The sequence below is a fragment of the Parus major genome, chromosome 2 (genome assembly GCF_001522545.3).
Source record: "Parus major isolate Abel chromosome 2, Parus_major1.1, whole genome shotgun sequence".
NCBI classification, from domain to species: Eukaryota; Metazoa; Chordata; class Aves; order Passeriformes; family Paridae; genus Parus; species Parus major.
The window spans coordinates 112,079,363-112,223,541 of record NC_031769.1 but is presented as its reverse complement, the minus strand read 5'-3'; the positions used below and the strand labels follow the sequence as shown (position 1 = coordinate 112,223,541).

At 38.6% G+C, this 144,179-nt stretch overlaps 3 protein-coding genes and 1 long non-coding RNA gene across 9 annotated transcripts; 3 read left to right on the top strand and 1 right to left on the bottom strand.

Moving 5' to 3' along the window:
• Positions 1-49,449: 49,449 nt before the first annotated feature.
• LOC107215187 lies at positions 49,450-66,203 on the top strand. The gene is made up of 3 exons (XR_001525106.1): positions 49,450-49,604; positions 60,367-60,434; positions 60,951-66,203. It is a non-coding gene; the product is annotated as an uncharacterized LOC107215187 (long non-coding RNA).
• A 16,652-nt stretch (positions 66,204-82,855) lies between these two features.
• Positions 82,856-92,110, bottom strand: MRPL15 (mitochondrial ribosomal protein L15). Of its 2 annotated transcripts, XM_015619797.3 has the most exons (6): positions 91,966-92,110; positions 90,838-90,995; positions 88,293-88,458; positions 87,708-87,831; positions 86,107-86,487; positions 82,856-84,689 (listed from the first exon to the last, which is right to left on the bottom strand). In XM_015619797.3, the coding sequence occupies exons 1-5, from the start codon at positions 92,062-92,064 to the stop codon at positions 86,150-86,152; spliced, it is 885 nt and encodes a 294-aa protein (XP_015475283.1). In that variant the 5' UTR covers positions 92,065-92,110; the 3' UTR covers positions 82,856-84,689; positions 86,107-86,149. The 2 variants fall into 2 exon arrangements, with proteins under 2 accessions (XP_015475283.1, XP_015475282.1); XM_015619796.3 differs by having other exon boundaries at positions 82,856-86,487; positions 91,966-92,109.
• A 2,789-nt stretch (positions 92,111-94,899) lies between these two features.
• Positions 94,900-108,199, top strand: LYPLA1 (lysophospholipase 1). 2 transcript variants are annotated; one of them, XM_015619599.3, is made up of 9 exons: positions 94,900-95,029; positions 95,441-95,472; positions 98,510-98,575; positions 100,060-100,107; positions 100,940-101,010; positions 101,584-101,657; positions 102,395-102,496; positions 103,105-103,281; positions 104,693-108,199. In XM_015619599.3, the coding sequence occupies exons 1-9, from the start codon at positions 94,961-94,963 to the stop codon at positions 104,744-104,746; spliced, it is 693 nt and encodes a 230-aa protein (XP_015475085.1). In that variant the 5' UTR covers positions 94,900-94,960; the 3' UTR covers positions 104,747-108,199. The 2 variants fall into 2 exon arrangements, with proteins under 2 accessions (XP_015475085.1, XP_015475086.1); XM_015619600.2 differs by lacking the exons at positions 94,900-95,029; positions 95,441-95,472 and adding an exon at positions 95,343-95,367.
• Positions 108,200-113,496: 5,297 nt separating this feature from the next.
• TCEA1 (transcription elongation factor A1) lies at positions 113,497-140,537 on the top strand. Of its 4 annotated transcripts, none has more exons than XM_015618178.3 (10): positions 113,497-113,639; positions 119,333-119,395; positions 123,676-123,781; positions 131,533-131,620; positions 132,651-132,796; positions 134,622-134,678; positions 135,530-135,684; positions 137,046-137,192; positions 138,107-138,178; positions 139,247-139,553. In XM_015618178.3, exons 1-10 carry the CDS (start codon positions 113,571-113,573, stop codon positions 139,253-139,255), a joined length of 912 nt encoding a protein of 303 aa, XP_015473664.1. In that variant the 5' UTR covers positions 113,497-113,570; the 3' UTR covers positions 139,256-139,553. The 4 variants fall into 4 exon arrangements, with proteins under 4 accessions (XP_015473664.1, XP_015473661.1, XP_015473663.1 ...); XM_015618177.3 differs by lacking the exon at positions 113,497-113,639 and adding an exon at positions 117,400-117,646; XM_015618176.3 differs by lacking the exon at positions 113,497-113,639 and adding an exon at positions 117,413-117,646 and having other exon boundaries at positions 132,648-132,796; positions 139,247-140,537.
• Positions 140,538-144,179: the final 3,642 nt, after the last annotated feature.

Below are 144,179 nucleotides of genomic sequence, written 5' to 3'. Positions count from 1 at the left end.
TAGAATAACTTCAGTCCTAAGCCAAATGCAAAATATATTGCAGTTAAAAAAAAAAAAAAAGCAGCAAATTTTCAGTAACTGCCAATTTGGAAAAGTATGTTAAATACAACCCCCACCCCCAAAAGGGGTTGTAAAGGTCTCTACTTTGGGGCAGCAGGCATGAAAAAGTCCATACCTCTCTAGTTTCCTGTTTGTTATAAAACAATGAGGAGAAGGCCACCCTTTTTTTCATTTGTGATATAATATTTTCTTTTTTGTAATTTAACTGAAGTCACACAAAGACATTTCTGGTATTAGAAAAATACCATAAACAACACCATCAAAACAACTGTGTTTTATCTTCTTGTGCCACATGAGTGAAAATGTTCTCAGTGATTTAATGTTCAACTAATAACTGAATTGCTTAACAGATACTTTGACTGGATGGTAGTCTGGTGTCAGAGTTTAATTCTTGAGTCCCAGACTACAAAGACAATAGGAAACATACTGGAATTTGTCTTTGAAGTGTTATGTCATCTTACTTTCAAAGCTATCTAAGTTATTTCACAACCTGACTTCCACTTTCAGCCATGTCCTGTGCAATGAAAAATTCAAACTTCATTGTAAGTCATTGTGAATTAAAGCTCATACAGTGTGAAACTACAAGCATTACTCTAAAAAACCAAAACAAAACCAAATAAACCCCAACAAAATAAAACAAACAAATAGCTAGATAGGCTTTACTTTTTAGTCAGACTTAACAAAAATTATTCATCTTTTTTTAGGGTCTTATCACCTTGTTTTAGTAAAGAACAAGTTTTGGCAGGTAATGCCAAATGACCACAAGTTTCTGTCAGCATTCTGGGCTCTCAGTGAGACAATGAGTTACTGTTCATTGGAACAACAAAGGTATAATCCTATTTGAACTTTTTTTTTTTTTAAATGCTGCAGCTTCTAGCCATCAGGGGACTCATAGTGTTTAAAAGTCTTTTCATAACTCTGTACCAAGCTGAAGTCTAATCTAACATCAAAAATTGACGTTAAAAATCTGGATACATAAATTATTAAGTCACTCAGGCACTGAAAAAGTGAGGCATGTATTCTTCTTTGGATGGGTTTGAAGAGAAGAGATTGGGCTAGAACTCTGTCATTCATTTGGATGATGTCTTATATGAGCAGACACAAAAATTCCACTGCATAGACTGGTCTCCACAGACTGGCAGTAAAAATCTATCCTTTATGGCTAGAAAACATGAGCCTTACCATTTATTCATTTTTGTGACACCCATGCCAAGAATTTATGTCTACTTTCTGTTGCACATATTTAGCTAAGGATGAGCCTGATCTTTTCCAGGGTTAGAAAACATCCTCACTTAGTTACCCTGGACACTGTCTTCAGGTACTAATTCAGTTATTATTAGTCCTTTTTCAGACCAGTCACAAACACAATGAAGACTGAGAAGGCAAAGTAGATAAGATAGAGACTTAAATTCACACTGAATTTTGTGGACTTGACATTGCAAGCATCTCTTTTGGCAATCCACTGGAATAAGGTGCTTATTTCTATAGTAACATTGTTCTAATGTTTCCCAGGTTAACTTACAGAAGTCAGGCAATTTAAAACAATAAACTCCTAACTTAGCTGTATGTAAAATTACCTGCTCTAGGATAGGTTCCCTATCCAGTGCAAAAGAGGAAAATTTACAACACATCAAGGTTCTTTGAGTGCCATTAGATTTGTTTCCATCTAGGAATATTTCCATATTGACCATTTTCTTTCTTTTCAGTGTTTTGGGGTTTTTTTCCCTGCTTAGCATTCTCAGGTCAAATCTCAATAGAGAGCAGCTTGAACTGGTAGCATAGGAATGAACTTCAAGGAAAGTTATGAGAACAGTATCAGAGACAGCAAATGTGATCTGCAAAAAAAAAAGAACCTCTTCAAGATCTACTGAACTGATTCAGGTCCTGCCTAACCACAGCAGCGCTCACGACCACAGCTGCCACAGTCAACAGTGTTTCACAAAAGAAATAATTCAAAGCTGATTTAGACATACAGGGACATCACTTTTTTCAGGCAGAGAAAATAAAAATATTTATGTATTAGAGTAAAAGATATGATTTTGTACCTTGAAAAACACTTACCTGGACAAATAATCACAGATGCTCCTCATGTGAGGACATGAGATCCCATTGAAAAAGAAAAGTAAGCCATCACTTCTCTCATGAGTATTTGCCTCTCAAATAGAGAAAGCAAGACCCTCCTTCACTTCTGGTTTTGGAATACCCTAGCACAGTCTTGCTGAGAAAATATTAGAATTAGTCTTTTAGGGTTGTTTTTTTAAAAAAAAATATGTTTTTCAATACTTATTCCAGGTGAAACATAACTTAAGTCACAAAAAAAAAAACAATCTTGGGAGAGTTTATCAAGCAAGACCATATTAAAGAGTGCTAGGTTATGTCCTCAGACAATTATTTAATTTAGAACAATAAGGCTGTGTTTGGAAATTATACCTGTCACTTTAAAATATGCCTCCTCTGGATTTAACACCGATTCATGGCACAAGACCCAGTTTCAATGGAATGTCAAAATGAAAACAGTGTTTTTTTAAATGACAGGTCAACTGAACCTGAGTGATTCCAGTGAGATGTGGTACTTATTTGTACTTATCATCAAAAATTCGTTTGGTTTAGGTATGTAATGTTAAAGAGAAAACAAAGCTCTTGTAAGGTGTCTCCTTCTTTGATGAAGGAAGAGAAGTCAATGTGAAAACCACTTTCCAGTACAGAAGAAAAAAATCTGAAAAACAATGGAATCATGTGGGATTTAATTATATATCTCTAGTCATAAGAAAGCAGCACTTAGTAGACCTGATGAGAGGCCAAATGAGAGAACTAACACAGACACAAAACAAAGAAATTTTACTCTAAAATGTTTACACTCTAGTGGGTCATAATTGCTTCACAGAAAGAGAATTTTAATTCATCTTTTGTTTTCACCCAGGACTCGTGTGTGAATCCCATAATGCAGAGGTTTTGCTCATCACTTCTGAAGGTTTAAAGATTCACAAATATTTTGACTTTTACTGCAAAATAGTTTTGCAGTTGTCCTACAAATAATACTGAAGAATACTGGGGACAGATGAAGTGTATCTTGGACATTAAATCTCTCTTTTTTCACCATTTACAGAGAGTACAGTTGTTACCAAAGTTCAGGTTTTTCTGTGCCATGAAGAGCATTTGTTATCTAACACAGGTATTGGTGGTATGCCATTTTCTAAGAACCCTTGTATAATTGTGTTCTGAGTTGCTGAAGCTGGTTCTGTAAAGGATTGGGCTAAGGAGGGAATGAGATCTGAGCTGAGCAGAGGAAGATTCCTAACCTTCATTTTCACCTTAATTGTGCTATAAATAGCATATAGAAGAGGACAAATTATTCACAATTGTTACACCTGAAATAAGCATCACTCACTTATTCTGTGTATTTTAGCAGTGCCATTTCAGAGGATAGGCCTGTGTTACCATAGAACTTCATTAACAGACTCAAAATGTTAAGCAGCATCAAGCAGGGAAGAGACAAGGGTCATATTCCTGCAGGACTAAAATGTCACCTTTCTCTAAGTCACCTGATAAGCAATGGATGCTCCAACCAAAACAAAATTCTTCCAAGCTATATTATCTTCTAGTAGCAGGTTAGATGTTATGCATTTTCAATACTCTATATGTTACAGAATTTGGATCAGATGGACTTTATAAAGAGAAATGTCAATTGAATAAAAATTTTACTCTTGAAAGACATAATGCCAAAAGAGTCTACAGCAGTTTTATGTAGAAAACCTGTAACTGAAATCAGGAGGTTTATAACGTTGGATTGGTGTAAAAGCATAAACTCATATTTTTTTTACTGGCAGAAACCTCCTGTGGGAAAAAACCATAGTTCTCAACCCAACTGTTTAAATCAGGGCAAGGGCAGACAAAATAGGCTGTGCTGAGATGTCACATCTACTGTACATCCCCTGGCAAGCAGGCTCCAATATTCTAGACAACACATAAACAAGTGTCTTTTCACAGAGGGACAGAATGGCTCCAGTCCCAAATCACAGCTTCCAATAACAAAGCAGGGAAGTGAAAACTCCAGTTTATTTACAAAACCTACGTGCCACAAATGACAGAGATAAAAGTCTTTCCGAGAAGAAATTCAAGGAACGTCTTAACTTGCAGCCTTAGAGCTCTCCCTTTGAAATACATTAGAAGTGGAGATATATGTGTGTCACAAACCAGCTGTGAAACTATGGCACAAGGTGATTTGGAATTTTTTTTAAAAAAAATTAATGGTATTAAAAGAAAAATTAAAGATTATCTATATCTATCTTGAGAAAGTGAAAGCTGTTACAGGGGCTATAATTTTAGTTTTTGAAAGAAAGCAATGCAAAGGTTTTTCTTAGCTCTATATTTTATGGATCAGCTGCAAAGGCATCATAGAAGTCCGGAGGAAGAAGGAGTTTGCAACAGAAAGGAAAATGTGATGGAGGAGAGTGAAAGGAAAACATTAGATGGTCTTGTGTATTTTCCATGTTCTAAAAATTTTAGTGCAATTTTGCCATCCTGTTAATTCCTTTTCATCCCTTCTTAGCACATAAATGACACAGATTTAATTTTTCAGGGGTATTTTTATCTAGCAGTACATCATATTTAAATCAGAGAAATGTACCATGTGGTTTACAGGTGTTCAAACCTGATTACCCTACTTTCTAGCTTTGTGATCCATGAGAAAATCTAGGCTAAGAAACTTTTTGTAGTGAAATCTGTTCTTCAGGCTTTTCTGACAGAAGAAGTAAAACATGCATGAAGTTACCAAAAGTTCTGGAGTCTTTCAGAGCATCCACCTTCACCATGAGAGTCTGACCTCATACCAATTAATACCTACAGAGAGCTGAGATTTCAGCTCTTTCTTAGCAGCTGGAGGATGCTGAGGGTGGAAGGAGGGATCAGCTTTGCCAAAGAAATACTGCTGGGCATCAACATGCAAGTTAGGTACATAAAAATTTGGCATCCAGTGCCCCCTTTTTGAATCATAAATATTTAAATGCAAGGGGAAAAGATATTCTCAGCAATAGAAATTCCTGAGATTTTTCCTGCAATTAACAAAAAAGACATAAAGTTTATTTAATTTCACATTTGTCTTTCAGTTAACAAAGGCTCAACTTCACATAAATCCTTTTGGATATTATGTGCAATGTATTACCTTATTTTTGGACGACTGCACAACGGCTGCAGCTGTTTTATAGGAAACTATGTTTGAGAAAGCTAATTATATTTGAAGTATTCCAAGGGAAGTGGCCAGACGAGAGGATAAATGGCAAGGATATTCATCAGGCACTGGCAGGAGCACAAGCATGTTGTGATTGAGGTTTTAACACATTTCAGAAGCCTGCTGCCTGAGATAGTTTAGTGATTACGTACTCGCTCATCTATTTCCCTTTGGTGTTTATGTTGGAAAGATGGCACGGTATTTTGAAAGAAATGAAGAAAAAAAGGGGCTTGCAGAGGAAACTGTAGCAACTAGTCCTGATATGGAGTAGTTTAACACCAAAACATACAAGTAAAACACACAAGTCAAATCTTAAAAAAAAAAAAAAAAAAAAAGATTGTACAGTATTATGGTTTAATGTTTTCAAAGTAGATTATGTATTATTATTGTCCTGAAGTTCGTGTGAGTCTTCACCATGTCTCGAATTACACCACATGTGTACATCTTCCTGGTTGTTTTGGGAGGATGAAATTTGCTTTGCTTTGTAAGGAGCACAGATTACTCCTTTCAGACCAGAGGCCACAGTAGACACAGATGTGGGCATTACCTCTACTGGCATTTCCTTTCTCCTTCCAGTTCTGTTGTGGCTCCCTGCATTTCTGATTTGGACAACTCCTTTGGTCATCTCTCAACTGGAATGGGGAAAACAGCATTGGAATTTTTGTGGCACTGCATGGCACTCAGGACAAGGCTGCATCTGTTTCCAAACAGTGAAATACACAACACTGTCTTTTTCTTCAGACCATATTGGCACTTTTGTCATCCCAATATCTTGAAAGATGTATAATAAAAAAAAAAACTCAGCAAAACAAAAAATAAGCAAATAAAAACTTGGTGGCTGTGAGTTTTTTAAATAAACAGAATCATACTAAAACTTCTACCCATGTCTCATACATTAAAGAACTGAGAAAACAAGTAAAATGACAATTTCTTTTTCCTATAGTCAAAATTTGCTAAAAGGAAGGTTTGTATCTGAGGAAACTGTTGTCATTTTAAAAGAAAAGCAAAGAACTCTGCCTTATATCCTCTTTCTGGATCAACTAAATTTCCATAACCTGACAGGATTTCCATACTGGCTATTGAAATCTTTGGTCAACACCTTTTTTCAAGGAGTGCAGTAGTAAAGTTGCTAATAAATAGGTTGACTTATGTCCATGATTAAAAAAATATGGAACAAAACAAAACCCTGATGTCTTCAATTAATGAAGATGAATTGGGGCAAATTGTTTCAATCCTCATAGGCTGTGCATAGAAACACAGGATAGATGAAGACATACTAATATATGAAAGATTTACAGTGAACATAAATTCTCTGAAAGCATCTGAAATATTTGTATTGGTGCAGTTCACATTGGATACTGTTCCCACTCCTATCTAGGACAAGTCATGATTCAACACTAACAACAGCTTGACCACAAGCAGGGGTGTAACCCCAAATATTTCAAGCCTGAGACACCGCTACCTGTTGTTAGGACCACAGCTTTACAGATAAATAGGTAAAAAACACACTTAAGAAAATATTTATCTTTTGTACTAGCTTGTAGTACCTTGGAAATATGACAACATATGTCTTTTCATGTTAGGTTCAAATTACTTGTCACCACTACGTGTAAAAGAGTCTGAAAGAAGACAGAGGATGAAGGCTATCCAATTCTCATAGGATCCAAAAGAGACCACAGGTTCACGTGGATTACAGCTGAAGTGATTTTCTCAGAAAATGCTGTGCTTCAGCTGAAAGTAAAAAAGGGAAATGACACAAATACATGAACTCCTGCAGTAAAAGACAGGGAAAAGTCCCTGTACTGAAAGACACTTCAGTATAATAAATTGTTCCTGGAAGAAACCAAGGTCAGCAAGCTAAACGCTTTTCAGCTGCTCACAACACTATTCTATAAATTAAAACTTGAGAGGTCCAAAGGAGATCTCATGGCCATTACTGCTTCTTCACTGACTGAGAGCTAACAGCTTGCTTAAACTGGTACATGTGAGTCAAAAATCAGATTTGAAAGCAATTGTCCTTGCCCAAAGCTGAAAATAAGTTTGACTGTAAAACAAATGTAATTATGTCTCTGCAGGAAGGAACACATCCAGAACGATCATGAAGTTGGTTGTAATCAATGACCTTTTCCGAAATACCTTGAACTCTTTCTTTTGTTGATGGGACTTTCTAAAAGTATACTGGGAGCCATAGGTTTCTGGCTTGCACCCATTTTAAACATTGCTTATCGCACAGTGCTACAATTTGCTATCAGATGACCCTGTGCTCATATACAAACACAGCCACTATCAGGCACAGACAGGCTATAATCTGGCAATAACTTTAAGAACCAGAAACAAACACAATGTGTAGGGAATATTAATAAACCCACGGAATTCTGGCACAGCATTATTAGACTACTACCAAGTATCTGGAGGGAAGTACAGTAAGACATGATAAAAATCCACATTAATTTCAGCCCTATTCCCTATGACATAAACTGTCCTAAATAGCTACTGTCACGTGAAGTGCTCTCTTTAGCAGAGTTCAAAATCCTTCAGCCTTGTCTAGATTTTGCAAATGTGAGGATTAGCTTGTTATATAAGTTTCTATTGTGTCCAATGAGTTAATACACAGACATTTTTACAAAACCAGTCTTTTAAGTGTAACCATTATTCTATCTTTGGGAGAAAGGTATTACGAGAAAGACCCTTCCATTAGCAGATACCATACTGACATATATTACAGAATAAAATTATAGAATTCCAGAATTCTTCAGCACTTGTAGGAGTAGTCAGATTTTTTTAAAGCACTCCCACATGTAAGATACTCTAATTTTAGCCACTGCCAGGAACTATGGTTCATTATGTGGTTTAGGTTGACAATTCCTTGTAATACTTTTTCCTCAAAAATGACACTTCATTATAATAATCTTCAACAGAAAATCAGTGAATCGCTGTCTGTTTACTCTAAAATGGGCATTTTAGAGTAAAATTCCCTGTGTCATGAGAATGTAATGAAAATAGAATCCAGGAATGAATATGCAGCTACCAGATACTTTAGTGATGGGTACTGTATAATCAGGTATATAGATAAGAATAGAGAATCTAATTGAATGTTTCTTTTGTCAGATTAACTTTTTGCAGGCTGTGGTGGCTTTTTGTTAATTAAAAAAATTGTCTCAAAAATTGTATCAAAAATACATATTTTTGCTATTTATTGAAAACTGCACATGACTTTTTGAGGGCCATGACATGCAAAATGAAAGAGACAATAAGGATCAAATTTAACCTTAGGTAGAAATGGGACAAACCAGGAGGAAGACCAACCACACAGTCTCTCTTCTTTTTTCAGTACCCAACCTTGGGATCCTGAGGTCAGAATATGATCTCAACCTGAAATTCACAATTATTCTGTCTCTTTTTGGATCAAACACATTCATGTTACATTACCAAAACCAAAACCAAGAAACTTTGTTCAGCAAGCGTGTGTGGCATTAATAAAGATCATTTAGGAACTGAGCTTACCAAGTGTGGAAATAAATGGGATTCCATTTAAATGGTGCTTTTTCTGTCTAACCTTATCCCTCAAGCTGATGCAAGAGTTCCTGGAAAACTTCAAACTTTGACATTTTACAGATAGGTTTATTTAAGAGAGCATGGAAGATTTTAAGCCACTCAATACCATTTTTCTTAGATATGTGAGGCACATTCCTTTTTTAAAGATTTCAGAAGCTTATTTGCAAAATTAGTCAAAAAACCAGCATTGCTCAGTCAAAAGTTTAATTTTGGAGAATCCAATCTCTGGACTGACCATTTCTCTGTGTATTTTAATGCAGGTACTCTTCTCTCATCATTACCATGATGTCATTAATTACAATATTCCAACTGACTAATCAGGAAGGAGGTTGTGCCTAAAGTGGATGAGGTTATGACTCTAAAGTATTGTTATCTTTTTCTGCTAAGGAAAGATTGCTCAGGGAACTCCCACTCAGAAACCCTTTCTTTTGTGAACTGAAGGGAGGTTGAGCTGCCTGTTCAATCTGTTTAATCACATATATTGGGAGATTGCACCCCAATGCTTAGGCTGTGAAATAAATCCACTCTTTGTCACTTATTACCAGAAAATATTTGTATTTCAAAAGCATTCACAAGTCTCATGGCACATTTTCAAATGTGGGAAAATAGAGTTTTCCCTAAAAATATTTATTAACTAATATTATCAAAATGTGATATGGAAAAAGAAAGCAGAAAGGGATATGATGACATTTACACTTATGTATGTGTGTGTGTGTGTGATACCATGATCAAAAATTATATGATAGGAGTGAAATATCTTAATTATATTATTATTTATTATATTAAGTAATAATATAATACAATAAACATATAATATAATAAATGTATGCTATATATTTATATTAGAATAATCAAATAAAATAGAATTAATACCTTAATTAACCCATATTATTCAGCTGAATGTTAGAAAGAACTATAAACATGTAATATAAAAATATTTTTATCCAGTAAAAATATACCTCAAGAAAAATGTTATCAAATATCTGATAAGACTTATTTTCCAAATAATCAAATTATTGAATGAAAAGTTAATTTAAATAATGAATCTAATTTTAAAATAATTATTTAATCACCCATGCACCTATTCTTTAAGTTTTTTGATTGTTTTTCTTAAGTGATGTCAAGACAATAAAAAAATTAAATCTAATTAAACTTTAAATTCAAAATATGTTAATATTTCCTTACAGTGATAATAAATAGATTTTAGTTCTTTGACATTGAAAATCCTAGGTTAAATTAATAAAATAATAATAAAGATCTAAAATATATTTAATATTAATTCCCCATTTGGGAGTTTATAATTGAGCCTGCTTTGGTTGAAATATAGGCTTGCAAGGCAACATGGAAATCTACAAATGTCAGGGAGTATTAAATAAGACTAAAATGGTATTATCACCTCTTGTATATGGTATTAAGGAAATAACTATTCAAATTTTATGTCTGGTTCTGATGTTAACACTTGAGAAAAATATCTGAAAGGTTTGGACGTAATTTTTAAAAGCAAGGGAATAATTTGAAGTTGGAAAATAAACCTTGAAGAAAGGGGCTAAAAAAAAGAGTCTACTGAACTTTTCAAAGAGCCTGTGAAGTATTTGGGCTGCAAGTATGTGCAAAAGGAATACACTTTTAATAGCAGACAATGCTTTAGTGTACCAGGAAAACCATAAATGTTGAGATGACTGGAAATTCATGGAATTTGACATAACTGGAATGTTTCCCCAATTTACCCATAGGAGTATTTAAGAAAGTGTTATTCTGAGGTTTTTATGATGTCAGTTAAATTAAAAGTTGATGATGTTTAGGATTTGTGAATGCCAAGGTTTGGATTAGTAATTGTTAATAGTCTCCTCTGACCTTAAAATATGACAATAAAATGGTCTCTATACACATGAGAAGTTCTGTAAAATACATTTTTGTCCTTTAACTATGTGAACCATAGATTATTCCTACATTTAGATGTTGATAACTTGTTCCTCATGGCTTTGATACTAATTGCTGAGAGAGGAACTACACTCTTTAGCAAATTCAGTGTTTTAATTTAAAATACTTATTTGAATCTGCAAAGTTGGGTCTAGACAACTAAAATCACTAGAATCATTCTTTTGACATCCCTACAGTCCTGTGAGGAATTGCTCATGGCACTGCATTTTTAGTTCCCATCAGGGTAAAACACAGCTTTGTTAGCAGAAGATTCCATTTTTGCACTGGGGGTGCAATTGCATTAGATTGTGGTGCACCATCATTTCTTGTCCATACTGAACTTATGCAATATTGTCCTTTTAAAGTGTTTAGATCCAGGAGATGTGTTCCTCAACTGATCTAAACTGACACAGGGCCTGCAAGGTTGATTTCATCATCCTGAGAGGTGGATTCTCAGATTGCAGAGAAGTGAACCTAAAAGAGAGAAAGGAAAATTCCTTTACCCTTTCCCTTTTTGTTTTTGTTTTTCTCCTCCTTTTCTCTATTTCAATACATATCTAAAAGAAAAAGAAGGTATCACTAGGAAATTACCGAGCGATCTGCAGATGGTACTTGTTAGTAAATGGAAAGGCAAGGGTATTTCCATTTGCAGAATTTAAATACATTCCAAGTGGCACAGCCAGTACAGTGTCAAGTTTTTTGCAGCGATAAGGCTCGAGGCAGGAAGCCATGAGAGGTCAGGAAGGAAGCACTATCAGGCCTGAGAGGGGACCAAACAGCAAGGGGAGCAGCAGAGCCTCTTGTATTTAGGCTGTGTAGTAACTCTGTTCTTTTCCAAAGAAGAGCAGCTACAAGTGTAAAATCCCATTTACTGTCTCTTTAAACTTACTGGGGAAAATAAAATCCTTGTTTGCTGTGTTTGTATTTTGCTTCTAGCAGCTTTGTAAGTGGAAGAGGGAAGGAGAAGAAGGCAACAGGGAAAGTATAATTTCACATAAACATTTCTTCTGGGATGCAGACTGGTTTGTTTATAGCAATTTAGTTTGACCCTGGGCACAGCAAAGGAAATGGCTTTAATGCTGGTTTTGCTCCACCGTACCAGAGCTGGATCCAAGGCATTTAGTTCACACTGGTATGTTTCCAAACATCACCAACATCACCTGCTTCCTGATATACTGCCCAATGGGAAATAGGTCAGGCAGCAACTAAAGGAGAAAGGGAAAGCTCTAACAAAATTTAGCTTGTAAAGAACCACTTACACTGGGAAATCCAGGGTTGTTGCTCTGTATTACACCACCTAAGGCTTTCAAAGTAAGTTAGTGACTCCATCTAAGCTGAACTGACAAAGTCGTTTTCCCATCCCATGAAATGAGGGAATTTATATTTTCTTCCTGTTCCACACTATGATGAAAAAAAGACATTTTACATTTTCCTTTGGAAATGAGGGCAGCAGGAGAGTCACTTTGCCTCATGGAGTGTTCATTTGTTTCCTATTTCATCATTTGTTTCATTCCTTCCTGATGCTGAAGGTCTTGCTCTGGTGTTCACTTATATTGGGGAGGGGAGGGTGTTGGAGGAAAGCTGGAAATCTGACTTCTGGTAGTTTAGAGATGTTTTCTCCAAAAAAATCCTGATTCTGAAAGAGATGATCTTAGAATAGTTGATATGACAGCCATGAAGGAGAGGATAGATCCATACCAGAGCCAGGAATCATGATGATGATAATGCTCAATATTTGTCTTAGATCTCATTTGTTCTTATTTTCTTGTTCAGGGAATATCAAGTAGCCTAGAGAGTGTTATTGTCTTTCCTGTTTCCAGTGTGAATTTTATAGGATTTCACCTGTTTCTCTGACTTTAAAAATCATCATTTTCAGAAATAAAAAGCAAGCAAACAAAAGAGTATTCTGTCCAAATACTCCTCACTAGCTCTTAAAGTCAGTGTAAAAATATATAGCCACATCCCAGCGGTTCTGTGACCTTCAGGCACAGAAAAACTTTAATTTTGTTGCTACTATTTTATGCTTATGTAGTTGAATGGAAGCCAAACAATTTACTATTGTACGAGACCATCCAAAACATAAAGGGTGCAAGCCAATGCCCAATGCATTTAATGAAAGCAAGATACCAAAACCAGCACCAGCTCCAAAAACCTGTCTAAAATTACAATTACAGTAGTAAACTTACAGTGCACATGCTTTGGGATCTGTGCCCAACTCTGTGCACAGCAACTCATTCTAAATTAACTGGTGGGATTGTTCAAATCCACTCTCTTGAATTATGGGAGAATAACCAAGAATCTTGTCCAACTTGCAGCAAAAGAGACCAGTTCAACAGGACATAAAGAAAAAGTCAGTACTCAAAAAACTGCAAATACATCTCAAACACTGGAGTATTTCATACCTTTGAAGAGTCAAAGCTTATTCATGCTGGAGAAAGGTAAAAAAAAAGTTTACTTTTGCGAAAATATATTACCTACCTGTGCTGCCAAGGTCAGTGAGACCTGTTCTGCTTTGAATAAGTAGTGCTGGGGCAGAAAAAGCAGACTGGGAGGTAGCTTTAACTTATGAGCTACTATTTAGTTGCTAAACTCCCTACAGAAGTGAAAATATAAAACTAAATTCCACAAGGCTTATAATTGTGTGATTCCATCACCTTAACCATTTTTGTATGGAAGTAAGAGAGAAGAATTTGGTTCATGGCATGACACTTGTCTAAAAGTAATTCTTTTTTGCTGCCATTAGCAGCAAACTTGTGCAACATTATTGTGTGGCATTTCCATAATGGAAAAGTTACTGGAGCCTGACAAAATCTGGCCCAATTTTAGATCAGGTTTTGAGCAAAACTAGGACAGTTTCTGGCATGATCTAGAGATTTTTATTAAATTGGAACGGAGGCAAAATTGGGTTGGTCCACCTAAAGTCCAAAATTAATTTTTACACTTACTTGAACATCAAAGTACAGTTTAAGAGCAAGCCAAAATAAATGAACTGAAAGTATCCACAAATCCTGCAAGTCAGAGCTAACAAGGCCTTTAAAAAGCTTTGCCACCTATCATTTGCTATGCATACAACTCCCTATGAATGCAGCAGCTATAAAAAATTAATGCTAATACATCATGAAAAGAACAATATTTTGTTTACAGTAAGTGGTATGTTCAAAGGCATGATCTAGCTCAGCCTAATTTTTCTTCTCATAAATTAAATCAGATTGCTTCACTTGCCCTCTACAGGTACTTTTCTCCATGTACAGGTAGCAGAATCCTAGGGAAGAGACAGAGACACATGCTGTCCAAACCCAATACATATTTGCCAAGTAGACACTTCTTCCCATTATTGTGGCTAACAAATACATTTCTTTTACTGTCCAAGTAGACAGCTAAAAGATATTTTTCATTAAATTACACGCAACAACACTAACTCTGTACACTTGCTGTATTACCTGATTAAAAATTATACAGTGAACTGAAATTCAGATGGCCAAGTTGAAGGACAAATTATCTGACCTTGTAAAAAAGTAACAGCACGGTGTTATCTGGAGAATGTTTTAGAAATACCTTTTAAAAAAATATTTGTGTAAATGGAAAGAGGCTTCATTTTGTGACTTCTTTAGTCCAATAATTAAGTTTTATGGGCTCTCCCTGATCTTCTTATTCCTGCTTGTTGTCTCATTAACAGTCAAATATAAGTTGATTTTCTTGGTTTGATTCATAGCTATTTAATTTCTTCCATAAAAAAATGTTTTTAGGCCAGATACAGCTATATACCTACTCCTTCTTGTGTGCTCTATAGACATGGTTTGAAAAATATGCCTAATTTAATTTACAGAACCAGAAGAAATCTCAACTGAAAATGCCATTTTAAAAACCAGAACAGCTGGATGAAATGAAACCCCTTTTCCTCCTTCTTGAAGGCTGGAATTTGTTTAATAAGGGGTATGAAACTCTAAGGTGAAAGATTTAGTGGGTATGTTGTTTGCCATTAGAATTTGGTTTGGAATTCTAAGGAGCTTTCAGGATATTTACCAGATAATGATCTGAAGCCACAAAATTCCTCTGGGCATTTCTCCATCCCACTTTGTGTAATACCATCTCCTATGGCTGCTGGGTACATCTAAGCCAGGGCTCCCTAATCTGTTCTTAAATGCTTTCATCACCAGATCACTTCTTGTTTTTAAGCAAAGTGAAATTCAGTGCTTGAGAAAAGTGCAAGGATGTTGATAAACTAGATAGTGACACAAAACTTTCCATGAGGAAGTGAAAATGAAGTTTTTAAGTATCATTTCAGTATCAGACATGTTACACACCCTCTCCACTCAATAACCTAAAATCTCAATTTTATCTTCTTTGACATCTGGTGCGGATTGTAGATAACCACAAACATTTGGAAAAACAGATCACAATATTCTGCATGAGAATAATGATCCAAACAGACTTAGTTTTAGGTAAATGTTGAAAACATCCCACATACACAACCACACACACACACACCTGTGTTTGATGGTCCCATGTCTACCAGCAGGTATGATAATTCACTGTCCATCACAAACAGGCCACTAGTTGGGCAGACAGATAATAGAAATAGAGATTATTTTTTGTTTGTTTGTTTGGGGTTTTGTTTTGGTTTTGGGATTTTTTTTACAAATATTTAAAAGACCTGAATGATATTGTGATAAGCACTAACAAATGTCAAATCAGCAGAGAACAGCTTAATTTGGAAAATTTCTTCAGTTCCTTTTAGTGATGTCACAGTTTTTGCTTTTTTTTTTTCATTCATACCCTAGTTTCACCCCTACAAAAGTAATCTGCCTTCCTATGTTTTTAAAAGCAAAAATAGAGATTTGGGTACCATAGATAGCACTGAGTGTAGAAGATTGATAAACGTGGCAGCTGCAATCTCTTGGCAGAGAAGCAGCAGTCAGTCACAGCTTTGTGAGGTGTTTAAACAAGTAGGAAAGTAAGCAGGTAATCCAGACAGGTATGAGAGCATCATCTCTCATTCCAACTAGCAATAATAGATGTGTGGACCATACCTCATGATCCTGAGTACAGCAGAACAACTAATCTTCCCAGTGTATGACCATCTTGAGAGAGATCCTACTCCACAGAAGTCACCTTATTTTTGTTATTTTCTTAGTACATAATTATGAGTGAAGCTTAAATATTCTCCATTCATACCGAGACTTTCACATGGGAACCCAAAACACCATCACTTTTTTGTTGTCATTTGGTTCTGAGTTATTTACTGGGATATATTCCTGAGAACTTTAACAGGAAAGAACAGTAGCTGACATCTGGCAGAATTATAGACAGTTATGTAGATTATAAACAGAATGACCTATCACTTTTAGCAAATATATACCAGAACAAAAGGCACTAAGTTGAAGCCTAAATGGCAAAACATCGATGGCAGGAAGAGATCAAAGAAATCCTGCTCTTTGCTATATGAATAGAATAGGTGAAATTACTATACAAGGAAGAGTCTTATATAAAATTAGCATTGATATGTTTATCCTTGTTTTGAATACAGCTTTGTTTGAACTGAGAAAAAAATCATAAAGCAGCCAACAGTGTTTTAGCATGGGTATCCTTTATTGCTGTATTATGTTTTCAGGAAAGATTGATTTCCACCCTCTCCTTTTCCTACCCCCTGCCATTAAACATAAAGGTTTGCTTCACTAATACCTTTTTATTCATTTGAAAGAATTAAATAGAAACATTACATAGAAATTTGAGCTAAAATATGTGGAGAAAAACATTCCCTTCTTAAGAACATTTAAAAAGTTCATCTTAATAGAGCACTATATGCTCTAGTAAAAAAAAAAAAAAATAAAATTACAGGACTGCCCTATTTCTCTCCCTTAAGAGTGCTCCCAGAGAGAATTTCTTCACCCACTTTTTTTTTTCTAGGTATTATCAGTGTAAATTCAGCTGTTAAAACAATACTGAAGACTCAAACCAGAAGCTGCAATCAAGGTCGCTAAATTGTATGACTTTCATTAGATTCACTTTGTTACAGGAGCAGTTGCAATCAAGTGGATGCTGTAACTTGATACCTGAAGGCTGCATTTTGAGCACCAGCAACCAGTTCTGTTGCTCTCAAAATACTAATGCATTGGCACTTAATAAAAGTTGATGTTGATGCAAGGTATTAATGATGTTTGGCTGTGCCAGAGTGGTGCATTAGGATCAGGGAAGCAGAATATTTTGGACACCTCAGATATTTCAGTAGAGGATCCAGGGACCATGAATTCTGCAGATAATTCACTGATACTACTATGGCAATGTGTTAGCTGGACAAGCTTTGGTTCTACTTAGTTTTTTTGCATGAAGTTGTTCCAACAGAGGAGTTGTGAACCTTCAGAAAGAAAGTTCTGCCACACTATTCTCTATCAGGATTTTACTTCTGTATTCTGAAGAATTTTATTTCACAGTTTCTTAAAATTCATGTATGTGGGGTTTTGCTATGTAAATGAAGTGGCCTCACTAAAAATACAGAAACTGTAAGATGAATGATACCATTCCCAAACACTACATGCTGAGTAGGTTGTACTTCAGAGGCTCTAAAGTCTGGTATAAGGGGATTTCATTACTGAAAAGGAAACAATTGGCTCCTCCATATCTTCTTAACATGCAAAGTATGAAAAAAAGCAAGTTGGATAGTGCATCATACCATGCATTTTTAAATTTGCAATAAGGGCAAACTGTAGCAAATCAGCAGTGTTGATTACCCACACTAGTGTGGCGGTACTCATCAAGGCAGGTGTTATGGTCTGAGAGATTAAGAAACCATGAAAGATTTATTTCTAGAATAACATACACAATTGAATGTCCCCTCTTAACTACTCCCAGCATAAAGTTGCCCTCTCTTTGGAGGCAGCAGAGTTCAGAAATCTTTCAAGTCCCTCTGATTTGGCGTGTATTTAATTATCACACTGTCTGCTTTATTTAAATTATCTATAAAGAGGGACTTACACTATTTAAAGAGTTATGCTGTCTTTTGTGGCTCAGTAAAAATATGTGCCACCAACTCACATCAACAGGTGTTTAGAAATTTTCTGTCACTTCTGACAGAATATATAGTTTTGTAGATACTAAAGAATTTCACATGAATATCAGTACTGTATTTTTAAAATTGGAGCATTTTGATCTCACGAGGACTTTTAGGACTTTTTTTTCAGATTCATCAAGTAGTTTTATATTTTATTTTAACAATAATATACAATACAAATAAAGATAAGGACTTGAGTAACACCTGTTTTGTTTTCCCAAATGTAATAAGAAATTTCAAAATTTTCTCTCTTGCACAAAATTAGAATATTTGCTCCAGGCTAGATATGTTTTTTGCTATTATGTGTTTTATAGTTAGATTTACAGGCCAGCCCAAATTTACATATATGTATGTAAATATATATATATATATATGTATGTTATCTACTTCAGGTCTTGAATTAGGTTTTTGATGACAGTCTCTCTAGCTTCCATATTTAATAGATTCCTTCTGAAAGTCACTCAGAGCAGGTGCTTGAAGGAAGACTGTTAATATCTCCTAAAGAAACTGATTCTGGCTCCCACCACAAAGAAAGCCCTGCAATATAATGGAAGGAAATTCTGGACTGTATATTCTGTAGAAATAGTAAAATTTTAGCCTTTTGGAAGGTCTTTGGAAGGCTTCTTCTTTCTTCTCTCTAGCTGTGTAAGTTTGTTAACATTTTTTTTTTTTCTGCAGAGGTCTTTTAGTCCTTGGCTGCCAGCCATGGCAAAACAGCTGAACATCTTGATTATCAACAACTTCAGCTGTATTTCCATCCTAGAAATAATTTCTTTCCTGACTCAGGTGGCAATTCAGCCACAGAATAACAGGAAAATGAACTTATGTTTCCAGAAGGGTATAAAACTTCTGACAATCAGGCTTCAGCAAGAAACCTGACCTGAAGTGTGAAGTTCTGTGCTTCAGTTTTAAAACCAAAAGGTGCCCAATGAAGTTCACTCTGTATAAATTTATATCTTTAAATATAAAATTGTATCTTTAACCCCCTGAGGCTTTCTTTCTTTGTTAACAATTATAACAATAGCGGGCAGTGTACTGGCTCATTTCAATGAATGAAAAAATCAATGTGATTATCAGAATATATCAGAAAATATTAATGAAATTAAAGACTTTGGAGGAAAAATGTTCCATTGTTCAATCTGAGAGCAACATATTTGTTTGAATACAAGAGTGACTGGAGATTTTGTATTAGATTCACCTGCTGTGAATTACAAGATCGTCACCAGCAGTTTCTATCTTTTGAAGTTTGGCATTAATTATACATGTCCCAGATCAACAGGTCTGTCGTACAAAAGTGTCATCCTTCAGCATCTCTGAACTCAAATCATAAGTGTATTTAGGGAAAGAGGGTGAACAACTAAGGAAGAAGTGTCATCAAAAACTCTCTCCCATGAATTGAAAATGGAATATAATTTTTAGTAGTATATCTATGAAGTTGGTTGTTTTTTCAAACTCTGGAGTTTGAGATTTTGTTTAAAATACCTACACAGATACTGCTTCTATTTAAAAAGATGTACAAATATTACCTCTGAAGAGAAGTTGTTAACTCTAAAAGAAGATCTAATTGCCAAACTTTCATGGCTTTAATTTAAATATCATGGCCTTTATAAATTAAGCATAAAGGCTGGTCCCTCCTGTGTGGATGTATAATTTCATTAGTTAATCAGAGATTAATTAGGAGGAGAATTTAAATATGAGTTAGAAATCACCATGCTGTTTTGAGCAAGATTCATTGTCATCTATTCCATGCAGCTGTTTTCTCAAAAGGCATTGCTAGTACATGCAGATACTTCTTATTATTTCTGTTAAAACAGAATGTTGGTATATGACTGCCCCTAAAGGACACCTTTTAAACAGCAATGAGTTTATTTGTCCTTTTGCTATGAACACTGATCATTAAGCTATATTCAAATATGCTTTAAACACTAGACAGTTTTGTCAAGTAGTCCAATTTCTATAAGCAAATAATCTATTGTCAAATAAGCAATTTTATCTAAAGAAAAGTAATTTGTTTTCTTACTGGAGGAATTTTCAACACTCACCATAAAACTTCAAACTTTAGGCTGGGTTGCCTTGTTCTGCTTAGTCTAGCTAGGAATTTAGTTTCACAAGCTTGAGAAGCGGCCCATGGGAATCTTGTGAGGGTTAACAAGACTAAGTGCAGGTTGCTGCACCTGGGTCAGAGCAACACCAGAACCAACACAGACTGCGGATGAAGAGATGGAGAACAGTCCTTCTGAGAAGGACTTGGGGGTGCTGGTTGAGGAGAGACTGGAGGTGACCTGGAAATGTATGCTCGGAGCCAAAAAATGCCAGTTGTGTCCTGGGCTGCATCCAAAGCAGCGCGGCCAGCAGGGACAGAGAGGGGATTCTGCCCCTCTTCCCACTCTGCTGAGACCCCACCTGGAACCCTGCATCCAGCTCTGGGGCCCACAGCACAGGAAGGACATGGACCTGCTGGAACAGGTCCAGAGGAGGTATATCACGTTGATCAGAGGGATGGAGTACCTGTCCTATGAGGAAAGGCTGAGAGAATTGGGTTTGTTCAGCTTGAAGAGGGAAAGGCTTCACGGTGACCTGATTGTGGCCTTTCAGTGTCTGAAGGATCTTATAGGAAAGATGGAGAGGGACTATTTCCAAGAGCATGTTGTGATGGGACAAGAGGGAATGGCTTCAAACTGAAAGAGGGTAGGTTTAGATCAGATGTTAGTGAGAATTATTTTACTGGGAGGTTTGGGAGGCACCAGAACAGGGTGCACAGAGAAGTTGTCGGTGCCCCAACACTGGAAGTGTTTAAGGCCAGGCTGGATGGAGCTCTAAGCAACTGATCTAGTGAAACATGCCCCTGCCTATGGCAGAGGGACTGGAAATAATAGATGATCTTAGTTGGAAATAGATGATCTTTAAAATCCCTCTCAACCCAGACTATTCTATTAAGAACAAAGAAACACACAAGACCACTACAGACCCCCAGTTTCACTAAGGCTAGGTGCCTACTCTTAGAGGGCAGGAGCCATCTCAACAAAATTCAGTCATCTAAGGGTAGTTACCTCCTCCAAGGGTCCTGGATGCAGATAGAGATTCCCCTGATTTACCTACTTTAGTCTCAACCTGAGACACAAATCTCTGGCTCTAGAAGGACTATTAAGCTTCAGAAGTTTCTAAAGAAGCAGATTTCCTTTTTTCCTTGCAACACATTCTAGGGGCCTTTCTTAGTGTCCAACCCACAACACAGGCTGGGCATTAGAGACACGTTTTGATTCACTGTATTGGAAAGAATGAGCTTAATTAACCAGAACATGGTAATTAGAAAACAGAAAGGGGAGACAGAAACAAGCTGGAGAAAGTGAAAGAGTATCATACAACATTGTAGGGAAAAATAGTGTCCCTGTTAAAACTGGGCTAATTAATAGATCAATCAATCAATACAGCCAGAAAGCAAAAAGGGCTTATATGGGATTTCTCTTGAAAGTTTCATTAGTCAAAGATTGACTGTTTTTTCAACTTCTTTAGTTGTCCTAATATAAAATATTCCCTTTCTAATGTTTTCCTCTGACATCTTTAATCTGAGAACGTTGTAGAGAAGACAGTGAAAATAAATGTTTAAGTATGGTTTTGGGTTTATTTTTTACTTTTCTCTCTGCTTTTTTATGCAATGGCTTTAAATATAACAGTTTTCAAGGAAAGATTTTGACCTCTTGAGGTCTCCAGAAATTTCATTTTATGTTTTAGAAGCATGTAGTATTAATCTTGAGTTATTCTTATTTAGACCTTTCTGGATTTTTCTGCTTATCTAAAATTGCCTCTCCTTTTATTGTTGGAAAATACATAGTCCATTTTAGTCGAGCCATTGTGTCTTGTCATGTGTGGAAGTGTTCAGACCAAGCATCCTGAAGTCCTTCAGCTACTCTCCATTAATTTCCTTTGCAGAAGTAGAGTGGCTGCTCCAGAGGCAAATTTAGAGCATGGCATTCCATTCTAATTTACATAATTAATAAAATGATAGTCTAAGCAGGTTAGGTAGTAATTAAGAAACCTTAACTGGATGCCTAAAACTGGAGAGTGTGAACGTTCTTCCTGCTATTAAGTAGATATTATGAAAAACTTGAAATATAAATAAGAAAGACATTTCAGTATATAGTCTTTTTGTAGTGGCATTATGGCTGTAAGGCTATAAGACAGTCAAGCTTTACACAGGTATTTAATAACTTTATATTATTAAGCCATAACTGGGGGAAAAGCACACTAATTTTTAACTCTTTCAATGTGTTAAAATTGAAATGGCATGGAAGCCATTTACACCAGGTCAAGGGGAACCTGAGAAAGCTAGAGGAAAGGAAATTCATAAAGGGTTACTACCTACATAGAAACCATATCTAGTTCAGGAAATCCCAGAGCTTCAAATGTTTGAAGGCTGGGAGAGCATTCAGGAAAACAAGATATACATTTGCCCTGTTCTTATAGTTTCCCTCAGGCATTTGCTTTTGGTCACTGCCAGAAATTGGATACTGTGTTAAGCAGACCTTGGTCTGACCTAGAACAGATGCTGTTATGGACATATTTATGTTTTTTAAGAAATAAACCACAGACACCACTTACAGTTTCTTTTTTTATTTATTTATTTTTTTATTTTTCAAAAAAGGCACACATATCATAGTTCAAAAGCATCTTCCAGGTGACATTTTGGAGAACAAGTTTGTCTTTACATGCACATAACATTGATAATTCTTCATTCTGTGAAATAAGTTACTTTTTTTGCTCAATAAATATCCTGTTAATAAAAACCAATAAATTTAGAAAGGTATTGTATCTTTTTAGGGAGGCACTGACAAATTCTGTTTACTAACAAAGTACTTCAAAGCCTTTAGAATGCATCCTCACCCTAATTTAGCTTGGGGTTTCTCTAAAAAGTTTAGGAGATGAAAGCGAAGCTAATCCGCAATGCACCCAGCATCCTGGTTATACAGGCAGCACCAATACAATGCCTTCTTGATTAGAAGTGAATCAGGTGCAGAGTGCAAGGAGAAGACATCAATAGAAAAGATGTAGATTACTATTGTTTCTGTTGGCAATGGACATCCTCTCAAGCCTAATCTATGCAGTGCTATCAGGTGCTAAAATATTCTCTGGGAGAGTACAGCAGCAAACAAACAGGGACTTCATTGTGCTGCTCCCGAAGTATCTGGTGTTCACTTGCGATCACATGCTGTTACCAGAGGAATGTGAAACAATAACACCACAGCCCTGGTGAACACATTCACAAGATTTACCTGTCAAGAGGACAGCGGACGTGCTGCACTGAAAGGCAGGGATGATAGCTCATTTCCTTGTTTTGTCTTGTTTGCAGAAAACAGGACCATTTGAGGGGCCTGCAGATGAAGAGAGAGAGAGTAGCCTCTGTTTATTAAGCTGTGACTTGATAATGCTTAGAGAATTTTTAAGCATGTTGTGTCTGATCTGCCATTTAGGCCAGCTAAGAGCATAAGATGTTTAATGATTGCCTTATAACTCTATACAAGCACAGTGCTATCTGACAAATATATTGAAAACCTTCAATTAATTTAAATTGGGGAAACTAGGACAAAAGCTGTGCTCAATGACATAAACCATGGGTCTGGAATGAAACCTTTATCATGTTCTCTTTTTGAACTATCAACTTCCTTAACTAGAATCTCAAGGCAATTCTTTAAAAAGAACAAATGTAAAGCTGTGCTTGAAGCACAAAAATTAGATGTTTTAGCACGGACTCTGCTCTACCTGCAAAAATCAGTGGAGAACAATGAAAAGAATAATTCTTCTTTAGGACCTGGCAGTTACTGCAAGCCATTATAGAAATCAATTACTCAGGCAGTCTATCAACTTCCTGAGGGTAGCTGTGTAAGAAAAGAGTCTGAAGGCTTGGGATGCAAACACTTAAGCAATGTTTTCATTGCCACAGTATTTAATTATTAATATCCACTAGTTATATTCTTATGAAATTAACCTTTAGACTAGACCTAATAACTTCTGCTGTAGTGCAAATAGGTCAGATAAAAAACTGGATTGTCCTACAAGGAGAGACTGAAGAAAAATAGTTTCTCTTCAGGCTGGAGAGGAAAAGGCTGAGGGGACTGTGGCCGAGGGTCATCATAAAGACAGTGAATAAGGTGCATGTGACAAAGCTGAAATGGTCAACCACCAGTTCTGCAGGAGCAGAATGAGAGGACATTTATTGAAAGTACTAGAAATGGGTTTAAAAAAGGTAAAACATTTCCTTGCTCAACAGGCAGTAAACTTTGTGTGTTTGCTGCCATGTGGGGCAGTTGAGGTAGACAATGGCAGCAGGCTCAAAAGAGGTTAGTCAAATTCATTCCATAAACAGTTTCCAAAGGGAATAGGCAGAGACATGGCCCCAGACATCCTTCATGCAACAACTGTGGCTGTTGGGAGGTGTAATGGGAAAACATTCAGGATGTAGTTGGGCTTGCAGGCCTTTCCCCAGACACCATCTCCTCTTGTCACATTGGAGTTAGACTGTGGACACAGTCCATACTCAGACCCTGCAGGGTATTTCTCATGTTCTCATACGAGGACTGAATAGGAGCTTCTTCAGTCAATGAACCTTTCTTCCTCTCAATTTAAACCACAAACCTGAGACTTGTGGGAAAAGGTCAATGTCCATCAGCCAGCTTTGCTTCATATGCTACCCTCAAAAGAGCATTAAGCATTTATGCTTAAGCACCATAAGGAATTGTGTGGATTTTAGTCTTGAAGTTCAGCATATGTGTACCTGAAGTACCTGGCATTCAATTTTTCTGCGGAACAAAGAGAACCTAAGAATCCACTTCTGAAAGATAGCAGATAAAACCACAACGAATGAACAAACCAAAACATCTTTAATTGCTTCCTATTACAAGTAGTCCATCACTTTCCTTAATTGAAGTCTCTCTCCTCTTCTTCCATGCTTGACCTTCTCTTACTAGTGAAGTAAAAGCTTGCCCTTGTGTTTCTGTCCTCTCTCTTCCTTCTGACTTTTTACTCATTCTTTCCCTACTCATTCTAGCACAGCTACAAGATGAAGAAATGGGGGTCTTAACTAAAACACATGGTGTTTTGGAGACCTTCCATGGGATCTCTGGATTTCCGTCAATGAAGAAAGCACACAGAATTTCTTTTAAAGGCACTCATTGCAGTGTTTGCAACGTGCTTTTGAGGAGCTTGCAAGGAAATGCTTTGTGGATTCCACATACTGTTACTAAAGTCCAGAACACACAGCGGATAAAGATGGATTGCCAAGCTCAGCAGCAATATGGTGTGAATTTATTTTCACATTTTTCATGCTCTTCTTAGGTTTTAAGGTTATACTGATACTTAATTCAGACTATTAGGGGCTGAGCTGTCTCTCAAACATCCCACATAGGTCATGGATCCACACAGAATCCTGCCTCTGAAAGGGAGTGAGCACCAAATGCTTTAAATAATAATGAAACAAGTCCCAACTCCTGATAGTGTATATACAGGGAACAGTTTCCACATAGGCCTCTAAATTAGAGGTAGCATATGGCAAGGTTTGTATTCCTTGTAGAAAAACAAAATCATATTTTTTGTACAAATGGCTGATCCTTTTTTGACATGTAGGAACAAAAAGATGAGAGAAAATAGTGATTTCTCACACTGTCTAGCTAAGATCTGCTGACTGATAAGCAGAAAGGTGAAAGGAAAAGACATGCATGCCTGCTGTTAAAGAAAAGCCTATTTGCACATAATGCTCTGGAGAAATTTTTGAACATTTCATCCACACAAAATACAAGTCCTGACACTCTGCCAGGGTCAGTGAGACCTGGGCCAATCTATTGAGTCAGTTCTAGTTATGCAAGTGAAACGGTTTAGTGGTTGCTTTAATTAGGAACCACATTTTGTTTACAAACTCACAAAAAATGGTAGCAAAGAATGTTCCACGCCCATGCTTACCAGCCCCAGCACTTGTCCTAATCCTCATCCCCCAAAATGGGTTTCTTGCCTTCTTCCACCCATGTCTGGCAAGGTGCCAGAAACACATTCCAGAGTGTAACAAACATAGGTATTGCAGTATAAAAGTGAGATGTAGCACAAAGCATCTCTTCTGTGAGAATCCCATGCAGGACAAGCACAAGGAAGGATAAGACATTACTGGCACTGTAAGGAAAACAACAGGAATTTAAATTAAAGAACAATAAAAAAAATTATTCACATCTTCCTACATCTGTTAACAACATCACTGCAAATGTTTCCATTGTGACATCAATCTTTCCTTCACATAATGCTTTTTTCTCATTCTTATCTCACAAACATATCCGCACCTTCTTCCATGCTTCTCTTTCTTGCAGATAGGAATTCATAATCTATTTGTCCAGTTTCACCTTTACCTGACACACACCCTGGCCAAAGGGACCTTTTTAGAATGTTGCTTCATTAAATTTCTCAAAACTTTAAACTCATCAGACATCTCAAACACTAAGGATATGAAGAGTTGCAATGGAAGTGACTTTGTGACCTCAGTGCTCTGCCAAGTTGAGGCACTTAGCATTACTCCAGGTGACATGAAGAAGGGACCATGTTCTGACCAACTAATACCATGGTCAGTCATGTAATTTTGCAGTTTGCAAAAATGCCTAATGAATCAGGGGAATAACCCTCCAAGATGTACTGAAATCCAAAGAAAAATACAACAAAATTTGGGCTGCAGCAGGACCAGACATCCTGTTCAGAGAAGTTGTTCTTCTGTGCAGCTTCCTTTCCCCACTTCCTCTTGGCTTCCAGTCCTGTCCTCAGGTCATTAGACCACAACACTTCCCTGTTGTTAGCAGGTTATAAATACTGAGACAGATACTTACTGACACGATACTGATAGCAGTTTGATAGCAACAGATCTACATTATCAGCTGTAGCGTTTGCCTAAAAGCTAACAGAGATTTGTTGAGTCCCCCTTGCTACTAAATACCAGCTGCAAATATGCAACTCCTTTCCTTTAAGCCTTAAAAGTCTTTGCCATGTTAATATTCAATCAGCCTCATATTTTTTCCTATGTGGCTGAAACAGAGCAAATGAAGATCTGTCAACCCACAAAAAGTACCTTTTTTTGAAGTACATTTTAAAAACCCAGTGGTTAAAAAACCAAGCAGTGCAGCACATTTAACACTGGTTAATATAGGATTCTTAAACCAAAGTACTGCTGATCAACAATGAAGTACCTAAGTCTTAGCTTCATTGATTATGTCTGCACAGGCTTAATTCACAGGTTAACCAACCTGGCTCCCCAGAGCTCTTCTTTGCTGAATTTTGACACAACTTGCACAGTGAAGAGCTCCTCCTTATCACATTCTTGATCTTTAAGCCAATCAATACATTCTAAATCTGTGCTGGCAAGTGTTAGAAAATTTGGTGCTGGTTGAGCCAGAAAGAGAAAGGTTTCTCAGCTTGAGCTCAGTTTTCAGCACACACCACAAAAAAACATGCTCTTCTTTCTGTCACATAAAGAAAGACTGATGAACTGATGCTGTCTGATGTTCTCCTTGTAAAAATCCCCTGAATTATTTAGATTTTTTCCTCAAAACAGGAGTGATTCTTTTTTAAATTTGAAACAATAACAACAGCAACAAAGCTTCCATCAATAAACCACAAATTTCAGGAAAATCTCCGTGTATGATAAAGAGAAAAATGCCAATGCTGTAACAGGTTTCAGAGGGTGTTTTTTGAACATAGCATCTGTGTTTGCAGGAGGAGTCCAATCATCACAATGTTACCCAGCTGGTTGAAGAAGTGGAGCTGCAATCTGTGCATTAAAATCAGGTTCTTAGCAAACTTTTCAGGTTCTTCTCTAAGTACCTGCTCTGTAATAGCCAGATAGAATGTTGGCACTGATTTCAGGTATGGGAGAAGATTTCTGCTGTGCAGAAGTCTGTGGGAGTGAAGGATTTGAGTGAAGAGAAGGAAAAAGGTGGGAAGAGCCATTCAGCAGTACATCAGTGAATCTTTTCAGCTGTGCCAACCAAGGCAAGGAGGGGACAAAACATAAAAATTTTCCCCAGATTTTAACCTGAATTCATAAAGGGCATTTGGGGTGAAGTTTCTTCTCTTGGTGTACTGTAAAGCTTTCTGGAATAGGTTTGCTGGAAAATCATTTGAGAAGGCAAAGGGTAAAAGTTTGCAACCTCACACACTGCACTCACTACTTAGATGTGCAGACTGTGTTGGCTTTACTGCCCCTGTCACATTTTTGAGACCATGGGTATGACAGTTTCTGTCACATGCAAGTTTATCCCAGCACCTACATTTTCACATTTTGTAAGCAGAATTCAGCACCACATTGTAACAACTTAATAACCACAGCAAAGAATACAGCAGTTGACCAACACTACAGCTATAGACACTTGGGTTCTGGTTTAAGTGAGCCTGACCATAAAAAAAGCAAAGATATTGAAAATCTTGAAAATCTCACAAGCTGGCTGTGTTAAGGGACATCAGTCACCTGAGGCACTAGCACAATGTCAGTTTGCAGACCTGTCCTGTACAGCACAGACTCTCTTTTTACACATCTTGTGATTGCTTTGCAAACTTTGGTTCAGGATTTCTCCAGAGGTGTCTGGGAGAAATGAGTCCTGTCTGGTGACTCTCCATGAATCTCATTCTGTCCCCCCATATCTCCCACCTAAACAATATTAGACATTCTTAGTTTCTGTATCCAATATCTTATTTGAGGTTGGCATATTGAGCTGTTGTATTGAACACAGTTCGTGCCTCCCAGGCAATGACCTGAACAGCTTTTAAGATATCAAGTAAATTACAAATGTCATTTCAGAATCTGCCCAAGTTTAAAAATAGATGTTGAAAACCATCTGCAGAATCATGAGCCTTGTTGTTACTCTCACAAACTATACAGATTAAACTACTTATCTATTTCCTGGAGGTGGAGCAAGACATCTATTCCCAAAAGGCATTTCCCTCCCAAGGTTAAGTGATTTCTTTAGATGTTCCATTTAATGGGTGGAAGAAACTGGACAGAAAGCTGCACCCGCCAGGGACTGGCAGTCCTGTGAAGAATGGGGAGAGCTTATTGTGTGAAGTAATAGCTGTGACTCCCCAAGGAGAGCGAAAGATGGAGGGGAAAAGAAGGGAGGGCAAGTGAAGCCCATGGCAGATTAAGATCTTTTCCCTCTTTCTTCTTGTTGGCTGCAGTTGGGTCTCACCCACTCTCCGTCTTGAAGCTGTCAGCAAGCCAGTGCCTGGCACAACGGCCAAGTAATTACTGATGACATGTGAACAGTATTTTTCCAGATCGGCTTTCCTGCCTTTCTGCAAGAAAAATAAACCAAAAGCTGTACCCCAACAAACATGACAGGAAAAATAACAATACTTGTAAGGCACTGATACTGGAAGCAGGCTGCTCCTCTGGCTGCAGACTGGAGAGAACTACTACCCACCCTTCATCGTCTCAGCAAGGAAGGGAAAGACTGAAGGCAGGATGGGAGAAAGGTTCTTTCCAAAGGTCAGCACATCTCTTTTAGTCAAACTTAGTGCCCCGGAAGAACAGGGAGAAGGCAGCAATGTAGAAATCACTGGGTATGGCAGTAACTATGACAGATCTAGAACTGCTTGTATTTGCTTTCCTGGAAAATAAAAGAACAGTATCATTCTATCACCTCCTCTCCTTTCAATCTGAGCTATATCACTCATTCTACCATTTTTTAAAGACTAGTAAACTCATGTCTGACCTGCCATGCAAGTGGGTCCTCCCAAATGATGATTCTAGAAGTTCTCTCAACAATCAATCTCTTAATTTTAAGATGAGAAAAACAAATATAAAATTCTACTCTATATTAACTGGCCACAATGATTTGTACAGATCTAGCCTGAAAATGTTACCTGCTGGCCAGTGTAATATGGTTTATTTAATCTCTTAAAACCAGGACCAGAGATCCTGTTATCTGAAGAGAAATCTATGCTCTTAAGCAAGATCTCATTTCTACCCAGAAGAGTGCCTCTTTTATTTTTAATTTTTACATGGAAACTTTATTCTATGATTCTCAGCAGGAGCCACAGAGAATAGATTTCTAACCTTCATCTTCTGCAGCCTGTGAGATGTTTGTAATCTCTCTTTTTGTGGACAACGCAAATAGGATGCTTGGATGGATGGATGGATGGATGGATGGATGGATGGATGGATGGATGGATGGATGGATGGAAGGATGGATGGAAGGATGGATGGATGGATGGATGGATGGATGGATGGATGGATGGATGGATGGATGGATGGATGGATGGATGGATGGATGGAAGGAAGGATGGATGGAAGGATGGATGGATGGATGGATGGATGGATGGATGGATGGATGGATGGATGGATGGATGGATGGATGTGGTTCATTTGGTGGTCTCATGTCTGCTTTTACACTTTAAGGACACTGAGTCTCTTCCTTCGATACCTACAGATGCTGGATTCACTGGAGCATCCCTGGAAAAGACTGTTTTGGTTATATAGTTAGTCCTCCTGGAAATTATGAGGTCATTAGAATGCCATGTATGAGTCATGATTAGAAGACAGAAAATCCTATGTTATTGCATAGGACAATGAAGGAGCAAAGGAATTGGGATATGATTTGCCACAGGCAAACAAACTAACTACTTAATATGAGATAAAGAAGCAAAAAATATTTAAAATTACAAAAACTCAGAATGTAAAAAAAGAATTCATAGTATTCACAAATATTAGAACTTATTGCTACAGATAGTAGCAATACTAACTGTAATTATAAACTGATATTTAATAATAATTAAATTAATTATTTAATTCTAGATAATTCTGCAAAACTTCGTTCAAAATCACAGTTTTTGTATGCTTCTCACTAGAAGGCATTTGCAGGATATTTTTTCTATTTTATTCATAAGTGAATTTCTTCATTGACATTTTTGCTTGTTATGAAATCAATTATGTTAGAGTCATGCAAGAATAAAAAATCCCATTCGAAGAAAAAATTCTATCTAGCTGTCTAGGCCTATGAGGTTAGTTCAAAATACCCTGCATTTGAAAGCCTCAAATTTGGGGTGCAATCTCCCAAAAGAGACCAGCCAGCCAAAATACCTCTGATAATCAGTGAAATACATCATATCAACAGAGGCATGTTATCTTTCTACCTACTATCTAGATTTCCTTGAAAAAATGGTGCAAAATCTGGGCTTGTTCCTACAGAAGCAAGTTATCAAAATAGCATGCTTTAAGATGATTTAAACCAACCATTGTCCTTAAGACCACAATAGAGCAGGACACACATAGCTCCTGTTCCTCAGCTGAAGGATAATAACTTCCTGCTGAGGGATGGTGACTCCTCTGAATGTGTTAACTCTTTCATTTTCAATTTCAATTTCAATTTTCAATGCCCATGTCTGTGAGCAACTCACCAGAAGGTGCTACTTGAGAAGCAACTGGTATTTTCCTAGCTCTGCTCCCCTGAAATCTTACCCCAGTCTTTCTCCTGGTTCAGGTCCTTGGTTCATGCTTGCTCGTGGTGGATGAGACTTCTCTCCATCAAATGGGGCAATTATCTCTGACCAGACTGCTGAGCTCCCTCCAAGATAGTTTCTGAACCACTACAGTTTGTCTAAAAATTTTTAGTGACAAAATACAAACCAGTACTCAATCTGTGATTAGTGATAGACTTAATCTGTACATTGTATTGTAGCAGGACAGGGTTAAAGTAGCTAGAAAGGACAGCTCTGTGAGACAAGAACTGCAGTGTCAAAATGAGAGGTAAACAGATGCTGCCCCCATGACAATATTGAGCCTTCCTTGCTTGTTTGGTCTTTTTAAAAATATATTCCACATGTAACTTCAAAACAACATTGTGAAAACATGAGCAGAACTGTAAGAAAAGAAATTGCAGAAGCAAGCTTCTAAGTCATATCTGTGCTGCTCATGAGCAAGTCTGGACCTTCTTCCTCTGGCACTCATTTCTGAGTGCTTTGACACACTGCCTATGCAAGAAAGAAATGGTTGTGGTAAAGTTATTAAAAGATTAAATTACTCTTCAGAATATTTGGATAGATTCTAAATAGAGAGTGCATTTATAGCATATTAACAGCAGAAGAGTCACAATCTGCCTTACAGAAAATCCCTGAATTTTACCTGATTATATTATCCTCTCTTCTGCTCTGTGACTCAGAGTGTGTGTTTCTTGCCAGGTACTCCAACAAGCCCAGTTCTTTCCACTGGAAAAGAAGCTACTTCTGCACTTTGCAAAAAAGCAGGTCCTGTAGGCATGCTGATGTGCACAGTGCCAAGGGCACTCACTTGTTACACTGTACATGTCTTCTACCTTTACTTCAGGCTGTAGAGCTCCTACTTCAAATACCCAGTGTAATCCTTCACGTGTCAACCAGGCTAGCAGCAGTTATCATCCCTATTAAGTGCATCTGTTCTGGCAAGTGGATGGGATCTAAGCTGTGGGGGTTTCTCTTCACACTTCTCCCCTAACAATGTCTGGAAGCTGTTCCACTGGCTCACATGGTACTCAATAGGCAGAGTTCAGCTTTTGATTCTTCAACGCTGCAAATAACTAGTTCTTTTCTAAATGGACTTCTCTGGCGAGCTTCCTGTTTCTCACTGCCATTTCTTGCAAGCAAGAAAATGTGAATAAGGACACACATAGAGGAATTTGTCCTTAATAAAATAAATACCAGTCTTTCTGCTCCAGCCACTGCGTGTTTTTACATAGTCTTATCAAGGATAGAGGTACTGGGATGAAAGGGCTGTATCTCCAATAGGCAGATGCAGATGATTTCTGTATGGTAATATGAAAGAATCAAAGGGGAATAAATAAATAAATAAATAAATAAATAAAATAAACTTGCTAAGACCTGTGTCTGGCAGGCTCTGTATTCTCAAAATTATGTTTGTTTCATCATATTTTATTTTACTTATGCCTGAAGACTCCCAAAGTTTTACCCTGTAAGCATCACATCCTCTTGTATGAGCCTGATTCACCTGAGCTGCAACAAACTTTAAGTCATTAGGTTATATGAAGTCTGGGTTTACACAAGATATGGAAACCTCACTTGGAATTTTATGATGGTTAAAAGAGTCAAATACTGTAGGGGGAGGGCTTCTCTCTCTCTCTCTCCCCACACTTCCAGCCCTTATTTTCCCCCATTTTATAGCACTCACAAGTTGGATTTCAGGGTGTTAATAGAGCACTGAGCAGAATTTTGGAAGGTGTCCAGCTCTACACCCCACCCAGATGAATACCTGGAAGCACACTATTAACATGGCTATCCTGCCAGACCAAAATCAAGTGCAGAATAAATGTTGAAAAGATGCCCTCTGAAACAGGTAACCACAGGACTGATACAGCAATGCTTTGTTTACATTTTTATACCTCCCTGATAAATAATTTCATTTTACTCTACAAATCCTTTTGTGGTAGGAACAGACATGTTGCAAGCAAGTCTTAATATTGTTTGGTTAATGTACTTCATCTTCCTGTTTTCTAAACCAATCTGATATTTTGGCTAAACATAGGAATTGATCACATTTAGGACATAGGATTTTGAAGGACTATCTAGTATCAGCTGTGTTGCCCAGTATCTGGCTTAAAAATATAAAACATTTTCACTGTGTGTCAGCGCCAGAAGGGGCTGGGGATTTTGTATAGCATAAAATGTTTTGTGCACATCAAAAAGCTTTTTGTGCACATAAAAAGCTGTATGAACTTCAAAAAGCTTTCACCAAGCCCAAGGCAGGCACCCAGTGGAACTCTCTAGCCCCTTCTACACACTAATTTAGAACCAGGGATGCTAGTGGTCTCTTGGGTCCTTGGCTCAAGCTCCAATATGCTGCAGCAGAAGACTATTTCTGTGGTCTAACGTTTGAGTACAGCACTTCCAACAGTACAACTCCTCATTTATGCCAGAGGAATCTTTGAAATCCCTGGCTCCAAAACCACTGTTCAAGGCTTTCTGGTCCTGTACCATGGAGTGAAGAGGCTGAGGTTACAGGTTCTTCATTAACCACCATTGGCCTTATGGATCTGCACTCAGGCCAATTGTTTCAGGGTGCTCCACCTTCCTTAAAGCCACGCTTTGCCACAGGATCCCATGTGCCCTCAGGAAAACTCTGTGATGGCAGTGCCACAGCTGAGAGGGATGGAAGGAATTAAGGAGGGTTTTCATGCCAAGCTGTCATCCCAGTCAACAAACTGTGTTGTGACACCGCTTGAAACATGGTTTGGATGGGAACCACAGCAAAGATAAAATCAGAACAAGGTGGACGTCAGTGCTTATTCAACAGCTTCCTTTCCAGTGCAATCTGTCCCTCACCTGGACCCCTTTGCCCAGCAGAGGACCTGTAGTAACTTCTGTGCTGTGACACAGCAATGTCAGGGGTAATGCTGGACCCTGTTCCCAGAGCTGGGAAAAAGTCTTACCTTCCTCACTCCTTTTCACTCCACCCGAAAGAGGCCAGAGGGCGAGAAAGGCCATCCCTTACCTCATTGCCTTCCTCTGTTTTCTGAGCCAAAGCACAAACCCCTTCTCCATCAGGATGGTAGGGTTGGTTGATATGTCCTCTGTGACAGACTGGGTTATATCTCTGAGGGCAGGGTTCCTCCCAGGTCTTCCTCTGTGACAGCTGGCTCCACAGAGGCCCTCCATCAGCCCCCAGGTGTCTGGAACTGAGTCTGACTGTATTGATTTAGTAGTCCATTGTCCTGTGGGAAAAGTGCTTAGTGGTAAATACCAGAACATGATCAATAGCACAACATCCAGAGTCTGTGTTAGAGTTTCAGTGACAGGCCTTGGGCTCCAGAAACACCACAAACAACATCATTGTGAACTGGCCATTGCCTGGTGAATTGAGCAGATCAAAGAAAGAAGCATCAGAAATAGGCCAGGGCCACACCTTTTGCCTGCTCCAGGTGCCTGCTGAAATGTCATAAGCCATCTGGTTGTAACACATAAAGATTCTTTGAAAACCTGAGGGTTCAAAGGTGAGAATCTGATTCAATGTACATGATTTAGGACTTCTGAGTAGACACTGATTTCAGTGCAATTGATGCTGATTTTTAGAAATGTAAGGCTCCAGCCTTTTAATTTTTAAAATGCCAACATTGTGCTGTCACCAACTCCAAGCCTGGAAACACTTCCAGGCAGTTCACGACAGATGTGTCACATCCTGCTTCCCCTTTCTGGACCCCATTCCCTGCTACCCACTAATCCTCCTACTACTGTACAAGTAAGTCAGGAGCAGTGTGATATATATTCTTGTAAAACAAAATAGATGAGGTTTGAAGAACATAAACAGCAACGTACTAGCCCAGTTCATCATATGATCCCAGGCTCCAAACAAAAGGGCAAGGGTGGGGCCCACAGACCAGTCCAAGTGTCGGGTGGGTCCATGTTTTACGAAAGATAAGAACATATTCTATTAAAAAAAGTCTTTTGTACAGTTGCTCTTTGCGACCCTGAAGGGGGAAAAAATTATCTCTGTGCACAGGCTGCAATGGTGTGAGGCGGTGCACGCACATACACATGCCCTTGCAGTGGTGTTGCCAGGCACTGGGGATTTGTACGTTATTCACAAGTCAGCACTGCCAAGGGAACGTCGATGGAAACTCCGTCACGCAACAGCAGCATGACAACAGATTTGCCCTATGGTGTATTTTTATCTTGTTGTGGTCTTTTTTAACTTCTGTCTTTGGTTGTTATTGTAAACAATGGTTCTAGGATGCTTACTTTTCCTACTGCCAGGATTTACAAGGACTAGACATTTGTGTGAATGAGGACATCCACCATAAGGATTTTGCCATCAAGACAATGTGAAAGTCTTCTTGCTTTAGGACACTACTGTTGGAGTGACCTACTTGTGGTCCTGCTCCACAGTGAGCCTGTTTTATGTGGGTCTTGTGATGGTCTCAGATGCAAGGTGTCCCATGGGGGGCAGCAGCATGGCCCACCAACCCTGCTGAGCTGGGCTCCAATGCACCCCAAGCCCAGTGCCCTGGTGAGAGTGGATGGGAAACTGAGCAGGGATGCAGTGAGAAACACAAATTAAATACTAAGGCCAAGCAATCCAAGAAAATCTTGGCCTAGGGCAGGTAGCTCCTGAATTGTCTAGGGCAGAATTTTTATCAGTTTCAGAGGCAGAGAACAGAGAATTGATTGAATCACAAGTATAAGCACAAGCATAAACACAAGAAACTTGAAAGTGTTCTATTTCTTTGCTTTTCTGTTGTGCTCACTGCAGCTGAAATGTCTTGAAAGTAAATTTGATTTGGTTTCAGTCCAAAGGAGCCAGATTTAAAATACAGATCTACACCTGGGTTAGGATTCCACAAATGTTTTTGACTGCTCAGATGAAAGTATCTGGGGTCAGCTCATCTCAGGAATCATCACAAAACAAAACAAGAAGTATTACTGAAAAAAAAAAAAAGAAAATTAACATACTCCACTAAAATCAAAATAACAAATAAGTTTTTTGGGTTTTTTTTCCTGTTTCTCAATCAGAGAGAATGAAAATTTTATGTGGTTGACTTTCTGTAATCCACTTGTAACTCTTAGCAATTTGGTCAAGGATTTTATCCCAACCAGATGTTTAGTCTTTTTAGGAAGGGTTAATTATGCCTAAACAAAATGTATGTTTCTTAGGAAGTAACTTTAAGTGTTTAGGAAGGCAGGTTTGCCTGTTTATGCTAAAGAAAATCAGTCCATCAAATTTAATGACAAGCAATATTGTCCCTAAGAGAAGCTTTGTAATTACCCATCTATCCCTTTCTATTCTTTGTAATTATTCACTTGCAATTATCTCCATCTTGCCTGATGTTTTTCTAAATCCTGTAAGAAAATAAAGTAAAGCAACAGTCAGATAAATCATGATAGTTCTTTAAATTTCTGCAAGGGTTTCTGCAGTCAGAGAGAGGATGGTGTGGAAGGGGTTACACTTTGTGCTCAAGTTCCTCTTTTTGTCCCAAAGGAGAGGAAAGAAGCAGAATACCTCCAGAGGCTAATGAAACATGGAAACAATTTGTGTACAAGCAAAAAACCAAGGCTTGTCGTCTCTCACTGCCAATAATAATACTTTATTTCCTATTTGTACTGTATAATGTTCAGGATGAAAAACAAGTGATATTACTTGGCAATTCCCAAAGATGTCATTTTATAGGTAGTGTGCCATCTCTCTTATTTCACAGTGTGTAGAAATAACTCTGCCTCCACACAAATGAGAGCCAGGAGCTACCTATTTTATTTTGATTTCAGCATGTTGAAATAGCCTTGATTCAAGCTTCAGGAATTTTGGCTTCTTTGAGGAATAAGACTTAGAAATTAAACTATTATAAGCTAATTTAGAGCTCTCCATCTGCAAAGGAAACCCAGTTAAACCTCCTTTACTGTTAGTATTTAAAACTTTATTTTTGTCCAAAACTAGAAAAGGTGGAGCACAGCACAAGGTAGGTAGCGTGTGAGGTTGATTACAGATCAGCACTGGTTATCACTGATAGTTTCCTCCAGAAAGAATTGGTGTGAAAACCAGCCCAAGCTTAACCAGGATGCAGCCTCATAGCATTAATGGAAATTTCCCTCTATTTTCACTAGATCTGGATGTGTCCAGGGAAGCAGCCGAAACTGCCTTCTAGAACAATGCACAAGGATGCTGAATTTAGACCCCCTGCAAATGACCACTGGGATAATTATAGCAGGTGTCAAAATCCCTAAGAATAACTGAGAAACAGGACCTCCCAGCCCGCCTCTGGTGTCAGATCAACAGAGATAAAACAACAAACGAGGTCCCAGTGGGTCTCCCCAGGCACGGCAGGCAGGGAGCTGAGCTTGCCGGCAGGGCTCGGCCTCTCTCTGGGAGTTTGTTTGCTGCTCCCTTTGGAGGAAACCTCCCTGCTGGTGGCATACATCCCCTCAGCAGGGACAGAAGATTAAGAGCCTGCTCTGCTGTCCAGGAATGCAAGCTAAGGCAAACAGCAAAACAGCATTCCCATAATGTGCTTCCACAGGCCTGAGCAGCTGACTCTTGCTCCACTGTATGCAATGACTGTGTGTTTAGCGACTGCCTTGGCCCATCTGCACTTAAACTTCTCATGAAAACCACAGTGGGCTTGCCTTTGATAAAATAAAGCATAAAAATAGCAGTACCATATAGTACTACATACACAGAGGCACTTTCAAGGGTCTGCTACTCTGTTATAGCCTGTTTCAAACTTACAGAAAACTGGAAAACTGCTGTCAATATGTCCTAGCTTGGCTGATCAGCACTGAGAACAGCTTGTACAATGTCCTGGCCTAGTGCAAGGTGTTCCTGCCCATGGCAGGTGAGTTGGAACCTGGAGGTCCCTTCCCTAAGCCATTCTATTATTCTACAATCCCTGGTGCTGTCTGCTGTGTGCCTCATCTGCAGCAGGTTATATTCTCAGACCACGTACTAGTAGTACTTATATTGTTTCAGAGTGGTAATGATGGGGAACCAATGAGTTATTACTAGAAATACTGTCCAGAACTGCCAGGTTTTTTAAAAATAGCCTCAGTCTCATGCCATGTAATAGCTGCAAAAAAAGGAGATGCAGCCTCAGTCCTGTCATATCCTTTTGCAGGCAGGTGTCTCAACATCAGACATACACTGGTGACGTGTGGCAAGTGAAAACACAGCTATGTTTTAAATAATTTCCTAACCCTCAGACAGTCCAGGATTCAAATGATGCAAGAGTGACATTGCTTATTCATATCTTTGCAAAGTCAGGAAGGGGGAGTTCCATCTGCAGCTACCTTCCCCAGTCACTGTGGTAATACTGCTTTAGAAATTTAAGTAAATACAGGCTTTGGAGATGGATTTTTTGGCTTTGGATTTTTTGAGAAGCCAACTCGATAACAAAGGATGCTTCAGACAAGAACTCCCTATTGCCAACTCCTTACTGCTAAAACCAGGAGAAAATCATTAAATAAAATGTCTAGAATATCACATAAGGCACTTTGATGTTGGAAGTTTTTGCTTTTTATTCACAGAATCACAGAGCAGTTTGGGGTAGAAGGGACCTTTGGAGGCCAACTTGTCAAATCCCCTTGCCATGGGCAGGGACACCTTCAATTAGATCAGGACCCAAGAAGCCTTATAATTCAAATTTAACAGTCACCAGCAACAAATACATATTCTAAAGCAATATCAAGTGCACTCATGACACAAAACCCCCTAATGTATGTCTTGCCTTAATTAAACTCTGATGCTTTTCTGGTCATACCTACAAAAGTTTTCTGGGATGAGAGAAAACTCCAAGGGCAAGCCCAGCCTTTTCAGCCCCAAACAGGACTAGATATTATGGAAATGAATTGCTAACACTGTTGACCAGCTCCATTGTTTAAAGCAGCGCCCTCTCAGACTTCAGCAATAATTCAACAGTGAAATAAACAGCTCTGATCAGATAGGCAGGGGAATTAGATAAAGAGCACAATAGCTGTGAAGATAGGAATATTTCATGAAGAGTCATATATCAGTTTATTCCTGATTTTAAGTCCCTTTTGATTACTCTTTGTTTATACCTCACATCTGTATGACAAGTCAGAAAGAAAAGCAAAGACCTTTTCTGACAGAATCTGTTTTGCCCCAAGATGACATGTGCATGTTACCTTCATGACTTAGCACACAGCCATCTCCTTGTGACTCTTTCATGTTACTTGCTTTGAAATAATGACTGAGTTTCAGGACACAGCAATTTCCTCAGAGCTCGTTTTTATACTTTAGTGTGCTCCCGGGATACCAAACCATTCAAAAGTGCTCTTTTCCTCTGCGTCTGTTCCCACAGAAGTCCAAGGCAACTCCTTTGAGTCTCAGGACAGTATCTTTGAAATTCCGCCCCTGCCATTGCTTTGAACATGAGCAGGTTAAACCCAAGCTTAGCACTTATTTTATACCCTAACATACTTATTTTTTTTCAAAGTAAGTAATTTAACTACAAAAAAACCCCCGAATGATAAAAAATCCAAGATGCCTGGAGAGAACGGAATTAATGGGATCACCACACTCTTTGAATATTCTTCCTAAAAATGTGGTTGCTGTGGATGAAAGAAGCTACAGGCAGTAGCTGGGAAGAAGAAATCTCTGTCCTTGTCAAATGGGGCTACTGTGGAATTCAGGAGGCTCTGTACACACAGCTGGCTATAAAACTCTTCAGATGATCCAGCTCTGCTTCTCCCCTACAGCAAACAATTCTCTTTGCATTTCTTGTTGCTCTTATCAAAGGCAAATAGGCTGGGCATTTTGTAGTACTCTAGGGTTTTCTGAGGATATTCTTAAAATACCTGGTCAAGCCAGAGGACCCCATCTAAGGGAGGAGAGGCCATTCCCTTTGTAGGTTTGGGGGGCTACTTTTCAAACTAAATATTGTGAAAGATATCTTTTCTTCAGACGGCTTTGAGAGGTAGGTTGATACCAAGCTAAAACCTACCTATCTAGGTTTTATAACCATTGTAAATAATTTGGGTATCTGATTTGTTATCATAAATTCAATACTGAATACTTTCAAATTACTAAATTTAGCAGAAGTGACCAAAGCTACTGGTTTTCCTTTGTCTTTTTATGGACTTGCCATGCAGCTAGTGGTCAGGTATTCCCACCCAGTGTCCTACTTTAGTTTGTCACTCTACATCTTAGAAAACTATACTTTAAATAGCACACCTAATACCTATAAATAATAAAAGACCAAACACCTTCAAAGTTTTACTTTAAAAGTGACCACAGAAATCTAAAAATCTTTCAAGATATCTCCTCTACCTGCAACTTGTGAATGAGGATGTTGTTACTTCAGCTTCAAGGATGTGGTATCATTTTTCAGTTTATCTTACCCTGAGTTCCCTGTATTTGAGGACCTACTACCTTCAGGAATACTATGTTTTAATCACCATTAATTAGCCTCAATCCTAATTTACCTTTGGAAAAGTGTTTTCAGGAAATTACCTTAGCTTGTTCCCACAAGCTCTTCTATGGAAAGAACAATTCAGTTGCAGTTAGGAGAACTTCACTATGGAAGGAGAAGGTTTTTCTGAGGTGATGAGCAAGTCTTAAGCATTGCATGGAAGTCCCTAAAATTCCTTCATACTTAGTCCACATCCCTTCTCTCTAGGTCTCCAAAAGTAGATCCTTTTCCTCCTTCAGTTCCGATGCTGCAAGCTAGAGCAAGTTGCAAATAGTGAGAAACTATGCAGAATTAGCAAATCTCAAACTTGTGATACATCATAGTTTCCAATCATAATGATAACTAAGGTGCTAACAATCTCTTGAATTTGCTCCATTATAAATATAGAGTAAATTCACAAACTGTAGTAGAGTTATTTTGGAAATACCTCACTGTAAATGAGGCAAAGTTTTGACTCTATTTCTTGAAGATGTAATAAAGAATGTGTTAGTGTGAGAATCTAAAAACCCACAGTAGTTCTGCTCAGGTATAATAAATGCCAACTATTTTTAAAAAGCAGAAAAATTCTTGAGAATTAAGGTGAAAGTCACAGGCTTTAGTTCTCATTTAAGCAGGAGTAGCAGAAATCACTATCTGGCTTGTGCTTATTAGCAAGGGGAGAAGCAGAGGCATTCATTTTAGTAACCACTGCAAATACAGCCTCTCTGAACTGCATGGCCAAGTTCTGCAAATGAAAATAAGATCTGAAGATAATTTTAAATGACAAGTGTGACCATTTAACAGTGACAATTATTAATTTTTCACAAATTGCTATAACTAAACATAAGAGAACTGTATATATATTTTGCAAACACTCCACTATGGTCAAATCCTGCAATCTTACTTAGGTTAGGTCTGAGCTAGTATGATTTATTTCTCAAAATCATGCACTTAGGATTTGTATCACAAAAGTCTTCCCAATGCTGTTTATTCTTTTAAAAATCTTCAACATATCAACAGGAACGCAGAGCATATCTTCGGTTGCATCATTAGCTCAGTTTCAGGAATTACTAAAATCCCCTAAGCTACAATTTGTCATGATTCTCATTCTTGGGAAATCCTTTAAAGGAACTGTTAAAGTAATTAAGCTAGTGTCCTCGATTTAATCTTTAAGGCTGCTTAGCCAACATTGAGTCACCAAAGTCTTCTAGGTCAGACAGGAAAAGAATTTACGTCATTGCAAAACGCCACTGCGTAAGTGTCTCTGAAAAAAATGGCAGCCAAGTGCACACAGTTGGATAATCAGATGCTGTGAATAACAGGCAGCTCAACAGGTGAGCTTAGGGAATTAGGCTCTTCAGAGCTGAACCAAGCGTGTTCTTATGCAGATGATAAAATATCTGCGATGCACTTTCTCTGACATAACATATTTAGCAAACTTATCAAGATGTTTCCTCTGTCCAGAAAGTCAAGTAGCCTATTAGGAGTGATAACTTGGCACAGAATATGCTCGAGGGACAAATACGATAAGGGATGTTTCATACAAAGGGGCTTCCACTACTAGCCAGTTATGTCAATCTGCAGCTAAAAACAGAGCAGCATAAAAATAAACTTTAACTCTTCACCCTGAGCAATTAAGCTGTTTTCTAACAAAATAAGCACAGCTTAAACAGGGGCCAGGAAAGACAGATACAGCTCTGCTGTAACACTTAATCTTTAAAAGTCAAAACTTTTAAAGCATTAAAAGGCACTAAGCATTAAACAGGGCACTGCATTCTAGATATTTTCCCATTCCATAATTAATATTTTCAAATTCCAGATGAAAAAGAACAGAACCACATAGTTCAAAGGGACACCCCAGTTTCCTCAGGACCTGAAGACCCTTCAAACCTGAACTGTTCCCGCTCAGACTCATTTTTAGAAAAGTCACAAACAGGAAGTGCATGTGCTGCTGTCCACAGGCAAATGAAGGAAGAATAAAGCTGTGTTTAGGCATACACTAACCTTGAACCTTATCCCAGTGACTTATACCTGCCCCAGCACTAATCAGAAGACCTTTCTCATGAGTAGCAAAAGCCCATATCCTTGCATTAATTTGAAAGATTCAGAAATACCTCTAGTTCTGGCTATCCAAAATCCTTGTCCTAATCCCCAGTATAGCTTCCTTGCATCTCAGAAATCCATTCCATAGCAGAAATAAAAACAGCACAGATTTGTTCTTTAAATGTGTTAATGGTTCTGGTCTTCAATTTATCTCTAAGAGCTTTATCTATCTAACTATAAAGCTGCACTGTTAGTCATCCTAAACCTAAGCCCAGACCCAACCCAAAGCCCATGTAACTCATGGCTGTAACAAAATTCTTCAATTAATTGTCCACTCCAGTTCTTCCCACAAGAACAGTGACACAGCATCCAGTAGCAATCTCAATTTTTCAGCCTTCTTTTACAGACAGTATAAAGTAACCATAATTAAATGATGGCCCTACAGCATCTATCCACAACAAGAAAACTTCCCCTGTCAGTACCTAGAGGAGCTGTGACTCTAACAAGACCTAGCACAAACACATATCTTCCACACCCTGAGAAAGTTTACCAAGCCCCATCTTGAACCCAAGATTTTAAAATTCTGTATTTTAAAATATGCATTAAGTTATTCTCACTTGTCAGACTGAACTTTCATCCTAGCACTGCAGGGCTTGTGGGATCCAGCAGTGAGCAGTCTTCACCTTTGTGGCACGGGGTTAAGGCGCAATCATAGCAGAATGACTCTTTGTAGTTTGCAGCATACTTCAAAACCTATAGCTCTGCTAACTCTGCCATTATCCTTATAAACATAATCAGGCTACAGTAGCACCTTGAGGTTAGAGTTTGTGCTCAGGACAGACCTGATTTTAGTACCAAACATGCAGAGTTCCAGTAGAATGAGGACTAAGCCAAAAAAAGGTGAATGAGATCTGGCAGAAACAAGTTTGCGGTTCTCTACCTTACCATACAGTTAGAGCTGGGCACAAGAGATTAAAAGATTGCTTTATCACTGAATTTTACAATGCCTGGAGGTCTATGATGAGGGCAGGCACCCAGAGAGATGCCTGAAATGGATAAGATGCAGACTGGTGTTGAAACAACCAGCACTGACAGGGTTGGGCTTAATGAGCTATAAAAGTGGGGCTAGAACTGACTGAAGCAGAAGGTGGTATGCAAAGCCCAGTGAAGGCTGAAAGCAGTAGCAAAAGTCTCTGAATTTCTTAATGTGGATGGTGACAATAACGTCACAAGCTTAAGTTAAGCATAGCATTGAAGAGGAAACTCTAAATCTGGGAGAGTAGGAATTAAAAATATGAAGATGTTAAAGGATCCTACAGAGACAGGCTACAATCACTGTAGATTCAAATATAAAACTACCCAGAATGTATTTATTCTTAGGACAGAGACAGCAGTTTGTCTATTGACCCACATACATTTTCACAATTTACCATTTAAATTATGTTTTAATTAGAAACTGTACGGCTTTTATAGGATCCAGCAAATAAGCCCCCACAACCAGAACCAAAGCCAGAACCAAACAATTAATAAAAGGCTTATTATTAGCCACAACATTCTGGGCCCTACCCCTCACTCTAATACTTCAGTTTTAATTGTGCCATAGAGATTTCTAGCAGTAATAGAACCAAGCGTGGAATAATTAATGCTGTTCTCTCTAACTCTCTTATTAGGTCTGTGTGTTTTGTTAGATCCAGTAATAAAACCAACTCTTCTTTTCCCCCTACTCTGAAGGAAAACTTTTTCCCCAGACAAAATGCTGGCCTTTCCCATACAACAGTGACTCACTAACAAGAACCCAGTTGCCTCTGCCTGCCCTGGCCCTTATCCTCATGGTGCCAGCCTTGCTATTCATTCCCCAATGCAGAAATAGTTCTCAAAATGGGATAGTGTTTTTTATGAGGAAGACTGAATAAGATCATGGATCGTAGCAGTGAAATATTTCCACCTTGATTTTGCCTCTCAATTTCCATTTTTAGTTTCCTGTTTCTCTTCCCCTCCCCTCTGGCCCACCAGTGCTCTCATCTTCTCCAGCTCTGCAGCATTCTCATCACACAATGTTGCTGCAGTGCGCATGGTGGAGTGAGTTAGGCCACAGGATGCTTCACCACATGGGTTTGGCAGCAGCTGATTTTCTCCTCTCTTCACTTCTTTCTTCCCTTTCCCCACTTCTCCCTTCAAAGTGCTGGTAAACCACAGAGCAGCGGCTGTCCCAGCCACATGGGACCAGCAATTTGCCCAGGGGATGCTCAGGCTGGTCAGGACAGTCAGAACATCAAAACACACCCTCAGAGCTAACATTTCTGTGGGAATGATGACTCCTTGTAAAATTTTTGGCATAAGCAAGAGGCTCAGTGACCAGGAAAACTTGGAGCCAACTCTGGCAGCCCCCGTGCTGCAGTGACTGGGTACTCTAAGCTAATCTGGCCCCCAGGAAATCATAGAACTGGTTATCTAAATCTGCATGTCCCCACCATGCTGCACAGGGGATCTTTGGGAAGAGGGTGGAAAGCTGCAGAAAGCACAAGAACTTTTTGGCAGTGGAAGGCAGTGCTGGGTACAAGAGAGGCTGGAAGTGCAGGAGCAGGATCCACAAGGAGTCACACAAGGATATGTAGGGATGACAGCTGGATAAGGTGGGGGGTGTGTCAAAGCACAGAACAGAAGTGAGAGGACTAAGTCTGGAAAGTCTGTATTTCCCTGTTGGGAAAAACTTGATTAGGGGGATAATCAAGAACGTAAGTGACTGACACTGGAGTTCCTGATCCAGATGTCTTGAGCAACCTTGGACAGGTTTCCCTATGCCACACAGCAGCAACCTTAAGTGATACAGGAGAAAAACCTTGATTTTCTACTGAGTGGTGAGATAATTAACAGAACACTGAGAGGTATTCAGATAGATTTGCAGGGGACCCTGTAGCCATAATCCAGCCAGTCCTAGTTACCTCAGTGTATGAGAATATTGTTTAGCTATCCCTAAAAAATAATATACCCATGCATCAGAATTTTCCACCAAATTCCCCAAAGCTTTTGCAGTTTTGGTGAAGAAATGATTCAAAATACCTAAGGTTTTGTTTCAAATATGACAGCTGAAAAACAATGAGTCATAAAGCACATGAAATATGTGTCTCTAGTGATATTCCTCAGTACCACCAAGTGTTTCTTTTACAGTACAGATATCTGATAAGTTGTTGTTTATGTGGACTTGTGCTCTGATAACCCAAACAGACTTTTTTCCAGTTGCCTTTAATATCCAGAGCAGGGTGAAAGCATTGTGAAATCCAGGCACAGTGAGTTCTGGCTCCCTCTTTTCCAGTTTGCACCAGGAAACTGGAAGGTAAAGATGGGTGAAGTGATAATAAAGGCGTCCTTGTGAGTAGGTGCCACAGAGCTGGTAAAGCCCAGCACAGAGAGCAGCTGAGATTTATGCTCAAAGCCTCAGTAACTCTCCTCAACCTTTAGAAAGCCAGGTCTGAAAACACTGTGTAAACAAAGCAAACAAAAGACAAATTCTAATGCAGCTAACAGTCTCTAAAAATAAATAGATATTAGCACTTAGCCTCATCCTTAATTAGATTAAATAGTATTCTTCCTACAAATAGACATATTAAATACAAATAAGAATGACATTTAAGCTACAGGCGTATTTGGCAGAAAAGATGTTCTAATTTTCTAGAATAATCTCCTAGATTTGGACAAAGAAGTGGCCAGAGGCCAAAGAGAAACAAGTCCTTTGTAATGAAGCTCATCGTAGGTCTGGAGAAAAATGTCTGATAGGGAGAGCCTGAAGGAGCTGGGGTCGTTTAGCCTGGAGAAAAGGAGGCTGGGGGGATGTTGTGGGGGGGAAACATATCATGACCTTATTACTGTCTACAGCTACCTGAAAGGAGGCTGTAGAGAGGAGGGTCTAAGTTTATTTTCCCAAGTAGCAAGAGACAGGACAAGAGGAAATACCTCAGGCTGCACCAGGGGAGGTTTAGGTTGGATATTTGGAAACATTTCCCAACAGAAGGGATTGCCAAACATTGGATCAGGCTGCCCAGGGAAGTGGTTGAGGCACCATCCCTAGACGTGCTTAAGAGATGTGTAAATGTGACTCTTAGGGACATGGTTTAGCTCTGGACTTGCCTGCGAGTTTACAAGAGAACCTGCATGATTCCATAATTCTATGAGTCGTTGATTTTGAGCCTTCCAAGCAAAGCCGACAAGCCAGGGTGTCTGACGCTGGCTCCCCCTTGGTGGCTGTGCATGTCAATCCACAGCCCCTTCGTCTGCCACCTCGCCAAGCACCTTATTTACATGCCAATGCTTTTCACCCTCTTCAATCACAGATAATAAGGCTGCCCGGTAACAAAAAAGTGATGGCCATTTAAAAGGCAGGCCTATATTTTTTGCTATCAATACCGTAAATATCCAATGTCATTTTAAAGCACTGCAGAAGGGGAGGTATAAGCGGGAGTTATGAAAGGACTAGCAATAGCTGTAAAATTTGGGCTAGTCGGTCTTTCTACCACAGCACCTAAATTAGCAGTGAATGTGAACAATGAATGGGCTGCCAAAAGCCACCACATCTCTTCTGCTCAAATTTTGAGCTAAGATTCTCGTTTCCATATGTCTTAAAGGCAACAAATTAGCTTCCAAGAGATTCCACAGCTTCTGCTTTTGATTTCCATCTATTCTTTTAACTGTTAAACAAGAAACACAGGCAAATGCATTACTTCCTCCTCACCCTTGTACTTAATCAAAATCACAATCACCCTGAAGAGCTTTTCAGATCATTCTGATGGTCACTTGGCCAATCACAGCAGCAATTACTTCTACATCATAAGTTCCCCTCCTTGAAAGGTTAGCTTGGCACTCCTGCTTCAACTAATACCCAAACTGTCATCTTAGGGGAGCAAGAACAGGCTTGTCCAAAGGACAAGGGTGACTGTGTATGTTTAGCAGTCCTTCCTTTCTTCTCCTCCTTCTTTCCCCCATTAACACTGCACTTTACAGTGGCAGACAGAAATCTGAATCGTGAACTGCTTAGCTCCTGGGAAGGGTTTGTATCAGATGAGCTAAGTAGTGTTTACCTCTAATTAAAACTAACTACTGCAAGAGACTGTCTGGCCACACTATGGATTTGCTCTTTGGAACTGCAGCATGTCAGCACTTCCTCCAGAAAAATATTTTTTTTCCAGTTCAGAGTCTTCAGAAATTGCCATAAACAGCTATAATTTAAGCACACATTTTATACAAACATCACCACTATTTTCAATTTTTTCTTTAGATCTTGGAAATAGATAACAACTCTTCTAAAATCAGCTGAACAAATGCATAAACATATTTTTATAGGTTTCGAAGGCTCTGAAATTTCCTTTTTCCCATTCATGATGTTTTAAACATTTGCCTATTTTCAAGTGGTCACTTTTGTTCAGGTGTTTGTAGGAGCCACTGGCAAAATTTGAAAGAGCAGGCAAGCTTATAAAAACAACTGCTTACGAGTCAGTTCCCAGTTAAGAGACTAAAGCAGAACACAGTATTTCTGGGGAAAACCTTTGTCATTTTTTGTCCCTATCATCTACTGTCATACTGGAGGAATGCCTCTCACTATGGAAAGCCTCTGCTTGGCTGGCAGAGTACGTTATGTACAGTCAGGATACCGCATCCTGGATAGTCATACCTTTCCCAGACCTGCCAGCTTGGCTGCCAGCCTGAGGTAATAGGAGGTGCTCAAGTGATTGCTAACACAAGTAGTACCTTTGGGTCTTTACTGGCTGGTAGATGAAGTACGGTATGTGCTGGAAATTCTATTTCTTATTCAAAAGGAGAAACTGTCCAAGCAGGGAATATAAGGTAAGCACAAAAGGCAATTAGGCAGAATCAAGTTTCGCCCACAGATCTCCAGGTTTCTAACTTTACCTCAATGTTATTTCAGTGTCACCTGAAGCATCTGACAGTGACAATTTCAAGAGGTACTAATTAGCAATAATATTGATTCAGGAACCCATAAGAATCCCAGCTTTACAGCAGAGAGTAGGTAAGCCTGTCAAAGATCTAAATAAAGTAGATGAATGAATGCAACCGTCTGTCACATGTGCATTGTGTGTAACAAAGGTAAATTTAAGTTGAGCTAAGGATGTTTTAAGAGCAAGTGTGCAAAGCTGAGCTTCTGAATAGGTATTATGTCCTATCAAGGACTCATTGTTTAGCAGATCCTATATCTAACAATGCTCATTGTGAAGGCTCCAAAGATCAGTGCATTAAATACCAGTTTTCCAGACCCCTTCACATTTTCAGTGTCTTCCAGGGCTGCAACCACTTGGATATTCCTGCATCACGCATACCTGTATGTGGTCTATTGGCTGTCTCTATGCTGTTCTGGGAATGGGAGAAATGGCTCAGATCAATGGGTTCAATTATTCAAGAATTTTATCCTGCTCCCTTCCAGAGAAATCTTCTTTTTGGATACTGGAAAGCTACTGCACACATGAAAAACGAAATCTGGATTTCACGAATGGCTCCATCTGGATGGCTATTTCCAACAGAGACCAGGAGTAATAGCACTGTATAAGGTCATGAGTTAGCATGCATTTACAAGTTCTGACTCGATGTGTGCAGCTGGAGGGAGGATATGGCCTTCTGTAGGAGGAGAAATTCCGGTTCATTATGCTGTGTGTAGGAAGTGGCTTTATGCAATGCTGTCACGAGCACAGGGAGACAAGAAATGCATCCCTAGTGATAACCTAAGCATGTGAAAATGCTGTGATCTGATTACCAAAAATGAGTGGAAGGCTCATGACAGAACCAACATCGGAGTGGCATCATGGTGCAGGAGTGCCGGCTGAGAGATCTGCACACCCCAGCTGCGGAGAAGGTGAGACCTTGCTCTGGCTTTGTAAAACCAGTGTCATGAATTGCAGCCAACATTTGATTGTCATTAATTCCAACAGGAGCTGTGTTCATGGGGCAGATCTCTGACACAAGTGGTAATGGTGGGGTATGGGTAGCTCTCCCAGCCATTAAGGGTGATTAAAATAAGGATCTGCATTTTATTTCTGGCATAGGCTGCATCAAGGAACCCATTGGGGCAGGCTGGAGGAGGAGGAGGAAGAAGGCAAAGTGAAGGGGGGGAGGTAAAGGGTGTGTGAAAGGGGAGGAGATCTTTGAAACCACTGCTTACAGTTGTCAGGGGGATGTCTTTGTGGCTCTGGCAGCTCTTTAGACCTCTGCACAGGAACAGGGAGTATGCTGGGTTTCAAAGATAGCTGAAACTACTTCTTTTGCTGGCAAAGGTGAAAGATTACTATAAATCTCTCTCACTTACCCTTGAAAAGTAATAGTTAATAAATGTCATACAGACAGATTTTGATGGACTTGTCTCCTTAGACTAGCTGTTTTCAGGTTTGAATCCCAGATTTTACAAATATGAATCCCTGCTCCATCTTAGTATCACATCATACTGATGCAGGGCATGAAATTAGCCACCAGCACCATAGCAAGAACAAACAGTGCAATCCAGTTCTGTCACTGGATAGCAAACCAGCTTGCTGGCAGTCAGAGCTTACTCAGCTCAGCTGGGTTTCTAAGTAGTGCATGCTGCCTTCAGTATACCTTTCACAATAAAATTATCTTTTCAATCAAAACCTATACATTTTACACACATCTGACACTCCTCTATAATAGCTGAAAACTAGTGAATTAAATATCACAAAATCTTGTATGTGCTAACAGCAAAATCTTGCTGTTTTCAAGCATCTTCAAAGACTAAGAGCAGCCAGAGTCTGGTCTAACAAGGATAGGCTGAAGTTCAAAAGGCACATACGTAAAGCACTATAAGTCAGTGCAGAATGTTGCCACATAGCTGTGAAATAAGCCATGTTAAAGCACAATTAAGATTGTTTTTTCATCTTTGTTTTCTACTGCTCTTGGTTAATTAATTTACAAAGCTCTTCCCATTTAGAAGACTTTCCCATTCTAGAAAATCAGTGTAGCAGAGTTACTATCAACTCCTTCTATCCCCATGCCCAGCAGCCTTACATTAATATGAAGGAAAAAAAGAAAAAAGTTTGAACCTGTCTGTGTTCAAACATACCAACCCTCATTATCCAAATGTTTCCAAACCAATTTTACTCCCAGATTATAACTGGTGAGAGATTTGACTCTTATATTGACCCCAGGGTGAAGTGACATTAAAGCTCAGCACCAGTTTTGAACTGCAATTTAAAATTAAATGGCAGTCCTTCAGAGCTGCTCAGCTCTGCAAGTCAGCCATGGGTTTTCCAGCTTGAGCCAGCTTAGAATGGTTCTGACTGTGATTGAAATTTTGTCAGCACAGAAATGCTCTCCACAATGTCTTCCTGTGGCATTCAGTGGACCTGAATTTCTGGCAGTCTCATTCTTTCCCTCAAAATTGTTGAGTTTTTATCTGATTATCTGCAAGTGATCTCAATAACTACTTAGATCTAGTTATTTCTTGAATCCCATACTTGGAGATCAAACATTACATCACAAGAACTCTATCCTGTTCCAAATGGAGCCAAAGACAAAACTTCCATTGATTTTTCTGTGTTCAGGATAAGGCCATAAGTCTTTGAAAACCAAGTGTCCAATTTTCAAATTAAAACATAATGAGCTCACTAGTCATGGATTTAAAGACTGCTGCATCTTGCATGAGATTCTGTAGCTGGGTTACAAATACTGCAAAAACTTTGATGGTCTGAGGGAGAGTTATTTTCTGGGAGCTCCCATCATTATCTATCAGGCCAGTACACAAAACACACAATGGAAGTGATACTGCCCTGATGGCAAACAATGTCTTTGGAAAGCTTCAAACAATTTCTTTGTAAACAACTGATCAGGGTAATTACATTTTCTAATCTGAAACTGTGCTGTGACATTGTTTCAGGTAACACATGAATCATGCTAAAGGGTTTTCCTCTGCTAGCACTGGCTACCTTATCTAAGCAAGCTCCAGTCTAAGGATGGAGACCTAAAGCCTGATGAAGTATTGTACTGGCACTGCAGGCAGTGGCTCCACCAGCTGCGCCCAAGACTCCTCCAATCCACTGCTACTGTTGGGCAGACAGCTCGCCAGGTAATTAGAAAACCTGAGGAAACAGGGGAGCTGTGCCTAATGCCTCATGATCCCAACTCATTTTCTTTAAAAGATGAGGTGTTAGATGGGACAACCTTGCTGCATATCTGAATGATGCTGAGTCCAGGTGAGAGAGCTGCAGCTCCACTTAGCAGAAGGCAAACATGGCTTTGATGACTTTGCACTTGCTAATGAACACAAATGACCTAAAACACAATGAGGTTGTCTCCCACAACCTCTCAGCCAAGTTTTGATGTATTAATGTGGCTGTCAAACCCTCACCACTTCATGGGATTATGTTAACAAACTAGTCCAACTATATTACACAAATCATGTGTAATCTTGAAGAAGAAGCAGCCCTAGCTTTCTGGTTGTTTGGTTTTGTTTTCAACAGCAGTTTCAAAAGGAAAACTGCAGTATGGCTGGCCCCTGCAATATTCTTTTATTCTTCAATCTCTTGTCATAGGTGCGATCTGCACACTGCTTAATTTTTGTTATTATTTCCTTGGATATCTACCAGCTATGATTGTCATGATTAAATCAGTATTGACTTAATTACAAAGAGCTTTACTCAAGATAAACTCTAAAGAAGTGATCCAGAACAGTGAGAACTGCGCTGCTGAGTGAGAATGTCTGGCAAAGGCCCTTCAGACACACCAAGCCATCTTTTTTTCCTCACATAAGTTTTTGTTTTGTTTTGTTTTTTAAACAAGATGTGTTGTTTTTGTCAAATCCCAGAAATTAGATCAGTCTGTCACCTTTGAGTCTGACCCCTGAGCCTTGTCAATGCCTTTGGCCATCTTTGCTGCTGTCAGAACCAACATTTTCAATTTCACTCCAAAGTCAATGCCATGTTGATCTGCCATGAGTCAGGCACTGAGGCTTTCTCCAGTTTGCTCCTCACAAGGATACCTTGAGGACATCTGGATTTTGTGCCCTTCCCATGCTGATCTCCTGCTCCAAGGCATTTCTATTCTTCAGGTCAAACACATAGTCATTCAAATAATTATGATGGAGGGAACTATTGCATCTTTGCTCTCCTCTCTTATTTGACCATACAAAAATTTAGTTATAATTTAGACACTGAATCTGCCCCAGGTGAATTCTACAGAAGAGCTCTCACAGATATTAGTGTGATTATCAGTCCTTTTCTAATTAGGATAGTGATCATGTATTGCTGACACAAGAGATGACAATCTAGCTTTTTTTAAATCTTAAAAAAACCTCAAATATTTTTTGAGAATACGACAGAAAATATACATAATCACATGTGAAGAGGCAGCAAGAGACCACCTTGGAATTTCAAGAGAAAATCTAAGAGTTTAACACAAATTATAAAATTTATTTTCATAAATAAAGCAAATTTTAAAATTTTAAGCAAATTATTTGCTTAAACATTTAGGACTTTAAAAGATTGTGGACTATATATTCAGCTGTTTGATACACATTCTGTGGCTAGCTATTATCTATTGGCCAGGGACAAGCCTGGCAGAATTTCCATCAGGTGTGCAAATGTCCTGGTTTTCCTCAAAGTCCTGCCTTCTCAATAGACTCCTTTAGAATTCTCCTGAATACTATCACCAGAATAGGAGACATGGAATTCAATATAAAATTCAGTCCTCTGAGGTTCTTTTTCTGCCACCTGTGATAAAAAGAACATACTCTCAGATAATTAATGTTTCTTAATTTCTCATGCACGTGTGTCCAGAAATTTCTCTTGTTTTCCATTAGGAAAAAAACCTGTTATTACACTCTTTCTCACTTTCAAGAGCTGAAATGGGGTCCTGCTTATGATACATTTCATAGCAACACAGAATCATAGAATGGTTTGGATTCAAAGGCACTTTCAATATCTCCTAGTTCAAATCCCCCCTGCTGTGGGCAGGGATAGCCTTCCCGAGACCAGCTTATTCAAAGCCCCATCCAACCTGGCCTTGAACACTTCCAGGGATGGGACACTGACATTTCCATAGAAGAAAGGTCAGGGTGAACTGATACCTTCTGGTGGCAATGTCTTATATGCTAAATTTCTTATATGCCAATTCTTATATTATATTCCTCAGGTTTTAGTTAGGTCTTTTTTTTTTTTTTTCATATTTCCTTTGTAAATTTTCCCTAGCTATTGAATATTTTCTCCAGATGCTTGAAAATTAGGTTTGTGTCATTTCTGTTCATTGTTTTTTTTCTTCATTTTGGCCAGTGATACAGTCACTTGCAGTCCTCTCTGCTGCTTTTTAGCTTAACACAGGGTAGTGGGTTCATCTGAGAGAGTAGACCTACCCTCATCTGTGAGAGACTAATAAATCCTGCCTGAGCCTATATATAGGCAGTAAAAAGTGTTATAAAACACAGAGATTATGTGGTGTAGAGCCAAATTTAAGTGGTGCAGGAAAGTTACTTGTCCATGGGCTTCTGACAAAAGTCAGAAGGTTTAAACTCAAAGATGGACAGATAGGAAAGATCTCGTGAAAGAAAGGATGATGGATTTGCCGATATACACCCTATATCCTTTCTGGCTGGCAGAAACTTCATAAAGTTCATCAGAACAGATGCAAGGTCCTTGACACAGGACAGAAGAAGCCCCTGCAGCAATGCAAACTGGAGATTGCCTGGGAGGGCAAGCAGCTCTGCAGAGCAGGACCTGAGGTGGAGAACTTGCTGAAGCTGAGTCAGCAGTGCGCCCTTGAGGCAAGGAAAGCTAAAACATGCCAGGCTCAGCAGAGAGCTGCCAACAGCTCTTCCCTTCCCGTGAGGCCACATTTGGAGTGTTCTTGAGGCAAGGAAAGCTAAAACATGCCAGGCTGCCTCAGCAGAGAGCTGCCGACAGCTCTTCCCTTCCCGTGAGGCCACGTTTGGAGTGTTCTGCTGTGTCCACTCTTGGGATTCCCAGTAAAAGGCATTAACGTGTCAGACCAAGTCCAGTGGAGGAGCACCAAGGCTGTGAGGCATGATGTGCGAGGAGGGCTGAGGAGTCTGGAGAAGGAAAGGCTGGGGATGGAGAGGAATATGACTCTGATCTTCAGCTGCTTAAAGGACAAGAGGGAGTCAGACTTTGCAATAGGCAATGCCCACGACTTGCATCCAGGGAAATTTTTAGCATCGATAAAGAGGAAAAAAAATTGTGGTAAGAGTGGTTAAATCCAGCTAGAGAGGTGGGGAGAATCTCCACCCTCAGTTGCTTTCAAAACCTGATGAGGCAAGGCCATGAATAACCTCATCTGGCTTTTAAATCAGCCTTGTCAGGAGCAAAGGGTGGGACTGGATGACCTTCAGGGGTCCTTTCCAATCTAAATTATTCTGTGATTCTATAAATAAGGTAGAGGTTGCAAGAAAAAGGAGCTAAATCAGATTGAGGAGGGGCAAGAGTCTTTCCTGTGTTAAGAGGAGAGAACAAGCCTGCAGGCTGTTGCTACTGCTGACCTCTTTAAGAGCTGGATGATTGAAAATCGCTCCTGGATGCAGTGGAGCGTGTGTTCCTGGCACAGCACTTGCATTGAGACATTCCCAAGTTTCTCTAAGCAGGGGCCTTATCTGGGTGGGGTGCTGTCAGTCAGGCATTTTTTCCTACAATTTTGCCTCACCCCTTGCCATCACAGGGTGTTAAACAGAGCCCTGTTAAAACGACTCACCAAACTTCCACACTCCAGGAACAGGAATGGGATTTTTGCCATCATTTTAATATTGTTTAATATAATTTCTTGGGAGATAATTTCTACCTTTGAGGAAAGAAGTTTTGTTCTAGTAAAATGACCAGTGACACATAAAATCGCAGTTCTAACTTCAATTAGAACACGGGTCAGCAAGAAGAAACAAATACACTTGAACTAAAAGTATTTTCCTATTTTTCTATTAGCTAAAAAAATATTTTAATTATTCAGATGACTTTAGAAAGTCAAAGGCTGTAGTAACAGCATTTTATGTGTTGGGTAATTAAAACAGTGGAATGTATGTTTTAATTTTTAATCAAAAAAATGTTCTCACACATGCCTTAGAAAAGCTTTATTCCTTCATCAGCCACTCACCCCACACATACAATCCCACATATGCCTATTGACTCAAAAAGTGTTATACTAATTAAAAAGAAAATTGAGTTTGATTTTCAGACTAGTCAATTGGAGCAGAAATCATTTTCTTTTGATAATACCCACCCAAAACACTAATCAAGCTGCCAAAAAAAGTGTTGGAGTTTGGATTTTCTTGTTGTAAGCAAGGACATGTAAACCAGTCAGCAAACACAAATGCAAGCAATTCTAATAATGTGACCTCTCTTGTGTTTGACTTGTTCCCTGCTGACATTTCATAGGTTTAGGGCCTATAAGAAGAGTTGCAACATATGGTAACAGTAATAAGAAAAGTCATAATGCACAGATTCAATAGACTTTTTAGGAGCCTGCATGTTTCACAAGAAGTCATTCCATTCTTTCAAGACCCTAAATTTTCACATTTCAAAGAGATTCCTAATTTTGTGGCTTGCTTTGTGTTAGTGTCAAATTTCCTTATGTTCAGAATTTGAACAATGAACAGACATTGACATGTTGCACTTAGTAATTTTCACTTCTAGGCAAAAGGACAAAAGGAACATCTGTGCTATGAAGTTATCATCAGGCCTGAGAACAGGCTTATGATGGGAAACTCCATGCTCCTGGTCCTCATTCAGAATTCCATGCCATTGCCTTTTTGCCCAGGTGGAGCTCAGACTCCAAACCCCCATGTTGTGCTTATGATGAGCCGGACTCAAGAAATCTCCCAGGGTCTGTAATATCACACCTGATCTGTCCACCCTGATCTGTGGGGAAGGAAGCTCAATCACACCAGTGCGTGATCCACCTTTCCCTTAGCTCCACATCTGGAGCCAAGCCTAGTGTGACCATAAGTGTGTGTTGCACTGACAAGTTCGGTCTCAGTCAGGCTCTTGGAAAGAGCCTGGCAGGGACTGTAGCCTCAAGATGGTCCAAATTTCACACATGATTGTGAAATGTGCCCTCTGTTTAGCAGATCACCATTTTACAACTTTCATTAAAATATTTTATACTCAATCAGTTTTGTTTTCAGCTTGATTTTGGGTCATGTGTCTAACTAGCCCATACATAGAGTGAAGTACCAACTCTTTAAAATACATTAAGGTAAGCACTTTCAGATAGAAAATTGTCTCCTTCGTTTTCAAGGGGACCCAACTTTTGGCATTTTTTAAACTATTAAACCATGGATCTCGAAAGGCATGCAAAAGTTACCTGAAATAAGATGTGGAAAGAAAAGACTGATGATGGTAGCTCACATATCCCTAGCTCTTGTCCAAGTAGTCCAACAAATCACAAAGATTTTAGTATATGCTGCCACATCCCAGACCTTTTACAATGCATGGCAAAACTCCCAGTGATTTCAATAGGAGTAGGTTTTAACGCAAAGTTGGCAAGCCTGGAAAAAAATAAAGCAAAAGTATTTTTAAATCCTCATGTTAGAACAAAAAAAGCATCTTAGAGGGTCTATATCAAAAGTGAAAACTAAGGCTGGAACTTAACTCCAGCTTCATGCGTACTTCTAACCTTTATGCCAGTATACTGACCAGTTTCTTTAAATACAATAGAAACTCTGTCACTTTGAAGATAAGCCCTCACAGTTAGCTTAAAACAATAATTCTGTACTTTCTTTCCTGTTTCTAGATTTATTTTAAGTATTAGTATAAAATGTCAGAGTCTGATAGCAGCCAGATCAGTTTGTATAAAAAATCGACTGCCTGTTTGTAGTATATTACAGGCTATATTTGACACAGGAAAGCACTTAATCATGAATGCTATCAGCACACCACACCCATCTTTGTAAGTGCCTTATAAGCTAGATTTATCACCGTGAACTCGGACTGGATAGAGACAAGTAATAATGAATAATGAAACCTTCTGCAGAGGTAGGGTTAAAGGTGTGTTATTCACAATATTACCATCAGACTACAGCTTGGAAGCCGTGCAAGAGCCTATCAATGTCACAGAGACATTAGGAGAAACTTTGGATTGATGTCCAGAGATTATTTCCACCAGAGTCATCAGGCTCAGATAAGCAGGAGAAAGTGAGATGAATCTGCCTCAAATATATGATCACACAGATTTTGCCAATTTAGTTATTTTAAATCTCTCAGCTCATTGTATTTGTGCAGCAGAACTGACAATCCTTTAAAAAATTTTAATTAAAACCAGAAACACCTTTGCCACGTGTTAAATTTGATTTTATATCACTTGCCTATCTTCATGCCTCTATTGTATCTCTTAAGCTAAAATATACCACTTCTTGGATGTGTGGACTCCAGAAACCTTCTGAAAAACATGCACACTATGGAGGAGACAGAACCTTTCTTCTTTTCTCTGTTGGCTTATGCAGAGAATACTCCTCCCTTCCAGAGAGGCTGCCCCTGTAGCTGCCCACTCTGTGGTTCTGTGCCTATCACTGTGCAAAGCTTTTCCAAGCTCTTGTTTGGAGTCACCAGTGGAGAGGGAGCAGAGCCAGGGAGGCCAAACAAACTTCAGCCATTCCCCTAGCTCACTTCTGCCCTTCTTGTTTCCTCAGCCCCTCACAGCAGCATTTCCCAGGGAGGGGAAAGATCTGGGTGGCTCTCCTCTGCACTGCCAGTGACCCCCTGCCTACCTCTTCCCTGCAACCTCTGTGCCCCACACCAGCTAGCCCACATGGAAAGGAAGACATAGGAGTGCAGCAGCAGGTCCATGGGGCTGAAGCTAAACCAGTAATGTCCTTCTCTCCTTGACAGAACACATCAAGAAACCAAAATCTTTGCTAGCAAAACAATCAAAAAAGTGCTTCATAAAACTCCCATCATTTGCAGAAGCTAAACTGGAGAGCAAGATGTGACAGTCACTGGGGATATGTGGCTACTCACATTTTTAACATACACTCACTACTAAATACAGCCAAAAAAAAAGCCCCTTGGCCTGTTAATGTCATTTGTTCACAGCAGCCCAGTTAGGAGTCACATTTTAAAATCTGAGTCCCTGGATATTGTCTTGGTTAAACAGGAGGATTTTTGGCTGGGGGTTACTAGCATATTAGTTAAACCTAGCTCAGTCACTTTTTGTTATGCAGGAAAAGAAAGATTTTTTTGCTTCTTTATCCTCCCAATTTAAACAATACTTACTGGAATAATGCTAAACCCTCAAATGTGTTACAAGCTAATGCACCCATGGGACTGTTGCTAATTTATGAATCTCCTGAACACAGAAGGTACTGAAGTTCTTGATATGCACGCTGGTCTATATTTTGGCAATTTAAGCAAAATATTCATAAAAATATTACTTAGGTAGAACACTGTCCTTGTAACAACCTAAGAAATCTGAGAAAACACCCTGGAGTTTCCAAGGGCTGGTTTTATACCCCATCTGACAGATGCCACCTCCTGCAACAGATGGTGGCCAGGTGCAGTGGTGAAGGATTTATCCATGGAGACTCAGAGGGAAGCATGCCAACTGCTATGCTGAATCGCCAACACTTCCCACAGCACCCACGAGATCCCAGGTGGCCCAGCCTCGCCAGCTTGGGATGAGGTAATATGGCTGCAAACTAAATAAAGACAGAAACCAGTAAGTTGAATTTAAAGTGGTATGGCAGAGTGACATATTTTGGGTTTCAATAGATAAAGATAATTTTAATTCAGGGACCATGGAGAACAGACACCCATCCATTGAATAACTTCTTTTTGGGTGCTGCTAATATTTTTTTTTTTATTAAATTAGTAGTCCCATAAGATATTTATTTAGCTGCATAATGCTGTACCTGAAAGAAATAATTTGGTACACCTATTGGAAACTTCAAGCACTGAAAATCAAGATGACACTGGGAAGTGTGTCCTTTACTTCATCACTCTAGCCCTAGCTTTTTAGTTGAATCTTCCAGCCTTTCAATTTATTCACTATAGGTAGTGACCCACAGTTACCAGATCTAAGGTCAAAAGAATATATAAGAAAGAAAAAAAAAATCTATTTATGAGATGCCATTGGTATTCAGAGCCTTAAATTTCTTAAGGCATTAAACTAACAAAGGAAAAACCAGGGTAAAGGAGATGTACAGAGCAATCAAGATCCCAAATCAGCTCATTCCAGGTAGATGATACTAACAAGTAGATTCAGAAAGAACTACTGAATTTGTGCATTCTAAATTCTGAAGAGTATCATGGTTAAAACAGAAATAAGCTCATAGAAAGCTCAAACATAGGTTACATACAAGGATTATGAAATCACAGAACCAAAGAATGGCTGGAAGGGACCCTAAAGATCACCTCTTTCCAGCCCCTCTGCCACAGACAGGAGCAGCTTCCACTAGACCAGACCACTCAGAGCTCCATCCAACCTGGCCTTGAACTCTTCTGGGAATAGGGCACCCACAACTCCTCTGGGCAACCTGTTCCAGTGCCTCACTACACTCACAGTAAAGAATTTCTTTCCAATATAATTAAAACGAATGCTCTTTGAGTTTGAAAACATTTTCTGGTGTCCTGTCACTACATGCTTGTAAAAAAGCCTTTCTATTTATATCTTTCTTGTAGGTTTCCTTTAGGTACTGGAAGCTTGCAAGCTGGAGGATTCTACCATAGACCTCCCATTCCAGTAATCTGTGAGTTTCCTCAAAGCACTCTTTAAGAAAATATAATTCATATAGGAGGCATGATACTTAAAAGTAGATAAAAGTAATAGACAGACAAATTACATAATATAAAGGCAGTACTTGGGCATGGAAAAGCTTAAATTTGCTGCTAAACTAATGGCAAATGAATGGATATCAAATTAAATGGCAAAGTCCTATATGTTTCATTCAGGTAGCATTAGAAAGAAGTATTAATCAACCTTAGCTCGTTAAATTGCTGAGCCAGCTTAGCCACTGTTCACCCATGGATTCCTATGCCTGCCATCCTGCCTGTGAGCTTTCCAGGATTCCCTGGACAAATTTATCCTTACAGGTACTGCTGTGACCTATAATTAATGACACAGCTACAGAACCAGAAAATAAATTATTATGTCTAATAATCACTTCTAAAGCTACATAATTTGATTAGCCCTCTTGGTTTGTTTGGTTTTTTTCACTTGAAGTGAGCTTGCATCACCTATTTGTCTATTCTCTTTTGGTGTACAGTGTATCAAATGGAAAAATGACTCTATTTTCGTATGGCTTCAAGGAGAAACAGACTTCAGCTGGAAAGGGGTTTTACAACAGCAACACCAGGGAAACCAGGGGCCTGAAACATAGACCTAAGAAGTTCTGAATCTATGTTTGTATGTTGCTGCTCTCATCTTCCACGTCCTTGCCAGGAAATATTGCGAAGACCACTGCCCTGAACACTTGGTGTATAATTCAAGGGGTGAAGCAATCACAAAGTCCCTAAAGGAGGAACAGGAAGATGCCAGAAGACATCTCCATGATACAGGCACTGAGCCTGACTCCAAAATCCACATATGATCCAGATCCATGTCCCTTCTTCAATGCTGATGCTCTGTTGCCCTGCTTGGTGCTACAGACTCTGGTGCTTACTCCAGACTGTGACACGCCTGTATTGGCTGCCCCAAGGTCTACCCGAGGAACCTGTTCTGTGTGTGAAGGTGTCCAGCACCACAACAGGACTCCTTGCTTCTGTTGCTCTGGCATTCACACTTTACCCAGCTAACATTTAAAAACTCTCCCAGCAGGAGCAACGCTCTGGCCTGCAGGAGAAGCCCATGGTCACTCATCTGATGACACTCGGCAGCCCACAGCTGCAAGAAGGAAAATGTTGGAAGAGTTTCCTCTACAAAGTCACCTATCTAGGCTTTCTTCCCACTGGAAAACTGGAGGTGGTGGCTGCTGCTCATCAGATCACACATATCTTCCACATCTCCTTCTCATGGGAACAGCCTGGGTTCTAGGGAGCAACATACTCACCAGCCCCTCCACAGAGAGCCAGCAAGGAGAGTGTGTGGCTGAATGCATGCTGCACTCCGTAGCTGTGACCTGTCTGGGCTGGGGGCAGCTGCTATGGGGTGTGAGCTCCTTTCAGCCTTTCCCTTGTGCTGGACCCATTCACACAGCCCTGTGCTCATCACTGCAGGTGTTAGCAGGAGCACTACAGGTGCCAACAGTCCCAGCTTTTATTTCTCTAATAAGGACCTGTAGCTGGACTTTGTGCCTGGGGCCATGTTTTTTCTGGAGCTGGATAAATACAGAGGAAATGTGAGATGGTGTCTAACCCCCCATGTGAGTGATGTGCCTCACAGAAGGTTTGAGCACTGTGGTGGCAGCCTCCATCCAAAAGAAATACTCTGGATATAGTGGTCTCTGTGCTGTCCTGAAATGTGATCCAGCACTTCTAGCACAGGGCAAGCAGCAGAGAGGGAAAAATCAAGTACACCTGACTATGAGAATTTTAAAGATGGAAGTAGATCCTTATACAGCTACACAAAGAGCTCAGCTCTCTTGGCCAGCATCAGAATGCTTGAATAAAAAAATGGCTTATAGATCCTTCATAGGGATACTAACACTGTTAGTTCAGAACTGGCCAAGCCAGCACCCCACAGGTATATGGGAAGGAAATTTAGTATTCCAATTGTCAGTGCAATGTTAGCAAAGGTAGAGGTGGCTCATAATGTGCTGTGCCTTGTGAGGATTGGTGACACTACCCCAGTTGCAGAAGTCATACAATCATTTAGGTTGGAAGGCCTTAAAGATTGAGTGAAACCATTTACCTAATGCTACCATATCTGCCACTAGACCCCTTCCATTTGATTTCTCAGCATTCACTACAGTATTATTATTAGTTCAGCTTAGTCACAGAGTCTTCCAGGGACAAACAAACCCAAATTCCTGATGTTAAAAAACAAACAAACAAAAGAAACACAAGCAAAGAGGGGAAAAATATCAGGAGGAAAATGTGTCCTTTGTGCACTGCAGCACAGTCAAAGCAAAACACACCCATGCTCCCCCCTACTTTGCAGTTCACTTTTAGTTTGTGCTGTGTCCAATAACTGAAAGCTGTCTCACTGCTGGACTGGACACAGGGATGTGTCAGAGATTCCCTCTTGTTCCCATGGGTGGGATGTGAAGAATTCCTCTCTTCATAGCTGACATTCCTGCTGCACTGAGACAATAACATACAATTCTTGTCCAAACAATCCTAGATAGACGCTGTGATTTTTTTTCTAATTATATAAATATGAGAATGTCCATTGGATATGAAGCTTCCTGGACAAAACCTGTATTAAAAAACAGAATATCCCATGCTCACCACCTGCAGTTAAGTGACATACTTAGGGCGTTCTTATCCTGACTTCCCAAGATTAATTATTCAAGACTGGAAAGGGGATTCAAATTCACACATAGCTATTCAAATAAATTTTACCCCTGGGAGATGCAGGAGTCAGTAATATGGTCAACTGTTCATTTCCCCTAATAGCAACTGACACAGGCACTAAAGTCTGCAGTGGTGTGTATTGTACCTAAGCATAAGCCAGGTGTTTTATCATAAAGCCATAACACTTTACCAGCAGTTTTAGAGTAAAGTGTCATTTTGTCTGACATGTTTGTGCTGCAGGGATGGGGTGGAAACAGAAGGGTTTGTGGTTGGTTGGGGGCTTTTTTAGGTTATTAGTTGGAAATACAAGCATGAGTCAAAACTGAATATGGGTCACAAACTGCCAAAGTGCTCTTTCTGTTCTGAAGACATTACTATAGCTAGTTAAAAGCAAATTTTACTGTTATCGTTGTCATCACTTTTAGGTGAGGTTCTGGTGGAACCCAGTGCAGACAAGTAAGGAAAGAGATGACTCTGATCTTCAGTTCAGGTTCTGTGTGTTAACAACCCACAAAAATGAAGATGTTTATGTTTGTGGTTCCAGAGCAAACCAAAACGAAAGAGAAGTCTTAACTGCAAAATAAGGGCTTGAGGGTTGGGCAAATTTCCCACTGCCTTGCCAGGCTGAGGTTGTCGATATCAGTGATTAATGTCCATCTGGGTTCTGAGGCTGTTTTTAACCAGGGACAGCATCAGAGCTATGCATGCATCAAAGAAACACTGGGGTGTCAGACCTGTTAAGTTGTGTGAAGGTGTCACCCCTGATTAGGTTATGCTTTATTACACTCTGGAGATCTCAGAAACATTCTCCTTGTACCTTTGCTTACATGAAGCTTGCTCCTTTCTGTGCCCCAAAAGAAAACTCTTTCTTCTCTCAAGATTAATTAAAAGTATCAGCTTTTCATTATGTGGGGTTTATATATTTTATTCAGTTTTTTAAAACTTGATTTGCCCTGGAATCTGATGGAGGAAATTTGGAATGACAGCATAGCAGAACCAATGTAGCTTGTACTCTCTACAGAGAAAGGTTATCTTGCCATTCAAAAGTAGACCTATGGAAAACAACAGGGTTAATTGCTTAAAAAAGTGGATTTTTCCTAAAGTAATTTAGTGATACTGTAGCCCATGAGTGAGAGGCTCTGGCTCCTCTACAGAGCTACTCCTTTATGGAGCAGACAGAGCTCTGTTGATCATCACACTTTTGAAATATTCCTTAAATTCATGGACTGATATCTCAGAGCTACTTTGTGTTGATTCGGGCTTTCTGATTTTGCATACTCAAATCCAGAAGCTTCAGTCCCTCCACAAGGTCTTGCTTTCCACAGTGCAAAATAGGAATAATTTGAAACTGCAGAAAAGTTTAATAGTAATCAGACCAGTAAATTTTTCATTCATTTTTTTCAATTCCTGAAGAAGAGACAAGACCCTCCAAAAATTGACTCTGCCTACAACCATTTGTCCTCAAAGTAATTTGGATTCTGGATGAGTGGAAATACATCAACAAATGTTATGCAGAGATAAGAGTTCTATCTTCTGCAAGGAACTATTTGCAGAGTATCCATAGGATAAGTTTTGGGAGCTGTTTTACTATAAAAACACATGTTTATAAGTGCACACTTAGAGACACTAGAACATGCAAAAGGGTATTGATGCATAATACAAGCTAATTTTCACAGAGCAAACATCACTTACGTTCAACGTCTTTCTAGGCAAATCACTGGCTTTCAGCCAAGTAAATTTTTTTCAACACAAGAAAAAATGAAATCACTTACTGGAACGAACCTACTGATTCATTTTTGGTTACTTTCACCCCTCAGTCCAATGTCCAGGCAACAAATGACTCCTTTTCCTGAGCTAGTCAGGACTGTGAGATGCCAGACAAAGCCAGACTCTGCAGAGCTGTGCGGGAAGCCCTCAGCCTACAATCCATAAGTGAGGACCTCACTGGCAAGTGGGACTGGATCCTGCCAAATGACAGGCTCTTTAGATAATCTCTCATCAAAATAGAAAACTTTGGATACAATGCACAAACACACACCAAAGATAAACTAAGTTTTTAAGTAACATTTACTTACCTAGTACAAAAAAAAAAAGCAACACAAAATAAAAAAAATCACAACCAACAAAAAACCTCACCTACTTTGTTCATTTTTTGCCTTTCCCCCTCCCCTTCTTTTCAGAAAACTAAATTAAAGGCTAGAGTGCAATGTAAGGAGTAGTGGTATAAAATACTATATAGTAAACACACATACTTTACAGAAAACTTGGATGAGGCTTTTAAAAGCACAACAACAGAGCATGCCACAGAAGGCATGGTTGCTGTACATGACTGCAGATGGGTTTGGGCCATTTGGTTTTTTCAGTCATGATTTCAAAAACCGATATATAAAATCTCTGCCTTGTCTCATTGTATAATGAAAAAAGACTTCCCTGGTATTTTTGCTGGGTTTTCCCCTCCTTCCTAGTAAATTTCCTAATAATGTTACATAAAGATGGATTTGATGTGGTAATCAAACCTCTATAAAACAACAATTTTTTATTGCTCATTTTATTTGGATTCAGAATTGGGAAGCTAAAGTGTTGCAAACAATCCTATTTGGCCACTAAAATGACATTATATTTATAGCAACTGCCCATCAACATGTAAATGTGAAAAAACCAGTGCCAATTCAATTTTTTTCTTAAATGTAGAAGTGATGTATTTAAGTTCCTCTAGGCACCATGTGCAATAGAGAGATGGGATTCACAGCTACACACCACATAAATTTCTTGCAGTTTCTCCTTTATTTCTCTGTATGCTCACATTTGATTTTGAGGCCCTAGTTAATGCTGTTTTGACCAAAAATCATCTATTATTATTATTACTGTTTTCTATTTAGGTACAAGCCCCTTTACATTAAAACATGGTGCATTTAATAAAGAAAGACTGTAAGATCTTGTCTCTCACTTTTTATTTAAAATGTTTTGCTTTTATTCCTGTTCAAAACCACAGAATACATTCTTGCTGCAAGTATCTCAAGACTACATGGAGGTTTTTTTGTAGGTTGTAGGTTTGCAGATTTTGTGAGCTCTTTCATCAGTAACTTGTTTATGAGCCTGCAAGCAGGAGCAGATCAGGCAAGGTTCCTGGTGCTTCATCCACAACACTGTCTTTCTAGTGGAAATGTGGAGCAATGCATCAACGAGAGCTGAAGAAAACTTAGATTTTTTTTTGTTGTTGTTCAGGCTCTGATGCACTTATTTAGTGTTGACGGTAGCTTTAATGCTGGTGTTTCTCCAAATACCTTCCATCACTTGACGAGAATAGTGCTCCCATGAATGATCTCTTTCAAACAGATGGTGTTTGGTCTATGGGAGTGAGAAGCTCCTACACACCCTTTCTCTCCACAGTCAAAGGACCAGGAAACGAGGAACAGTTGTGATGTATTTCCAACCGCAGCACTTGCTGCTTGCTATCATTACAACCATTATAGGACTCAGTGCTGATTCCAGGTTGCTCTGTAGATGGGACCACAGAAGCATCAGGGGATGTTTCACTGGGGAGGCACTGGTTGCACTGTTGATAATGAAGATCTGACCACTACTTTCAGCATGATAGGGAAAAACAGATACACCCTGTTCCAAAATGAAAATCAAATTCTTGTGATCACCTGAGCATTTCTTCAGCATTCAACTTCTCCTTTTGCAAGATGATTTTTTTCACATATCCCCTTTACATAAGCATTTTACAGACAGCTTTACCTGCATTTTGTTTTGGAACCATGTCATGCTTGCTGCTCCCCCTTTTCTTGTGCATGTGTGTGTGCTTTTGTTACTTGTATTGTATAAGGTGCCTTGGGATATTCGCATCCTGTGTATTGTGTGGCATTGTGTTGAATAGGAGGTACAGAAATTAAAAGCAGGTCTCCTCCTACCCACATATGCCTTTTCTTTGCAGGTTTTCCTGGAAGTTTTGTGCGGGGAGGGAAGGGAAGAGGTAAAATATGACTTGGCTGGGACTGCCGGATGCTGAATCAGCTGCGATTGCCTCACGTTTTCCTTTCTTTTAAAATAAGGGGTACAGTTTTCAAAAGTGCCCATCTGACTTCTCCACAGGCCCTATCCAGCCCATCACTTCTCAGTAAGTCAGTTTTTAAAAAGGGTTCATGTGCTTCAAAATCACATGGGGCTCTGGATAACATCTTTATAATGCCTTTCTCCTTGGTCTTGGAAATATGATGCTCTGGGATTACAAGGAGCTGGTACAGCTGCTGCAGGTTACCACAGTGCTTATTATCAGCCACACATAGTTTTCCTCTCCCAGAAGTGTTCTTTGCAAAAAACAGATGAGGCAGCCATACTGATTAACTCAAAAAACGCACCACCACCTAAACCCCAAACCACTCAACATCTTAAAGCATAATTTTGTTCCGCTGCACTGCTCTGGTTAAAGGAGCCAACGCCTGAAGTTCTGACCCCTTGCTGCTTGCACCTGCACATGCTGGCACAGATTGCCCTGATGAGGCTGGTCAGCCATGGTGTGGTGATGAAAAAGGCAATGAACAGGGAAGAACTTCAGAAGAGCCAAACAAGGAGCACAGCATCAAAATCCTAAAGACTCCAGAGATGGCCCTTTTCAGAGGGCTTACAATCCTGAGGTTGCAGACAGATGAAATTAAGCATTGATTAGAGGTTAATAGCAGCTCTCTGGAGGTGTGGCATCCACTTTTAGCAGGGGTCACTATTTTGCTTTCACAGTATCCTTATCTTCATTAAGAAAGGAGGAGTTTGATGTCTTTTAATTACAAGACAAACTACCCCACAGTACCCAGCCACATACATGGTGTTCATCTTTTCCAAGGCTGCTTCCCTGCCGTGCACTATCTCACACTGATAAAGGTTCATCCAGTCTTGTTTGCTACTGTGACTGAATGCTTAGAAACCCTGGCAAAAGAGCAGAGGAAAATGGAGTGTTAATGAGGGTTGTGCCCTCCAAGCTGTGCAAAAAAAAAGGACTGGCACCTGCCAAGCAATGCCTTTGTATTCAAAGGTGACAAAAGTAATTGCCAATTGCTTGTTTATCTTTTTTTCTCCTTTTGTAGAAATGTGTATATATTCACCTGATAGGTCTTGAAAGCTGGTTTTATACGCTTTCCTGAAGGTTATTAATTCTTCCTACACTGTTCCCAGTTAGAAGGGGTACCTTATAATATAACTTCCTCATTAACATCAAGAGCTGTGATTATACAGTTGTGTTACCAAGGGCTTCAAAGACATGAAGCCTAAATATAATCTTACAGTACCTTGTTACAATACAAAGCACATCCTCTAATACATTTTTTTTGTTTGCATAAAATGCAGCACAATAATGGTTCACTTGACCTTTGCCCCTTTGTATAGTTCATTTTAACATTGTTTGAGGAGCACAGAGTTTGCATTTTGCAGGGCACAGGTGCTCTGCCCCTCGCTGGAGGCTGAGGCTCAGCCGGGCAGTGTGGTGCACCACTGCTCCCCGCCAGCAGCTGGACTCAGGGGATTGCTTTTGTGGTCCACCAGGAATTTCCTGTGATAGAATATCAGAAACCTACTGGTGACTAGTAGGAGGTGACTTCACAGGGCAAAAGTTCTCTCCCTACAATAAACATTCTCAGCACCACTGTGGAGATTTCCTACGCAGACCTGACAGCCGCCAGCGACTTGTCATCCCGACAGAGAATGGCTCAGGGAAGGGATCGTCACTGCTACAAGCATTTGCCACTGTGAAAGTGAAGCTGCACCCATTTTATTAATGCCTCCTGAGAAATGGGAGAAATCAAACTACCCATGCTAATTTTAAAAATCCCCAGAATATCAAATTAAAAGACTTCTACAAATATCCAAATCCACAGTCAAAGATAGAATATGCTGTTATCTATATAAATGTCTATAAATACCATATATCTAGGTACCAGGATACACATACTGTCCATATTTACCATATATCCTGGTACCTGTGGGTACCATGCCACACACATGGTCAGAAAACTAACACTTAGGAAAGCACTATACTCCCTCCATAGAGGGTTGATGGGGAAAAAAAATCACAGGGATATTAATCCACCAGATCTCTTGCAGGACACTGTCATTTGAAGGATCCAAGTAGTAAATCTGAGCCTGACATGATTCCCTTGGCTAGCACTACTAAAAGGACTGTCAGGGGCACTAGATTTGTTTGGCTGGCTGAAATATCGTGCAACTGGGCAGACTGCAGTGAAGTTTAGAGACTGAAATAGCTTTGGGGAAACAATACATTAATTTCCTGTGGAAAATACATCTATTAAATGCAGACCAGCCTTGGTTGAGTTCAACACGGTAAAAAAGTGTGCTGTAAAGCCTAGAAGAAAATACATCTCAGTGTTGGCTTGGAAATAAGAAAGTGCTGAAAAGTAGTGTTATTCTCAGAATCAGGTCTGTACAAAAGTCCATCTTGGTAGAGGAGTGAGATAGAGCAAAGATTTCCAGAAGGTATCTTTTATCACCAACCTTATCTACATGCTTGAGCACTTAGAGCATGGCACCAAAGCCTGTGGCCATGGTCTTCATTATGCACTTTCTGAGGTTTCCAGTCCATTGGACAAAATTTGACTCAAAGCAATGCTGATTTATTTTGCTTCTGAAATCTCATCATCAGCAGGTGGCCATTTTCACAGGTGAGTTTTCATGAGGGCTGGAAAGAACTTACCCGTCTCACATCTCACTTGGCTCTGCAACTTTTGCATCAGGAAGAAGGAAGGAGAAAAAGGCAGTAAGAAATCTGTAGGAATGCTCAGCAACACTGGAGATGTTTGATGCTGCACTCCTTGTGTGCTGCTCCTGAAGTGCTTCGATATTCATTGGCATTTGCACAGAAATCCCTGCCCAGCCTGCTCAGAGCAGCCTGTGCCTGTAGGCAGAGGCGTGAGGATGATGGGGTCAGCACTCCAGCTCTTCTAAGCATTGCAGTGGGGAGGGACAAAGCCCTGGTTTTAAGTTGTTTCTTCAGTTAATCAGATCAGATTAACTTTTCCTTTTCTCCCAGCCATGTACAAACTATAAACCAGCATGATTCAATGAGAGCTCTGACTATTCCCTCTTGGAGGGATTAATTTGAAGAAATAACATCCACCTTACCCTGCAGTTTGTCAATGATGCACTGGGAGACAAGACCAGTGAAGTCACTAAAGTTTTAGTAGCAAATAGATGTTTGTGCTGAAGGAAGACTAAATCCATCTGTCAGGTGCTTTTTTTTTTTTTGTGATCAAGGCTGATATTTTTAGTCTCAGTGATTGGATTTCCAGTCAGTCACTATGTACTCAGGAGGAAGAAACCAGTTTGGTTAGCTTTTTTTTCTGTTTCTCAGCAAGTAGAACACTGTATTCCATTTCTGTGGACCGTGACATCCCATGGCACATTAAAAGCCTTATTCAAACCACAAGACAGCCATATTTTACACTCAGCAGGAGACTGTAGGAAGAAGTATGAGGCCAGGGTTATTCTGACTCTGGACAGTTTGTCAAACTGGGAATTAGGAAGAAAGTTTAGGACATTCTCTACTAGTTCATGTGATCCTAAAATAAATAAGTAGAAGACTGTCTTAGGGAATTTCTTTACATTACAAGAGACTCTGCATAGAGGAAGATTTATATTCATAAGGAGTTGAATCTGCCCTTGTGCTTTTGTTCTAAGTCTCCATCCATTGTGAAAGTACCATAAAACCTGTGGAAACACCAAGGGCAGTTCTGAAATAAGCAGGATTTTATTTTCTGGTCTACACCTGAACAAAGTAATTGAACAGTAAGATCTCTCTAAGCTTAGTTCATAAACCAGGTTTATGATATCTGGGAACTGCTCTTCTAGTCTGGGCCATGTTTCATGTGCTAATCCATAGTTTTACCTCAAAATCATAAGAAATTAATCAGATAGTTGGAGAGCTTGAGAAGCCCTCTATTAGCCTGCTCAGCATTTTATTCTGATTGATCTTGCCAAAGAGATGATGTCAGGTCTGCCTTCTGAAACAATAATCTGCATTTACTGAACTCTACAGCAAAACTCTCAGGCATCATTCATCATACATATGCAGAGTACATCATATTTCCTATGGCTACCCAGTCTATTAGACTGGAGAGGTGTCATATATCAGACATATATCAGAAGCAGAAATACACTGCTCATACTTTTTGTCATCCTCAAATTGGCCATTTTCTGCTTGGGTCCACAGAATAGCACATTATCTGATTTTAGTGTGAAAAGTATCCTTTTCTGTAGGATATTTAGAATATCTTGTTATAAACAGGGACCACACATCACAAAACAGGTTTTCCACACTTTGGTTATGGAAATGAACATGAAAATGTTGTGTATTTGTATTGTATCTGATTTTCCAAGGCCACTTGTTCCTATATTTGATTGCTTGGTGCTGTTTTTCCACCCAGAAGATTAAGTCTCAGCATACCCTCAATTCTTCAACTTGCAAGCAAGAGGAATACATTTACTCCCACCAAACAGTAACTTCACAAGCAGATCAGTGGGGCTCTTTGCAGAGTGATGTAGCCTAATGTAATTCTAAGCCTCTTGAAATCTGGTACAAACACATCACACTTAATGAATACTTTCCATCACCGTTTAAATCTATTGAGAGAAAGAAAAGGTGTCTTTACAAGAGACCTTTGCTTTTTTCTATTGTAATACTTCTTTTCCTGGCAATCTTAAAGGGTTCACCACCACTTCATTATTTCAGTGTAATAAGAGTATTCATCTTACCCTTGCTGACTTACAGATATCCTCAAGGATTACAGCTTTTAACACCAGGAAATGTAAAGGTAATATAATGGCATCTTTCCCATTTACTAACCACTATCTTTCAAAACTCTCCTTTCCTTCCCTCCGAAGCTGTTGCTTCATTAATCTCCACGCGTGACTGAAAGCGTTAAAAGCTTTCACGGGTAATTCATTAAAAAGAAAAAAAGACTCTTTTGACCTTTGTGGGGGGACATTTCCCACCGTTTTAAAGAGCTCGCTCTGCTGTGGTGCAAAACACATTTCGAAGTATTCCAGCTTGGGAGCCCCCCCAAGATGTGTGGTCTGAAATCAGAAGCTTTTGATGCCAGCTCCCGAGCAGGACGCGGAGCCGGCGGCTCTCCCGGAGCCCGGGGTGCCCGGGGGAACATCTCCACCCAGCGGCCGCTCTCCTTCCCCCGAGGGCTTGCATGTTCATTTTGGACAGGAAAAAATACCCAGGCAAACACGCTTCAGCCTTAATTATAACTTCTTGTAAGGCAGTGGAGGTGATGGGTGTACCTCTCGCGGTATATCTGCGTGCATCTCCCTGCCGACAGCCGCCGGTACTGCTGTACTCGCAAAGCCCTGCGGATCACCACCGCGACTGGCAAAGTTATTCCAAGTGAATTAAACTGAATTTACATTCAGTCCTGTGAATTGCACCTTGTCAAGTTGCTTTTTATCTGTCTCCACTCTGCACATTTGTTTCATTTTCCATTTCCAAACAAAAGCAAAAGATTTTGTTAATTAATCAGTGCCAGAAAGAAACGCACTTGACCGCCTTATCCACCGATGGCACAAACCCTACAGTCAAGAACAACACGCCTGCAAACTAGAGACTGCTGCTGCTGCCGCCTTCCTCACTCCTGGCCCCTGCGACTGCGGGAGACATCCAGCTCAGCCCCAGCCCTCACAGGGCAGCTGGCTGCTCCACATCACTGGTGTTTTAGCAATAAACATATTTTGGTGGCTGGATCCCCTTTGCAGCTGGTCTCTTTCTCCAGCAGTGAAATATGTTGGCCCTGGTAGCCCCATGCACAGCTCAGTTGGCTCCCTTCTTGCTTCCCATTGAGTCACCCAGGCAGGTGCATTCTCCCAGCTCCAGCCAGAGAGGAAAAGAAGCTGGTTCCTCTCATAGAGTGTTAGCATCAAAAAGAAATATATTTTTTAGGCAATTTGAAATTGGTCTGCATCTGCAACATCAGTTTAAGCAAAATATTATTCTTTATGATTGACTGAGTGATCTATAAAAGTAACCACCAAGTCTTGCATGGCTTAAGTTAGGAAGAAGGATAAATGTTCCTTTCACAGAAATTTAGGAAATTATCTTCTAAGGAGAACCTTCTAGACTGATAGCAGCTACCAGTGAGAACTTTAAGTCTCTGTCTTGATTTGTGCTTTATGTTTATCTGTTCTGACACTGACCAACAAAAAGTCTCCCTTGTTTAGAAGTGGCAAGTGAAAAAGAACAACATAGCAGCATGTAAGTAGAGGTGAAACTGGAACACGGCAGCATGTAAAAATTCAACATACAGAGCTGAATTTGTGTTAAATACACACATAAAATTTTCAAAAAATTTTAGGACTGTTGATATGAAGGCAGAAGGTTACAGTTCTAAATTTTCTAACATTAAAGGATGTTAAGTTTGTATAAATCACAGCACAGCTGATAGAGTATTTCTTACTACTGTTACAAGCAGTATTATGACTTCTGTGTATGTAAAATACTTGGGGGAAAAATGTTTCTATTTTACTTTTGACAGGATATTTTGTGGATCTGATTTTGTCCTTCCCCTCTCCAGTCAGTACCTTTGTGTGTGTAACTTTCCAACAGCACCAAGGGCAGCAGACATGTGCCCTCAGCTGTGGCTTAGGAGCAGCACCCCTGCTAAAGCCTGGATTCTCCAGCTGAGGTCTGGGAGCCTGTCTGGTGAGACAAAAAGAACTCAATTTTATGCCCCAGTCTATGGGGGACATGTGAGCCTCCACTTCCAGTCTTCCACTTGTCTTCATGGGGCTTGTGGGACCTTTCCCTCTTTAATGCTTCTACTCCTCCATAAAGCAGAGCTGAAACAGCTCAAAAGGTTTCAAAAGAAAGGTCAAGGGAGACAAATGCATGCACAGACAGGCAAGTGTGTGCTGCTGCACAACATTTTTACTTAGGAAATCAGATGAAAACACAGGAAAACTTGACTGTATCATTCTCTGAACCCAATTAAGGGAATCAGCTTCTGACTGTACATGGATATTATAAGAAGCTGTCATATTCTAGGAATGCCAGCTGGTATTACTGTTAACTCCCAAAGCATATTTCCCCTCCTTCCCAGGCGAGCCTGCAGCTGAGGGTTCTGCTACCTAGTGAAGTAGTGGCAAAGCCAAAATGGGCAGCTCTTGCTCTGTCTGTGCCTTCCAGACTTTGAGTCAGTTACCAACCTCCCAGAAATTCTTTAGACTGCCAGGCATCCAGGTCAAAGTTTTACTTGAAAACTCTTTAAGATCATATACAAGGATGGTGGATTTTCAGCTGCCAGGCTGCAGTTTGATGAAATCAGTGGTTTATGTACACTATGATTTCTACCAGAACAAAGTAGTAGCCAGGGAGTAGCTTGCTGATTGGATTTTGATTATCAGTCAAAGGACAACAAACTACAGTATTTTCATAGTAAATAAGGGACACATTTGTTTTCAGATTGGAAGCGAAAAAACCTCAAAGATATGTAATCTAATTGATCTGAGCAAATTAGTACAGATAGGTTAATCAGAGTAGAAACGTGCCATGAGTCAGGATGACTTATGTCCTGTGGAACTCAGTCATTTCTCTCACTTCTCTCCATGTCATAACAACTTTTTCTTCCACAATAGACCCGTGACCTATTTATTTTAGTGAGCATTTTCTGTTCTTGTTAATAATTTGAATAAGCTGCTCAGACATACAAAAAGAAATTTATTCATTCTCCAATGACCACAAAAGTTCCATCACTATTTAAGCAACACTGTGTAGTATAGCTTAATGCATAAGCCTGTGCTTCACCAGATGTCTTTATTTGGACTAGCTGATAAACTTTTACAGGAAAGAGGAATTAGGATTTTTTTTTTTAAATCTTGTTTCAAATAGGAGTTAATAACACTGTAGGCAGAAATTATCACAAAAGTTGACTTCTGATAAAGAGTATTAGTGGACAGGGATACAAAACAGTTTTTCAGTGTACCAGTATTTCCTTGTGTTTTGGGTTTTTTTTAAAACAAAAACCCAACAAATAATCTCAACACTAAATTCTTCTACCTTCAGTTTCATGAATTGGTATTCTTAGAACACATCTGTGTAAAATACAAGGGAATGTGCAGTGGGGACACATTCTGAGTCATAAGAAGAAAAACTAAGATCAAATAGGTACACTGAGTTTTAATTTTCATTTAACTGCAACTTCAGCCATGAATGAAATTAGAAAATGCCACTGTACTTTGTATTTGCAAGTGTATGATGAATTCAATAGCATTATCAATAAAATACAGGCAAAATCCAAGTGAAGTGGTGGTAAAGCTTATTATGTAAAAGGGAAATATAAGTAGCCTGACTCCTTGGATAGTCAGAAGTAGTACTAAAGCTCTGGCAATTTTGGATACAATACAGTAAGAAGAGCCACAGAGCTACCTGCCTTGTTGGTTCCTACGTGACTGCATGCAGAGTTCTGACATAGGCATGTGGGTCTGAAAGATCATTCTCTGCTTTAGTATGATGGCAGCTGGTCTTACAAGCATGCAGAACTAGGCTAGTAACTGTCCTGATGGGGTTTGACACAGCTCAAGAAAGGAAAGCCAATTAACCCCCATTGCCATGTGGCAGCTGACAGAGGAGAACTCTTCCAAAAGCCTCTGTTAGGCCAGGAGGCAGGTAAACCAGCCCTTCAGATCCCAATCCAGCCACAAAGCATTTCAACACAGAGATCCAGGGCAGGAATGACACAGGCTCCTCCCCACCAAGGTCACAGCAGTGGAGAGAACATGCATAGCTGTTACCCGGGAAGCACCTGCCTGGGTAACGGGGCTCTCTGTGTGCCACCATCTCCAGGCTGGTACAATGCTGGAGGACTGCAGTCACCACATTAAACAGGTTTCAGGGGGAGTTTTGAGCACAGAGGATTGCTCTGTGTGATTTTCCCTTGTGCCATAAGAAGGGACAGCAGCCATTAAACTCAGCCGGCAGCCAAGCCCCTCATAGCCACTCACCCACTGCTCCAACCGCTGGGATTGAGGAAAGATTTGGAAGCGTGAAAAAGAACTTGTGGGTTGAGATAAAGACATCAATAGGGAAAGCAAAAGCCAAACACAGAAGCAAAGCAAAACAAGGAATTGATTCAGTGCTTCCCACGGGTGTTCAGCCATCTCCAGGAGAGCAGGACCTCATCACATGTAACTGTGACTTGGGAAGACAAACACCATCACATCAAATGCCTCCCCACTTCCTCCCACTTTATATACTGAACATGGTCTGGAATGTCCCTTTGGTCAGCTGGGGTCACCTGTCCTGGCTGTGTCTCCTCCCACCCTCCCATGCACCCCCAGCCCCCCTCACCAGCGTGGCAGCACAAAAAGCAGAGAAGGGAGTAACAAAAACATCTCTAATATCATCACTGTGTTCAGCACAAATCTAAAACAGAGCCTCATACCAGCCACTGTGAAGAAAATTAACTCTATCCCAACCAAAACCAGCATACCTTGGCTCTGCCTGCACGAGTTCCCATGTCTGCACTGCTGAAGCTCCACACCAAATGTCATTTTGGAGCAGACATACGGACCTGGATCCACCCTTGGGCACCTGCTACTTTGGTACTACTGCTACCAGTGCAAGCACACAGGACTGACAAAGGCTGAGGCTCTGAGGTTTTCCAGAGGTGATGTCTACCAGTGCATAGAGCTCCATAGATGGAGCTCTAACCAATGCCCTGCTTTTTTTGTGCCTACTTATTTGGTACTCGAGAACTTTATTTTTCCCCTTTGCTCTGAACAAAGGCAGGAATCCTGCACTTGGGGTGTGAAATAATGAAAACAATTGGTTTAGTCTGACCAATTAATGAAACTTCCATTACCTACCAAAAAGAAAAGAAAGAAAGGGTAATTATTATATAAAGAATTCCTTATAAACTCAAGGATCACATTTAAGGCCTTAAGGTCTTCAGAGTCCCCAATATTTCTCTTTCAACATGAATAATTTTAAGTCTCTTACTTATCCCTGGTCAAAGCAGTGTTTACCTGTTCTGTGGCTCATGTTCAGACTAATTAATTAAGTTTGGAAGTCAGGTTTTGTGAATTTTAAAAATAATTATTCAAAGCGACTATGCAAATGAACAACCCTATAATCTTGTTTGTGAGAGACACCAAAGATGGCTGCAAGCACAAGTGAGAAAACACAACTTTCACCTCAGGAAAACTGGTATTGGGTGATGGTTTTGAGACATGGAATTGGACCATCAGTTTGCAGAGATGGAAAAAAATTCTTCAGTGTATGTGTGTGTTCTAGCAGTTTTGCTATTCTCATTTCTTGTGTCACAGCACTGCAAAGGGGAATTTGCCTTGGGAATATGCTAGCCTTCTCTCCTGAGGCTTGTCCTATCAACAACAGTTAGCAGAGGAAAAATCAGTAGATTTTAAAATACAGAACCTTTATTTTTTCATGGGCTAATTAGAAACATGCCACAGATACAGAATCAGAGCCATACGTAAAGCTCTGAGTGAGATATAAAAGATTGTCTGAAGGAAAAAAAGCTTGCCTTTTCCGTTCAACAACACAGGGCTTGTGCAAGTTCCTAGTTATTTCAGTCAGGAAGAATCAAAGTTTCCTTTCAGGCACAGAAAAACACTGAGCTCTGACTCTTTGGTGGAGTCAAACACAGTGCTAGTAGCAAACAGTCATGTATCAAACTTATTTCCAATACTTCAGTTAAATGACAAGAGACATTTAAAAGACATTATTTCTCCAATCCCAAGGACTGTTCCAAGAAGGCTTTTTTAGGGCTTCAGTACAGGGATTTGTATGAAATCCATTAGTATGGGCAACCACTGAGACCCTCTGCAGTCTACTTTTGGAGTCAACATGGGAGATGACTCCTTTGGTTCAGGTTGGGGGGCTGTTTTCCTAAATTCATATGTCTACTTCTTTTAGTAAAGGTTAAAAGCAATTCTCATTGATATCCTCCTGAAATGCTAATCTACATAACCAAAGAAAGCATTCTGTAAAAGTCTTTTAGCTAGATTTTACTCTTCCTCTTCAATATGCAGTTTGCTAAGGCCCAGAACTCAGAGCATTTCCAGCAGGATCTGCAATGACAATGGAACAAGTAGTGCTTCCCTGGTGGCAGCCTAATTTTAAGATGCTACCTCTGGTCAGCAGACATCTGCAGGAAGAAAATTCTGCAACTCAGAGAATATCCTGCTACATTTGATTTTGGATTTTTTAACACAAGATGAGCAAAAATAATACAAATACTGCAGTCAGCAATGATTTTAATAAGTCCAAAAGCATGATGTTCTGAACTTACTGTTGATTGCAATCAGCCACCTCAGTTTGCTCAGCATATGAACAGCTCCCAGCAGTCTACACACAAAATCCTCTACAACATCAGGCGTGAACAAGCCTGCAAACTAGCTGAACTCCATCTTCAGAAGAGTATACTAGAAACAATGAAAACAAAGGCCAAAAATGACGATGAAATAAACTAACTATTCACTTTGAAATTTAAACCTTCCAGACCTAGAAAAGAGTGAAGAGTGACCGAACCAGAAGAGAGCGAATTCCCATAGGAATAAATACGTCTGGTCACTAGGTGTCAGCCTTGCCTGTACCAGGAGGACACCGGACCTTCTCCCTGTCCCCGCTAAGCAAAAGCAACTCTCAGCACTAAAAATGACCGCAGAGGTCTCGTAATTAGGGGAGAGGAGCAGATGGAGAAGGAGGTCTCGTAATTAGGGGAGAGGAGCAGATGGAGAAGGATGTTTGTGCGGGGTGCTTGTGATCATATTTGTTACCCTCAGGTTTGGAGGCTGGAAACAGACAGGTTTCATGCTGAGGAGATGTGACTGGATGTCACCTGCAGGGACAGCAGAGAAATTATGCTAACAATGAAAATATCAGCGGGGTATTAGCAATGAATGAGTAAGTGCTTTGCAAGCCTTACAGTATTTACTGTTTATCCTAGAGCACCAGTTTCTGGAATATTGCCATCACATAAAAATGCTGGCTCCCACTTCTTAAATTTGCCTCTAGTCTTGCTGGATACAGGAACAATGCTTGGAAATAAGATTCCTGCAGAGCAGCCGAAAACTCTAAGGACAACAACGAAAACCTAAAATGTATATTCTTTAAATAATTTCTTGACTACTCATAGTTCATAAAAGTATAGTCAGCAAAAACAAAGAGTAATTAAACATGCAGCAGAGTTTTAGTGGTGTTGAAGGATACATGTTTCTGACTTTGGAATCTCTTCAGGCAGATTTTCATACCTTGATTTTCACATTCCCAAGGCTCTACATTTTTTTTATTTGGCCCCAGCCTGCTACAGTACCATAGGTGCATGCCAGTGCCCATGGTCTGCTGCCACTGCAGTTTCCCAATATGCCATAAGCAAAGCCATCCAGCCCAGTCAAGAACAACAACTGGAATTGGAACAACATGCAGTTTTCACAAGATGCAGCAAAAATTACTTGACAGGTTTTTACCTTTTTACCTCCCTTTTTCTTCTTAGGTTCTCTTAATGGACAGATAAGCTTTCCCACATTAAACACAAAATCAGAGCACCCCAGTGCTTCGATCCCCTCAGAGACACACAAAAGAATGCCGAAAAACTCACACAGGTAGAATTTTACTACACAATCACATCCTCACTGTAGTAATTAATTTCCTGATCATCCCACAGTAAACACCTGTCCTTAATGATGAACTTGGAAGGGCTGGAGCCTTCCAAAAACAACAATAACAACAAAGTCACAATTAGCTCAGACATTTTGCCTAGAAGCCAGGGCAGGAGCAACATCACATCACCCAAGTCCAACATAAAACCAGGAGAATAATATTTTGTCTGGGAACAGTTTCAAGCCTAGTACACAGCCCATACTCAGACTGCCTGCTGCAATAAGCACAATGGCCTTGCCAAGAAAAAAAAAAAAAAAAAAAAAGAAAAATTAAAAAAGAAAAAGAGGGGACAAATGATTGCCTGTGCACAAAACCCAAGCAGATAAATACCAAATCTGTGCTTTATATGAACGTCACAAGCCACCACAGTAACTGTAGGGGGTACCCTATGAGACACACTGGATGAATCTTCTCAGACAGCAGTGAGACATCTGTGTTTAAGCATCTCGGTCACCTTCTCTGGCCATTACAAACAGCACTTGTAAAGCAGACCCCTCAAGAGAGGCCCCATCCTGATCTCCCATTTTTGATTTTGCAAATGGAGGTGAGTTTCATTTCTGTGCTTCACTTATAAAAATATACATTACAACTAGAACAAACATGACCATGTATTACACAAGGGTCAAAGAAGGCAGGCAGACAAATTTTGAGTGGAAATATCAGTGCAGGGCTGAGAACTGGGAGTCATCCACCTTGAAAGTCAGAGGTTGCCAGATGGGGATGTCACCAATCTCTGTATCCTGGAGAAGCTACTGTCTCCAATAGTTTTAAAATAACACTGATTGTTAGCATCTGACCTCTTGTGGCACCAATATATCCCCTAGACTGCCTTTATTCACTAAATAATTTTAAAAGCGTGCTTATTTTCCAAGACAAATACAACCTAGTATTAATTACATACATACATACATATTCATACATTAGGTTTCACAAGTTCTTTCAATGGCAAGCTAAGCAACACACACCAGGGATACGCTGATCCTATGGATAAATTCTGACCATTAACTTCAACCTTGGGTCACTGAAAACAAATAGCAGGATTCAGCTCCAGATGCTGAAGTTTTGGGTGTGTACAAGAGTGCTATGTTACAACTCCTGTCACAGTCAGTGGAATCTAGAGTGTCACTAAACTGCTTGGATGTCTGCTCCAAGCTGAAGAAGACTTTTCTCTAGGCTCTAGATACCAACTGTATCAATCACATTACTACAAAAGCAGCAAGATTCCTATGAGAGGAGTTTGAAGCACTGTTTACATGGAGGAAATGTAAATTTAGACCTGCATTAATTTTGAAATTAACACAATACCTCACTACAATAACACTTCATAAGGAACTCGGATTCCAATTTTTGAAGCACTGAACCACAGCTTCATTCAACTAAAAATGCATCTCCCTTGCAAGATATCAAGTGAAATAATTTCCTTAATTTAAGGTACTCTGCACAGGGAGCAAACTACACCAGCATCACAAAAACCCCTAGAGAATTAGTTTGCTATAAATTTACACGTCAACTTACTTTTCATAGGCCCGCTCTATCTCCACAGATTTCTAGCTATCATTACCTGCCCAAGGAATAAAAAATGGCAGATTTTCTAAAGCTAAATACGGACTAATCTTTCCATATTTATAGACTAAACCCCAGACAGGACAATGCTACCATGAGATAGAATGAATCTTACAGAAGCTGAAGAAAAGTGTAAGGAGAGACAGATCTGTGCATTGGTCCATTGAATACAAAATTGCCTGTCCTTTCTTACTGGTATCTAGTGAGTGCAATTCTGAGGTAAGTGCACAGGCACTCTTCTAGGAGTGTTCATTGACTGATGAATACCAAATCCATTGCTCAAAGGGCCCTCCAAGTTGCTTGGCATGCGGCTTGGAATCCACAAGGTTAACAAGTAAACAACATTGCTGTTGACATTTTTAACAACAAAAGCAACACCAGTCCAGGAAACTCAGGCCAAACCCCCCCCACCCCCCCCCATAAACAGATGCAGGAATGATCAACACTTTTCCTGCTCCAGAGGCACATAAAACAACCAGATTTTCAAACCCAGAGTGGGCCAGACAGGATGACACTGTGAGAATGATTGAGTCCTGCAGTTCCCACCGCTACAACGGGAAAGGTGAGAAGAGACCTTGGGAAGATGCGGATGCTTCAGAGGGAATATTCAGCACAGGAGACACAATACATCTGAGCATAGCTTCACTGAGAAACCACACTTCTTTAGACAATAAATTTCTGCTGCAGAAGACCAAGTCACCTCAGTGTGAGATAAAGGAGATTAAAAAGATCATCAATTCCATCTAATGGCCAAAAACCCTGTCACATTTGGACCTCTTCTCATAGACTAAACCATAACCTTAAACTGAAGTTCAGGGTGTGAGGTACATGAAACTATTCCTGTCTGATCACGTTTTCAGAAAATTTTAAGACATAAAGCTGCATATAGAATATTAAACTGAACATTTTGCATATACACAGCATCTTTCTTGTTTTAGATATACATAAATAGAACAGTTAAATATTTAAAATAAGGGACCTGTGCAACAATTTCTGATTCCTTGTAGAACTTGTATTAGTGCAAAATTAGTTTTGCATTAGCATTTGAGGTTTTAATATAGAAAATAACAAAAAATAGAAATAATAGCAGAAAATAATAAAATAGTAATGAGAAGCTATCTTCATAATTGATCACTTTTATATGACTTCCTGGAGGACTAACATCAATTATGCTTCTGTATCAAAACAATGCTGGCACACTGCCAGTGAAGATTCAGATCAGGACCACTGATTTAATTTATTCATTTTTGGAACTCAGTGGATTGTACAGTTAGCTTTTGACTGTTAAACACAAATTCTATATAAAGTATAACGAAGCCAGGTTATTGCAATTGTATGCGTGAGAAGTTTAATCCACTTCATTTTGAGTCTGCAGTCAGCTACTTGCAAGTATAGCATTGAGTGGCTGCAGTCAGTAGAATCTGTTCCTAGGAACAGGTGATTTCTAATTATCACAATATGAAACAAGGTATGTACTTGTTTAGACCTTTATTTAGATAGAAGTCTCACATCTGTAATCAGTTTTATCAAGGAATCACTCAGAAGTTTGATGTTGGTGATAAAAATTGACATGGCTTTCAGCATTCTGTGACACAAATAAAAGTCCCTTTTCCTCAGTTACCCTATAATACTTTTCCACCTACAGCAGATTGGGTACTTCTTGCTATGGCACATGCAAAACCACTCTCAAACACAGGATAACCAAGACAATCCTTTATCTTATAAACATACAATTATGGTCCTAAATCATGTACCTAAGTAATGAGAATGGCTTTAGGTGCCAGCATTGACTTACGTCTTGCACCAGTAAGCCTGACATGTAAACAACAGTCCTTTCAGACACTTTATTATGGATTTATTAGAAACCTTGTCAATAACTCACTTGTGCTTTTGATAATTGTGTATTTGGTTGCTAGGAGACTTGTGTTCCTGATGAGATAAAATGAACAGGAAATCCTCTATAGCCTTGTGACTTTTTGCACTAGTAAATAAAAATTCAAACAACTGATACAAAATACTGGATACTGTTAACAGAAGTGAGAAAAAAAGACAAGCATTGCATATTTTAAATAAAGGAACATATAGCCCTTTTTTGCCCTCTCTAACTATAAGATGATAAAAGATCACCTTTAAGAAGTAGAATGACCGGATTTTGTGGAACGTGGCTGTTTTGGCTCCAAGGTATTTGTAGTGTTGTAGTATCAGAGCCAGGATACAGCTGCCTTGTGAGTAAGACATCGTCCACTGAATAAGTGCTATCCAATCCCTCGACGTCACCAGACATCTGTTTCCTGTTTTCATTCTTTCTTTCACTGTTATCATTTTATCCAAGTTACCCTTTCACCTGAAAACCATTTAGAAACCTACAGAAACCAGCGTGTGCATGCGTGTGTGTATCACAGAAGTTGATTTAGAAAAAAAATTGCTGAGAGCAATTTGTTCATTTTAATACAAAGAGCAGAAATGGAAACAAACTTGCCTTCCCCCTTCTTCTCCTCCCCAAAATACACAATGATACATAAACACTTTTGTCTTCTGGTCTTCACTAATATGACTAACTTCCTTCTTCACTTCCAGTTAAGTAGCTTTCCTGTTGAGTACCACCACCTCCACAAAATACAATTGTGAATTGATTCATAAAAACAGAAACATTATGGCACAAATAAGGGAAGGCAATAAATACTCTTCCCTCCCTCTCCAACTCCTTCCCAAATGGAGGCAGTAGTAATATTGTTATTGTAAAGTTATTGTAATAACAAAAACTTTAAAAAAAAGAAAAAGCAGAAAGTATTGCTTGTCATTTAAGGTTCCAAACCAACAATCATCAGGATGCAGAACAGGATACATCTAAAGTGAGAAAGTTATTTACTTCACATTCAAGTTAACACCAACTGTACTTTTTTTGGCACACAGTATTATTCTTAACGTGCCAAAAAAGTGTTGGCCATCTTATAAAATATTAATGTTAATGCCACTAAAACAAAATTCCTGCTATTCATAGTCCAATTTTATATTGCTGTTTTGCTATGTTTCACCTATACTTAAGACCCAAGTAAGGGGCATAACCATTACTGATAGCATTTAACACATATTAACAAGAACAATACAAGTTGAAGAGCAAATTGTCAAAATTTAATGACTTCTATTCCTAATCTCTTGATTTCAGATTATTTAATTAGAATGAGAAGACTTCTTTTATTTTGTTATGTGATTACAGATGGTCATAGTAAGGCAGGTTGTTGAGTGAAGGAAAAATCTGGGCTGGTTGACGAACACCAACAAAAATTCATCCGCTTTGTTTTATTGTCTGAAAGAAAAAGGTTTTTCTTAAATCCTCCCCCATTGAGGTACAGCAGCAAAATACAGATGTCATACAAGAGAAAGAGGAGATTCTAGCAGAGGACTTTCCCTACAAGATGGGATGGTTTGGCAGCTACAGGAAACTCTAAGTAGCATTTCCAAAGGTATGTGAAAATTGGAAAGCAAGATGACTTCTTGTGTCCTGCTCTCCTGGACCATTTCCCATATTCTTACAATCAAATTATGACTATTTTAAAGCCACATTCAGCTTCCATTAAACCACATAATTATGAAGCAGCTCGATAACTTCAGAGCAGTCAGAGCACATTCTGATATATTATCTTGGTCTCCCCTCTCATCCCTCTTTACTGTCTGCTTCACTGTCTCAAATGCCCAATACTAAGCTTCCACACAAAACCTACAATACTCCTGCATAGTAATAATGCAGTATTCTGGAGACTGATAAAACAAACCTTTGATGAAAATGTTCTTCAAGACTTAATCAAGTTTGTATGATTAAAATGCTATTTCCCATAAATACAATTTGTTCATAACTTTCCACAACATTTAAATTCATTTGTCCACTGTCACACATGCAACCTGTGATCAGCTGAAAACTGAATTCTAACTGTGTACTTTGTCCATCACATCCCATCCTTCATAATCTGCTGTCACTGCCATTAATTGACTCTGGATTCTGGTATGCATTTTTATTAGTAAGATTACATTTGTGTCAGGACAAGTTTTAAATTCTGTTTGAATAATAAAAGCCATTGAATTAAGACAGCTATCTTCTCCTCCCAGCCTCAAATTTAGATAGAAAGTTGTTTTAAACTGCACACTCTGTCTTCCCCAACTGCATATGAAAAAATAGAAAAATGAGGATCTCTCAAGCTCTAGTGCTATTGATGGCAATGGCAACCTCCAAATCATAGCTATGGAATTGAAGAGGTTATTGCAATTGTTGGTACTTTTTCATTTCTAGTTCTTTTTATTTTTCCCCAACCAAAAATAACTCTTAGAGATATCCAAGATACATTTTCTAGAACTTAAAATTTTATGCAATACGACTGTAAAACTAATTTTAGTTTTGTACAGTCATGTTTCCAATTTTAAATTGAGGGGGGAAATACAAACTAATTATTAGGTCAAACGACTCTTTGGAATTATCCTATGAAACAAATGCAACAATTTTGACTGAAAAAATAACTGGCAAACCATTGGAAGAGAAAGTGCCCAGACCCACACTTTATGTCAGATTCAACATTGTTTTCAAATGTTAAGACTTCTGATACACTCTATTATGACAATAAAAAAGCTGAGAGGTACACCAGAAGATTACATGAAGAAAAAACGTTTTCTCTAGTATAACAGGAGTCTCAAAAACAAACAAACACACACCACTTCTATCCATTATTTCATACCCAGATGTTTCCTGTACACCTGCAGTTGTGTCCAGCCCTGAACTCATGAGCTGTAGTATTTCAACAGACTCTCCTCAGTTGGTTTTAGAATTTTCTTGTCTGCCAGGTTTACGATCCATCCTGGAGCAAGACCAAAAAATATCTGTCTAGGATCCTTGCGTGCACTTAGCATTTTAAAAAGTTCATCCTTAGTTATGTCTGGTAAGACATAGCCATATTTCTTAGCAAGTTCCAGCCTGGCTTCTGCAACCTTAGATGGATCTGCCAGGTAGCCTCGACTCCTGGGATCTGTGTAGTAACGGACGAGGTCTTCAGGTGGGAGCATTCGCTTTGGGATAGGTTTGCCACGCAGGAAAAATACTACTGGCTTGCATAAAATTTCTGTGGGCAAACATGAGAGAAGATTAGTGACTACACTTCATAACATAGATTTGAAGACATTAAATGACACCTTCTTATTTTGTATTAAATTAATTACTACGTTCACATTAAAAAGTACCAAGCAAAAAATCGACCATCAAGAGTATTCTTGCTCAGAATGAGATAGTGGTTTGCAAGTTTCACTTAACCATGCAAACAACTCTGTTTTAACTGGTATTTATAGTGTCAGTCTGGAGGAGTTGCTACTTCTAATACATTTAGAATGCCTACTTGGGAAAGATAACCATAACTAAGCCTATTTAAATTACTATTTCCAGGTTTGAAGCAATGCATTTCCACAGCTATTTACAAAGTGTACCAATTAATGTCAATTTCAGTGCTTCTATAAGTATTTTAAATAAAGTATTAATGGCACATGCGCCTATTTAGTCTTTTGTGGGAGTATCCTCTCTTCCTCGAATTTTACTGATCTTAGCAAATTGTATTCCAGAACCTTTTAAGCTTATTATTTTTATTATTTTGTGGAATTAAAAAAATCCCAGAAGTTGTATCACTCCTTTTGCACACTAAAAATGTCTATTCCTCTTCTTTTCAGCTTCATTCACACATGAAAGCTGACTTATTGTCAATAAGAACTGCATGAATGAATGTCAGGCAGGATGCAGCCTCAAGCAAAGCAAAGCCTCATTCTTCAGTGAAAGTGTTCTGAAAACAATAGCCATTTTAACTGGAGTGATTCTGAGCTTCTGTAACTTACTTCCTCACTTCAAGTGGAAAAGCATTTTAAATTAAAAATATAAACATCCAAAGTGTTTTTTAAATCTATTTTTTCCTGAGTTTTCTTAGTGCTATTAAACATGGGAAACAGAAGACAAAAATTCAGCAAAACAGTATTTTTAGCTCCTCTATTTACAAAGCTATTCAGATTTCCTTAACTGGTTATAAAACTACTAATACTGGGAGGATTAAACAGGTGAATGGTTAAAAAAGGTAAAACTGAGGATGCATTACCATTCATTACTGGGGGCAGGAACCAGATCATCTTTAAGGTCTTTCCCAACCCAAAGTGTTCTATGATTCTATAAATACACAGGTAACTGTTTTTAAAGCTTTTAGAAGCTGATAACTTTCCACAAAGAACTGTGTTGGAAACTTTGATTTGGATCATTTAATCTTTGCATGTTCAAAAAAAATAGGCAGAAATTAAAAGAAGTTCTTACCCAAGCTCCTTGGGTCATAGAACGATGTTGTTACTACGCCTCCATTTTTTTCTATGGCTGCAATTGCTAATTCCGATGCCCTCTGCACTTCAATATTTACTTTTGCTGCAAAAATATCAGCACCCTGTAAATTTCAACACACATTACAGTAACATTAAAATGTGTATTTTAGGACACACATTTATTCTTCTCTGAAAACTTGTAAGGAACATTAAATCCTGCAAAATATTATGAATTGTTTGTTCCCTGCACCAAGATAGGTAATCTAATAGCTCTAAGGCACTTGGGTTGAATAAAGAAAACCTTTCCATTTCCAAGATATTCATACATTTTTTTCAGTACATTTTAGTTTTCTGTTGCAAAATACTTCTTCAGCCTTTTGTTATGTACTCCTTAACTCTCATTTCTGCAGTCCCCTGGGTATGAAGACATCCTCCCAAGTTGTTTCTTTTTTTGCTGACACACAGTGCCCTCTAGTGGATTTATGATCCACAAAAGTCCCACAGCAAACTAATTGGGAAACTCAAAGACGCTTCCAAACCATGGGAATGACAACCTGAAATACCAAGTGTGTTGTCTGCATACCTCCTCCACCAGATGGATACCGTAATCCCTCTTGAGAGGCTGCACTGTCACACCTCTGGCGTTAGTGAGCTGAGTTAAGTCAATCGGCTGCGTGGGGTCAACTCTGCCCAAATCAATCAGGTACTGCAGCCTCTGAAGACTCAGAGGTTGGTACTGACGTCTGAGGCTGGGGAGAGAAAGACAAAAAAAACCCCAAATAACCCAAAAAAAAAAAAAAAGAGAAATTTACAAAACTGGAGTTTTAATAGCAACTGGTCAACTAAGATATTCTGGTTTTTATCTGCTCCTAAACAAAAAAAAATGCTAAGACATTACAGTGTCAACGTTTTCTTGGCAAGACTGTAAATAACTACCATTTCCAAACTGAATCTACCTTGGGTGCTTCACTGATAGACAGTCAAAAAACCAAACATCTCCTCCCATACAAACTTAGTCAAAGACTATCAGCAGAATTCTGTACATGCATAGCTTACATACAACAAGATTTACTGATCCATTAGTACTGTACCAAACATCTCAGAAAGTACTGAAAGTAGCCTCCCTCAAAACACCATCAAGGAAGAGAAATATTGAGAAAATATGCATTAATTTACATTCCCAAAAGGTAGCTGGAATCTCTTGTCAACAGCCATTGGCTTCAGCAGAGCCTACTTTTGTTTTTAATCAAGTTCTAACTTTACTGTACAAACCAATCCCCTAGCACAGTTTTGCAATGCCAGAGTCCATTCCTGTCTATGCACACCACTTATGCTGATACCCAAAACTTCCTCCCACAATCCGTTTGACAGCTGCTGTCGGAAGTCTCTGAGTGGTAGCTCAAGAACTGGAAGCAGCTGATCTCTGTTATTCCAAGCCACGTACAAAAGACAAGAATTTGTGCTGTCAGACAACTCCTTATAAACAGAAAGTTCAAGAAGTGAAGGCAAAAGGAAGAGTGAGTTGAAGATAAACAGGCAGAGATTTGTTCAGCATGCTCCCCCCTGCCCCAACAGCATCATTTGAGTGCACCTACAGTGGTGACCACAGCAACATTTACAATAGCCTGACACTGAAATTTTGCAAACAGCACTGAATCTACAGAGTACTTTTTTTGTTTTCACATGCTGTCATATACTGCTAAAAATAGCAAGATCCTAATAATTTCTTGTCACTGTGGGAGGCTGGATTTTTGCTGTTGGTTATTCATGAACTTATGACCAATATTAACATAAGAAGCTGCTTGTCTGCATTCTGCAGCTCTTCCTTTGCAGGACTGTAGTAAGATTTACGCTCTGCCTTCAGCTATTCAAAGTGCTTCTTGTTTACTCTTACAATAATGTAACAAACAGGAGGAAATAATGGTACCTCGAAATAGAATTTGAGTCACATTTCAAAACTACTAAGATTCAGAGGAAACCCTTTAACAACTGGGACAAGTCTGTAAGTTCTACTGCATGCATGAAGAATGGAAATATAAAGTGCTCAGCTATTTGATGAAGTGGTATCAAGAAATGGAACATGAAATCAAGTCTAACAACTCACAAATACACATTAGTCTTTTCATCCCTGAACTGAATGCTTGGTGCAGCAGGCTTTTGTTACTACTGCCTGTAACAGCATTCTATGGACACAGAAGTTTGCAAGACCAGATCAAAAAGCAACAAAATGGTTTCTGACCCAGGTAACACAAATGCTATCTGATGAAACAAACTCAGCTTTAAAAGAAACCGAAACAAATATAAAAAATTAATTCATAGTTTTAGATTATCAAAATAAGTGAAGGATATTTGGAAGATGTTGACATACATCTTTCCAGGTAAGGACAGTGACTGGAGAAACTACATGTTAGAATAACCTTAAACATTAAAAAGATGGAATAAGGACATGACACAAACAAGTACAAAGTGAAATAAGGACAGAAGTAATACACAAGGCAAAATGCCCAAGAAAAACAATTGTGAAAGGTGATTTAATGGCTCATCCAGCACATTTGGTATTAAAAAGCTTTTTAGGACTCTAGATGGAACAGGCAGGGCACAGACAGACAAACACCACAGTGTCAGAGGGCTGAAAAGGCAGAACCATGAAGAGAAGCAGAATTGTTGGGCTGGCAGCAGATCAGAGTTTCTGGTGAATAAAGCGAGGAGAAACAACAAAGCAAGGCTTTGGATTACACTTCCATGCCCAACATCCTCACTCCAGTCACTGGGACTGTTCCCAGTCAGTTCACTGGGTTATGAGAAAAAAAGAAAATCAAGCAGGAATGAAGGAATAGATTCAAAGAGAAATTCACTCAGCTGGAAGAGGAAGGGTAGCCTGCTACACATGAAGGATTTTGAGAAGAGAGTAAATAAGCAGATGTGTAAAACAGGAAATAATTAATTAAAAGAATAATCTACAAGAAATGGGAGATTCTTCAGGTAAGGTAGCTAACAACCTGAGAGGAATCTGGGAAGCCAAGCTTTTTCAGTTAGGCCTGTTTCAGCATATTAAGACTCTTGCTTCAGGAGAAAGATCAAGAAAAGGAGACAATGATTTATTTCCAAGCAAACGTTTAGAAACTTACCTATGTCCCTCATTAAATCCGTATTTTGGTATGGCCAAGTAAAATGGAGTCTGACCACCCTCAAAGCCTAAGCGGGGGCGATTCCCTCTCTGTCTTTCTCCTTTGTGACCTCGGCCACACTTCCTACCTCCGTATCTTCCACGGCCGCGTCTTCTTTCCTTCAAAACAATCAGTGATACATTTAAACAACTACTAAACAATTACTTCAGAGTAATAATATTACTTAATTATTATATTAATTTGTCATAAATCTAAAACATTAGATTTCAGAGATACAAGCAACTGAGCAAAATGCTGACTCTTGAGGAAAAGTTAAGTTATAGACCATTACTAAGCGGAAAAACAGAAAAGCAATTAACATGACTTTTGCAGAGCACAGCTTTAGGCTGGCACCACAAACAGTCTGGGGACAACTCAGCTTCCTTTGGTGGCAGGGATGGTCGAGTCTAGCACAAAACTGAACTTGAATTCTGTACTATTTAGTAATTTTAGGGAGTCTTCAGGACTTTTAGGAGAGTACTGCTTGCTGTTCCCTTCTCTGTTTCCATGGTTTCAGCCTTTGAACCTCATCTCCCTGTTCACTAATATTCCCCTCATACCACAATGGTTTCTCCCTGGTTTCTTTTCGTAATTTCTCTACCGCTTTATAAGGAGACAGATCACAGGTTTGTATTCGAGAAATAGTAAGAATGTTAGCTGGTATCACATTCCTTTTCTTTGTACGCCTTCTAACCTTCCACTTCCAAACATATTACTGCACCCCATAAACATGTGGAGATAAAAACCTTTTACTATTCCCTTCCAGCCCCTGGAATGGCGCTGAGGTTCAGCGAGCACCACTCATCTGAGTGATGATGCCAGCTCTCTGTGGGGACGGCCACACACACCGGCCACGAGGCATGCAAAGGGCAAGCAACGGGCCAACACACACACACACACACACACACACACACACACACACGCAGCAGTGCCATCCCCTCCCCTGCCTTCCCACGCCTATTCTGGCCAGGCCGCTCTCCTGGCCGTGCCAGGATGATGGCCTTCTGACAACCCTGGGGGCAAACCACACCGGGACGGGGCGCGTGGCTCCTGCCGCCAGGGCCCACCCGGCGGGCTGCAGGCACTCACCCGCTTTTTGGAGCCGGGGTTGGGCCTTAAGTTGGCCAGGCTGACCCTGGGCAGCGAGCGCAGCAGCTCCAGAGCCCGATTCGCGCCGCTCCCGCTCATGGCCGCTCCTGCCCAAGGGCGCCCGCGGGGATCGCTTCCGGCCGCGGCGCTTTACGGCAGCGCCGTAAACCGCAGTTGCCGCGCCGTCCCAGCGGTGTCGCGCAGCCGGCGGTGCCGGCGCTTTGGCGGTGCCGGCGCTCAGGGTTGCAATGGTTGAGCAAAGGGCGCTCGTTACGTTTCGTCTCCCAGCACCTGCTGTTTTATTACTGAGGCCTCAGCCTTCCGAGTCGAGTCTTTAAAACCATCAGGCTGCATCTAAACCCGACTGGTGCAGCGGTCCTTGCTCAGGCGCACCCCGTGCAGGCGCTGAAATACCCATTGCGCTTGGAGACGCGCGTGGTGTAACCGCAGCCATCAGCCGAGCCTCACACAGCCTCACCAGTGGGATCGGGGAGAGAACCGCACGGATGAAGGGTAGAAAACTCGTGGGTTGAGATAAAGACACATTACTAGGGAAAGCAAAAGCTGTCCGCCCATGCAAAGCAGAAGAAGGAAATTAATTCACTTTTTTTCACGGTTAGGCGGGTGTTCAGCCATCTCCAGGAAAGCAGGGCCCCATCATGTGTAATGGTTATTTGGGAAAACAAATGCCATCACCTAAAACGTCACTCCTCCTCCTCCTCCTCCTTCTTCCTCCCACTTTATATACTGAGCATGATGTCATAAGGTCTGGAATATCCCTTTGGTGGTTGAGGTCACCTGTCCTGGCTGTGTCTCTTCCCATCCTCCAGTCTTCCCAAGAGCATGGCAACCTGAAAAGCAGAGAAGGCCTTGGTTCTGTGTAAGCCCTACTCAACAAACAAAAACATCTCTATATCACCATTCCGTTGTTCAGCAGAAATCCAAAACAGAACCCTTCAGCAGCCATTGAGAAGAAAATTTCTGCAGTCAAGACCAAGATGTTCCTAGTACTGCTGCAGTATTGATCACATGTATTATTTCAGTCTTAAATTTAAATGTGTACCTACTGGAAAACCATACAGCAGCTTCCATGGGTATATTGGTCTGGTGGGAAGGGTGTGCAGGGTTCAGGCTCAGTGCAGTGAAGAACTGAATTGTAGAAGCTGCCATTGTGGAGTTACAGAGTAGAAAGGACAGATTTTGTTCTGAAAGCTGATACTCCTCAGTGTAATAGCCTGCTTTCCATCCTGAAACTTCTGTTTGACAGTACCTTCTCCCGTGTTGAATGTCTGCTTTAGACTAGAGAAGGGATCAGGCAGCAGCTCTGCCAGCCTTGAGAATAAATGGAGGTAAAATGGAAATCATGCTGCAGAAATCTGTGAGTTTCAGTATGAAATCTCTGTAGCTTCTTACCCCCCCCAAAAAAAAAAATTAAGAAAAATTACATTGTAACAATACACAAGATGCTGGTATGGAAAGCCATCCTATCTAAGCCCATTTTAGCTTCTAGGGCAGGGAAAACTACATAATTTAGAGCATGCTTTGCCTTGTAAAACTCTCACTTCTTTAAACAGAATTTTCAAATCGGGTAGAAAACTATCATACCTAAGACAGATATCTCACTCTGAAGGGACAGCCAATGTATCAGTTCTTGAAAGGTTCACAGCTCAGATGTTTTCAGCAATTCCTTTGGTATTCCTGCAGGTCAGTTTCTTGAACACTTGTCTGTAACCAGCAGGCTGCCCCACGCCCAATCCATGCAGAGCTCACTTTTCCCCAATGCCCCTGGGGTCATGCTAGCAGCAACTGGGAATTGAAGTAAGTTCATTCCAGCTATTGACTAAAATATTAAAATCTTGTTCGGTTTATTAGCAGACTATCACTTCTTAGGCTGGAGGTTCAGCAGCAGCTCACCTTACAGAAGTGACATTTACATGGTAAATAGCAGAGTAGAGAAGGAAAGCAAAAATTTGTTCATGTCCCAAAAAGATGATCTAGAGCAAGAGTCAGGTTTGGCATACTTAATAAGTACTTGATATAATGTGAAGCTCCTAATCTTTGAGGAATTTTTTATGCATAAACTGTATTTTCTTAACAGACTTGAAATGGGTACAGTATATGAGGCAGCAGCACATGCTAAATTAGAGACAAATCAAACCACAAAAAATTACCTGTGAAAATAGCCAAATTTTAGCAATAACAGGAATGCCCTGGCATCAATACCATGTATCAAAACAGCCTAAAAATCCTGGTAAAAGAGGATGGGTATTCAATGTTACACGGCTGGCATAAAGGCTCCTCCAATAAATTTTTTGCAGCCAATGCTGGTGATGTTGATGAGCAAAAGCTTTGTGAAAAATTGTCCCTGTTTGGTATGGAACACAGCAGTGGGAAGGATGTGAAAGAAGTATAGTGTGCGTTCAGCTGCTGTTGGAGCTGCCAAACAAGCGTCCATGCCAGCCACTCACCACCGGACAAATACAATGAGCATATTGATTTTCTGGGAGTAAATATCTGACAAAGATGTACGGAATAGAAGACAAAGAACAAAGTATTCAGTTTCGATAGAAATGTGTTTGCCATACATATTCAGAATCGGTCTAAGTATTTGGAATAGACTGGAATGATCCAGTAACTTCAACCAGAGTGCCTGAATAGCCTAACACATTTCAAGATGAGAAAGAATCGGTGACTTGTGAGCTGTAAGCCAAGAGATTTAATGCGGTGGTGAAGGCATCTGACCCGATGAGGGCACATGAGCTCCGTCTAACCGTGCTGTTTGCTATATTTGTGCTGGTTTTCCTGCCTTCCCGTGACTTCGCCTTTTATATTTTACCTATTTAAGAATACCGTAATTTCCTTTTCCCCCCCGGGCCTTTTACCACAGCGCAAGGCGCCCGCCCGCCCGCGCCCCTCCCACCCGGCTCCCGCCGCCCTCCCGCGCCGCCTCCCCGCCGCTGGCCCGTGTCCCGCCGGCCGCCCCGCAGCCCGGTGCATGTGCGGCAACAACATGTCGGCTCCTCTCCCTGCCATCGTCCCGGCCGCCAGGAAGGCGACGGCCGCCGTGAGTGCGGGCAGGGAGCGCCGCCGCCCCGCTTTGTTGGCGCGGCGGCCGCGGGCGGGCGGGCGGGGGGCGAGGCGCGGCCGCGCCGCCGGCTGAGGGGGATGGCGGGCGGCACGGCCCGGCCCGGCCCGGCCCGGGCGGGTCTCTCCCGTTCCTTCCCTGCCAGAGGCGGGCCCGTCTCGGCACCTGGAAGGTCAGCGGTGCCTGCGGGGAGCGGCCGCTGATGGCGGCGGGGCCGGGGAGGGGAAGTGAGCGAAGCGGAGTTTTCTTGGGAGAAAGTGGTGCCGTGCTCCGAACTGTGCCTGACCTTGGGTGGGCGCCCGGGGCTCGTGGGCGAGGTGCGTTTGGTTGTTTAGTGATCCTAAACCTCTACCTTTGTTGTCTTTTTTGTTGTTGTTTTATTTCCCTCAGGTCATTTTTCTTCACGGATTAGGAGATACCGGGTGTGTATTCTGATCTATTGCATACTCAGTAGTTATTATACTTTCAAATACAACCTGCATATTTTAAACACGTGAGCAGTTAAAAATTACTTCAGCTTCTCATTTTGCCCTTTACTGAATGCAGCGGCCAACAGCAGATAAAACTTCAAGTGTCCTGCGATGATGGTGACAACTATTTAACTAAAATTTTCCACTAAGTCCTCGAAAACTTTACTGACTTATTGAATTTGGTCTGAATGCAATCTCTCTTTTGTTCCTGAGACAAACTTTGTAGAAAAAGAAGTCTCTGTTTTTCTGATAATTTGCTCTCCTGAGAGTGGGTTTCTGGTTATTCCTGTGTTTGTCTAAATTTAGAGTTCTTTTTTATTCCAGACTTGTGGATTGTTGGTTTGCCAATAGCTGCAGTTAGCCCGTGGTTTCTTTATCAATGTCATACTTACACTAAAATCCAGACCTCTTTGATCTATATAAGCAAACTCCAAAGTAGTCATCTAATGTCTACAGATTGCTTTCTCTGAAATACGGTCTTCAGATTCAAAAAAAACCCCACCCAAATAAAATGTGTGATGCTCTGTTGCCTTGTTCCTGTTATTTCCATGTTTGAGTAGAAATGGAGAGAGTAGACAATTTCTGGGAGGCATTCTAGCTCTGGTGTAATGTTTCTGTTTGAAGCTTGTGTGTGCCCAGAAATAAGCATGCATTCATTAAAGCCATTGAACTAACAAGAGAGTGTTGAAGCCTTTTTAGTGGAAGACTTTAAAGGAATTGGCACTTAGATACTGAAAATAAGTAGCATGAACGCTTTGTCTATTGTGCTCCCTTGTGGCCAAAATTACGTAATATTTTTTTAAGAACTTTTATTTTGTTACCTGGAACTTGACTATTACCTCTAGGTTGAAACCTGCTATGTTATTTTTTTCAAAGAACTAATGTAAGTTAGCAGTCAGAATTAAAACTTGCATAACCTGAGCATTTAGTAAGTTAAAAAACAGTGGAGTCCATGCACTTGGCAGTATTCTACAAGTGGAGGTTTTTGCTGTGATTTGTTGTGCTGACACAACACCTTGTTTGCTTTACCCCTCTTCCTTTCTGCCGGTAGGACACAGCTGAGGCAGCAGTACTGCCTGCATCTTGGCACCAAATGTTCAGCAAGTGATTGCAGAATCTTTTGAGCTTTTGGAATTTGAATCCTTGCAAATTGGCTTGATGTTGGTTTTGGCAAGGGGTAAAAAACTGAGACTTTCTCTTTAACCTAACTTGTATTCGCTAGACAAGGTGGCATTTCCATTTCTGTGTCAGAGCTAATGCACAGCCTCAATCTTGCCAATGCACTGGGCATACTGGAATGTCTCATTTGACAAGACATGACATGTCTGTGGAAATACAGTGATTCAGGTGTATTTCTCATAGTTTGCTGCAGATTAGATTAGATAGACTACCTTTGGCAAACTGCTGTTTGGGGTTATTTCAAGTAAAAGTTGTAGTAGTGACCCAAAAAATTGTCTGAAGCAAACCTATTAACAATTTTATATCTTCCCCCACTTTAAACTGACCTGTTCCACTACACATAAATTTCTAAATTGATCACTTCCATTTACCAGCTGTATTTTTCTTACTCTGGAAAGTGTCTAACAGAGGTTACATGCTTTTTCTGTATTAGCTCCTATATAAATGGCACTTAAAGATTGGTACATACTTGTCAAAATCTGAACAAAAGATGCAACATAGAGAAATGTTCTAAGCAGTCTGCATTAATATGTACACAAGGTTGCTTTCCAAATTTGTCAAATTAGACTTTGTAATTGGCTAAAACATGTCACCAAATTTTTAGGTAACCATTTTTTTATCAGTAGTATTTCTCCTTTAGATTCTTATTTGACCTTCTGTGATACTGCAAATATTGTGCAAGTCATATTTCCTGCAATTTGTTAATAATATATCTAAAAGTACTGATAGGAAGTAGGCTGAGATACAGTCAGTGTTTCATATGTCTGTGATGTCAGTGTGTTCAAAATGCCTTCAACTTTAGGTAGCATACATTAATTAACTTCTCAGGATGATATTAAAACTAAACCAAACATGCTTTTATGGCTGGTCTGCTGTTGGTCTGATTAGTTCAACTGTATCAGTGACAAACTTGTTAGAGGTGTTTCCTGCTTAGAACCAAATTTCCAGTATCTAATTTCATGGGTGAGTTAGGAATACTAAATTATGAGAAAAATCAGGAAATGCAGGTGCTATTGAGTGTTCTTGAAAGCCAAGTGCAGGCACATGCAGTGGTTGTGCATGGGTTCAGATTTGGGTCAAGGTCTGTTCCTCTCTAGATGAGGCCTGGAGTGAGTCTTGACCTTATGCTCTCCAGTGTTCTGGTTTGGAGGAAGCTCATTAACTCACCTGCTGTGCAGATCTTGTTTTGTTATGGACATTCATATACAGTATCTGCTTGAGATTAAAAAGCTACTGCAACCTGTGGTGTTGTTCAGGATTGCCTGAATCCAGGAGCATTCAAGCTGAGCTGAAGTTAATAGGGCTCATTGATTGGGTTGGCTCCATGTGGTGGTTAGGTTAGTTAAGGAGTTAGCTTAGGTGTCAGTTTGCTACTATCCCAAGTCAAGAAATGTGTTTCACAGAATGCCAAGCTGGCTGTCAGAGAAGCTGTCTTAACTCTGCAGGAGCAGCAAAGCAGCCTCTGAGCTGCCTGGAAGCAGGATACCTGTGTGCATCTGTTGTGGCACACAAATTAATAAAGATAGTGTGGGCTTTGCCTGGAGCCAGTGGTATTTCTGTAGCTGCACCACAACTGTGGCAGCCAAATTAGATTGAATCATCCTGACTATATATGCCACAAGCATTCAAGGGTTGAAGAAACCTAAGTTTAGTGCTATGTTCATAACTTACTGTGGTTGGTGTAAACATTTTCCAGAAGTGTGTTTATATTGATCTAATTCAGCATGTTTCATACTTGGTCTGTGCTGATGCACCAGAAATAAGAGCTAAGCCAAAACATAAACGCAATTGAATATGTTTTTGTTAACAGGCACGGATGGTCAGAAGCACTTGCTGGTATCAAAAGCCCCCATGTGAAATACATTTGCCCACATGCGTAAGTTTGTAACTTTCTTGTTCTACCTTTTTCTGTAGAGACATCATCTGTTAAGACACTTGCAAACATGTCAGAGAGACATCTCAGAAGTGAGATGGTATCTGGCTATCTCTGCATTCCATTTTTTTATATAAAAACCCATTCTAAAGTAGTGTTAATGCTATTAAATGTTTTTTGTTTTGAGGAAATTCTGTGTGATTTACTTTGAGGCAAAAGTTCTGGTATTTATTCAGGCTAAAAGCATATTTGGAAAGTTTTAGGTACAAAGTTATATTATTTTGACTTTTTTTTTTCAGTGAATTGAGTTGTTTGTTAGGTTTTTGGTTTTTTTTCCCAACAGCCTTTTGTCAAAAACAGTTTTTATCAGAATTAATTTTTTTTTTGTTTTTTCCTTACTAATTTGCATTAGCCTCATGTACTTAAACTTAGGTGTGTGTGTATAGTAGATTGAAACTTGATGTAGATTACAAAGAAATTTAAAGATTGACAAGATATTGATAATTTCAGCAAACAATGCAATTTGAGCTGCCTTTTTGTGCAGTTTGTGAAGTTAAATACTTCTAAGCATGTCGGGCATCAGTAAATAAGGCAGTAAGATCTGTTTACTATTGACTTGGTAGAAAAACTAATAAAGTATAATCTTAATTTTTTTTAAGACAAAATTCAGATTGTCTCTTGCTCCAGTGGTCTTGGCAGATGTGCAGGGAGACGAGGAAGCAATGTTTTGGTGTATTACTGAGCTGTGGTTTATTCATTTGTTTTACCACATGGCCAAGCTTTGCTGAACCATTCAAAAGCAGCTTAGCAATATCTGCTGTTTTCTTTGCTTGCCCTTTGTCTTCTTTCAGTCCTTCCCCACAAAACTTACGCTGCTCAATTCCTATAGATTAAAACTGAAGCCAGATTTGATCCATGGCAGTATCCATTGAAGCTATCTTGCTGTGGCTGAAAAGATGGCACACAGCAGCACAGGAGTGGGAAGGAGTCCAGCACTGAAGGCAGGCACTGCCTAAGCAGATTCAGCTGTTGACAGAAGCATGTGTGGCCAGGCTCCACCACGTGCTGCTTTTGGCTGCTTCCTGGTGATGCTGCTGTATGAGGTGCCTTAATCCCCTGAACATGTGAATGGAACTGTCATAAATAACTCCTAATTACAAATAAGTAAATAATACATGCATATTAAAAATATGTATATGAAATATATGCACTCACACACACACATTTAAAGCAGCCCATTAATGTTTTGCTTGCTCTCCATAGAGAGTGGTAATTCAACCCTGAATACTAAATGTGTTTGGGCTGGCAGGTTTCTGGGGCTTTTTTTGTTGAAGAGGATTTCTTCAACAGATGCTGCAAAGCAACTAATGTTAATTACTGCTTAAAAGTAAGACAGAGTTAGAGGATATATTTCTTGATGTTACTGCATTTGCATTATTGAATTTCAGTATATATCTTATGTCAGGAATGTTCATTTTTATTTCTAGGCCAGTTATGCCTGTTTCTTTGAACATGAACATGTCTATGCCATCATGGTAAGTATTTGTTCAAATGTAGACAATTCAAATCAAATCGTATCTGGGGCTATGAACTCATTGTTCCTAATTTAAAATTGTGAATAACTGAGGATCTGGTTTTAATCATGTGCAAGTGTGAAAACCATTTTGCTTTAGTTCTGTTCTTATAAAAGGGCTGTCATAAGTACACTCTTAATTATCATCTTTTGTATCTGTGGTAGTGATTATACCTCAGGACTAATCTGTATGTCTTAGAACAAAACCCCAATTTATTTTACTGGTGTGGTCTGTAGGATGCATTGTGTCTGAATTCAGAGTCAGTAGAGATGTGGAAACACTATTGCTACTAGCAAGTAATATTTGGTGGGCCAGTAGGATATATAGAAACTGTTCTTTAGAACATCCATTCTGAATAGAGAACAAGAAGAATATGGTAGATTTCAATGATCTTAAACCAGTCTTCAGTTTGATTGGATTTTGGGCTTCCCCCCACCCCCCGCCAAAGTAACTTGTGTTTGTTTTTCTTGTATTTCTTCAAACCATATTTTAATTTGTACATGCAGCAAAATTCATGCTAATATTTTTTGAGCAAATATCAAAACTGTGCTGCTTAATCTACAGTAAATTACAGAAGATGTCAAAACTCAGAAAAGCTTTGTTGACTAGATCTAAGTCTTTTAAGCCACTTTCACAGATTGTGCACTGTTTCTTGTGATCAGTGGGTAGTTAGTACTAAACAATATGACAGCTAACATTTTTGTCTGGAAAATATCCAAATTTCATTATTTGTGTATTAAGGAAGTGGAATGGATGCTCTAATGAGTAATGCTCTTGTTGATGTTTTTGTAAGGTTTGATATCATTGGACTTTCTCCAGATTCACAGGAAGATGAAGCTGGGATCAAGCAGGCGGCGGAGAATGGTATACTTAGGAGTATTTTTTTATGTCTTAAAAGTACTTCCAGGTATTCTTGAAAATGAACTATCAATCTGAAACAGATTTTCCAAAGACAGTATTTTTTTAGGGAAAATAATATGAGTATATGGTATTATCACTGACCAAAGTTTAGCTAGAGTAATTGTTTATTATTTGTTTGTTTTTTAAACTTTATTAGTAAGTAGAATAATTCAGCAGTATAAGCACTTCATACTCTGAAATATGGGAACAAATGTAGTTTAATAATTTTTGGGAGCTTTTAGGTAGTGCAGCAGGTCAGAGCAGTATTAGCATCCAGTTCTGCTGCTTTTGCTTGGAAGAGGATATCATCTTCCCACCACTGGTGCTATTGCAAGACCTATTTGCATGTTTTTCTCTTTGGAAATTATACAGTGGCACTGAAATTTCCAACTGTGGTCTAGATCTGGTAAACATATAGCAGCCTAGAATTTCATTTCATTAGCTTTCTCTTGATGCCAGGAAGAAGGCATCTTTCCTCTTCTGGACTTCCTAGAGAATGGAGTGGATTTTAACAACTGGCCTTTATTTATGTTGCAGTTAAAGCACTGATAGATCAAGAAGTAAAAAATGGAATTCCTTCTAATAGAATTATTCTGGGAGGCTTTTCTCAGGTAAGGTATAGTTGGAAAGAACTATTGTCTTTTTTCTAGGGAAGTAACCTAGCTTTATTAACTTGGGAAACCCAGACACTTCAATTGAAGTCAGCTGATGTTAGAAGCCTCTAAAATTTTAAGGTGTCAAAATTTTGCTTTAACAAAAGAAGTTTTTCGGTTTTATGGAAATAATTACTGTTCACTGGAAAATGAACATGCATGTATAAAAAAGGTACTAAAATAACTAGTCTGTTTAAAATCTTTATGCACATAACCTACATTGTTTTGCTTGAAAATTTAGGTAGTATTTTTAATTGAATTTGGTAGATATTTGGAGGTCTGGATTTATTTGGGAAATCTTTTCCTTCATACTTGTAAGGCATCTCAGGTAGGTTAGTAGATTAATTGGTCCATATGTCAAATCCCTCAGTCTACATGCAAATAAATAAATATTAAAGTAGTGATAATGCTGTTGTGAGTAATAGTCTTTGGTTTTGTTGTTTTGTTGTTTTTTTTTTTTTTGACAACTGTTAGTTACAGTAAATTTGCTGGCTTACTTCTGAATTGACCACATGGACTTGGAAGGGAGGAGAAATAGCAAAACAAATGTTGTACATAAATACTGGTTTTAGTTGTTGGCTCTAAAGAAGAATAAATTGCAATAGGAAAAGAGTTTTGAAGGAGAAATCGGAGATTTTGAAGCAAACATTAAAGGAACTTTACTGTCATTATTCTAATACTTCTCTTTATTTTAGGGAGGTGCTTTATCATTGTATACAGCTCTCACAACACATCAAAAATTAGCAGGAGTTGTAGCCCTCAGCTGTTGGCTTCCTCTACGGGCCTCTTTTCCTCAGGTATTTGTTTCTTTCCTAAGATGATTTGCACTTGGGCAATGAGTATATCTGAAGATTGAATCTTGTGCAAGAATTAGTGGTCATCAATATTACCGGACGATGACTGTTGTTTGATAATTTGGAAGTTTTTAAAACAGGGCCCTAAAATTTTAGATTTTGTCAAGTAAGGAAAGTGAAGAAACACTCACTAGCTATTTTTGCTTATATTGATGCTACTAGAAAATTCAAAGGATATAACAAATTTTCCTTGATGGTTTCTTTTCTGTCTGCCATTTGTTCTGTCTGCAAGGCACTATCTTATTAGAGACTAGGTGTTGGAGCAAAGTTTCAGGTTTTTTACTTGGCCAGAAATTATGACTTTCTGTTATAAAACTTTTTGCCAGGATTTTATTTGCAGGTCTTTGAGCTTAATGTGCTGTCAGGTGCAGAGCTTACTTCATAAGGAGCTGCTTGCAGACTATACATTGTACTATTTCCCCTCAGAATTCAGTTTGTTTGTCATGCCACAGGCCATAGTGCCATGGGGATATTTTATTTCAAAGGTGTTAGCCTTATTTCCACTTAGTGTCTCTTTCTTCTCTTCTCCTATTTAATTCTACCCCTCCCAGGGCCCTATCAGTGGTGTCAACAAGGACATTGCTGTTCTTCAGTGCCACGGGGACTGTGACCCCCTGGTTCCTATAATGTTCGGTTCCCTTACTGTTGAGAAGCTGAAGACTATGATAAATCCAGCCAATGTAACCTTCAAGACTTACTCTGGCATGATGCATAGTTCATCTCTTGAGGTAACTTTCTTAATACATCCTGTTTTAGCTGTGTATAGTTAATTATTTTCCCTCAAAACTAATATTTATAGTCTTTTTTTGCTAGAGGTAGTTTTTGTTTGTTCAGTTGGTTTTGTTTCTTTTTTTTTTTCCTTTTTACTTTTTTTTTATTAACAAGTGCTTCATGCTGCTTATTTTGATGAGTAACTGAATTCTGGGCTAAAAAAACACCCAAAGCAAAAATTTATGACTAGTGAGAATTTCCTCATAAGATTGTATTTTGGGGACTAGGTAACTTGATCTATAAAATACTATTTTTTCCCAAATTTTTATTATTTGCTTAGTTTAAAAAACTAATTAAAAGAAAAATTCTCATGGCATAAATCCAATATAGGATTTTGGAGAGAAGAATCCTGGTAGTTTTGTAGAGGGAAACATTGAAGGAATAGGCAGGGAGGGCTGAAGCTATGAAAGAGGCAGCCTCAGAACCTGTATTTATGGTTCTGGCTCAGCAGACAGCTGAGCTGATGCAATAACTTCCTGCTGCCAGAAAGGGGTGGACTCCCTCTGCTCGTGACCTTGTGGCTCTCACTTCCTCCTTGTACTGGCTCTGGGGCAGATCAGAAACTTCCCTGAATCATTTGAATTTGCTCAAATGGCAAAAAACCTGCAGCCTGCAGTGTTTGCAGCTATAGGGAGGTTGAGCATCAGAACTCACAGAAAGTAAGTGATAGGAGCAAGAAATCAAAGTGGAGTTAAGAACAGATTTGCCATTTGTCAGCAGCAGTAACATTGTTAATTTGGATTGTTGCATCTTGTAGGAACTGTTCCTTTGAACAACCTCTTTGTAACATTTACGGAGTAGTATTGTATTTAGACTGCAATATTGCTGAGTTGTTACACAAATATGTTAGTAATGTGTTCTTTCTTTCAACATCGACTTAATTTTAAAAAAAAAGATTGCCACGGATTGGTTTCTCAGTCTAGTTTGCTGTATTGCTTTTCCTTAAGGAAGGAAGCATGCTGAAAATGAAGCTGAATGGTTAGGAGGAGGAGTTGCTGGCTTTTCATGCTGCTGTTAACTTGTAAAAGTTTAAAGTACACAGGAGGCGATGGCCTCAGCTACATTGAAACCCTATAGGCCGGTGCTATCAAGATCACTAGATGATTAATGTGTAGCTTCCCTGTTCAACTTCAGAGGGAGAGAAAAAGTAGTCTTTGGTTTTTCCCTTATATTTTAGCCTCTTCTGAGTGCATTGTGCCATGAAGTTATCAGCCTTGACTTGTGTGTAGAGTGCTAATCAAGTAACTAATTGCTCAATATTTCTATCCCAGGTGCTCATTATAAGTCAAATGTTAAAGCATGATTTAGTGTAACTGATAATGTAGTAGCAAAGGACTTAAACTAATACGTATTTTTATCTTTAAACAGGAGATGATGGATGTAAAACAGTTCATAGACAAACATCTACCTCCCATAGACTGAACTGATCTGTAAGAAGCCTTCTATATAAATACACCAGCATCAACTGTGGTAGAGTGTTAAATCTTTTCATATGCCTGATAGGAAACATTGTTTCTATACCTGCAGTGTTACTACTGTGTTGCAAATTTATACTTTCAATGAAGATTAAATAATACACATGTAAAATAAATTATAATCTTTTTAGTATTTATCACCCAGTGGTGGGAAGGATGTGAATGAGGGAACTAGGTAACAATGACAGAATGTAACTCTTTTAAGATGTCTGATTATTTTTTTTTTCTTGATTGCAGAATTTCAAACTATTTGTACAAGTAACAAAAACTAAATTTAAGTGAACATCATAGATGTGACCAGTTTAGTTTTACTTGAGACATGATTTGTTCTTAATACTCATTGGAAAAATAAGACATTTCTTTTATGTAATGAATGCACAAAGAATACAACATAAAACACAGTGGGCATAAAGTACAGAACATGTAACATAGTGGGCATATGATGGTAGAATAAATGCTACCAAGGATAAAGCTTTAAGGATTATATGTTAATTGTTTAACAGATAAGGAGGGCTGTTCTATAATGGCTAGAAGTCTGCAAAGGTATTTCTTATCTTTAAACCACCTCAGTTTTAAAATGTTCATATAGATAAATACTGTGGAAATTCTAAAGGGACTCATTTCTTATTAGACAATTGTTTGTCACTTATTCTTTTTTCTTTCAAACTCATTGCAAATGTTGACTTGGAACAGAATTCTGAAGAAGTGCATAGGATTAATTTGAGTTTCATTAAAAAAAAATCTTGTTTTCATACTGAATATTCATCTGATGCTTTAGTTGTTGTAGTTTTCATTTGTTTATGTGTTTTACATGAACAATTACAGAATATTGTTTTGATTTTTTTTCTCTGTGCTTTGGAGTAAATAACTGAAAATAATGGAGCTGCATAGTTCTGTGTGTTGTTGAACTCTCATCTGTAAGACACACTTCTTTGAATTATTTTTTACTAGAAATATAAGTGCAATTGAGATATAATTTACCTAAACTTTAAAGTGATAGTTTTAGATGATACCATATAATACTTTCTCTTATTACATGTTGATACTTGATTTTTTGTTTTCTGAGTAGGAACAAAGCATTTTCTTTTCAAATCTATCCATCTGCATTTCCCCAGATCAGTATAGCCTAGGAATCTGAAGACCTATCCTGGAAAAAAAAAGAGTAAATTTACAAGATACAGAATGTTTCTTCTTTCAGAACCTTAAAATTGTAGAATGCACTGGTTTACAGGAGTTGATGCACACTCAATAGCTTTTTTCAGTTAAGAGCCATAATTTACTGCTGAAAACGGCTGTTATGTAACATTCAGAGGCTGTCACCACACTAGGAATGTTTAAAACAATGCACTACACTTTTACTGCATAATTTGCTGTATAACAATGTTCTATCCTTTCAGTCAAAGAATATTTCTATTTTGGATGTATCTGTCATGTCAGCATTGTGCTTCTCACCTGCATTTAAGGTACTTCTCCTCTCCCAGGGGTCCTCTTAGAGTGTATGTGGATTTACATGAGGTATCTGCCAGTACAAATACATATGTGAGGAATTGCACCTTTATATCTCTCCTTTAACATTGCTGCTGCCAGAGATCTGACCTGTTTACCTAGTCTAAGTTACCAGTTTTCAGTGCTTTTTTTTTTTAATGTTGCACTTCATTTTTTGGAAGCTGCTTATTTTCTAATCCAGTTTCTCTGGATTATTAAACATCTCTTTATATGCAAAATTGAAATGGAGTTTTTTTTCCTAAATGGTAATGAAACAGTTTTAGATATTCCATCTGTGTAGTTAAGAGGGAATTTTTATTAACTTTGAAGTTTAATTAGTAATTTCTTTCAGTCACTCTCTTCTATAGATCTGCCAATTTGTCTTTCAGTTAATTTAGTTCACAGAAGAAACCATAATATTCTTACTGTAGTTGTGCCAAAGTTCTCTTGAGAAAACATTATGTCCTAGCTTGGAGTCATTCCCAAATTGCATTAGCTGATTTTGCAATTCTACTGAATTGCAGTCTTGGTAAGCAAACTATATGCTATTTCTCCTAGTTTTTAGATTTATTTTCATTCTCCTGTTGTTTAAATAATTCCCTGAGTATTGGTGTGTTTCCAAAGTTCTTGCACAAGCTTCTAATTTTTCCTTCATTATTTTCATGTTCTGCTTGTAGATTTGTTGATAACTCTGTTCATCTGTCTTAACTTCTAATTGATTGTGTGCTCATTTCACATATTTTTCCTCCTTCAAGAACTGGTTTAAAAAAGTATTTCTAAGATGTTAAAATGAGATCTGCCCTAGCTTCCTTCTGTGTTATCTTCATAACACTTCAACTTGGTGAACTGTGTTTACAGTTTGTGGTCAAATTTGAGTACTTAGACACTCTAATGCATATCACCTTCAATTGTCACTGTTATGATGCTCTCAGATGTTTTTCTACAAAAGCTTTTTATGTGTTAACTTTGTTCAAACATTCAGCTATCATAACAAAAATATTTTTCTTAATGTTATTTTGCTGCTTGCTTTATCTACAAACCTATGTTACCAAAGTCAATATAAGTAAATGTTTTGACTTGCTTTGAATTTCTGTATTCTAGGAAGAATTCTTCTAATTTTTTTTTATTCAGGAGTGTATGTTTATATTGTAGTTGGCAGTTCTTAAAGAGCACAGAAGCTAGAGGAAACTTCAAGTCTATGTGGCCTCCCGTGTTTATTACACTGTGTGTGTGTTGAGCTCCTGTCTTTTGTAACTTCCCAGCTGCTTTGAAAGCTTTGTGTATGATTTTGTAGCTGAACTTCTTCACTACCTGCAGTGATTTGATGCTGGGATTGTTGTTATAATGCCTGTACTTGGGGCTGAATAATAGCTCAGTCTGATGGAGGAGTTCTCATAATATTCTATTAAAATGGAGAAGTTGGACTGCCAGTGTTCTAAATATGAATGTACTATCCTTGTAAACTACAATTTTAAACTGTCCAATAATGTTTATTTTTTTTATAATGTTAGACTTTCCACGAAAGGAGATGATGTCTATCAAACCTGTGAAAGCATTGATAAGAAAATACCTTTCTTGCAGATCAGTTTGTTTCAATGGGTATCTAACTCCTTAATGTGTTCTTAATTTCAAAATGGTACTTAAATTGGACTGCAGTTTTGTGCTGTCAAAAGTCTGACTTCTTGTTGGAATATGTTGCCCACTTTTGAATAAACATGTTGAATTGCATATTATAAGCCAATTCTTTCCAGCTGTTCTTGAGATAAAACTTTACTGGGGTCTGTACTGTGGTGAGGGCTGTATGATGTGGTCTCTTTGTCCTATCTTGTATAATTACAACACAGTAGATTGGTAAAAGTACTGTACACTCTAACTGGTATTGAACTGTTAATTAAAACATGTTCTCTCTAATGGAGTATACTGCACTTCGTTGAAATCATTTGGATGCATCTTGTAGGTAGAGATGCTGTTTGGGTTGTTGCATATGATGACTTAAGGCAAACTGTAAGATGCTAATGAACCCATATGTACAAGGCCTGTGTCTCTTAAATTTTATAAACAAATACTGAACACTCCTTGTGTTAAGAAATATAAGTCACTTATATTTATTAAAAACATCTAAAATGTAATTTATTTTACTAATTTTATTTATGATAATAAATCTTAACTTCAGAAGTTATTTCTATAGTAGGGAAAATGTAAAAGCTTTCCATTTTTAATCATTGTGAAATAAATTTCAATCAGCATTTGGGCAAGTACTTAAGATTTTTTTCCATACTTACCTGAAGGAAGTTGAGCTTTTACTCATGCTGTGAAACAGGCACTCTAGAGCCTTCTTGAAAATGTATTGCATGGTAATGTATGCCTACTGTAATACAGAAAAACAAGGTTTTGTAGTTACTGAAAATCAGTTACGAAGTTAGGTTTTGATACTTTGTTGAAAGAATGCTAAATATGACTGGGGGGTGGTTTTCATATTCTGGGTGAATTTAATTTTAACTTGTTTTCTTGGAATTTGCAATAATTTTTAAAGATAAAAGAAATTAAGGTATTTTTCTAGTAGAGTTATTCTAGGACACTGAAGAGCCAAAGTCTTCTCACTCTGCATTTTTGCGTCTTTCTCTAGGTATTTTGTGTTGTTGGAAAGGCTTTGAAGTTGATTAAGGTTTGGCATATGCACCACTTAACAGATTTGTTAAAGAAACAATTTTCAGGTCAGGGGTTACATGTGCTATTTAGTTTAATATTTGAGGGCACTCAGTGCTGTACATTGTGAAGGGCACTCTAGAGAAAATGTGGGATTATCTGGGAAGAGAGGGAATTGGGTGTATGTGTGGTAAAGGCAGATTTCCCCTTTCAAGCAGCTTTAAGCAGCTAAAAGGCTGCTTGTCTCCACAGACTGCAATGCCCAAAAGTCAGTGTGGAGTACAGTGAGGAATTTCATGAATGTATGAGAATGCATGGTAGATGCAGTGCTGTGTGAATTTGTTGTTGCAAATCAAGATCTAAGAACAGCTAGTAACAGTGAAAATGCAATATCACACAGAGTTATCTGCTAATATGGTATATTTTTAAAAAAACATTTTGAGTAATATTCAGTTTCTATTTACTTTCAGCCCTGGCATCCCTGATAAGGTAATTGTGAGTGGAAAAATTGCCTAAAACTAGCACAGTAAAAATCCCCCAAACAAGACAATGTAGTGTATTAAACTTTATCAAATATAGTATGAGAGCAGTGGTATAAGTGAAGAACATGACTCAAGAAGTTTTCAGAATGTCTGTTAGTTAAATTGAAAATGGGATTCTTTGAAGATTAATAGCTGTAGAACAGATTCCCCCTTCCTGGCTCCCCCCCACACTTTTTTTTTTCCTTCCTTTTCATTGCTTGCCACTCTCATCTTACCACATTTGCCTTTGGGATAACAGATTTTATTAATTCTCTTTGAGTTGAACAGGTAGCTTTGATGTAGCTGATTAAAGTTGATTTAAACAAAGTACTTGTATAATTTAATGGACATCCACAAAGTGAGGCAGTAGATAATGTTTTTCTTTTAGGACCAATTACTAGAAAAGAGCAACCCATTGCCTCCTTTTTTATCTGCAAAACTAGTAAAACTTAAAACTTCCAGCCAGTTTGCTGCGGTGTAGTGAACTTGCTTCAGGCATCTAAGTGGGAGGTTTAGTTTGTGAGCAGAAGATAGACCTCCCTCATCTAAGGCTTGTTTTAAAGAGCTACCTCTCTATTCACAGATGGAGCAGTTGGAGTCTGAATGTTCCTCAGTTGTGAATAACAAGCAAACTCTTAAAGTAGTTTGTGCACTTGAAATAATTTGGTAGCTGTGTTGCAGTATTTGAAATTATCAGAGAGGATCTTTAACAGGCTTAAATATTTGAAGTCTATATGGAAAAAGTAGATAAAGTTGCCACAGAATAGAGAAGTCTAGAAGACTTCTAGAAACTAAAAAAATAAAACATCCTAAAACATTAGTTTATTTTTTTTTAATATTTAAATGCCTGCAGTTACTGCTTCTAAGTTGAAAAAAAATGAAGACATTTTGAAAATGTAAACATTTTGAAAAAAATAAATATAAAAACCCCAGCCCATCTGTTGTATAGCTATAGAACAACTAATAGATGTTTATTGCTATTTCAGAAATTTTTGAACAAAATTTGGTTCTGAGAAATTGGAACTTCCTTTTGCTATAGCCCCCCCCCCCCCCTTATGTGTCTGTAATTGGACTCATCTCCCTCTGTAAGGGTTAGCTGATTCAGACCAGCTGAGATTCTGTTTTGGAAGATCTAAGATGTTGCACTCAGGGCTCAAATAAAGAGGAGAGGATTAATAGCCATAACATGGTTACATAAAATCTTCTGCAATGCTGTGAATGTATTTTGCACAGTTGTGTTTCTACCTGATTAGAGGAGATTTTTCCATACAGAATATGAGTCCTGAAAATGTAGGATTTTAAGTGCCTTGACAGCAGTTCAGGGATGCTTTACTTCACATTCTGCAGTTATGAATGTGCTGGTGTGTTGCCCCTCCTGCCCTAAATTTCTGAAGATGCTGTCTCATATCAAATGAGACTAGTTAGTAAAAATCTACATTATTTCATATGTGAACTCTTTTAGGAAGAGTCATCTCTGCCTGCTAAGTCTTAGTATTATAGAAGGCCCCATGGTCCAGCAAATGTGGGTTGGACATAGGCTTTCGGCATGAGCAGGTGTGCAGTACCCTTTAGAAAAGGTTGCAAAAGAGTGGTGAGGATGTGCCATAACAGGTAAGTGCAGTGCAACAAACAGTGAACAGTGTGTTATTTCTTCTTCCTAATGTTTTAATTTAGGAGAAAGGTGCTAAACAAAGGAAAAAGTCAATGAGGTTGCTTTTCCCTCTCCTGCTTTGGACTGGGAGTGACATGTTACAGAAGAGGTTGGCGCTGTACAAACCTGCCTGGTTTAGAACCAGCTAAAACAAGAGAACAAGCATGTGGAGGGCTGTGTGTTCCTTTTTTGATAAAGATTTGCTGTCTCAAGGTTGGTGGAGCAGCTGACATAAATAATTTGGTTAGTACCAATTCAGTTAATTGATACCATTCTGCTATTGTAGCATACAGTATAAACTATGTGAGCTGTATTATGTTTTATTTTAATGCATCTACTTAAAAAAATAAAAAGGATATGCATTGCCATCTGATTATTTTTCGATTTCCCTACCCTACTGAAATATTTCTCTGATGCTACTTTTTTAAGATTAGATAAGTGTGATGTGCTTTGCCTTTTATAAGTGCTCTCATGGGTTTTAATTTATAATTGTCAGTTTCTCACCTGGTACATTTTGCATGTTAATAGATTTAATCTGCATTTTGAACTCTTCCATGCATTTCCAGTGAAGTAGGTGTTGAATTGTATTTTTAAAAGAAATTTTAGAAAAGTCTGGGTGACTTTATTCCAGAGATTAAATGCATTTAAACAAATCAAAGTGATTGATTTGAGATTTCTAATTTTGTGATTGTATTGTCCCTGACCTAACTTGCACCTACTGTAGAACAGGTACAAGCTTGTTGATCCTGTAGCATACCAATACCTCTGAGCTGCCAACACCCTGTATGTTGTTTTTATCATTGATGTGATTGTGGGGAACAATGATGCCAACCTTCATTTGAGGTTAGCATCAGGTTAAATATGGTGTTTGATTATTACAGGTACTAGGTAACTAAATCTAGACAAAATGGAATTAAACCTGAGCTGGCATGATCCTTTAAATGTGAGAAGCAGCATTGTTTTATTTTTGTCTCCCCAAAATCTGCTCCTTAATGAATTTATTTTCCAAAAAAAATAGGTATTATTTTCCTTAAAAATATTTTCTTTGTTCTTGGGTTTTTTACTCCCTGTTGGGCAGAATAAACAAAAAAGCAGCAGACAAAGTTTCTGTGTGCTTGTCCTGTTCATGGCCCAGATTAAACCTGGGGGAAGATCCTGTAGATCCCAAATAATTTTAATTGCTTCTAATATGTGCAGGCCTTAGAGCTGACTATTGTGTCTATTGAGCAGGATGTAGAAGTGGCTAAACCCCCTGTATCTGGCTTCAAAACACAAGAAAATCTTGCTGCCCAGTGCATGACAAACAAGTGTGTTGACAGTTCTTCCTGTAATGGCTTTCTTGAGTGTTGTCGGAGGAAAAGATCTGCCTTGTCTGTTCTCCGACATGTTCATATTTTACAGTCCTCAGTTCACAACTGGGACATCCACAGCATTCCACTGCTTACTTGTAATGGATTTGAGTGGCTGTATAAGCACCCTCCTGGATCTTAAGAAGGGATAATCTTCCTGTAACCTTCACATGTGCCTACTGTTTTTGTGAAGTAAACACTCCTGTTTTACAGCAAAAATGGTTTAATGATGCTGTTCTCACTCAAAAATCACAGTAACAAGCCATCTAGCTCAGCTGATGAACAGAATTCCATTAGTAATGATGTGTAATATTTATATGTCAGACTTTATAAATGTGATATGTCCCACTGGAACACACACGAGATTTAACCTAGATTTAAGACTCAGAAGCACGGTGGTACCTCACAGTGTGATGCTTGGCCAATGCCAAAGTTTGTCTCCAGGTCTGTTGTACTGCCTCGGGACTTGTATCTTCCGAGCTTCACTCTGAGGCTGCAATTTGAAACCCTCCATTTTATATAAAAGTAACTCTTAAACTTCTTAAAAAGATGAATGTTTAAAAACCTTTTCTGTTAGAGGGGCCATGGGCATCTGGCCATCCCTTTGACTAATACAAATCGATTGTCTGCTGTAATTCTGAGCCTCGTGGCAGCCGAAGAAAAGCTCGGCTGTAGGGAGGGGATTCCGGGCGGCATGGTTCGCTGTGTGTTAGCTCTGGGTACGAGCAGGGGCAGCGCCAGCAGCATTGCTGGGGCATGGAGAGGGTAAGAGGGCCACAGACAGAATCACGGACTATCCTGATTTGAGAAGGATCCGCTAAGGCTCATGGAGTCTGACTCCGGGCGCCGCACAGGACACCCCAAGAATGACACCACAGGCCTGAAGAGCGTTGTCCAAACGCCTCTTGACCTCGGTCAGGCTTGGCGCAGTGCCCAGAGAAGGTAGGCAGAGGTCAGACATCTCGCTGTGCTTTTGCTGGGTTTGGGGCTGTTTTGGGGGGAGCGCGGCGCGCGAGCGGCCGCAGCCCCGCCCCTGCTCTCGGCGAGCGGCAGCGCTGCCTGGCTCCCGCGGCCGGCGCTCGATCCGCGCTGCCTGGCGCCGCCCGGGCCGCCGCCGCCATGGCCACGGAGGACGAGATCATCCGCATCGCCAAGAAGATGGACAAGATGGTGCAGAAGAAGAACGCGGTGAGCGCCGGGACGGGACGGGGCGGGAGGCGGATTGGCGGCGGTGCCGCGGGCCCCGGCGCGGCCCCGGCCGGCCCCGCGCTCCCTCCTTCCCGCGGGCGCGGGGCCTGTCCCTTCCCGCCGCCGCGTTTCCCCGCGCTGCCCGGCGACCTCGGCGCTTCCCTCGCCGCCCCGCGGGGCTGCGGCGCCTCGCCCCGGCCCCGCCAGAGGAGGGGGGCCGGCAGCCGGTTCTGCTCCTCGGCGGGAGCGCCTTCGGCCGAGAGAAGATTCCCGCCCGGGCAGCGGCCCTGGCTGGGAGCGGCTGCGCTCTCCGTTTCCTGCTGGCTGAAACCGCGGTGTTGGCCTTGCGCGGGGGAAAAGCTGTCACCCCGAGGAGAACGCCTGCGGAGATGGCCCCCTGTGCTGGGGGCTTGTCGCCTTTAGGTCTGAAGGCTGGAGTTTTTGGTGGGATGTAAAAGCTAAGAAAGGAGTGATGAGCCCAAACCCAGCTGCGGCAGGGCCGGAGTTGAGTGGGTAAACTTCACAAACAGATGAGGAATGTGAGCCTTGTGTCTGTTTTTTTTTTTTTTTTGTTTGTTTGTTTTTGTCTTTAACCTGCAACACTTCTAATTGTATTTATTAATCTGGAGAATAACTTGTGCCTCAGAACGGAGGAAGAATATAATTAGATAGGATTCAGTTGTCTTAACTCAAGTGTTATTGCCATGCATGCCCTTCGTGCAGAACTCAGATAACATATGGTGTTTGTACCTTGCCTACAAACACATCAAAGTAAGTAAAATCGGAGTGTAGAGCAACAGCCAGATAACTGATCATGGTTATACATTAAATAGCATATAAGTAGGTTGTAAACTCTGTTTACTACTTCTTTATCGGGTGGGCACATTGTTATTCTCTGGAAATTTTTGCTTGTATATGTGGTTGTTGTTCTTCCTGCAAGGTACCATTATATATATAAAGCTAAGGGGTTTTTTTCTGCGTGTTCTGACATTGCATTAAAAGCTTAGTATCAGTAATAGTTCAGAACTCAACAGTGTGGAATTCCATTTTATAGGAGTAGTTTTGTTATTGCTTAATACTAGACAGTATAAAGAGCATTATTAATAGTATTTGCATGTTTATAGAAATACTCGTATTAAACCAATGAGATTTGTTCAGAATACAAAAAATTCATTATAAGTGCACACATGCCCATGTTTCAATCTCTGAGGCTGCATAATATGTCATGGTTTAGCTCTGATATATTTGGACTCTCAAATGATACATTGTGATGGCAAGACCCTTGTCTAGAGGAAAGAATATTTTATGACTGGCATTTATCAATTCCATTATTTTCCCCTCTTTGTTTTTATTTGTATTCTTCATGTGTTTAAGCACAAAAACATTTGTTGTTTCACTTTCTCTAAAACTGAAGTAGTGGCTCTTTCATACAAAGTGTTGAAAGGGTGAGAACTTACTGACTGAAATGCTTAAATATCATGATCATGAGCATGATAAAGGGCAACCAGCCTAATATTATTTGGAAAACTTCTGATAACAGGAACAAAACAATAGCTCTCAGGTAGTATGAGAATGATGTTGGTCCTGGGGAGTAGCCATACCAGGGATGCTGCAGGTGACCACAGAGCCACCATCACTTCTCTGTGATCTGAGAGGCTTAGGAGTTTGGATAGAATTTCTAACAGCATATGGGAACACGTATTCACACTAGTATGTGTAACATAATTAACTTTCCAAGCTCTGGGGAGCGGTGTAGTGACTTCCTTGGGGTCAGCGTAGGTCTTGATGTGGCTGAACACAGCAAGCACAGCTGGGCCAGGCTGTGCCTGGATGGAGCCAGAGCTGGACCTTCATTTTCTTTTGTATCAGAGGAGTGAGAATGTGGGAGCATCAAAGGCGTTGGGCTTTTGTACTGTGTTGAAACAGAGCTCCTTCATTCCAGCTCCTTACTCCTCACAAGTGGCTCCATTGTTGGGTTGATGTTTTCTCAGTGAAGTGCCACTGTGGCCAAGAGTGGAGATGTGACAGTTCCAAAGCATGTGTGTGTAGCATGATAAAAACCCTTAGCTGTGTCAGAGGAGACACTGTACGTTAGCATTCAAACCAGGAAATGTCTCTGTGTTTTCTTACTAGTCTTTGTCATTTACAAGGTATTTCTTTAATTGCACAAAGTGTTTTGCTACTTAATTTTGCCCTGCAGTTAAAATGCTAACTTTAGCAAAATTATTAAGGTACTCTGTATGAAGAGGTATTTTATTGTCTCACAAGGATGAAGAAGAATTGAGAAATGCATTCTTACACAAGTACCCACTGAATAATGATGCTCTTGACATCCTCTTGTGTTCCTTTCTCCATTTTTACTCATCAGGAGCAGTGGTCGGTGTCTTTGAATGAGAATGTTTTGATGAGATGCATTAATAATAAAAGAAAGAAAAAAAAGCTTTGATACTTGCTCATACTGAAGCTGTCAAGAGTCAGATGACAAGAAATGTTTGATCTCTCATACAAAGGTGACTCTGGCTTGTGGCACAGCACTCTGTGGCATTTCTTTTGATGAGTTAAAAGGACAGGCCATGCAGACACTCTGAGTCAGACTCTTGGTGATTTGCCTTGACTAAGAATTTAATTGTAGCTGTGCATATTTCATAACTATGTTAGTGAAATGATATATGTAGTTCTTTTGTTTTGAAGGAGGAAATAATATGATTTAGTATTTAATGTACTGTGCGATACGTATTTCTGCTGTTGCTTCAAATTGAAATAGATACTACTCCTCCTTCAGAACTGTGATTGGATTAAAACCTGTAGTGCCTTCCTTTGAGCTTCTGTTGTATGTAAGTACACCTTTCTTTCATTAAGCTGCTGTAATGAATAGGTATGAAAACTAAGGCTGCACCCATGGATTAAAGAAATCAAGAATGCTTGAGTAAGTTTAGAGAAGAAAATAAAATAGTCTGTTATTAAATGTATACTCCTTCAAATAGAACAGAATTATAACTGGATATCTCTGCTGTCTTCAAAAATGTACTCCATTTTCTATTGCCTGAAGCTCAGGTTTAAAATATGACTATAGAATACCATTCTGTGCTGTTGTGATCTTACCAGCTGAAAGAAGCTGAGAGGAGTAATCTACTGGATCTGTATGAAAATTACTTTGATTAATTTAAGTGACATGGTAAATTGAAAGTCAGCTAGCCTAGGAGAATGGGACATTGCCTTTCATTTTCTATAAAATTATAGAAATGCCTTTAAAAGAAGTTTTATAATAATGGTCTTAATGGTTGTGGTTTTTTTTGAACACAGAAGTCTTACATTGGGAGAAAAGTAATTACAAGTTATACTATGCAACTTCCACACTAGTTTTGGGATACAGACAGCTTTTGACTTTATGCTAAGAAAAGTGATTATGAAAAACTGTTCCGTTGGTATGAGTTTAAAGCAAATTTAAATTTAACTTTAAAGCATCTAATTCTTGGTGCACAGTATGTTTAGAGAAGTGAAGGCTTAGAAAGGATTAGTGCATTATCAATTTTGGTACTTTGATACAGAAACCAGCATAAAATGTAGGTAACATCTGTTAACTTGGATTTTTTTGTTGAGTTTGGCTTTTTTGTTTTTGATTTTTGTTTGTGGGTTTGGTTTTTTTTTTGTTTTTTGGGGGTTTTTTTTGTTCTTGTTTGTGGGATTTTTTTTGTGTTTTTGTTTGCTTTCTGGGTTTTTTTTTTGGTTTTCTTTTTAATTATTGCATGGTTTGTTAACCTGCTGTGTATCAAGTTGCTAGTATTGGAAAACATTTACTTGGGGAATAACTTGTTTTCACATGTGCAGTTTGGAAGGATATAACAGTCAAAGAAAGTTTGACTAAACTGTATTTCTAAGATGAGATGAAGAGAGTGTTACTTTGCATTACAGTATTACTTTCACTGAATTTGCAGACAACAGTAAGCTGTGTTTATTTTGAAATTGCATGCTGTGTACAGTGTGTTAATAATTTAATTGGTTTGGAGGTAAGTCTTAATCGGATTATATTTTTCAAAATGGCACATTGACTTTTGTCATTAGTTTTGGCTAAGAAAATTTTCTTGAATTTGATTTTGTTTTGTAGCAGTGAAAATAATTAACTTTATTAGATCTGTGTTTGCACAGAAGAAGCCATGCTTATGGTTGTTGAGAGAAAGATGGTTTAGTATGCCAACTCAATTTAGCACCTGAAGACATTTCTCAGTCTTGCGTCATTGCTACTAAAATTCTGTGGTTAGAACTAGAGAAGTTTTGTATATCATGAATAAAAGTTAAATGAGGCTTTTGCTGTCACGGGAAAATAGTAAAACTTTAGCTTTATATGTTAATTGAATTTGTGTAAGTGGTATTTGGTGAAATGTTTGGGTTTGGAGGCTTCTTTGGGTCAGAAGTGTTTGAAAGACAAGGGTTGTAGCAGACATTTGAAGGTGTCCAAAGCTGAGGGTTTTTGGATGTGACACTGAAGTTCCACTTCCATCTTTCTCAACCTCCTGATGGTATTTTATCTTTAGTGATAAAGGTGTAAGACTGCAGACGTAGCAGAATATTTTAAGTTTCCTTGCAACAGGTGTTATATTAGAATTTGATTAGGGAGAATTCAAAAGCAAGAAAAATGCAAAATAACACAGGATGAGTTGAGAGGTAAGAAAAGTGAATCAAATTCCACAGATTTGCAAATGGAAATTTTGTGGGATTTATTTCTAAACCTCATGAATTAAAAAGAAAAAAAAAAGAAAAGGTAATGAGCTAAGCCTGAGTGAAACGAATGGCCTCTTGGATGCACAGGTAGTTGTTGCCTCCCTTCTGTTTATAGCTTCCAGGTTCAGCACCACGTGCACTTGAATAACAGCCAAATCATCTCAGCCTTTGGGAGGTTTGTGTAGGCTGACAAACCACGTGTGCAGTCAGCAGTGAATGGTGCAGAGCTTTGCTGAAGTAGAGTTCATAAATCATCAGGGTTGGAGAGGTTAAAGAGAATTACAGAGCTCACATTTATGCAAACTTTTTTAAAGTAAGGCCTGTATTGCTAAGGAATGAATTGTTAGATTAGCTGGGTATAGACTTTTATAGCATCTAATAGTACAATCTCTGAACTTGAATCATCTATCTAGAAAGTTGCTTACACAGAATTAATTAGTACCTTTCCTAACAGTCTTAGCAGGGAAAAAAGAAAAACCCACAACGTGTGGCTTTACTACATCACCACAAATACAGTTAAGGATGATGTCTGTGTATGTTCTATATATATATATATGTGCACTATTGATGGGCTGTGCAGAGCTTCTCAATTCCAAGTTCTTATGCTAAAACTGATGTGGTTGTTCTGAACTGAAGATTGCTGCTGTTGTTTGGATTATATCTGACGCTGTTAAGTGAAGCACCCTTGAAGATGTGTGGGTTAAATAGTAATTGACAGAATGCTTTGACTGTCATTTGAGTTACATGGGGTAAAACTCCCCTAGTCTTTGAGTGAATACTTTGATTTCCAAGTTAAGGCCTGTTAATGTTTGGAGTGTGTGAAGTGGAACATTTCTTTTTTATGTTCTGTGGCTAAATTGAGAACTGGTGTTTTGAACCCAGTGTGTGACCCTGAAGGCAGATTTTATTGTTGATAATGTATTTGAAGTTCCTGATTGCTAAGTTAACTTTTTTATTTTCTTTCTTTTTTTTAGGCTGGAGCTCTTGATCTATTGAAGGAGCTTAAGAATATTCCCATGACCCTTGAATTACTACAGGTATGATTTTCTCATTGTTGTTATGTTGCAAATGTTAACCCTGTAATGAAGGTGGAGCCAGCAGATTTGAAAGAAGGTTACACTTTTAAAGTAGATTCCTAGGTCCAAAGTTCTTGGAAGTATCGGTGGTAATCTAGTCTCACTTCACCTGATTTAGGACACTTATTATAAGTGGTCTTTTCCAGTAGAAAACTCTTAAAGCTTATTTTTCTGATTGAGAGTAGTGAATTTTGTCATGGACAAAGGAGAAGAGCTGTTTACAAATTTACCAGACACAGAATCTTACATTTTAACTCTAACACAAATGTGTTAGAGTTAAAATGTTTCCTTCCTCCTGAAGAAGAATGCACCTGATTACAGCTGAAAACATCTTTTCTTATGTAGTTAGTTCTGGTTTTGCCTTGTAAGTGAGGAGAAACATAGTTGATACCTTTTAGGCAAGTTTTATTTGACACACACTCCACATCGCCCCTCCATCACTCTGAGGAATGTATTTCTTAAAGTATATTCCTCTTTTACTCTCCTGGGCTGGAGATGGAGGGGCACAATCTCTCCCAGTTGCACAGATGCTCTCACTAATGTTGTTTAGATTTACATCTTTAACAATATTTCATATATTATTTTTAAATTCTTTCAAAAAATAAACTTGGTCAACTTTTCCTTACATGTCAAGTTTTAGAGCTTGTCCTGTAATTCATCAGTGAGCAACTTTTGTTCCAGACTAGCCAGAAATTTCCTATCTGTGCAAATTTTAAAATGTCAAGAGTTAAATCTGAGACCTGATTTGCTGTAGTAGCCATTTAAATGGGAGGAGACCAAAAACTTTTTTCTAAGGGGCAGGTAATGGTCACAGATAAAGAATTAGCTATAAAGTTCAAATTTTAAAGGTGTCAGAAGCAATGACATTTTTGATTCATGTGTCCCATATACTTGCAGAATGTATTTAGTAAGTTATTACTGATACTATTTCTGACAGACAACAGGAACTTTTATGCATGAATGCTAGTACAACTCCTGATACTTTGTCCCCTATGTTCAATCTTCTTCTTTAAAAAGAAAACAAACTCAAAGCCCCACAGAAAAAATACCCCACACAAAACAAGAGCAAAACCAAGGAAACCCCTCTGGTTAACCTGATTCTTTGGAGTTTCTTTTTGCAAGTCTTAATGCAAATTATATTTTGCTTAAATATAATGATGTTCCTCTGCCTTTGGAATTAAAAATCTCTCTTCAAGTGCTCTGGAAATTCAAGTACTCTGGGATACTCTTGCAAAGTGCATTGACTCTATCTTAGTTAGGAATCTTTTCATAAATATCCATTGCTGTATTCAAAACAGTTCCACTGCATAAGCTTGGATTTAGCAACATATTTGGACTCAAATTTACTTTTTTTTTTGAAGCAGTGGTGGACTTGGAGTAAGAGTTGAAATGCAAAGTAATCTTACTCATTGCTCTGGCTGTGCATCATTAGTGTGCCACTGTCAAGAAGGGTGATGATCATGAGTTAGTGGAGGCACTATCTTCCTCTGTGTAGATCAAGACTTCTGAGAAATGTGTTTGAATTGATGAAATGCAGAACATAAATGAAAAGCATACTTCCATACCCATTTTTAAGAAGTTTTGAAAGCTGGCTACATCAAGAAAAGCCCTGCTAGCTGTTATTCCTGTGTAATACCACTGCTACTGCAGCCTGAAATGATGAGGTCCTCTGACGAGTTTTACAGGTATGTGCAATAGGAAGGTGCATATTAGTAGTCTGGGCTTGTGCTGGTGACTTTTGTTTTTCTTGCCACGTGTTTTTTCACAGAAAGCTGAAGTGATTACAGGCAATAATACCACTGTGTTACATCTGATGAGTTTTATGTAAGCAAGCTGATCCTTGCTCAGCTAGGCAGTGAGCCAGTAGGCTTCCTCACACAATTTATCTGGTGGTCTGACTTGCAAATCTGTTTAGCAGCTTGATGGCATTAGGGGCATTGTGTCCCTGGTGCTAATTGTGGTTAGTGCACAGCTAAACAGTGAGACAGTCAGGCTTTATTTTAACAAACAGGTTTTACAGGAAATTACACACACATGTGCAGAGCTAGGCTGTGATATGCAGCCCTTGTTAATGGCTTCAGGCTGGTTCACTGGCAAGCAAGCTGTGGAGACCTAGGAACCCAGAGATGGTTATTCTCCTGTGGTTGGTTTGGCTCTGCTTTGGTCCAAGTGCTCACCAACTCTCTACCCTCATGCACTTAGAATATAAAGTTGGTAGCACCTCTGCTTGCTTCAGTGGTTGCTCTTCCTCCCCAGCTGTGTTCCTTACACTTTTGCTTTTTTTCTGGTTTAGAGAACACCTGTTGCCACCGTGTGCTCTGCTTTGGGTTCAGTCATAGATTACTTATGCTCAGTGCTATTTGCACCTACTGAGGGCTGCTGGCCACAGTTTCAATGCTTCAGGGTGAAAATAGCTGTCTTATGCTGTCTTTGATTGTCTTTACTCTGAAAGCAGATGAAAAGTGATCTAGAATTTAAAGTGGGGAAGAATGAAAATACTGGAGTTTTTCACTTCAAAATGGCAATCACAGGAACAGCTCTACAGACGGGAAGACTAAGGGAACTTCAAATTCTGTCAGCTGATTTGCCACTGAAACATAGTAATTTTGAGAATATAGCACTGATCTTTTGTGACTACCTGTGCCAGTTAGCAGGCAGATAAATTAGTAGATCATTACTTCCTATCTTCAGGTAGGAAGTTGAAGTCTTGATCCAGTGCTCTATAAAAGCAAACAAATGAGTTGTTTTTATGTACTGCTTTAAGAAAGCTGGCAGTTCAGACAGTTCCCATAAACTGTCTCGTGTGATCAGAAGAAGAAGAAATTTCTCTAGTTAGTTTTGAGTTTTACTTGAGTTTTTTGGATTTTACTTAGCTAAGTAAGTCTGTAAGTTTGTGTGTTTTCCCTTTGCTGATGAGCATAGGCTGTCATTGTGCCCAGGTATTAATTGAAGGTTGGGTTTTTTGGTAGATACATTTTTTACATCTAGATGTGGTATTTTATGGATTTTCAAGGACATGTTATTCTTTATTGTCTGAAAGTAATGTTGAACTTTAAGTATTCAAAATATCAAGAGAAATGGCCAGTACCATTAATGTGAGTGAACAGAGTCCATCATGGAACACTTTAGTTTCAGGTGAGTAACCATCTGTTTTCTTTAATCCAAAATATGTGTTTAGACCTGATGCTCAGGCCTGAGGTTATTTGATGTGTTTCCTTGGCTGAAATAGCTACGGATTATTTAAGTATGTTTCCAGTCAATTAGCACATCCATGGTGTCTCAGAAAGTGTTGTTTGGGTTGTAAGAAGTAATTTCCATTTTTAGCAAGCTACAAAGATTTAAATTTTCCTTTTAAGAAGAAGGAAGCTTATGATGATCTATTGCAAAATTGAGTAATTTATATTTACTGAGTTCTGTAAATGGTAATGCAACAAAACTGAGTATCTTAACAACAAATAAAAATGTTTAGTTCTCAGTCAAAATACAAAAAGATAATAAAATCCTTTGTATTGTTAAATGCTTTTCTCCTATTGTGAAGCTAGAAGGGTGGAAATTTTCTCCTTGATACATGAACACATTAGCCATAAAACTTCTAAAATGTTACTCTTGCACTTAATTTATGTCCTCATTTTTTGAGTCTTGAAAGGCATGAATTGTAACTCTCATAATCACTCTGTAGGTGGCAGTAGCGGCAAAGACTTAAAGCTTGTCTTGGCCTTTTCTGATAGGTTAGCTCATTCTTTAAAATCTGAAACACAGAGTTCTGCTTCTATCTAAAGTCAGAACTCTCTGTGCTAAGGATTCTAAAGAATCTCAGTGTCACCAAAATTTTTAGGTACCTAAAACGTGCTTTCTCCCAGCTGGTATTACAGCTTTTTCCACAGCCACTAAATGGGAATTCTAAGAGTATGATGTCAGTGAAGAAGTTAGCAAGCTTCTTATAATGCCAAAATATAAATACAGTTCTTAACCCTTGTGTCCACCATCACTGTCCACCCATCCCCAAACTTTTGTGCTGAAGACAGACAGTAATATTTTTAAAATGTCCATGTTATTAAAATAATTTTTATAAAGGCTTACAGTATTTTGTCCTGATAATCACAAGAAAAAAGGAAACAAACACACCACAGAAGAAAAAAGATACTGTAATAGTTAATGTCAAAGTACAAATTTATATATGCTTATTTGTTAAATTGTCTTCATGTCACTTGTGATAATGTACATTTCTATTTCTTTTGCAGTCTACCAGAATTGGAATGTCAGTGAATGCAATACGCAAGCAAAGCACAGATGAAGAGGTTACGTCTTTAGCAAAATCTCTTATCAAGTCTTGGAAGAAGCTGTTAGGTATGGCAACAGAAATGTCCCTGCTCCTGCATGTTTTAACTGTGTAGCTTTGGTGCTCATCATCGATCCTGCCTTGCTTTATACGTATTTGTGTTTTTATGTGAATGGTCAAACTTCCTGCACTGGTGAAGTTGGTTTTTTTACTCTTTGACTGTCACCAGGCCATTACCAAGAGAGTGTGTGCAGAGAAACAGTTAATGGATTTTATTTGGGCTGGCAGGCAGTAGGAAATCAGATTCTCTGACATGATTCATTCTGAAGTCTCATTACCTGAAGTTGAGCTGGAGTGACTGTACTGCAGCACTAGGCATTAACAGACCTCTTCTTGATTATTGTCCTTGTCAAATACAACAAGTACTCTGAAGAACTGGTGTTAAATCTCATGTGAGAATGTGGAGGCTTTGAAGTTTGGTTATGAAGTGATTTGTGAAGAAAAAAAAAAAAACAGTAAAAATTATGTTGAAATTTCTACTTACAGGTAGAGAGAAACAGAGCTGCACTTTATAAAACCTTCATAATTTTAAACAGCTTACTAATTAGTGACCTAACACCTTTTGTGTAATTTCCCTTAAAATAATTAATACACTTAAAACCTTTCTGTTAGGATTTTATTCAAGGGTATTTGGTAGTACTTAATATGTATGAAAACACCTAAATCTCAAAATGCATTCAGATATTTTTGTTCGTGCACTGTGGTGCACTCTGTTTTGTTTCTTTGTATGTAAGTTTAGGTAAATTAAGATTTTTGAAGCTAAAATTTTAAAATAGAAAACACTTTACATTATGATTTAGGTATTTACCATTCTATCTGGAAAAATATGCCAAATACCAGGAGAGTGTGAGTCCCCTACCATTTGAACTCAGCTTCATTTTTACCAACTGTGAAGTGTTTTATCAGATAAATTATTACTGTCATGTAAATGACATAGAAAATACTCTGTCTGTGGATAATTTGTCAGAACTTTAAACTTTGATGCTCTTGTAAGAAACAACAGCCTCTGTGGCAAACCTTTTTAAGCTACATTAAAAACTTTTAACCTACCTAGTAATAATGTTAGTTTTAGTAGTTAAAATTAGATGATACTAGACATGCTGGTAAAATACCTTTAAATTCATAATGACCTTTATAGCAAAAATAAATGCCTATCAGGATCTTAGTGTAGGATCTAATCAGAATTCACTGGTAAACAGTGAAAATAATAAACTTTCTATTTTCAAATTTAAATGTAGAAGTCCGGCTTTATTATATCAGTATGTAAAAGTGGTAAGGTATGTAAGTAGACTAATTTACTTGCATATTAGCGTCAGTTACTTTAAAGACTTCTAAAAGTAGCTGCTAGACTGAGTGATACAGCTCTCAAGTTATTAAAATTTATTAGTCTAAGTTTTAAAAACAAAACCCTGTCAACATTTGGTGAGAGTTATTTATTTTTTTTCTTGGAAGTTCAAAATTTTAATACTGCAACTTAACTTAGACAACATAGCAGAGGAGATACTCTCATTTCCAACAGAATTCTTATGGGGAGTGTGCTTAGATGCTGCTCTCTTTGGGGAGTGGGAGATCTGCCTGGTTATCACTGTCCTTTGACTAAACAATTTGCCATTTGTTTGCTGAGAAACTAAAAATAATTGTCTTGTTTATTTAACACTTGAGTACCTTAAGTCAGTCAAAATTGTATTAATATGTTATTATGTAAAGTTTACTGGTGTTTGAGTGTTCAAACATTTTGACACAGGGGGAGTGTAACTCCTTCCTGGAGGGTTTCCATGCTGTAGAAGTCTGAGTGAGAATGTGGTGCCAGAAGGTCATGGCAGGTCTATCTGGGCAGTCCTGACTTCCCTTCTGCACAGGAGCCTCTTTGCTCCCTCTTGTGTTACAACTAATCCTGGAGTGGCTATCCAGAAGACCAGAGCTGGGAACTGACCACTTAAAAACCAATTGTTTTTTTTCATTCCTTCTGGCTTAAATTTCAACTATCACTTTTTGGTCCAACCTGTTTGCAGTTACTGTTTCCTGCACAGGGACTGTAGAAGTAGCAAACAGCTGGGGCAAGGTGGACCTTCTCCTCTCCTAGCTTGCTATAATCAGATTGTTTTAACACAGCTGGGAGACTACCTAAGGCTTTTTGCATGAGGTGATGTCAAACATGTAAGGAGCTGGAAAGCAAATAATAAATATTTGTTATTTATCAGAACTGAATACTTCTTGAGGCAGTGGGTATGTGACCTTCGTTCATGTGCTAATTTTTGTTACAGAACATATTGTTGTGTGTAAATTATTGTGCTAGCTCTAGTAGAGTTGTGGTAATACACTTACTATATAAAGTCAAGTTAATCCTGAAAATATAGCACTGCTTACATTCAAAACTTAGGTAGATAAATTTTCTGTGGCTGTAATGTAGATCCGATAATAAGGCATAGTAAAGTAAATGTTCTGCCTCTTTATCGCTGCTCAGTAACTCATTAGAACATAAAGTTTCATAACTGTGAAAGATAGGGTATAAGTATGGGTGGGAATCTTACAAAGTACTCTTATTCTGTTTTATCATTAGTTTTGACTTTCTTGGAAGAATACGAAATGTTGGGCTGCTTGAGAAATCAGTTTCGATTATGCTGTTTATAGTGCATGTAAAATGGTATGGAGCAAAGATGGCAGCAGAAGCGGACAGCTGTTAATCGTACCAAGCATTGTACTCAGAGCTCTGAAGTCTTTGTGAGTTATTTTTATAAATGACATTTTGAATTTAGGCAAGAATTGTTGACTGTTCAGGCTGCATGTAATGTTTCAGTTCAATGCTATCAAATTTTAGTCTTTAGGAATGCATGGGAAACATGAGAACAAATCAAAGTCAGTTGTGAATCACCAGATCTTTGTGGCTTGACTCGGGCCTTCCCAGGTTACCAATGTTTTACTGGAGAGGCTGGAAGCTGTGCAGCAGGGGGCTTGTGACCATTGTCTGAAGCCACATTGCAAGGTCCCTTTCAGATACTTTCTGAAAGTTAAACTACACAGCAGAGATGGTCACAATTTGCATAAGGAGCTAAATTCAGCTCTCCAAATAAAATGCTGCTCAGTTATAACTTTGGATTTACAAATAATTGTTTTGCCAAGTAGCTGAGTATACAGAGTATGCTGTGCAGATAATTAATCTGTGCACACTCATTTAGGTTGTGAGGAGTGTTTTTTGTGTTAGAAAAGCAACAAGAATCCCTTAAGGAATATAACGCTCATAATAAATAATTACGTGCTGAACTGAAGAGTATACAGTGAAAAAGAATGTCCAGACCTCTAAGTAAACTTTCATCCTCTAAGTAAACTTTATATAGTAACTTTATTTACTGAACTAAAAATGCAGAATGACAGCACAATATTCTTAACACTAAGTGAGCATCTGTTGCCAGTATTGAAAACTAAACGTAAGGCCACAAACATTTTGAAATGCCTATTTCAAAGAAGGACATGCCTGAGTAATTTTATTTTAAAACAGTGTTTATTTGTTAATAATGCTAATCAGGCATCACAGAAGTATTTTACTAATACTACTTTGCTCACAAAATCCTTTGTTATTTCAAACTTGGATTTGATTCTCCTGGAGCCAGCAGGTGCAGTCTAGGACTATCTTACAGGTATGTTAGTGCTGTCATAAGTGAAGTTGTTCAAGGACATCTCAACTTACTGGCTTTGCCAAAAAAAATGTTCCTGGCAAAGCAAGTTCTTAAATTAGAGTGTAATAGCATTTACAAATATTATTTGTAAATAATTTGATAATAAATTGATAAGAAGAGTACATGTCTTTGTAAGATATCAAGCAGAATCAAGTGCAAAAACAATTTCAGTAGTTTCATTTTCATATCTGGTATGAGCTGTAGAAATCACCTCCTGTCAAGTGTATATTTGGAACTGTTCATGTACTGTTAATAGGTCTTGATTTGTTAAGCTAATCAGCAGAGAGATAACAATACACAATGCATTATACTATTTAAGAGTAAAACACATATAGTGAATAAGTCCGTGTATCATGGTCTTTTGTCACTGATGATAAAAAAATCTTTAAAAATAGCAAACAGTTCATAATTTGGTTGTTTATATACAGATTTTTATATATTCCTCCTCCCAGTGCTACTACTGAAAAGAAACTTTAATGAACTTACCTTCATGTCTTAGTACATCTTGTAGAGGAATTGCTGACAAGTGTAGCTGCTTGTGCATCTCAAGATTATTTGGTCAGAGTCTGGAAAATGAAGCCTAAATAATTAATGAATGTGAAGGTAATTGTTAAATTAATAACTGTGTAATTTGATACCTGTTCTCTTTTCTCTTTAACTTATTTAAACCAAATACTCAGGAAACTTTCCAAGTCCTGGTGGTGATTCCTGAGTAGGCAACGCACAGTATCCCGTTAAATTAAATTTTCATGTGCTTCCAGGTAATAACTAGCCACCTTTCATTAACGTTTCTGGAAAAATTTTTTACTTTAATATTTTTCTTAATTTGAGATTAGATTTATAAATTAATAATATTGCATCTTTATATTTTTTTATTTTTTCTTATTACTAGCAAATGTCTAGTGTTGGCTTATAATACAGTTAGAAAAATTTAGGAGAAAGCTATTAATGGCCTCTAACATTCAGATAAATTATGTTATCTGGCTGTATCTTACTGCATTAAAATTTTTTGTTCAATAGCCCAAACTACTGTTTTGTCTTATTTGACCCTGGAGAAATTTTTCATTGGAGAAGCTTCAGGTATCTTTCAAATTAATTGCAAGTCCAGGTAGAAACTGCAGAGCAGCTGTTAAACTTTGAATGTCTTATTCCAGTGGCTTATGGTCTGTTCTTGTTACTACAATGTTCTTTGTATTTTAAAGAAGAAGTGTTAATATAAATTAGCTTCTCTTATAAAAAAACAAAGCTTTGAGTTTTTTTAATGGCCACCTGAAGATGCTGTAGCTAAAACCGCGAAGTTACAATTTTCAGTCCTAAAATTGGTGACAGTTTCCATTTGTTTCTGAAGCACAAATTAGTAAGTTTGAATAGCTGTATGGGGTGCAAAAAGGAACTGCACAACTTGTAGTTTATATTATATAAATATTTATAATGTTCTGTAGACTTCCTGAGGTGAATCACATTGGAATTTTTAAAGGCATTTCACAGAAGGACCGTTTTTTTCCACCTTACTTTGTTAGAATTTATATGGTTGTTCATAGTTCCCCTTTCTTCCTTTCTATTAGAGTCTGGTCATTGAATGTAAAATAAGCTAATTAGTAGGGACTTTTTAATTTGTCAAGGATAATTTTTCTTTCCCCAGAGGACAGATGAAATGCTGCCTAGCAGGCTGTTAATTGCACTCTGTTCTTTTGTCAATACAGTATTTCAATAAAACAAGATAGGTGAGTTTAAAGATGGAAAGCATCTTTTCTAGTGCTTTCCAATTTATGATCCATAAGAGCAACTTAAGCACTTAGGATAATATTAACTTTATTTTCAGCATTCTGAAACTAGATTAAGCAAAAATATCTATAAACTCTTAAGTGATTAAAGAAGCTGTCATTTTGAAGACATACACATGGTGAAGATGTCCAGTCTCAGCTGCTCAAGCCTTGGTTTGAGACATCCTTGCATTGACTGCTCTGCAGCTATAGGAGGAGCTGTGCTTTTATCAGTGTGCTTTGTGTATACCCTGCCCTCCATAAGGGAAAGAAGCTATTGGGGTATTGGCAGGTGTTGGCAGGTGCCTGTCCGTGGTGAAATGGTGCTGGGCTAAATGGAAGTGTTTGATAAAAGAGATCTGTGTGCCAGCTATACCACTGTGGTGTGTATGCTGCTTAATAAACAGGAGATACACAGGTCAGACCTGAATTTGACAGCTTGTGTGCCAGAAAAAAAAGTGTAGGTAAAGGGGCTGAAGCAGAGGTCCTGCTTTGCAGACGTGAGCTGTACCCCAAAATACCTGTTTGATCTACTGGTTTGTCTTAAAGCCTCTGACAGAAATGAGCATGTATTTAAAACATTATGAAGTAAAATGAGATTGCGTGCATATTTGGAGCATCTCTAAAGATTATATCATGTAATCAGTTGTTGCCATAGAGAGAGTGAGTATGCATGTTAAAAATGGGAGTTGTTTTCTTTCTCTTAGTGCACTTTAGTTGTCATAGCAGAGAACTCATGTGATCCATTGGGTTTATAGTCTTGTTTGCTTTCTTAGTTAAATTATTTTATTAAATTGGTATCTTTATTAGGAATTCTTTAAATAACATCTTCAGCTTATTAAAGACAGTCAGCCTGAGTGCATCATCTGTGTTTAATTATCTTCCTTTTCTTAAACAAAATTCATCAAGGATTGAATACAACATTGCAAACAATGGGTGAGCTCTTGAAGGCTGGGGGAATACTCTGGAGAAGTATCTTGTGCTTTTCTGGTTCCTGTTCTATTTTGTGTGTATCTCTTTATAGGTGCAGCTGGAGAAAGAATAGTAGATTGGTACCTGGTCTGATCCAGTGGTGCTGTCTCTACTCTCTTTTTATGATTTTTTTTTTTTAATAAAGTGATATTTGATTAGATAAATTCCTTAACTCACAGGTTAAGGAAAGGATCAAAATTACATTCAGTTTATTGTTCCTATAAAAAGAAAGCCAGTGCAGTTATTTTTTACTCTATAAAAATTAAAAGCTCAGTGTTTGAGGAGACCCAAATTTGTGTGTTACGTACAACCAAGTTCCTCTGAGAAGCACAGGTACGGGGTTCCTCTGGAAGTAAGGATGCTTATAGATGCTTAAACGAGGATTTACATGATTAGTTCAGGACATCTTTGTTGGCAAGACTGAGCCTTAACAGATTTCCCTCCTTTTCTTGTTCTGCTTTTAATTAATTTTAAAGTTTGTAATATATTCTTATTCCAATAATACAGTCTACAAATTTAGAAGTGTAATAGCAGCTTTATAAGGGCTCAGAAAGAGGAATTCACGAAATCTGTCACTCAGTGATGCCAATCTCACTAGGTTTTCTCTGTAGGCAGCAGAGAGCCAGCCTTTCTAGAGAACAAATCAAAGCAGGCACTCAATTTAGCCACTCTGAAATCCTCTTTACAATAGAAGGGTGTATGCATTCTTGCTGTGCTGGAGTTAAATGTTGTGATTGCTCTTTTCCATGAAGAATTTTGTCTTTATTCGTTACAAAATTGTAGTGAAATATAACCTTTATGGGAATTGCAGATTCAAATATATTTAAATACTGAGGCAAATAATTTAAGTGCTATCACAGAAAATACTGTCTGTGTGTCTGGAAAACTCATTCAAAAATATGAAAATTACTTTATATTTTGCCAGCAATGGTGTCTTACACAATATAATTAAAAAGAATGGCATGTATGTAGTAGGAACTTAAGTATATAAAGCATGGAAGACAAATTCCAGAGACTTGATGCAATACCTAGGAAGTTACTGTCTACCTAATGCAGGAGTGCTGGAAAAAATAAATCATGGAAGTCTGTGTTTCCATCATGTTTTCACTGCCAGTTTAAGCAGATGCTGGACTTGACTCGAAGGATGCTGAAGTGTTGTCATGTTTTCCATTTCCTGCGTTGGGAGGGTGTTGGGAAGTGGAAGGCTGTACTGCAAGAGAAGGTCAAAGCAGAGAGTGGGAGCTGATAGCATTTCCAAGTGGTTCAGGAGAAATCATGATATTTTACCGCTGCTTTAAATCAGTTACTATTTCTGGGTAGAAGAGAGTTTCTCATGTTTTGTATTTCCAGATGGACCTTCAACTGATAAAGATTCTGAAGAAAAGAAAAAGGAGCCTGCATCTTCCTCACAAAACAGCCCTGAAGCCAGAGAAGAAAGGTGCTTAATTCTTATTGGCTGTGCAAATAATCTCACTCAGTTTAAATTGACATTAAACTGTTTGGTCCAAATTTGTCATATTACAGACAGCTGCCATATTATTTTCTGAAAGGCAGAGCTGTACAAGAAACAGTGTGTTGTTGGGGAAATAAACTGTGCTACTGTTGACATGAAAAAAAAAGACATAGGTCAAGATATGGCCAGACAAGTTTATTGTTTATTCCATCTGTTGGGTCTGTCAAATACTCTGTCCTCTCTCAGTACTAGCACCCAGCTTTGAGAACTGTAAAACGACTTTCAGCCTCTGCTTTGTGGTAATTGCATATGCTTCTTCTGTATGTTAGCTTTTATGTTTAATAAACATTGCACTTTTTTTGGTAAACACAAAATATGTTACCAGAAAAAAAGCCTACATTAATGCCACTGCAGGAGATGAAGAACATTTACAAAAGAGTATTTGCAAGCCCATTTCTTCTATACATTTTTGAGTTTAGTGATCTCTGTTCAGCAGCCATTTTAAAATTGAAGCTTAACCTCTAACTGTATGTCCAGATGGAAGCTGAAAACTTGGTTTACAGTTTGCAAAACTACATAAATTGAGGGGGGGGAAGGGGCTGTGACCATGGCACCCCTTCAATACAGTAAGCAGATTGAATGCAAGGCATTTGCTGCAGAGTGAATGTTGGTGTGATGTATCGTCACTGTTTTATAAAGTAAAGTTCCGTGGGAGGAAAAAAGCTTTCATGTTAATGTAAAGAACTAAGAATTAAAGCTTATGTGCCACATAATGGAATGAAATACCTGCTATGTCTCTATTGTGTGGAATACCCTAGTGAATAGTCTAAAGACACTTTAAAAATTGTATTGACTCTAGAGCTATAAATAACTTTAAAAAGGTGCCCTGTGTTCTTATTTTCGAATGCCATCAAATGGATGTAGCAAAAGACCCGTATTTTGCCCAGAAACAAAGTTATTTGAAGAAGGGGAAAAAAACATTAATATTGGTTTTCATTTTGCCTTTCTTTAGCAGTTCAAGTAGCAATTCCAGCAGCAGGAAGGAGGAGGGTAGTGCTCCCTCAAATTCTTTCATCCCTTCTTTTCCCCGGGCACCAAGCACTTCAGACTCTGTAAGAGTGAAATGTAGAGAAATGCTCTCTGCAGCTCTCAGAACAGGAGGTGAGCTTTGTAGACTATCTTTTCAAGTTTAACTATTTCCTTCACTGTTTTTGTCTTTCCCACTCTACTTGTTCTCCTGCTCTGTAGGGTAGACTAACCCCTGTTTGTGTCCATTTGTGTGTAGACCCATAAACCAGTTCACCCAAGCTGCAAGTAGTGAGTAACTGTGACAGCATGGGAATGTTTCAAAATGCATTTTTGTTGCTGCTAATTCAGGACATTTTGTGTCTCAGTTCATCTGATACCTTGCCAATAGGGGATCTTCTTTTCAGGAGTGTTATTGCCTCCTTAATTCTTCATTTAAATCTTTTGTAGAGGCTGCTATTTTTTTTGTCTGTCTTTTTGACTGAGAGAGTGTGGCTATATACAAGACTGCCTTTCTTACCCCAGAGGTCCTGGGAACCTTCAGATTTTAGTTTTTGAAGGCTGCCTATCTATTTTGATTTGTTCTTGACATTTCAGCAAGATGCATTAAGAGAGTCTTGCATTGCTCTTAACCTCAATGCCTTTTTGGGTATCTGTAAATTCCTTGACTGTTTGGGGTTTTTTCTTTTTATCTCTCATGTATGCTTGGGTGTCTTTAAACCGACAAATTGAATGATTTGCTAGATAAGGAGCAAATTGAAAGCTAGACTTTTCAGAATTACCTGATTTTTTTTTCTGGTGCATTTTTCTCTTTATCAAAATTATGACCCAGCTCCTGTTTCTCTGTTCATATCTAAGTGTAACTTGGCCCACTGTAACTAGACTTCTGAATCATCTGTGTTTACTCTCTTCACTCCTTTATTCTTTCTTTTAATTCATATAAATTCAGGTATAGACAATAAGCACAGCTGACTAAAGACCATGAATTTGTGGTCATCTGGATATATAGTTCATAGACTTCTTTCAGGAGCAGTCACGTCTTAGTATCATAACATCTTAGTATTCATAATTCTGTATAGTCTTCATTTTAGATAGTTTTCCAGAATACTTTTTTGCAATGTTGCTTTTTGCAGCACATATAAACTGATGTTCCATATCAAAATAAGGTTATTTTTTTATTTTATGGCCTTTGGTATGAGATCAAAGGACAAATGATATTTGGATTACTCACTAAGATACACCCATACTGAAACGAGGAGGCAAACTTTGTATGTAATTTGTTCTTAATCTGTCTTGGAAAGGTAGATTTCTCTGTGAGGAAGTGTTTTGGTCAGAAACAGTAAACAGTTATCTTGAGACATTTTAGTTGAAGTGTTGTATTGCCTTCAAGACTGCTGTGGTCTATTTCTTCTAATTTGCATGTTTTATGACACGTCTCTGCTTTGCAGTTAAAAAAAATCTAATAAGATTGTTTGTTATTTAATTACTATGTTTCTAATGAAATCTTTCTCTTCCATGCGTGCAAAACATTTATTTGCTTATTCTTGTATTGTGTGGACTAAAACAATTGATTAAACACAATATAAAATGTTTCCCTGTTATAATAGCCTGTTCTGTGCACAGGCTGTGGAGATGGGAGAAATGCCAACCCTTTTGGAATATTTTAGATTTTTCTGTATAGCAATGTTTTTTGTTTCTATTTGTGTTTACAATTAGGTGTCAGATGTTTTTTGGTTTTTAAGTGTTTTTAGCTCTTAAACTTCTGTTCTGCTTCTTTCACTTATTTGTGTTCTTTCAAGTAATAAATTTTGGAAGTTTAAGTACACAGTAAATTAAAATTACATATATAAAAAAGTGTTTTATAATCTGCTGAGTTTCAGAGTTCTGGAACTATAGGGATCTCAGGTATATAGAACACAGAGTGTCAGGTTGCTAATATTTTATCATTTGTTTTCCTCAGATGATTACATTGCTATTGGTGCTGATGAAGAAGAGCTGGGTTCTCAGATTGAAGAAGATATCCTTTGTTGTATTATTGTGTGCTCTACAGCAGGACTGTTTTTAAAAAACAGTAATTTTCAAATTAATTAACTTGATCTGTATATTGAATGTTTTTGTATTTCATATGAAACAAAAATGGCACTGTGTTCAACACATCAGTACATAAATTTAGTGTTTGAAAAACCAGCCCAACCTAAATGATTTGCCTTAAAATATGTAGGAATGCATGTAGGTGAGTGTGAGTGGGTTCTTTTCGGCTCAATATGTTTTCCTTGTAGCAGCAATATTATATCTTACTGAAGCATTCTTACATAAAATGCTGGGCTCTTCTACACTGTTTAAAAATCTTTTCTTGTTAACAGTCTTAATCATTTTCTAGTGTCTTTATTTCATTTTCTACATGTTTATTTCTAAATGGATTTGCAGTTTTAAAAAGAGTGGTGTGTTTGAACAGTTCCAGAACAGAGATCTGCGCTTCTTTTTTTAACAAAAGAAAAAAGTGTTAGTGAGCTGCCATTGTTTGAATATTTGGTTCAGAATTGAATTAATTCTCAGATGAGGTCAATAAACTGGATATAAACTTATGGGTGACTTTTCACTGTTACAGTTGAGGTCTTACTGCCCAAAAATTCATATTTCACTGAGCCTGTGCTAAACTATGATTAGGCTTCAGAAGGTTGTGAATTCTGCTGTATTGAACAGGAAGGTAGCTGTTGGTTGGGGTGGGGGGAGAACTTGATGGACAGTGGAGGAGTACACTGATTTAGAACTTGCCCCCAAAATGAATCTTTTCTAGTTCTCTGTTTTACTTGTTAATGTTTTGCTCTATTTTACTTATCCATGTTTTGTTCCTTAATTCTAAAGCACCTATTTTTCAAGAATTAAAAAACACTGATATGAAATACAAAAATAGGGTACGAAGTAGGATAGCGAATCTCAAGGATGCAAAGAACCCTAACCTAAGGAAAAATGTATTATGTGGAAACATTCCTCCTGACAAGTTTGCCAAAATGACAGCAGAGGTAAGTAAAGCACAGGTCTTGAACTATTTCCCTCTTGGTCTTACATCCTGGCCTGTGTTTATTAGCCACAAAAGTAATTTGTGTAAGCTGCCCGTAGTTCTGAAAGACTGTGGATTTTTTCTGGCTTGCAGAATCTGAATTACAGGGCTGTGTTGGGGTAGAGGCCATGAAATTGTCTTTACAAGTCAAAATAGATCTGGAAAGTCAAATGAAGAAATAGATTTTATGGGAGAGGAAAATGAAGACACATCTTGTTAACATCTTGTTTCAGTTCTGTAGTTCTGCTTCTGTGTGTTAGGTTCTGCCCCTTCACATGAGGTATAAAGGAGTGTCTTGGAGACTGAGGGGAATTATTATGGTCAGCTATTGCAAATCATGACTAACTTTATTCCAAAACAAAGTTGTGGTGGGTTTTTTTTTTTGTTGGTTGGCTTTTTTATTAACTATAGTTTCACATAAAGGTTAGGGCAAACAGAGGCTGGTGAAAGAATGTGTAAAAAAAGCAAGTTTTACCTTCAGTATGTATTTTCATTTTCTTTGTTCTACATGTTTATGTACATATGCACAAACATGTTTTGTCTTGTCCAGTGCATTGATTAGTGTTTTGGATTAAAATGTCAATGGCTAAAACCCCCTTAGTGTTAAGATTACTTCTGAAGTGAAGCATTGATACAAGATTTTCATTCCACACCTACATGGGATGGTGAATAAAATTGTATTGAAGAAAAATGTAACAAATTGGTTTTGCTGTGCACACTTGATTGCTAGACCTTCTGGGGATCTTGTGCGCTAAGACTATTTTAAGAGAAAAATAAAATGGGTGATTCTGAACTATTTGGTTAGTGTTTAGAAACTAAGTTTATATGATTTCTGGTGACATATGCTAAATTATGGCTGTACTGTATTTATCAGTACAAATATGGAAGTAGTCAAAATAATGTAATTTTTTTTCTATAATAAATGTTATGTAGGTCAATGAGATAATTATCCAAGGATCTGACCTAGGGAGAGAATCTTTTTTGCCTCTTTGGAGAACTTTTAAGTCCTCTATCTTGCCTCGCTTAAGTTTCTGAACTTCAGAAGTGTATTTACATAGAAATATTTCTAGATGTTTGATGTTGTACTTTTTTTTTCCCTATCTGTGTTAAAAATGAGAACATTTTTAACTTCTTGTAGCTTCTGTGCTGTGAAATATCCCAGCTTAAGTCTTGTAAAATTAAAAATGTGTAGAATTACATTGCTCTTCAACAGAGTTGTTGTTCATGGATTCTAAATAAAAAATTGTATTGGCTCGCACTGTGGTAGCTTGTTTTAAAGCTAAAACTCTCTAGTAAACTCTGTATGCTCTTTGTCCTTTATAGGAAATGGCAAGTGATGAGCTGAAAGAAATGCGCAAAAATCTGACCAAAGAAGCCATCAGAGAGCACCAGATGGCTAAAACAGGAGGTACCCAAACTGATCTGTTTACATGTGGCAAGTGCAAAAAGAAGAACTGTACATACACCCAGGTGCGTGATTATTCAGACTCCTAGTTTCCCTTTTTCAAACCTTAAGTCCTGTATAAAGATAGAGAAAAAATCGGTATTGCAAAATGAACTTTTAATGAAATGCTGACAAATTACAAAATGTGAAGATAGCTGGATCTACTTAGTTGTGCTTATGTAAAACAAGTTTGTTGTATTTATTTGCCAAAAATTTTATGTAGATCGAAGCCGAGTATCTGTATAGATTAAAACTTGACTTTCTTTGCAGTGCTGAATTTTTGCTAACTCTTCTTAATACATCATATTGATAAGGGTTTTATGTGGAGGAGAGATACTGTTTTTAATGTGCATAAGCTTATTTTTACAGAGGGACTAAATAGCAGAAAATTATATATACATAGATACAGATATATATTTTTTGTATATATTTAATGTGGCATTTGACCAACACTAGACCCTGATTTACAGTCATTCCTACAGCCACAGAAAGGGTGCTTTAATTTGTTTAACAGTGCTTCAGGGAGTGTGATTTTCATCATAGGATCAGCTGCATTCTTATTTTATATTTATCAAATGCTTTAAATAGCAAGCTTTTTTCAGTCATGAGACTTTTAAGCCTTTGCATCAGTAAATGTATGTGAAGGTGTACTGGACATTGTACTTTTTGTGCAGAATCTGCTCCTAGAAATATGCGCACAGTTTCAGTGCAGGAATTGGTATTTTACTGCTACTAAATATCTCAAAATCCGAGTTTATAATGGCTTCATAGGGAGGCAAAAAGCCCAGTTTCAGTTGATACATAAAGTTAACTTGTATTTTTATGCAAATTTGTTTCCTTAATGCTAAACTTTGATTTAAACAGTTACATTGAACACACACTAACAGAAATTGAAGATACTAATTTTCCTTTTCCGCTCCTGCTCTTGCCTTTGCCAAAGGTTCAAACCCGCAGTGCTGATGAACCCATGACAACGTTTGTTGTCTGTAATGAATGTGGAAACAGATGGAAGGTAAGACTGTTAGACTGCTCTGCATATTTGATAGCAGGCAGCCAGCCTCTGTGGTTAATTTGGGTTTACAGTAAATGTGACAAACCATTTTCTGTTCACTTTTAGTTACTTCTTAACCCATTAGTGATATTGCAAGTAGAGATTGAAAAATACCTTTAAATTAGAAATGTATTTTTCACTGAAGGTGTGAGATCTCTCAAGTAGGTTGGTGCCAAAAGAGGGGAGAAGTCAGGACTTAGTCCTTACAACATTTAGTTACAATACTGCTTTGCCATATGACATGGTGACAAGCTAATCACTGTGTTTTTGCTTTCTTTACCCAAAGTTCTTTTAACTGGTTTTAATCTCTGCTTTGGTGAGTGTAAAAGGCCTTTTTTAGACCTTTTGTTGTTACTGTTTTCTCTGTTTTTTTGCTATTCTGAAAAGAAGCAGCAATAAAAACAGAGAGATGACTGCTGTTGTATTCCTGTGCAGGATAAGTGTAGGGCAGTGATAACTTAATTGAATATTTTTTCAAGTTTGGGAAACAGAAATTTACAAAGTTTCTAAGAAACACTGGTAGTTGAATAAAATGGAGAAACACTTGTTTACTTGAAGGCCTGTAAAATTTACAGGTTAAGGTGTGATTGCATACCATAGGAAGCATGATAACCTCATTCTCTTATTTTTCTATGTTAAGAACACTGCAGCTCTGTAGGTCCATGCCACAGTATACATTAAGACTGCCACATAAAAAATATTTTATGCATCTTGGTTTACATAGCTTATTGCTGAATATTGTTCAGATATGTGCTCTGAGATACCTAAATAATATATAAAGCTTAGTAATTGTTTGATGGAATTGCTTGCACTACCTGCAAAAGTACGTTTGTCCTTAAAACCTTTAGTAAGGTGGCAGTTGCAGCAGTGTCTGTATACAGATGCCTGAAGGAATGGTTAAAATATAAGAAAATGCTTTAATTAGTAATTTCCATATCCTAAATATGATGTTGTATTTCTCTTTCCTCTTGCAAAGATTTAGAACTAAGCTGTATGAAGATCTCATAAAAAATTCTTTTCTTTTGACAGTTCTGTTAGAAGAAGAAGTTGTCAAGACATCTGGACCAGTATGAACGAGGATTTTGTAATTAGCTTTAAAAATTAGGCTAAGCATCTAGCTTCCTGCAAATGAGAGGGTTTTTTGGTTTTTCTTTTATTTCAAAACAGCATACATGCCTCAAGTTAGCCTTTGTTTTGACACAACCATGATTTCCTCTAATGCCTTCCTATAGCTGGTAGTCAGTAGGGCCAGGTTGCTCAATTGTATGGTGAATTTTAAAATATTTTTTCATTTTTATAAGTAAGTTGACATTAAACTTTTACCAGTTAAACATTTTGTAACTGTCTTGTTTTTTTCTAACTGTGTGAGTAATGTACTGTATTTTTTGTGGTCTGAAATATACACGCTCCTCCTGTGTGTATTTTGCCTCTCCACATTTGCTCAGTTGTTAGAATGAAATTTGTTTCTCTCTGCTCTGTTCACTTTGCTTTGCAAGTAGAAAGGTATATAAGTTCATCATAACATTAAACTCAGCTGTTAACTAAAACACAATTAATTAACTCTCCAGTTTGTTTGTGCTCTTTCTGGACTAGGACTAAATTTGCAGTCATGGGGTTTGGATATTTATTAGTGGATATGATGACCTCTTTTGCAGTGGTTGGCTAAGCTTGTTTATGTAACCAGCTTTGATCAATGCAATATATTTTATTGCCCAAAGCATGTATTTTACATTCTATCAGTAAGGCATTATTTCTAAGAATGTCTTAAAATAGTGGTTAAATCTGATTTGAGTGTTCAGTCTTGTTTAATGTGCTTGACAACCAACTTGGGTTTAGACTTTGTAAATAAGCAAAGGCATTGTGTTGTAGGCTATCCTAATAACACCAGCTAACCAATTAATTACATTAAACTGACTGGGGAGGTTATACTATACTCCCTTCATTTAAATGGCATTGATTTTGTTCATGAAATTATTTCTGAGATGTAGGGTATCCAGTGTCAATCATAGACCTTCAAGTGGGAATAAATTATAAAAGTTATGATCTTTTCCATATGAGAATATAAATGCTGCTTTTTTAGAGTCTGCTTTTTAACGGTGTATGTTTAGAAATATTTGCAAATGTGTTTTCAAGGGAAAACATGTCAAAATCTTTAGAAAAGATTAAATTCTTTCATTATATCTGATTTTATATTACTTAATTTGTTGGAGTTTGGGGCTGAGGTGATCTTTTTTGGCACTGTATAAATTATTCATAAGGGAATGGGAAGAGTATGCACAGCTCCTGGTGAATAAATTCCTTGAATGTAAAGGAAAAACAAGTTTTTCTATGTTGAATGTTTTTTATGTGATGGTGGCAACTATAACAAATGAGTTGGAAGTAGTATGATGACACCTGAACTTTGAGAGACAAGAAGTGTTTGGTTAGTACTTTATACAGCAACCTTTTCCAGTCAGCTTATGCAAGAAAGCGTGGCTTTTCTGCTGAAGGGAAAAAAAATTATTAAAATAGAAGAAGCTTTGTTATCAACTATTTTTTTAGGCAGAAAATTGCTTACCATTTAAAATTTCTTGCATAGCTTTTAATATATAAACACTTTAACTCAACTTATACTAATGCCCTTTAGAAAACATTTTTTTCTGCTAACAGCATGGGTTAATTTTTAGTCTGTGTGTAGGTCTATTGGCAGGATTGCTTCCTAAGAGTTATAGAAGTTACAAAAAAAATTTTTTTTTCAAGTTGTTGAGGACAACAAACCAATTACAGATTGGTTTACTATCAATTAGAGTGTTTTGTTTGGGAATCTTTCTAAAAGAACAAGTCCAAAAAATTGTGTTAAAAATGACAGCAAATTGGATGCCAAGTAGACCTAAATTTGCACAGCTTTTCACAGCTTATATATACAGGGCAGGCACTGGTTGGTTTGCATAACCTTCCTCACACTGTGTGTCCTTTAATCTTTGTGTCTGATTGTGACACTTAGAAAAGAAATACCTTTTGAAAAAATTTAGTAATTGTCTTTCTATAGTCACCAGATTATATCTGGACTTTACTAAAAGAACCAGAACTGTGGTAGCACTTTCTGTGATGCAGGTGTATCCAAGTAGGGGTTGAAATAAAATGTTATTTCACTTGATGATACCTGAGTAGCAGCCTTCATCTTTCTCTCCCACGGTAAAAAGAAGTGTTTCTTTTGCCCAGTGAAAGATGGAGTGCAACAACTAGATCCAAAAATGCATCTGTTCTATTCATGCCTTATTTTTGTTACTCAAATCCAAAAATAAAACTTTCTGGTACTGATCTTTGGATGGACCTCTGTTTAATAGTTGCTGCAGTTTTCACAGCTGTCTGAAATTGGCCTCCTGTATCAGAGAGGATGCAAAGGTGGGGCTGAGACTGTCTCATTTCTCCAGCTGGCTGGCTTGTCTACTGGGTTGCCAATTGTGCTATGACTGACCCAGTACACTGGGATATTTCATGCACTGAAACATGCCAGCAGAACTGGTGATGAATCTCTCCCATCTTAGAATAGCAGGTTTGGTTATTGCCTTTATGGACACTTAAATTCTCTAGATGGAGCAGAGTTGTCTTTCAAGTTAAGGTAGTTTGCACACAATTCTAATAGAGAGAAAGAGGAGGCCATGTTTCTTCTAAACTGTGTGTTTTTTAAGGATCCAATCTTCTGTAAGCAAGGCCAGAGGATCCTGCTGCTCAGAAAACACAACTTCTGGATCCTTCATGAGAAGACATTTTCTCATATATAATACATTTGCTCATATATTATCTTGAGTATGAGTTTTAAACTATCTTATACAGAATGGTTCTTTTTGACTCACTAAGCAGAAGGGAAATACTTTCCCAGTGATGGTGGCTGTTGTGAATCCAAGGGAGAGCCTAGTTTTTATCCAGAGTTCAGGATTCCACTTGTGATCACATACAAGAATTTTAAATTGCAACTCACAACTCTTACCAGCCTTGACAGGACTTAAGTCATCAACATGAAGTCTTCATTCTGTAAAATGTGGTTGTATTACCTTCCAAACACATGCCTCTGGAAATGGATCTTGAAATAGTAGTCATTCATATAAACAAATCTGAGGAATCTCACTTCTTTTAAGCACAATTTTATACAACTGCATATTAGCTTCTGTTTCATTAGATCATCACTACTCTTGAATAATTTTACCATTTCAAAGAGTTTGGGATTAATTTAGTTACAACATTAGTATAGAAAAATCTTTCATAATGTCATTGAAATGATACTCATACCTTTTATGGCAGAAGACACATCTTCTTAAGAACTGCTTACAGCAAGTTGTTTAAAAATTACTAAATGTGATATGATAGTCTTTCTCATCACTTTATCTTTTTTTCTGATACCCTTTGTAATCAGAAACTGCAAAAATACATTATGCTTGTGTAATGAATTTTAATCTACCTTTATATAGTAGAGCCCTTCAGAATATATATATATATATAATATTTTTTTTCTCCATTTGTACTGTGCTAATGACTTTGGAATTTAAAGGTCAATATTTAAAGCACAATATGTTGGCTGAAGGAGCCCATGCAATTTTAATAGTGCTTAGCAGGCTGGTGAAAAGAGCAGTCTTTAACAGTATGCATGTTCTGTAGGAGTTACTGCTTTATGATGTGCAGACATTGAAGGAAGAATGCCAGTGGACTGGAAAGTTGTTACAGCTTAATGATATCCTGCAGTTCGATAAATGCCAAGGCAAACCAACCATGCTCATTTTCAACCTAGGATAAATTGATTTTGTGATAATTTCTTACATGATTAAATAATGTCTTATGTCAATATGATTATTTTCTCCTACTATTCATGTAACAGCTTGTCTATGGAAACTTTTCCTTTTTGGTGTGCACTTCTTTTGCCCTGAGAAGTTTATGCACCATGAGCAGGTATATAGTGATAAAATGTAATTAACAATTTGTTGTCTGTGTGGGTGGGTTTTTGCTTTCATCTTCTCCCTTCCTCACTCCTTGCCTCCATGCCATCAATTAAATCCAGCATTAACCAGTCTCAATATAACAAGATATTTAAGGGAGTGGGTTGTTTGTGTTTTTAGGAGGTATTCTTGGGATATCTAGGGACTAGCTTTCTGCCACTGGTGATGGGTATAAGCTTAAACCTAAAGCACAGCATTAACATTTGTTAAAATATTTCAGGAAAGAATGCACATTGCAAATGTCAACACATTGTAATGCAGAAGTAAAATGAAAATTGCCTAGAGGGTGTCAATTGCTTAGAACTTGTGGCATATGGAAAATAAGCTTAGAAATTACTATTTTCTTCTTTTCATAATTTAATGTTAACCATAAAACTGCCCAAACCAATATAGTTTTCTCTCCTGTCTAACTTCATTGCATCTTTTTTCTTCCTTTTTCTTGCAGAATAATAGAATGTATTGTTTGATATGGACTATGAGTATTCAGTCTGTCTTGCAGCATTTAATGAAATACCTTTTCAGGGAAGAGAGATAACTTAAAAGAAATCAAATTCTCCATTTTGTGAGGTGACATGCTTTGAAGTTTGGTGGTTTTTTTTGATGTGTGCATATCTTTCCATCAAGCTGAATTTGACCTAGTTAAACTTAATTTGTCAACTGAAAGGTTTAGAGCACTTTACCCACCCTGATTAAAATTAGTACAGCATCATCTGTGTGACTGCAAGCTCCCTGTGAGTGCTGCCTTTTGAAGATACTTAGTTTGTTTTGCTGAAGTTACTACTTACATTGTAATATTTCACATAAACTGATAGTGTGTTGGTAGTGCTTTGGGTGTGTTAAATAGAAATTCAGCTGAGGTAACCAGCATTGATAGGTTAAGCAGTGGCAAACACTACATGAACTGTCTTTAATGGTATGTGAAGGCTTTCCTCTTAACTTAGCCATCCAGCACTGTGCTACAGTGGGCAAAAGCACTTTGCTTTGCTCTGCTC

What these genes read in the sequence shown, in the direction of transcription:
- MRPL15 (XM_015619797.3), bottom strand. Translation starts at nt 92,064, where the DNA reads ATGAGCGGGAGCGGCGCGAATCGGGCTCTGGAGCTGCTGCGCTCGCTG. An exon ending in GTATCCATCTGGTGGAGGAG is followed by an intron (nt 87,832 to 88,292) that starts GTATGCAGACAA and finishes TGAAATTTACAG; the next exon opens with GGTGCTGATATTTTTGCAGC. An exon ending in CTATGACCCAAGGAGCTTGG is followed by an intron (nt 86,488 to 87,707) that starts GTAAGAACTTCT and finishes GTTTGCCCACAG; the next exon opens with AAATTTTATGCAAGCCAGTA.
- LYPLA1 (XM_015619599.3), top strand. Translation starts at nt 94,961, where the DNA reads ATGTGCGGCAACAACATGTCGGCTCCTCTCCCTGCCATCGTCCCGGCC. An exon ending in CCAGGAAGGCGACGGCCGCC is followed by an intron (nt 95,030 to 95,440) that starts GTGAGTGCGGGC and finishes TATTTCCCTCAG; the next exon opens with GTCATTTTTCTTCACGGATT. An exon ending in TTCTGGGAGGCTTTTCTCAG is followed by an intron (nt 101,658 to 102,394) that starts GTAAGGTATAGT and finishes TCTTTATTTTAG; the next exon opens with GGAGGTGCTTTATCATTGTA.
- TCEA1 (XM_015618175.3), top strand. Translation starts at nt 113,571, where the DNA reads ATGGCCACGGAGGACGAGATCATCCGCATCGCCAAGAAGATGGACAAG. An exon ending in TTGCCAAAATGACAGCAGAG is followed by an intron (nt 135,685 to 137,045) that starts GTAAGTAAAGCA and finishes TGTCCTTTATAG; the next exon opens with GAAATGGCAAGTGATGAGCT. An exon ending in AGAACTGTACATACACCCAG is followed by an intron (nt 137,193 to 138,106) that starts GTGCGTGATTAT and finishes CCTTTGCCAAAG; the next exon opens with GTTCAAACCCGCAGTGCTGA.